General features: G+C 36.0%; 2 protein-coding genes across 2 annotated transcripts in view; both read right to left on the reverse strand.

Moving 5' to 3' along the window:
- Positions 1–9,660: 9,660 nt before the first annotated feature.
- On the reverse strand, positions 9,661–119,258 carry ALiX (programmed cell death 6-interacting protein-like protein AliX). Its single transcript, XM_089101617.1, has 15 exons — positions 118,987–119,258; positions 78,733–78,851; positions 76,256–76,383; positions 72,403–72,559; positions 65,997–66,121; positions 60,629–60,730; positions 45,030–45,267; positions 43,007–43,130; positions 38,378–38,555; positions 36,464–36,591; positions 29,749–30,121; positions 27,295–27,468; positions 22,241–22,432; positions 18,610–18,946; positions 9,661–12,964 (listed from the first exon to the last, which is right to left on the reverse strand). Exons 1-15 carry the CDS (start codon positions 119,190–119,192, stop codon positions 12,903–12,905), a joined length of 2,643 nt encoding a protein of 880 aa, XP_088957743.1. The 5' UTR covers positions 119,193–119,258; the 3' UTR covers positions 9,661–12,902.
- Positions 119,259–130,627: 11,369 nt separating this feature from the next.
- PolZ1 (DNA polymerase zeta catalytic subunit) overlaps positions 130,628–144,179 on the reverse strand; it is a 221,153-nt gene continuing 207,601 nt past the window's right edge. The window contains exons 22-23 of the mRNA XM_089101767.1: positions 134,523–134,707; positions 130,628–130,833 (exon numbers count right to left, since the gene is read on the reverse strand). Coding sequence (XP_088957893.1) covers positions 130,693–130,833; positions 134,523–134,707 — 326 coding nt within the window. The 3' untranslated portion in view covers positions 130,628–130,692. The remainder of the gene's footprint in view (positions 130,834–134,522; positions 134,708–144,179) is intronic.

Consider the following 144,179-nt stretch of genomic DNA (forward strand, 5'->3'; position numbering starts at 1 on the left):
AGTGGGGTAAAAGTGCTTTTTGGAAGTATTCATAAATCAGAATCAGGACCATTCAGATAGAATTATATCGCCATTCAAGCTTGGCAATTCTTTCATGTTGTATCTCAGTCACCATTGTTGTCGCTTGAAGTGACTCACTGCTGTTCACCGAAATATGTAAGTCTCAATAAATCTATTGTTTTTTAACTATGTTTATTTCATTTTATATGTCTGCATCTAGTCTGATAACAGGTAATTAGTTTACAAATCTCCAAGGACGTTCACAGTAAATCTGATCTTCAGATAGCTGAAGGAAAAGAGTTCACATTTATATATCTACACATTTTATTTTCTCTCAATAATTGAGGGCGACGCGGTCATAAAGTTACTTCACTCCCCATTGCTGTGGCGCGAGGCTTGTTGGCACAATCTTTAGCGCTATAAGCGGCGCTATCGGAGAACTTATAAGGTGTAAGTTCACGACCTTCGAGCATAATAATACCTTCGACACGGTCAATATTTATGACCACAATTAAGCCCAGTCCCTTTCTTTTATAGCCACATTTCTTTATAGCACACAAAAAATCTTCATCGCTACAGATTTACCAGTCGTTAAAATTGAGTGTTCATAAAATGGTATCAGCCCGATGTCATCTTCATATGCAGAAAATACGTCCTTAAAATTCCATAATAATTCGCATAACTTGTTCTTAAGTTCTTTGCCCGTAATATAATCCATATTAGATTTGTTTAAAAATTCCGATTTAATTAGAGGGTATCTTTTAATTGAGGTTTTAATGCTGTTAACTAGGTTTCTTTTAGAATTTTTCCATGTATTTAAATCATTCTCTGATAAAACTTGAATTTGAACTAAACACGTCCCCTTTTTATTGTAATTGTATCATTTTAATGGTTAAAAGTTACCCAAATAAAACCTTCTCCTTTGTCATAAGATATAATCTGTTCCTCACATAGCAGATTTTCGGGAATTTCAGATGGGGTCGCAAACCATATTTCGGATTTGCTAACCACTGGCTCAATCATCTGTGATATTTGAATTTTTTGCATCGTTTTGGGGGGGGGGGACTTTTTTTTCCTTATCGCGAATCTGTAATATTTCTCTTTATTTTCATTGTTTATTTGATTCATACTGGCGCTATTTTGCGCCATTGCGGCATCTTGCGGCGTCACGTTGGGTTTCACTATGTTTTTCCATAATTCTAGTATTTTCTTGATTTCATTTGACCTGTACTGTCGCATATCTCCTATTTTTATTTTCGCAGATTCAATACTTTTATTATTTAAATTTACTTCATCTTTGCAATGTCTTTTAGAATAATTGGACAAGTTTCTAATTATTCCTTTTCCTCCTTGCGAGACATGAGGTTCAGAAGATTGCGACATTATACCGTCAGAAATTTTGTTTACTGTTATGTTATCTTCGTATCCTCTGTTACGATTTCTTAAGGTAGCAATTTCTTCCCCCACCTTAGCTGAGTAGAAAAGCCTCTTGTTTGCTATATCTAATAGTACTCTCTTGAAACTTAAGACTTTTGAGCCTTTAAGTGCTTCGTACGGAAAGTTATCACATATTATAAAATTTGTCAGTAAGGTCCTAGTGTCTCTTCTTACATTTAGGGAAGTTGAACCTCCTGCATCCAGTTTATGCCCTTTCACACTACTTAAATTGGGATTATTAGGGTTCCTCTGTCGCCTAATATGCAGAGGCAACATATTAAATACGCAAGAGTTTATGATACTAATCGTTGCACCAGAGTCAATCAAAGCTTTAAAGTAAGCATTTTCTACACAAATATCATTAAATATAGGTAACTTGTTATTATTATCACTACAAGACGGCATTACCATTGTTTTGGACCTATTAAATATTCTGGGCACCTTCTGGGTCCAATTTATATTTCTGAGGGGCCTGAAACGTTTCCCTGAGGATTTATTCCATGTGTCGGTGCCTGTAATAGATATTCAGACGTATGATATTCCGTAGGCATATCTAATTGATTTACGTCTGTCTGCCTTCGCCATGTATTATTATGGTAACGTGGATGTCCTGTGTCAGTGCCGCTTGCTGGCGCTGATTGCCAATGCCGTCGGCTTGCAAAATTTTCATTTCCCATCGGCAAATTTTCGTGATTTCTATATAGCATTCTCGCATTATATTGGCTTTGGCGAGTATTTGGATTTTCAAATCGGTAATTAATATATTTGTTGGGGAGAGGGTTATAAAAATTGGGCTGGTACACGTTGTAGGGTACTGCTTGCCGCAATTTTTCTTGGTTGTAACCTAGTGCAGCACCGGCACTAAAATTTTTTCTTTCGAACAAATAGTTGCCATTATTTTTCCTACTGCCAACAATAATTCTTGATGTGCGATTGGGGACATGACGGCACTCTCTCGCGATATGCCCAGGTCGATTGCAATTATAGCATCTTATTATTGTATGGTTATTTTCATAATTGGATTGTTTGACAGGCTGAAAACGTATTTTTTTCTGCCTAGCGAGTTCTTGCGTTTTGTTTCTTTGTGGTACTGGGGAGTTATCCCTTGAAAAGAAATTGGGGGACGCCTGATCGCTCTTGAAGTTTATGTTCGCATTTGAATCGCCTAGGCTATTTATTTTTGCTTTACTGTGATTTGCGACCATCGTGTCGACTTCGATCAATCGCTCTACCTCCTGAACTGTGAGATCCAACGTCTGAATATTTTTGGATATTACCACTCTATATAGTTTTGGGGGTAGCTCTTGCAAGAAGGTATTTAGTATGACTGTTTCTTACAGTTGCCCTGAACCACTTCCGTATTTTGCCTCTACCGATATGTGTTTATTATCAAGATATTCTCTTATATTTTGTGAAGAGTTAAAGCTCACCGTTCCTTGTTTCAATTTATTTATGGAACTGGTTTCGATAAATCTATCTTTAAATGCTTTTAACAATTTTTCCACCATATTTATTGGCAAGTTGGCGTTATTGCCTATGGTATGTTCAATCTATTTTAGAAAGATTAAGGCCTGGCATTTTAATCGTAGTGTGAGCATGTCGACTTACGCTCCTACCTCTGTTTTTGTTAGTTGTATAAACTGGGCCAATTGGATATTAAATTCGTCAATATCTGATTGACCATTGTACTCCGGGGTAGATTTTGCTATTTCTATATTTTTCGCGACCAACTTCTGCACCATTAATAAATCGTTAAGGTCGTCCGACAATTTTTTTTTCACTTAACCCGTTTTTGGGGAGGCTATTATCTCCTATGAGATATTTTACAGGGTTTCCTGTGGTAGCTTAGCGTGGTAGCTTTGATATTATTTCGCAGGAATAACCGAAAAAGAAAAAACCGCAAGAAACCGAGGAGAAAATAACGACACAGTCAGGCAGAACGGTTAAAAAACCTGACAGATGGAAATATCCCTAATTAATGTAAAGAAAAATTTCAAATCACCTATGAAAATCAAATAGTGATCCATCATAATAAATTTAACAGTGTGCAAGTACTCCGGGATAGATTTTGCTATTTCTATGTTTTTCGCGACCAACGTCTACACCATTAATAAATCCGTGAGGTCGTCCGACATTTTTTTTTCAATTAACCCGTTCAGTGGGAGGCTATTATCTCCTATGAAATATTTTACAAGGTTTCCTGTGGTAGTTTAGCTTGGTAGCTTTGATATTATTTCGCAGGCATAACCGAAAAAGAAAAAACCCAACGAAACAGAGGAGAAAACAACGACACAGTCAGGCAGAACGGTTAAAAAACCTGACAGATGGAAATATCCCTAATTAATGTAAAGATAAATTTTAAATCCCTTATTAAAATCAACATGTGATTCACAGTAATAAATTTAACACTGTGCAAGTAAAGTTAACCAAGTCAATATTAATAAAAAAATAATAATACGAGTGATGTCAAAACATTGGTGATCAGAGAGAAAGGTGGGAACAGAAAATAACCAAAGGTAGGAAGATCGTGGTCGACTGAAAACGACAAGTGGTGTTGGACCACGTCTTGTGGGAAGTCTGGGAGGAGCTGGCCCTCAAGCAGCGTTTGGTTTGTTGCGGGCGTGAACATTTGCAAATGAAGACCAAAGATTAACGTATGTGGATAATAGATACGGATTGTTCTCAACCAATTTCTGGTGGAACATACTATTGGCCGTATGTTTCGTTTTTGCAACCTCCCTGACCATAAGAACCCTATTGACGTTTAATTACGGAAAAATCCTGAGACTAAGAAGACGAAAACCAAGAGAAGAACACGGGGAAACAGCTGAAATGCAGAGGTTAAACCTGGAACCCCATGAGAACGTCCAAGCCAAGAAAAAGAGAAGAAATTAGAAAACGAGTGGGTAAATAGGTCTCCACTCGTCCTTGCTATGTCTTGTTCCCTCATTGTAAGGTTGTTTATGTAAAACCGTGTGGTTATGACGCTGCAACATGCGTTTCTTAAACAGCACGGACGTGCGTGAACAATGCAGGCATAAAATATGTTGTAAAATTAGGCCTCAAAATTAATCATGTAGCATAAACTCTGTTTAAATGATTATTTTAAATCTAATGTAAAATTAACTAAGTGCTGAAAGAAATTAAAATAAAGTGTATGTAGTAATGTATATTAGAAAGCATAATAAGAGACCAAACTTAAAGTTAAAGAATTAATATTTTATAACGTCGTTAGGCTAAAACAACTTAGAAGAAACTTCTATGTATTGAATTTCTCAATGGTAATTAAGTCGTTTTATCATGACTAACACGACAAAAATTTCGTTTTCTGTACTAATATAAGTGCATTTAATTAATCATGTCTCGTAACGTAAAATTATTGTAACCGATCGGTGACTGAATTATTTGTACTATGAGTATTTAATTTAAAGAACGTGTTATTCTGTCTCGTTATTTTTATTAAAGGAAGCGGATTGACATATTGGATATCGATCATTACAATGAGTTGCCCAGTGCAGATACAACCTAGTAGCATCTTTTTTCATCATACCTCAACCAACGAAGAGTACTCACCATACACTCCAGGCAATTTTCATCCCAGCTTCGTCTACGAAAACAACAGTTACCTTTGATCATTGTTTCTTCAACCACGAACCATATTACGTATCAGGTAACATTGTATTTGAATCTCAGTATCCAGAGCTTTATCGAACTATATAATCACATAAATTCTGAGAACCCATCGACCAGTACAAGATATAAGTACATAAATATCGCCTTTGATAATCATTATGGATCCATATACCATATGACCGTATAGTCATGATATTTGATGACCCCAAAAACTATTTATGTCACAGACTTGTGCGTCGAATCCCTTTCGACCATTTCTTGAAATCCATACTATCCCCTCTGTTAGAATGTTCATATATCTGTTATCCTATAAATGTTGAGAGATAATTTCTGAAAAGTGAACCTGGAAACCACAATTAACCCCATTAAACAAACCCTCAGCGACAATATGCCCCTCCCACAAGTTAAGGACACTATGTTGAAGGAGTCACTATAGTTTGATGTCGACCTGTTCCAAACCCAAACTTCAAGTCCCCCGTGATTAACCTAGGAATTACCGCAAAGGTTAATAGATGCAAGCCATGAGCTAACAATTTTATAAGAGACACAAATGAACAATTTTGTGCGAGAATAAATTATCTGTGTGCCTCAAAATATCCCAAAAATGATATGCTGAGAATAAAATAAACGCATTCCCAGTGTTCGACCCCTTAATGATAAGGCACCCTATGAACTATCAAAAAGCAGGCGAGAATGAACACTGATAGCATATTTCCACACCTTTAGTTGGAAGCATCATTTTACAGTTGACAGTTAGAGAAAGCTTGTCGTGTGAACACAATCGTGCTTGAACTGTCACATGAAGAAATCGTAACGTAAAGAGCTTTAAAAATTTTGCCAAGACGAAAAGAGTGAAGGACAATAATTTACAACAGAAGGATTGAGTACACTAAAGACTCAAATAGTGATGAATTAGATTTGAATTTAAATATGTTACTTCTTAATAACTTTGATAACTCAAAAATCCCACTATCCTATCATTAACGTTGCGTAGCAAAGATCCCCAGTGAAAGTGTTTTAATGTTACAAGTGAACATGGTAAACCCAATATTGTGTGTAGTAAATCGTTCTTATATGTAGTGTTAGATGTCCGGATGGAGTTATGTGTAGCGTTGTCGAGCTATTCATTTAACGTAGCATAGATAGAATGTAGTGTGCCATATAAACAGCAAAATAAAAAAAAAAACCTTGTAAAAAGTGAATTAAAAAAAATGTGAAGGTAGAATAGCCCCAACCTTGTTGGAAATGTAAAAGTAATCAGTGTTAGATGTAGAAGAAAAAAATCTTTAGTATAGTAGCTATCCTAGGACCATGAATTATTTGAGTCCGGGAGGCTAATTTTAGATAGGAATGTAAAATAAAACAAGAAATGCAATAGAAACAATTTTTCACAATGCTTATCAAACCACCACATTAACATAAAAGAATTGTACCAAAAAAAAAGTTAATAAAGTGTAGACATTTTAAAAGACCAAAGGCAAGCAAGTACTAATGACGGGACGTCATTAATTGATGGGAAGGGTAATATGTACCGTGAGTAAAATGCGATGTATTTAAAATACCAAAATAAAGTTCCTTCTTTCTAAAGATAATTCCGACTTCCTATAATTAAGTTAAATCTAGTTTCAAAAATGAAAAGTCCTTAATCAGCAAAGAAAAAAAACCGCAGTTAGCCTCAGACAAAGAACGGCACTATACAAGCTTTGGATTTTGCTAAGAGAATAGGCAATAAAAAGGTGCTTCACACAATATTTCTAAGGAAGTTTAAATGATAAGAACCGTGTGAACGTTTGAATCATCAGAAATATTTAAAACAATTTATTGGACGAAGGGTTCGCACCCTTGGGCCACTTGAGCCAATTGTGAGCCAGTTCTTACAACGCAAGAAAAAAAGAATTATGTTTGATAGTGGGGTAAAAATGCTTTTTGGAAGTATTCGTAAATCAGAATCAGGACCATTCAGATAGAATTTTTTCGCCATTCAAGCTTGGCAATTCTTTCATGTTATATCTCAGTCACCATTGTTGTCGCTTGAAGTGACTCACTGCTATTCACCTAAATATGTAATTCTCAATAAATCTATTGTTTCTTACCTATGTTTATTTCATTTTATGTGTCTGAATCTAGTCTAATAACAGGTAATTAGTTCGCAAATCTCAAAGGACGTTCACAGGGAATCTGATCTTGAGATAGCTCAAGGAGAAGAGGTCATATTTATATTTCTACACGTTTTATTTTCTCTCAATAATTTTGGGCAACGCGGTCATAAAGTTACTTCACTCCCCATTGCTGTGGCGCGAGGCTTGTTGGCACAATCTTTAGCGCTATAAGCGGCGCTATCGGAGAACTTATAGGGTGTAAGTTCACGACCTTTGAGCATAATAATACCTTCGACGCGGTCAATATTTATGACCACAATTAAGCCCAGTCCCTTTCTTTTATAGCCACATTTCTTTATAGCACACAAAAAATCTTCATCGCTACATTTTTACTTGCACTCCTCTCCGTAGCGGACACGAAAACAGGTTTCTCGTACCCTCAAATGCATCAGAAGCAAATAATAGGAATGCCCACTAGCAAAAGATGCCAACTCCTCATCATCAAAGATGACCACGATACAAGAGGAGATTGAGAAGTAATATATATTGAACTTGTAGCCACTTAGACCTTATCCTTTTTAATTATCGGCATCGTTAAGGATTAGAACTTAGAATATCATCTTATAGAGCCTAATTAGTACTATATATCCTTCCCTAACTTTCCGAATCATATTGCTGCAGCTATTCCTTAATATAATAAATTCAAACCGCGGCACTGGGATGTATTTTTAGTTACAGTTACTCCGTAACCGCATGGAAACGAATTTTCTTACCCTCAAATGTATCAAAGACAAAAGACATGTATACAAATTACTAGCAATAGCCTAAAATGCGTACCCGGAACCAATTATAGCCATAAAAACTATTAAGACAACCATCATCACAAAAATGGCCAAGGCTTAAAAGTCAATTGTTACTTACAAGTCTCTCTCTCCCTTCTCTTAAAATTTGAACCATTTTTTTCTAATATGAACCACAAAACTGAAATTGTGAACCCTTAGAAATTTTTGAACTGGTATGTCTAACCTCTTAACCAAGAAAATGGATATTTCATTAAACAATACTTGATATTTCCTGAAAATTTCTGCATGAATAATTCGAGCCTTAATTCATATTTGGTTTTTACAAGAAGTAAATGTTATTTCACATTTAGTGATATACTACTAACACCGGTGACGTAAAACTTTCAAATCTTTTCATTAATTCACTTATTGAAGCGAATGGTTAAAGCAGACAAGATCCTCATTTTCAGAATTGTTATAGCGTCCGTCAATTTTTTTTCCAATATGAACCACAGAACTGAAATTGTCAACACTTCGAAATTTTTAAAATGGTATCTCGTCAGTCGGGTATCAAAAGGACGCATAACCCCTTAATCAAAAAAATGACCATGTTCACAAAGAAATAACCTGTTATTACTTGGATGTCACTTTGCGTAGCGGGCATAAAACCGAATTTTTTGTACCCTCAAACGCATCAGAAGCAAAAAATAGGTATATCACCTAGCAATACTCCACAGCCCCTCAATGCAAAGATGACCAAGGGATACAGCTAATTGTTACTTATATGATCCTCTTTTGTCTTAGAATTTGAATTAGGTTTTTTCGAACTTACCACAATATAAAAGCTGTCAACCCCTCGAAAATTTTAAAGTGGAGTATCGCATGAACAAATATTTGTACAAAAAAAAAAAATTAAATTTTGTACAAAAAAAAATATCATATAGGCCAGCTTGATCACCCTTTCAAGGATTATTATCAGCATTAAAAAAAATCTGTGTCGGCTCAAAAGTAGATTAATTTTTGGCCATGGGCCAACATTCTAATATCAGTAGAAAGGAGCAAAGGCAAAGCTCCCATTTTATTGAGAATTGGGCCAGGTAACCGTTGCACATCTTATGCACTTTTTAATTTTAGTCCAACTTCGATATGGAACTGATACCTGCTAGCTTACCTGGTAAAACAGAGCTTTCCGGTCGAAAGCAAAAATATGACTCATTGGAACGATTACTTAGGTGCACTTCTCCAATAAAAACTATAGAACTCCCCTTTGACTGACACACTGTAGGCTCTGGCTCAATTGCTAGCAAAAACCATCCTTTTCAGCCCCGGATATGAATTACACAACTTTCTAAAATGTGACATCATAGTCATCAATCCAGCCTGAGGACCACACTTTCGGTAAAAAAAAAAAAAAAATGTTAGACCCTTGCCACTTTCTAGCAATAACCTGCTGGCTAGGAAGAAAAAATTAAACAGGACAAAACCAAAGTGTTACTCCAGCAACATAAAAATTGAGGACTTTATTAAGATGGTGACAAGTGAATCAATATTGTGGGCGCATTTTGCAAAAAAAAAAGAAAGAAAAAAAAAGCTGAACCAACAGAATTGCATCCTCATTCCCTTTGATCAGGCCTCTTTCATTAATTGAGAATCCCAACCAATCATTAGAGATGCCAAAATTATTTTCTTTCATAGAAAATCCCACACAAGATCCTAACCCAAGATTAGAAAATCAGCTTATCACGTTTAGGAAAGACACATTTATACATAATATTTGTCCGAGATAAAGCACTGGCCGATTACAGACACGGTCACACGGTCTTCAAACGGTCTTAAAAATTACTCATTCACCTAAAAGATAATTAATGATTTATTCCCAAGAAAATTATATATATAAGAAACATTAATTACAGGAAAAACACAAGATTAAACGGATACAATCAAACCTAGCCCTTTGTATTGTAAATGGTTTGACGTTTGCAGTTTTCAGAACTACTTAGCCACTGTTGTCACATAAATGTATCTAGGCGGTTACTGTGACTTTGCTATGAGAGCACAAACATTAAATTTCACAATGAATGTAACAAGTAATTTACAAGTTAAAACTGAAATTATTTCCGAGTGTCGTTTACTTAAAATTTGAGCCAACCCAAACGCGATGTTTAGCTTTTGAAGAATATTATTTGACAACAGTGACATCAACACGTGTTTGCATAACAAAGTTAATTTTAAAAAAAATTTCATGAACGTTATTTTTAATTAGAAAATCAATAAAAAATGAGCAAATTACGATTATTAAAGATTTTTGTACTTTAATGACTTCATTTTTCACGTGTCATATAGCAAGTTTGGCATTATACCAATCAGCATTGAAGGGTTATGAAAGTTGCCCTCTGCGTTTGTGGACATCAGCAAAAACATTCAAAGAAGAACAAGAAGCGTTCTAGCTTCATGTAGATAACAAGAAACAAAAAGTGCTTTAATCAAAATTAATTAAATTAGGCAGTTCACGTTTGACCGGTGTTCTTGAAACACAGTTAAGCTAAAATTTAGAATGCTTTTTCCTTCAAAATTATGCATACTTCAAAGGGCTAAGTAAAACACACCTATCAATAAGAACAACTCAAAATCGGCGAGAGAAAAAACAACCACTAAATAACCATCAGAGAAAGACTTGACAGCTTAAGGCTTTCATAACATTCGCAATTAAATAAGAAGAGTAAAATATGTTAATTAAAACACACTAAGATAAATATCAACTAATTATTATTGTAGTTCACCTCTAATTGTGTAATCATAACACATAAAATTATATTTTTGCACCATCAGAGGGTCTTTACAGGAGAAACTTCAGACCCGAAGGAATTCCCCCACCTACCCCCGTCTGTGTAGGTATGTTATGGATCTATTTAAAAAATAAATGCACGCCTTAGTCGAAATTTTCATAAGTAGCGGTTCAAAGAACATTTCAAAAAATAGTCTCAATAGCTTTTTTGAGAGACGGCAGAAGGTTTAAAAAAGTAGGTTGACGATAGGAGAGACATCTATCTCTCCTCTGATCCAACCGAGAAGATGGTATGATCCCCCCCCTTGTCCTGAAAAACAAAAGGATTCATCCCGCTTACGCAAAATTTCTCGTCATAAATTTTATAGTTATGTCTATCTATTAGCATTATTGTAATCAAAATAAAACAGCACCCCAGGCAGGGAAGAGGGAGGGGGGGGGGTAATTCAAGATTCAGCTTTTAGGCAGAAAAAAATCCTATCATACGATATTTTGTTAGCACAGAATTCAAAAGAAGTTATTCAGCTTTTTTAAACATACTTAGAATACTAAAAATATATACAAAGTTGTGTACAAGATTAGGATGAAATATCATGAAAAAGCAGTCTAATTTCCAAATACACTCACTACTTAAACTTAAACAAAGGCACAATATTTTTTCTTCCGTAAAACAAGGACTTATACCAGGGAAAACAGAGCCAGGTATTTAAATAGGTACTGAAAAAGGTATTTGCGGGTATAACTATAGAGACAAAACTTTAAACTAACGGGCCGGGTAGAGGTGGACAGATTTGGTATTGGATAGACATATGTGTCTTTTTGTGTCGACATAGGCGTCTATTTGACATTTGGCTCCAGTCACAACCCGGGTTAATTATAATTTACTGAGGACGTCAACATGGCCACACATTGAACAGAGCTTACAACAATTAATTGCAATAACTTAATGAATAAGCCTAATTATTGTGCTCTACTAAATGCGATTACAATAAATTGGATTTTTTGCTAAAAATGAGAAAGCTCTTGCACACCCAAAAAAACTTTGTAATAACCAAAATGTTAGGTTATACTGATAGATATACCAATAATTTGCTATATGTTAAAGGATAAATTGCAGCTTATCTGAAGCATAAAATACAAATAATTAATTGCAATACGTTTCAATAAATGCTTCTGAACACAATTAAATATTTCCAATTGCCTATTGAAGATCAAAATTTACAAAAATCAGTCGCAATAAGCTCATTAAACACAGGATAGTAATGGACTATTTAAGTCGACATTTAATTTTGAGGCTTACAGATGAAAAGAAGAAACTTTATACCTTAGGCAACTTATAAGACATTAAGGCTTAAGTGGTTTATTATTACCGAAATCAAAATTTTTAAGATTGTAGGTGAAAATGGTCTTAAGACAATATCCCTAAGTTGATCCAACTATCGAAATAATTTCTGATAAGTCCAATATTAGATCTTCAGTTTTTATTTTAAAATATATACATTTTTGGGATTTATATATTATATATAATTCACTTTCCTTCGTTTTTCTAAGCCCCCCCCCCCATTTTATAAACACTTTTAAATAGGACTGGTGGGGTCAGTGAATAGATGATGTTAGAATTACTGTTTAAAGTAGCTGTCAATAATCGCAACTTCTTTTCAGTGGCAACAGTTTTTTGTTTATTTTCTTATAAAAAAAGGTTTTTTCTAGATTTGATAGCATCGTTTAGTCAAGATAACACCCATTTTAGATCGAAGCAAATTAGCATTATCCTTTTGAAGGAAATTCAAAAATTTTCTTAAAGGTTTAAGGCCAAAGTAATACAGATAACGTAGGTATGTATAGAGGTTAGTAAAATATAGATTTAACTGAAGAATAATTTATAACTAAGAACATAACTTTATTGTCGAATTCCAAAAGATTGACAAAAACCCTAAGACATGACGTAACATCAAAACAAGTATTTGGTCATCTTTTTTGTCTTTGCACCAACGATTATTGACGATTGCATTAGCATGACAACACTGACAAAAATACTTAGAATTATGAAATTTATCTATTAACTCATCGAAATGGATATCACACACTTTACTAACATATAGTCTCTTCAATTTCTCCAAGTACAAAAATCCTTCGACATAACTTCTACAATTTCGCAGTTACAGGTTACCAAGGGCGGTGATAAGGTGGTTGCATTGGGTTTGGTTGAGAAGCCGGATAGCCTGGAACTAAGAAAAAGGGGTTAATTTTAACCCCCGTCCAAGTTACCCCAGTTAGGCAATATGCCCTTCTAAGAAAAAAACCGTATTTGCAAGATCATGAAAATGACAAAAATAGCATCGGGTTTTTCACGTCTATTTTTGATAACTGGTAAATAGGTTTTGACAATGGCATTATAGCATTGTAGACCATGCCCGTACCCAATAAATACAAATTTTACCTGATAATTTGGTGAAGAGATGCCCAAAAGTTCAAGAAAATTTAGGATTCCTGGCGGTCCAGGCCCCAACACCATTGATATTGTAGATCAACGTCTGATGGTTATACATAGTGAACCAATACATCAGTTTGAATCAGTTCCCGAGGATAATAGGCATAAACGGTTTTACATTACTAAGAATATTATAGAGCATTATAGACAAGAGACGTACTCCACGCGGGGGGGGGGAATCTGGCCCATGCCATCCTCTAAAATCTCTTAATTGCTACAAAAGTCACTATTCGTTCTCATATATTCCATGTAGTCAACTTTTTTCTTTTCTTTGAAGTTATGCCTAATTCCACTAAAACTTGTGCATATGATTGGTCGCGTTATTATGATCTAAAACGTCAGGCAGTGAATAGGTTCTGTTAGGATTTACTGTTTAAAGTAGCTGCCAATAATAGCAACTTGTTTTCAGCGGAATTAAAATTTATGGGGATATATTTTGAAAAAAGGGCATTTCTGGATTTGGTAAAATCAATTAATCCAATACCATTAAAAATCAAAGCATCTTGATGTGATTCTACTTATTTCTTTTGAAGGAAGTTCAGAATTTTTCTTAAATTTTTGTAAAAAACTGGAAGAAGGCTAACAAAGGCGAACATATATTTTCTAAAATCTAACGGGAGGGGGGCAATTTTGTTTCTTCTTTTTTTTAAATAAAAGTTTCAAAAAGCCATGTTTAAAAAAAAACTCCACAAATAGAACTTTTTAAAATCGCGAGGATGGGGGGGATCTTAGGGGGCCAATGCCCCCTCCCAAATTTGGGACATTTTAACTATATGAATATTCCGCTTTTTTGAAAGAATAACTACTACTTTACTCCCAAAAATTATCGAAATATCGGATACGCCCATTTTTGGGGTGTGATGCTACCTTTTCAGCTGCTACGTCTTAACACCCTTTTTATAAACTCAATGTTTCCTTCCGTTTTCGTATTTATACCAAATAAGATATCTATCTGATGAATTGTATAAAAACTCTTGTGTTATACTAAAAAATAATGGATGCACCATGAAACTTTGCACATACGATTCTCTTCTTTAGAAAGCCAGCATCAGAAAAAGAAGGCTCATTTAAAGTCTAAGAAAATAACGCTAGCATCAAAGATCCCGTATATGATATGCGGTAAAGTACAATAAAGAGCCAACCAAAAGTATAAAACACAAATCAAAAGCAAAAAAAAGGAAACCAAACAAAAAATGCACAAAATAAAAATTTCGAAACCAAAAAAAAAAGATAATAAAAAGCAAACCCAAAATATTCAAATATAGAACTTGCACCACATCAAACTGCTGACAAAAAAAATGTAAGAAAAAAGGAGTATAACTTCCGTCCAACCGCTCTTAGCGCAAAATTAGCAGTAAAAAACAGAAAAATATGAATGAAAGTCCACAGGACACTATAAGAAGACAAACAGTAAACTAAATAAAAGAAAGTTCATATTTAGTTTAACTTTAAAGCAAAAGTTGAAAACTTTTATGGTTTGCAAAAATATTTTAAAAAGTTAGCAATGAAAATGTTGGTGCTTCTTATACTAGAGCGTATCCAAAATTTTTTTTTTCGGGGGGGGGGGGGGATTACAAAAACATCAAAAATTGTTTCTATTAATTTTATAACTTTCTTACGAGTCAGACAATCTTCTTCTTCTTCCTTTTTTTGGGGAGGGGGGGGGGGTAGGGGTTGAACCCAGCAACACCTCCGCTGGACAAGGCCTTGTTCTTATTCTATTGGCTATGGGTTTTGCAAAAGGCGACACAAAAAGGATAAAAATACGGGAACTGCTTTAGGCATTCATCTTGGAACGTTCCAACTACGTGTTGGTATCTTCAAAATGGCCACGTAGAAATCGTTCCTAATGGCCATGGTGATAGGGTTATCCCATCTTGTATTGCCTTCACATCAGATGGTGAACGCTTAATTGGCGGTGCTGCAAGCAATAAGTAAACCACAAATCTTGAAAGCACTGTATCTGATCCTAAACGTTTCATTGGTCGCGACTGGAACACTGTACAAAATTATAAAAAAGAAGAAGAGAGGGACATTCGTAGACAACACTATTCAAAAGCTACGACGCAAAGTTAAAAAGGCTAAGCGAGCATGGTCTTCTACCTACCAGGTCAAAATTAAAATCGATTAATTCCTTACAGTCGACAATTTTACTGAAACGTTGATCAGACCAAACTTGGAGGAATAACTATTGGCATTTAGGGGCCCACTTTGAAACCAGTTCAAAAAGTATTAGAATACCCAGAAATGAAAGACCGAACTTAACGAAACAGTTCTTGTTGGTTGGTCCACTAGACTTCCGAAGATGCAGCGAATTGTTGAAGGAAAGAGCGGAAAAAAATTCTATCAATGAAATCGATGTCTATGAAACAGCATATACATAGAATCGTGTACTTTGAGTTGTTATGGAGCTAAGTTATTATAAATTCTATAGCAGCAAAATAAATTGTATAGTATTACTTATTACATTATTTCTACATAAAGAATAAAAAAATATACATAAAAATAAAAAATACCGAGGACTTTTATCTATTGTTTTTATTTTACTGTTGCTTGGACAGGCCTCTTTTTATTTATTTTTTTTTTTATTTTTATATTGTCTTGCGGACTTTTAGGTGTATTTCATTTTTACTGATAATTTTGCACTGAAGATGGTTGAGCAGAGGCTTCGAGCCATATATTTTCCTTTGTTTTCAATGGCTATCATTACCCTCCTCTTTGTTACAATTTTTTAAATTAAAATTATTTAAAACTGATGACATTTACAAACCAGCAACGCGCTCAGGCAGGTATTTATTTTACGTCATTCTACTACTACCAAAAATTAATCGCAGAACCAAACCACCTAAGGTAAACAGAGCTACGTACGGTCCTCCTTCATCCCAATCAACTCAATGCTTCACTCTTTATCCCCTCCCATGAAGTTCGAACTTCCTTTTAGTCCTTTCCCGTCCCATTAGGGGACGACCTGTTTATCGTTTGGCCCTAGACGGATGATATCTTAAGCGGCTTTCACACAAGAGACGTAATTTGCTATGGGGGAGGGGGGCAACTACCCCCAAAACTGTATTTAAGCCAAAATGTTTGGTATCAAATTCAGTCTGTAAAAAAACCTAACCTTTTGTATTGTGCGATTTAGAAACAAATCGCACTACACTAATATGCGATTTGTAGCGTTTCTACAATTTGAACTTGGGTCCAACCTTGACGAAAAGAGGAGAATAAAAACTAATCCAGGTCTGTGTATTCCAGGAGGGTAAGAAAAAGAAGAAAAAATCAAAACTATATTTAAGCCATTACGATATAAAGTTTGTGCAATTTAAGCAAATAAAGTTAAATCAGGTTAAAGAAAGATTTGGGGTTTAAATTAAAGAATTGAATACTAAGTAATCACACTAATATGTGATTTGTAACATTTCTACAACTCAAACTTGGGTTCAACCTTGGCGAAGAGGGGGGATGAAAACTAGCACAGGCTGATAAGAGTGTCAATAAAATCAAAACTGCATTTAAGCCAAAATATTTGGTATCTAGATCAAACTAACAATAAAAGATCGTGCAATTTAAGTAAATGAAGTCAAATCAGGTTATAGAAAAAAAATTTGAGATTTAAATTAAAGAATAAAGGCCCAAATGAGATTTTATGGACTTTCTCTTCCAGAAGCGCGCTGCTAGTCCACCAAACAACAGTAAACTAAACGAAAAATACAACCACGCATATAGATAAATAAAGTTTGTTCTTTAGAGCATGAGGGATCCCAGAACAGTTTCATATCCATATTGAGCACATTTAGTTATAAATATCTTAATTATAATACGATGACAGGACGACTAAGATAGTACTAAAGACAGTGAAAATGGAATTTAAATTGTATGAATAAAATGCATAAAAACTTACATATCCATATATGTCTTAAATGAAAAAAAGAGACTTCAAATTTTAATGAAAAGACGTCTATATTTAGCTAAGTACTTTTCGCTTCTAACAAAAAATCAAATTCAAAGAAGAGCGAAGAAAATATGGATGAAAAACCAGGGAAAAGCTTTTACCAAATTGTCGACGTGTAAATTTTTTACAGCGAAAAGCATTGCTATATTTAGCAAATTAGTTTCCTTTAAGTTATTTCATGGTTCAACGGGGCTAAAATGACAGAACTGTGACACTACCCTAAAAAATTTGAATTTTAGAGATAAATAAAAGAAAATTTACAGAAAATGACGGTTTTCACGTATAAATGGACCTAAGAAGGTTCCAGAGCGCAAAATATTTTAATGTCCTTGGTACTTAGAATGAAATTTTTATAAAACTTAGTTTATTGCCAATATATGGCCACAGCATATCCACATAGAGCAAATTCTTAATTTTTCGAGGGTCACAAAGCATCCAAACCGATGATGCTCTAAAGTACATACTTAACAAGAAAAAAAAAATCACGTGTACTTGAAGAAGAACAGGCAGCAACACACTGAACGCCCACTCACAATGAAATTTCACTAATGCCGCAATTTAGCTATCGCTGATTGAAGCCAATCACAAAATTTCAGCCAATCAGGAAAATGTCATTGAGAATAAGCATTAAACTACACAAACACACTACATACAAAAGACTCCATCCAAGATCTTCCAGGGGATGATAGGGGAGGGGGGAATGAACACTCAGCATATGGTATGGGGGCTCTGTAATATTTTTGGACTATATATGCTTTTCTTTCATGAAAACTCACAACAAATCAGGGGAGAAAGGGGACCAAGTATAGAAAGGGAGGATGGAGGACTTGGGCGATCCTGAATATTGCCAAAATACTAAGCAACAAATAGAAAATAAAAAAAACAAATAAAAAACGTTTAAAAAAGCCATTGAAAAATATAAAATACGAAAGAAAAAAATCGGAAGGAAGAACTGTCATAACATCGCCACACTTCTCATTTTCAACTAATATTCGAAAAAAATAACACATTCTTCTCTTTTCCGTTTTTTCAGTTCTACTACACAGTTTAAGGAGAGCAACATAAACTTTCTAAGTTTTTATTTTCACTAAACAGGATCAAAGTGAGAATGGCAACTTTTTATTACTATAATTTAAAATTTAGTTTTCATTCCAAAATTTATGCCTCCTTTCTACGCATTCCAAAAATATAAAAAGCAGAAATAAACACAAGATCAAATTGTCTTATCATTGATATTTCTCTGGTTCTTAATTTCTTATAGTTGAAATAGCAAGAACGCAATTAGTTCCAACCTAAGATCTACTTAGGCTGACCTGGCTGCGAGCTAGATTGGCCTTGTTTCGCCAAAGTATCATCATAAATTTTTTTCACTTGTGTTCCTGCTACTGGGATATGAGAAATACCGTTAAACACTCTGTCAACTAAATACTAACCAGGAAAGCCCTGTCCACTTGAAGGATTCGGTTGGGGCTGATACGCCTGCTGAGGAGGGAAACCCTGCTGAGGAGGGTAGCCCTGCTGCGGAGAGTAGCTATGATGGGGAGGATACAATTGTGAAGGCTGGTAAAATGGCTGAGGAGGAAAACTCCCATAAGGATTATAACCACCCGGCATCGGGGTGTATGGTGAATACTGTGTGGAGTATCCTTGGTAAGATTGATAATTAGGCAGAGGCATTCCACTGGACTGAACTGGATATGGCAAAGACGGTGGCTGCGACGGTGGTGCAGATTCTGCCATCGGTGCAGAGGAAGGAGTGTAGATTTGCTCCTACAAAAAGAAAAAAACCTCACTCCTTAATATTGTTTTAGAATATCGTTAGGTACGAGCAGAAAGATATATATAAAAAAAAACTCAAGAACAAAAAGTAGTTCAGACTAACAGTATGCTCAGAGCAATTGTGAACTTCCTTATTTTCCTCCCGTTTCAACTACAATTATTGTGCTACCTCTTCCGCAGCACAAATTTTCAGTATCTTTAAAGTGGTCTAAAACAACTGCAGATACACCAAATGGTGCCCAAAAGTAAGGTAACTACCCCCTCACTAACATTCTCCAATAATCTAGAAAAATATGTCATTTCTCGACAAAAAATATCTTGTTTTCGAACTCCACCACAAGATTGGCAACTTAATAGCAGTCAACATTATAAAAATTCACGGAGAAATTAATAGATTAAAAGAATTAGATTGAATAAGAATTAGAATAAGCTTTATTAACCACTTAAATACTAGTGGATTAAAATGATTAGATTAAATGAATTAATTAAACGTAGTAAATAAATAAAAAATATGCACGTTGCCAAAACCATAATAACTGAAGAACGATGGACAAACGATTGACACTTTGTCCCCCCCCCCTCCCAAATTTCATGGTGGGTATGACGTTTTTGGGACTTTGTGTTTAATTCTACAATATTATGCTATTTTTCAGTCTACTCCTTCCTACTAAATTTTTTACCTTCCTCTGAAAAAACAATCCTGCGTGTGTAAGTTCTAAATCTTAAAGTAGCGGGCAGGGGTAAAAATGGTCCAAGTACTCTTTTGGTTCCGTGTGCATTCCCTCGGGTAGCCCCGTTATTTAAAATTTTTGAACAGTCAAAATTTATTCAACAAATTATCAATTTATATAAAAAGAAGAAAATGCCAGCAGATACTCATAACCACTACTGTGTTTCTAGAAAATAATTTCATTTCTATTGTGCCAAACAAAAAGAAGGTCACCCCAGAATGGGTGGGACAAGGTCGTAAGAAAGGATTTAAGGGAAATTTGAACTTCATGGGAGGGGGTGAAGCTTGAAGCTTTGAATAGATTGGGGTGAAGGAAGAGCTTGTGTAGCTGTGATGGTATCAGAGGGTTTGGTGCTGCAATGGGTATGGGGGTAAAAATAAAATGATACCTAGCAAAAAATTAAAAACCGAATAAGCAACCACTTAGCTGCTAAACGAAGAAAAACAAAACCGAAAAAATAACACTTTCATGAGATAATAAAAGGAGATAATACTTTATTGATAAAAGGCTAATGCAAGATAATAAAGTTGAATTCGTATTCCTGCAGAAACAAAATAAAAATCAAACATGAGGTGTAAGCATAAGTCAAATAGGCATAAAGTCAAAGAGCAACAGTTCTTCGACACTAAGATCTAAGCTATTAGATGATGTCTCATTAAGCCTTGATCCGTTCCACCATTTTATCTGCCTTTTATTGTAATCAGGTTTATTTTCTTGTGTTTTTGTCATCCAATGTTTTTTTAATGATTTTTTTTGTTTGTTTTTTGTTTTATTTTATTATTTTATTTACTCCGCTTTTGAGGAATAGTAGTTAAAAACAAATTATTACTAATAGGTGTAAACATACCATACCTGAACCAGTGCCCATTCATGACACACACTCCCTCCCAGGCAAACCAGCCCATAGTACAAGTTCGGCCGGGCCACTGATGAACCTCGACCAAATACTGTTCAAATGCACAAGGGCCAAAATCAAAGCTCATAATTGGAATCAAAGATTAACCAAGCTTTTCACACACACACAAAACTCCAGATACAAATAGCAAAACTGAGTTAAAAAACTGAGACGATCAAACAGATATTTTATACCCATTTCTGGTATCAGAAAGGCCTTAATCTATCCTATTGTATAGGTTGAGTATAGCGTGAAGGAAACCTACAAGACCCTAATAGATTTTTTCTTAGATAGTAAATCAAAACAAAGAATGAGCAATAATAAAAATAACAATAAAAAATAATCAATAAAATAAAATAAACCGTACTAAAGTGTTTACATCGTCTAGGTCAATTACCCTACAACAGGTTAGGATCCATATTACAGTTGAAGGATGTCAGACGGCCAAAATTTATGCTATTGGCATTTCAGCTGAGGTCATACCAAAGAAAATGGGTTTGGGGAGAGCTTATACGAAACAATCTGAGGAAGTGGGAATTTCGTGAGAGGGAGCAGAAAGTGTGCTGCGATAAGTTGATAGTAGTGGAGGACATAGATGGCGAAACTTACTACTTCCGGTAATGATGTTCGCTTATAATCATATTGTACGCAGAGTGGACTGATTTCTGCTTAGTATTATGGGGACCAGGGTTCGATCCCAGCTGCCACAGGGCCGACGGAGAAGCAGGCCCGTCGGTTAAACAGTAAGAATCAGTCTATCGATTCATCGATACTATGTTGTAATCCTTATTTAGGTTAGCATTATTTAAGGAGGTGGGAACTCCATGGGAGAGAGCGAAATATTTTAAGTATACTTATATTACTTGCAATTGACTTCTCAATTAATCAATATTAATGAATTATATTTTTATGTTTTAATTGGATGGTTCATCATCCAAGTGGACCAAGTGTTTTCAAATTGCTGCTACTTGAACATGGCTGGAGTAAAAAATTTCCTAAGCATCCATGATATAAGTTCAAGCCAAGTCGTTGTAAAAGCCGAGAAGTTCCGGCAATTATTGAGGGGCAGTAAAAAAAAATGTCTGGCTGGTTTGGTTTCGGAATTTTTTTTTCCGTTCCACAAATTATTATTATTTAAATTGGCATTTTGTACGAATGCAAAAACGTCTAATATAAAATCAAACTTTTAAAGGAAAGGAAAAAAAAAGAAAAAAAAAGAACAACAAAAAGAAAAAAGGACGAAAAAGTGAATTTTCTTTTTTTGGTAGTTTTTCTGTTTGTAAACAATTAAAAGCTCCAACTAGCATTTTAAATAATTGCCAGTTTCTTCTTCTTATTGAAGAAAACGGTCAAGTATAATTACAAATTACAAATTTATGATTTATCGAAAGGTATATTCTCGTCAACTAAACATCTAAATATAATTTTGAATTGATAAAAAATTGTAAAAAGACATATAATAAAAGACTGAAAGAACAATCCAAACACAGTCTTAATTTATAAGCTAAACACAGTTGAAATTGTTGGCTCGTAATACGACACGGATATGATTACTAGCAATATAATGAGTTATCACTGAAAGGAGGGGCGGATACTAAAAAAAGAATTCTTTATTCCTTTAGCCTACTTGCAGGAAAATTTGGTAAATAAAAATCGTACCTTGAGAGTAGGTGCAGGTGGTGGAGGGCGTGGAGGGGGTTGCTTCAACTCTTCGTGGTATCGGGGTGCATTTGGAGGAGATCCATGCTGAGATGCGGCAATGGACGACGTTAATCCCTTTAGAGTGTCCTCTTTTTCAGTTTTTCTTGCAAGACAATAATCTAAAACCTTAGACTGGAAGGCAACTAAAAGCTAAAAAAAACATAATGTCAAATGAGCGATGGGCAGCAATAAAATTGAATTTCTGGACAAGTAATTGATAACAATAAAGTTTTTATTAAAACTAAAATTGATAATTAATTAATAATACTAATAAATGCAAGCACGAGGCCTCTTGAATTGCAGAGCCGGATGCACCTTTCACTTATTCTTGGTATTTTCCATCTTTCAATTCTGTTCAACTGAGTTCAAACTGAGGGTCACCGACTCTCTGCAACCTGATATGAATTCTAATTACCTTTTTTCATACTAGTATGAGGCTAACACTTTGTAACATTATGTAATATTACGGAACAAATTTTGTCCGTAGCTGCGCAGAACTAATACACTCGAACTCAGTTAGAATCTTACGTTAGGTTATGGAGAGAATTACCTACGTAGTCTGTAAGTCTCTTTACTCTCGAGAATATTAATGTATAGTAGACAACAGACCAGGTAATCGCAAGTTTGGACAATATTCGACTATTTCGTCAGCATTGTCGACGAACAACAGTTTTGTCTAATATGTTCTTGTTACTATTTTTACTAGAGAATTTTGGGTGGACAGAGAGAGGTATTAATATTCATATGAATGCAAATTCTGGCTAACTTTTGATCATCTACGCGGCTGAATTCATCGCGACCTCTACAATAGGGTTCTCTGATATTCAAATGCATTATGCATATGTTTAAATACGTTTGAAATCTTGCATATAAGTACGAAAAGAGAAACATAACCATGTTAAAATCGCTGAAAACAAAGGTTCTGTTAACACTTGGTAGGAAATAAGCGACGAAAACCACACTGTCTTTCCATAACAAACAACAAAAGCACGAGGAACTATAGGGAAATCTTTTTTTAAGGCAGTGGAGATAAATTGAATGAATATTTCGGCCCTATGTCCAAGGGCCGTCCTCAGCAAGACAAAAATATATAAAAGAAGAAAGACATTAACATGCGACCAATCAAACCAAAAATTAAAATTTTTCAAAGTAGTCCCAGCATCCTTACTTCAGCAAAGTTCAACCAGGACTGATAAAAAAGTGAGGTAAAACAAGGCAATTCGAGGAGATGAAAGAAAAAGAATTTAAAAACACGTTCTTATTGCTAATTCAGCCTTTTTGGCACCTAGCCCCAAAGTTCTTTTTGTGACCAGTTCTGTGACCAGTTTTTAAAATATTTTTTAAGATAATTTTGAATTAAATTTGTGTACAGAGCATTTAGTGTATATTCCCCCAAGTCCCTATTTAAGGAAATATTATTATTAATCTTGAGTCTGATTTCAAAGGCTTCTCGGACTACCTGTTTTATGCCTAGGTCGCAAATTGACTCTAATAGTAATTCTGTTTAAAATCTAGAGATATAATCAGTCTAAACTCTAGCACAAAACATAGATAGATCAATATCTATATATAGAGCATGAAAAGAGTATACTGGAATGGTTCTGGGTCTTATTCTTATCTACAATCGCTTCACTATCCTTAAATAATAAAAGAAATAATTGAATAAACAAAGTAGAAAAATAAATGATAAATAAATAAAAAATAATAATAAATAGATAAAATTTAATAAATACATAAATAAAAAATAATCGAAAAATATCCAACGGCAGGCATATACAAAAGAATTTTCGGGGGGGGGCACGGAAAGGAGAGCAATAATAAAGAGAAATGATTGATAATTTAAATAAGAACTTCCCAGGAATTGAGTAAAACTTAGGATTTTACCCCTTCCCCAGCGTTTGTTTCTAACCCAAGACAGGACCCTAGTTTTATTACAGGTTGAGCTATATTTACCCAATTATAAGTTGTAATTAAAATTTTGAATTTTTTTTAACGTTTAACGAGCCAACTTAAGTAAGGATAAATTTGATCTCTTGAATGCAATAGAATATTTAAGCCTTCTGAATTTCACAAAAGCAATTTTTTTATTTCTGTTTGTGTCATTTCCAAAGAGGATTTACGATATTGAAAAATTCTTTACTTCTTTTTAATATACTTGGTAAAAAATGTTTTAAGACTTATAAGTTTGACCTTTTCCATCCTTCCAACAGATAAGATTAATCAAGCACGACTAAAAAGGCAAAACTTTAAGAAAAAATTTTAAAGGAAATTTTAATTTTATTTTATTAAAGGAAATTAAAGGAATTATAATTAAAGGAAAGTTAATTTTAAAGGAAATTACCTTTATTTTATCGAACAATTTACTTTATCATACAAAACGATACTGCAAATATTGAGATTAATAAGTATTTTACGGTATTGATGTTAAATGTGCAATGAAAAATCCGGTATCAATGAAATCAATGGTTTTGAAGTGGATTCTTTATCTCTAGAATTCGACAGCTTTTTAGTACTGAATTATGCTCCAGATTTTATTTCTTGTCAAAAAGTTCGTGGTAACGAACTGTAAGTAAGGAGCGACCCGGCTCAATAGTAACCGAAACTGTAAAAAACGACGCGCTGGTGCGAACAGATGCATTAAAAGAATCAAATTTTTACGACGGTACTGAATATACAAACGCAGTTAGGTTTAGTTTTACCCATCAAAAGTTACGCATCTGAGAGAATGTGCTTCACGCTCGAAGAAAGGGGGAAACAATTCCAACGCGTTAGAACTTATTAGAAAATCTAACCATCGAGTGCAGCGCCTCAGAGAAAAACACTGCAGAAGTTTCAAGCTCTTATCTTCAAAAATGTGGAATTTTGTATTTTTTTTTTGCCAGAAGAAAGATCACGGAAAGAAAACATGCGTGTTTTTTTTTTTTTTTTTCAGGGTTGATCGTATTGAACCAGGGATCCTAGAATATTGTAAAAGGACTTATTCAAACGGAACTTAAAAATTCCACTGCCCTTTTTAAGTGACCAAAAAATTGAAGGGCAACTAGGCCTCGTTCCACACTCGTTTTTTGCCAAAAGTCTCCCAATCAAAATTTTGACATAGCCATTTTGTTCAGCATAGTCGAAAATCTAATTAATATGTCTTTGAGGATGACTTAATCCCCCACAGTTCCCAGAGGAAGGGCTGCAAGTTATAACTATGCCCATTACCTCTTTTTTTCTCAATTATGACATTTTTATCGTGGGCGTATTATGACATTCTGAAAACCTTTTTTTTTCACATTATCATAATTCCAAGTTTAATGTTCATAAGACTTGGATTATAATATTTGTTTAGATTTTTTTTTTGCATTGCATTGCATTGCAATCCCATTGAGATTTAATTGAAAGGGAAGAGCGCTTCCAAAAGCAAATGCTTATTTCTATCAAAATTTTCATAGTTCACAAAAAGGAAGACCAAGGATTGCAGAGGCTAGATAGAGGTCTCAAAATCAAGGTTAAACTTCACAATAAGTTGCAACTGACATGTTAATTGAAAATTACTAACCACACGAACGTACCCAGGATTTTTTTTTCGGAGGGGCTTTTACTATTTTTTTTTTGGGGGGGGGAGGGGGGCGGGGGTTACAAAAAAAAACTTCAAAAAACGCATACAAAATTTGTTTATGTCCATTTTTGTTACGTTTTTACGAGTCAGACAGACATTTCAGGGGGGGGGGGGAGGGAGGTTCAAACCCCCAAACCCCCCCTCCATGGATACGGCCTTTACTAACCAATACTCGTTGGACTGACACTATAAAAAAAGAAGCAAATGCTTGCTTTTTGTATGATAGAAAGACAGTATGGTCGTCGTCATTACTACTTTAGGCCTTTTTTCACCAACTGGAAAACAAAGCCGAACTAGCTTCCCATTGTTCATTGCCATTATTCACGACTAGCGGAAAACTGCAAGACCGTTATTTACGAGAAGACAGGGAGTTGCCAGCTATTCCTTTTGGCGTTAATTCAAATTATTACAGTCATGACTTCAAATAAAACTTCTTATATTGACTTTTTTCTTCATTTTACTATCAATTACTTCAAGAAATGTATATAATTTTTGGAAAATGACCGAGACCAATTATTAACACTGTTTTATACACAAAAAAAACGATTTAAAAAATTCGTCAATTTTTAAATAGCTTTCTTTTTCATTAGCTATTCGCGACTAGCCAGCATAATTTTTACTAACAACTAGCATAATTTTTACTCACATTACTCACAACCTGTCTCACAACTCAGCTTCGCTTTCCATTGGTTTTTCGTGACTCACACCTTTTCGCCGCTTAGACATAGCTTGTCATGAAAACCCTCTTTTTATATGACCCTTGACTATCTTACTCTCTTTTATTTTGACACATCTTAGTCACATCAGATTTAAACCACCTTAGTCACGACAGATTTGACCACCTTCATCCCACTGATTTCGTCACCTTAGTCACAACAGATTTAACCACCTTAGTCAGAACAGATTTCACCACCTTAGTCACAACAGATTTGACCACCTTAGTCACAACAAATTTCACGACCTCAGTCACAACACATTTGACTATCTGAGTCACATCAGTTAAGAAAATAATTAGACGCAGGCACGTTGAATGGAGCGGGATCCGCTTAAATGCCAATAGATACAAACATGTTGAAATGTTCTACCAAGACACAAGTCATCTTGAAATGAGCTAGTCCCAGAAATGATATAAAAAAAAGAAAGAAAATTGACGAGGTAATTTCACACACAAAGAAGAAAACAAATAAAGTCTCCCTCCTTTTCCAAAATTACCGCCACAGTCAAGTATTCCTATTGAGAAGGCCAGAGCTGAAATTTCAACTCTGAAATTGATTGTCAAGAAGGCGGGCAGTTTTATTACTACGATAGAAGTTAAACAATTTAACAACCTTGGTGTAATTACACCAAGAAATTACACCAAGGTAGCTAAACTAATCCACTCAAACATAGATAAAAAAAACATTCTAACCTGTGTAAGGTCACTATAAAACTTTCCACCTTCACTCAGATTTTTCTTGAGGTCTTCGTAGGTGTCACAAGCTGTAGCTAATTCTTTCATAAGCTTTTCTCTCTCTGTTTCTCCATCACCACGTGACTTCATCCATTTATTGGCAACTTCTTCGATTTCTGTCAGAACAGTTTTCTACAAAAAGAAGTATAGTTAGAACACTCTTTGGAAAATATTGTGTTTTTTAGATAGTCCAAATGTTAAATAACTATGGTTCCAAGTTTGACAAGCCCCCCCCCATCCTCGAGGCATGGGCTATAAGTTATGCAAGTTATCCATCGTTAACACAAAGTTTTTATGAAATGGGTGGTTATATAAGCATATAAACTTGGGAGGAGGATTGTTCGATTGGAAATCGAAATTTCTTCTGCCCTTGTTCAGAGTCAAAAGTGATCGGAGGGTAACCAGGCCCCTAAATGCATCGCTCACTCAAAACATAAATGACAAAAAATTACTCTCTTACTTTTTCTATTAGTCAAGAATATGAATAATACAAAGTAGAAAGTTCAATAGAGTAAATAATTACTTTTCAAAACAATATATCTCTGATGCTTTAAAAAATGTAGTAGAGATGGGTAAATGTAGCTAATTAAGACGGGTAAATGCGGCTAAAAAAAAGTAGCAAAATGTAGTAAATGTAGCTAATTAAAAAGAACTAAGGAAGAGAGGGGCAAAAAATTTGAAAACATAAAGATAAAACATTCTTTTTTAATCTAAGAGAATTTTTTTCTTCGACTTGTTTTTAATTAAAAAAAAAGATATATTTCAAAATGTAAGGGAGATAAGTATTTGCAAATTTTTTTCATCAGCTTTTCTCTCTCTGTTTCCCTATCACTACGCGACTTTATCAATTTTTTACCGACTTCTTAATTTTTGTCAAATTTTCAGTGAAAAAATATTCAAAAAACAAAATTATAAGTTAAATTAATGGATATTCGGAATCCCTATCTCAAAATAGCAATTAAAAATCAGGACTGATGGTTAAATTGCTTCTTTTAATTTGCTTCATTGGCACACTAAACACAGCAATTGAAATACAAAAGTATTTAAATTTAAGAGGTAAAAAAGAAATTGAACTTTTATATTTTTCATTATTAGTCTTTTACTTAACACTGGGTTTCTAGTTAATAATATGAACGCCACTGTACCATAAACGCAGAAATATAAAACTATGATGCCACCAGGGTTAAAATTTTGTTCTGTGATGCTACCAGTGTTAAACTTTAAATATTTGGTTAATCCGATACTATAGTTATAACAGCAGTTTCGTTAAAACGAGTAGCGATACTTAGAAGAGAGAAAACAAAGACACCCATCACTCCAAAGTGTTTTCTCCCAGCTGTCTACTCAACACAAGGTTTAGAAACCCATGCACAAATTTGTTTCATCCCTTAAAAAGTCACTAAAAAAGAAGGGGGGGGGGGGATAAAAGGATAAAGAAAAATCCAAGATTATTAGGCAATATGAATTTTGGAATAAATAAACTTTTTTTTGTCAAATATTAAAATTTACAAGCTACAGAAAACAATGAAAATCACCAAGAAAGAAAACTTATCGAAGTGACTCGTTCAACACCCTCCCCCCCCCTTGTACACACAAAACTTTTAGAGTTAAAAGAAACTAACAGGATTTTTCCATTCCACATGCACTCAAAATTTCACACCCATCCACAAATAAACGAATAAAAATTTGTATGAAAAAAAAAACTTGAAAGTAAAAAATTTGCTTTTTGTTGAATTCGAAATCCCAATTCCTGCATACAAGAACGCATTAGCATAAGGCACTTGCGTCTATCGGTGAACCTTGAATTAATAAACCTATTGAGCAGATTTTATATTTCTGAATGACTTATTTTTAAACAAGTCCGGATTAAGCTATGTGACTTATTAAATAATTAAATTAGAAAATTAAATTAAATTAGAAATTAAGAAAATACTTCCCCTCCAAAACCACTGGAAAATATCGAGATATTAATTCCACTCTATTACAACTCGTAGCACTAAACTTGAACAACTGAAATCGGGATTTCATATCCGACCTGATTCGTATCATTATTCAAATCTATGACCTGACTTGCCTATCCGATTTCACTAACACAAAGGGCATTACGTTTTAATACGTCATGTATAAGGCGGACAGAAGACACACATGTTTCGGGCATTACGCCTGTAGTTAACAGCTGATAAATTCTTCCACAAGGAGGACTGTGGATTTACTTTTTTTTAATTACAAGATTCAAATATATATATATATATATATATATATATATATATATATATATATATATATATATATATATATATATATATATATATATATATATATATATATATATATATATATGTATATAAATGAGATCGCACCACGAAGTGAAACATGGCCGAATTCCCAAATCAAAGAGAAAAATAGGTGTACCTGCTTCGTTAGATTTTCCATTGCCCTGGCTCGCAACGGGCCATAAGCTTCCTCTAAGATCTTAGATGACAATAATTCTTCGTCTATGTTTCCTTCATCCAAAGCATTACTGAAAACCAATTTAATATCCACGGTTTTGGATGCAAGTTCCTTTTCCAGCACTTCCCTTTCACGCTGAATCTCTCTCACCACACCCATAAGTTCTCGAAGTTTGTCAGCAGATGGGCCGACAGGACTAAGACTGCTTGATTCTGTGGGAAGTTGTTTGGCAAGTTGCTCTTCCGGCAAGCTCAACAGCTCAATGCCGTTTTTGACAGCTTCGTATTTAGATTTAACGTGATTGTCTGCAGTACGGGCATTTGTGATAATCCCTCTGTAAACAAATAAAACAAATACGTAAATAAAATACAAATTTATAACAAAATTCAGTATATCTAGTCCTGCTTCCAAAAGTCTATATAAATATCTAAAAATTAATTTCTGTATTTTTGCATAAATTGCCATTTTTTGCAATGACTTCCCTCTGAAAAGTACCCCTCACCTGATACAAAATATTGATCGACGTGTCTGATGCGCACGTCGGGAACATCTACAGGGTACCCACCACATACTTAGATTTGACATGATTGTCTGCAGTACGGGTATTTGTGATAATCTCTCAGTACAATAATGAAAATAATAAATAAAGTAAAATAATATAAAACGAAAACAACATTTAGTAGATTCATTCCTCCTGACAAAAAGTCCCGGTATGTATAGGTAAAGCCTATTTCCCAGTATTTTCCACAAGTTGTGCTTTCTCTTTAAATGACCCCCCCCCAACATTTACTCCACATCCGATATAAGATTTGGTCTATGGTGCTGATATTTTAACATTAAAAGATACAATCCCATTGAGAAGTCTCAAGTAATTCCCCAGTTAGATACTGACCTAAAAGATAAATTCAACGATCAGTGCAGTTGAAAAGGGCATCAGATTAACGTTAATAACACAAAAGTAATGCGCATCAATCCTTTGAAAGGAAAAGTTGCTTGCCCTGACCAACGTTGCTTGCCCTGGTATCCTAATAACTCGACTCCAGTTGTCCTTGGTGTGACATTCAGTGACGATTGTACACTTAGCCTACTCGTTACGAACTTCGACTACCTCAACGATGAAATTTAAACAATGCAAAAAAGGGCATTACAAATTATCCTATGAATCAAGTATGTCACTTACGGATCTGCCCTCGTAACTCTACAAATCCCAACCCTCAAAGCACGCAAGTACAATCTGATGTGTAAGTTTCAACACTTTGTTCTTTTGAGTAATAAACACCGTTCCCAACCCCCGCCGCTTCAGTCAACAGAAACACACGCCACAAGAACAAGCTTCAACCAGTGCCCTACAGGGAAATAATTCACTCGTACATTCACTCGTACCGTAATTCACTCGTAGGGAAATAATTTACTAGTGTGATTCATCGTACTTAGTGTTTATTATGCTGTAAAAGGTAATGTAAAATAGTGGCAACCCTAGCCGTAACTACGATAGCCGTAAAGAAGCACAAAGCAACATTCTTGGGAATCAGAGCCTTCAAAATCTAGCAATACCCAACCGAAAAGGCTAATGAAAAGGAAAGCTGAACTGAAAAAAAAAACTGAAAAGGAAACTCCACCTGAAAAGGAAAACTGGGTTCAAGTTTTCTTTTATCCATATAATTGTATAATTCAAAAGACTATCCTTTAGTTTTTTTTTCATTTCATCAATAATGCAGCTACCAATGTTAGCATCCTAAAGGTGAATGGTGACCCCAAGAAGGTTCCATCTAACTGAAGCCTGCACTGCATACGCCGTCTGAGATGAAAAATAAAAATAAAATTTCTACCCAAATTTCTACCCTTTCTTTACCGAAAGAAAATATCCAGATTTCACATTTAACGTAGGACAAATATTAGCCATATAATAAAGGCTAGCCAAAAAGAGTATAGGCAACTTATAAGTTTAAACTGGCAAACATTTTCCAAAATAAATTGCTAAAGCCATCCAACAGGACGGGGGAGGGGGGTCTTGACATTTTGGTCTAGTGTAATAGTAACTTGTACTTGTTACGAGACCAAACGCCAACGCCTCGACCGGCATCCTGAAAACTCTACAAGTTGACGCCCACTTGTCATAATGTGCCAGCTGTTCTACAAGCCGGTCCCAGCAGCTCTCGCACCTTCTGCTAAACGTTTGAAATCCATAAATAGGTTCGAGGTCATTTCTGATAATTGTCCAACAACTTTTCAATTACCAGCCTGGTCGCCTACGCCAACCTGGCAAAGGAGCAGATAAAAGCACTGGGTTGATATTGCAGTCATTGCGTCCTTTCAGTATATGGTCAAGCCAACGCAGTATTCTGTTTGACAATTGTGTCAGTGGATTTGGTGTTATGATGTTACAGCAGTGGCGATACACATCAACATTTGAAGTTACATCAGAGTCAGTCAGTCCGTTACGGACTTGGCCAGAATCATTTATATCAACATTTGATATTTTCGTAAACAGTGGGTATTAAAGACTTACAAATCATGGACATGAACCGCCTTGAATGGTCAAGTTTAGAATAGAACAAAATATGATCTATTGGCTAAAATACCATAAAAGCTAGCATAAGCACGTCAGAACAATTACAATAATAAAACAGATATTAGGGGATATAACATAAAACAAGAAATTAAACCAAATATTAAAATGGAAATCAAAATGTGCTAAAATAGCACAAAAGCTACCATAAGCACGTCAGAATAAATACAATAATAAAACAGATGTAGGGGATAAACATAAAACAAAAGTGAAAAAAAAATATTAAAATGGGAAACAAAATAGGGGACAAAAGAGTTTTTGTACCTCATGGTCAACATTTGGGGACACAGGTCCAGTTGGGTATTTGGAGTTCCACGAGCATTGAGTCTTGTATTAGGAAGGATTGGGGGATTTTCTTTAAAGGGTGGGAGAAAACGTCGATGATAGTCAGAACTAAGGCACTTGTGACCAAAGTTTATGGTAAGGATGTGACGTCGTGATTCCAATGTAGTTAGTTCAAGTTTAGCCAAACCTTCATCGTATGCAGTATAGACCGTCCCCAGTATAATTTTTATTGCTCTTTTTTGAATACTTCATTGTCAAGATCATTCTTCAAATTCTTAATGAGTGAATCGAGTGTAACATTCAAAGTATTAGATGTTTGATAAAGGTTCAGTAATGTCAAATCACCCGCAAATTTAAAAGAGTTGCCAAGACTTGGTAAAATATTATTAAAAACAATTAAAAATAATAAAGGACCTAATTTAGCAGGAACTATTCAACTCAAGATGTTTGAAAATAGTGTCAAGTATATAAATTAAGCAATGCGTGGGGCTATGATTCGGCCCAAAGCCAAACTGATTTGGGTTGATTTTAACATGGATACCGTCAAAAAGGAAATTGTAAATAAAACTTTCAAAGATTTTAGAGAAAATGGAGTTTTTTTTGTTTCAACTGCATAGAAGAGAAAAGATCTAACTGAAGCCTTATATCTGAATCCATGAGAGTCTAATAAACGAGCCAGGGTGAGTAAAGCTATCGACCTTCGCAAGTTCTTGTTTATAAAGCACAAGCTGATACTCTGGTTGTATATTTAGGTCCATGACTTGAATTTTGGCAGCATTGACCGTCATACCCAGTAGCTAAGAGAAATAAGCTATTTTGTGTAGCGTTGCTTGGGCAGTTGCTGAATCAGCAGCAAAAGCGTCAATGTCATTCAAGCAGTCCATGTTTGACACCTCAATGCCCAGTCATATAAAGACACTATCAAAGCATGAAAGTGCTCTTTCTCCTATTCTCTCTGCACTGTTTGAACAAAACAGAGAGCAATATGTACCCCTCTTTTCTCCGCTTTCTACATCAAAGGGCTCAGTTTATTCACCATGCACTCTTATATTCAATTTCAAATGCAAGTAGGCCTTCACCAGTTTTATAAATTCAACCAGCATATTATCTTCTGCCATGAATCACCAAAGATTTTCACAGAATATGGAGCCAAACATAGCAACAAAATCAAGAAACATATTGATTATGGGGACGTTATGACATTTTAAATGTTGGAGAATAAGAGGAAAACTGAAGACCCGGTCACTACACCCTCTCCCTCTTCAAAATCTCAGCACTAACTCACAAACTCAGCACTTTCACATGTCCATTTACCCCATGCTGTCTCGAACCTTTTCAGCAAAATCATTGTGAATACTATGGTAGCAATGTCCATTAGTGACATACCACGGTAGATACGGCCGTCATATTTTTCGCCCCCCTCTTTAAGTACTGGAATTAATAGCCAACCGACCCGTTCCAATCAGTCGAAGAGGTCTTCCTTTTCCCTATCAGAATGAAGAGAAGTTTTTGCCATTCCGCTACAACGTGTGTTGAGGCCTAGTGCATATTAGGAGGGAGACCATCTTTACCAGGTGACTTGTTGTTTTTTTTTGGCAGTTTGACTGCGGTGAGTATCTCTGACGCTGAAGGTGATACCAGGTAGGTTTCATAAGGTAGTTTTTCCGCTGTAGTTTGCGGCGTCAGCATTGTATCTTCCCCACCTGAATTTGGGTTAAGCAGGTATTTGGAGTGACTCCTTCATCGATTGAATTTAACTTGTAATTCAGGGATCATGTTCCCTTGAGTCTTTTATGGGACCAGCGATAGATGACTTTTTTCCAGTTATTTCTTTAGGAGCTCTATACATTTTTGCAGTGTCATTAATTCCAGCTGCTTTTTCTACCTTTAGAGCAGTCTCTTCCCAGTTTGTTGGCAGTCCTGATTGCTAAAATTAATATAACTGATAAAAGTCTGTTCCTGAAAAAGAAAAAACAAAATTCTAAAAAAAAAAAAACGCAAAAAATAAAATTGTGAAGTTTGAAAAAACACTTAAAACACTAGACACTAGTTCATCATTTTTTCGTCACTAGCGGCAGTTTCTATTCTTAAAAGTGACCCATATTGCTTGAGTAAGCCCTCATTGCCATAGCCTTAGACGATTCTAATTATGTCAGAAAAGGCCTTTTCTTAAAACCTAACCATAGACAGTTTAGTCCAGGCTACCCTTGCCATGAAAATAAATTGGTTAAGGTGGAAGTCAATGCGGCTGAAATAATGGCGCTATAATACAAAATATCAATTGTGTAAGAAAAGAAAAATCTGAAAGGTGCATTCCGAGTTTTCCTAATCTATGGAAGAGGAAATGGTTCTACAAGTAAAGTTTTTCTAATACATCCAAGATACAGAAGGGCAACTTGGATAGTACAACCTCACTACACCTGCAAGAAGTAGAAAAGGATACAACGTATTTTTGAAAAAAAAAAGAATAAAGAAAAAAGAGCCGAAGGTCCAATTCCTCTTGAAAACCAGATGAGATACGAAAAAATAAATTCACTCAGTCAATCGACTACGCAGAGACGTAGCACATTCTTCTAGTGTTTTAAGAGTGCCCTTGTCCGAACGATAAGCTGGCTTTTTGCAAAAAAGGCGGCGTTGTCTTGGCAAATGATTTAAATTTGTAAGACGTGGACGGTTAAAAAAAGAGTCAAGGCCTTAACCAGAATTTTAAGTGGCTTAAACCTCTATAGCAAGTATTGTCACAAACCCAGCGTTGAAAATATTTCGTTTGAATAAAACAAAATATCACAACAAATTCAACCAGTCAACTGAGCATGGTATGTTAAAGAGGAGGATGGGCTGTAAGACCAAGTTTGACGAGAAGTGACATAAGTCCTAACAATTCGACACCAGATAAAGAGGTACAATACCCTTAAGAGTGTGGGGCGTTGCAAAATCTGTCTAAACCCTTACTCCTGGTCTGTAACTTGGAAAGAATGAGGTAATTTTATTCTAGAAAACAAACTTATACTGCTAAGTATAGTCTATCCTATACTACAAAAAGTTTAGTTTGAAGTATCTCTCCTACTACTACAGTACCAAGGACAGTGCAAATGAAATTTCATTCCTTGATTATTTTTTTCATATATATATATATATATATATATATATATATATATATATATATATATATATATATATATATATATATATATATATATATATATATATATATATATATATATATATATATGACATCATTTTTATACGATCGTAAGAAGGGCTTAAACCCAGGTTTGCCTCGCAATTACTCGGACTATCTGTCTTGGCCTTTTCTACAACTAGCCATATCTTGATGCCTATTGCAAAATACTTGATTTTAATTCAATTGACCCCCCTCCCCCCAAAAAAAACAATGTTTGTCCCACTCGTAAAAAATATAGCAAAAATGAATACAACAAAATAAATAGCATCAGGTAAAATCAGGTAAAAAAAAAATCAGGTAAAGAAAAAATGTCACCGAACAGCTTAAGAAGATACAGATTTCCTTTGAAGGCCCAGTTTTCCGAAATGACTAGATCGAAGATGAATCCAGGTGACAAAATTTTGTAGTTTTAACACAGCTGGCATTAGGCCTATGATAGACTATGCATGATCTCTTTTAAATGATCTAATAAAAATAGATTGTTGGGAACAAGGGTGAAAATTACTGAATATGTTTCTTTTTTTCAACAGCTCTATGCTGACAATTGTAAGAAAAAAATAAGTTACACACTACATATTAATGTGAATTGGCGCTTTATACACGTAAAAGAAAGAAACAAAAACATAAGTGGTGAATACCTGTATTTGGCAAGATCAGTTCTGAACTTTTCCGTTAGAGAATCCGACGTTGCACGAGTCCACTTCGACCCGAACTGAGCTCGGAGCTGATCATCAGATGATTTCTCATCGCGTAGCATTCGGTCCGTCTAAAAATGAAAGCGTTAGAGGGTTGCTTACAAAACTTGAAATTGAAATGACAATACAATAATGAATAAGAAAAATTTTGGATTTAGAAAATCAGAAAATATTGAGTAAGGTTAAAAGTGTAATCAGAAAAAACTTTGCTTAGATTTTGTCTAGCCGCAAAAGAGCGTGCATATAACTTGATATAATGCCAAACAAGGCCAAATACAACGCCATGCCCAGAGGTGGGTTTGGAAATAACAAATAAAATGAGTAGTTTACAGAAGGCTAAAGAAATGACCAAAAAACCTTTTTCCGTGGTTAAGCCCTCCCCCCTCCTTCTTCCGATGAATCGAAATTCCTGGTACAACCCTAAACAAATAAATAATTCCAAATGAAATACACTGCATGATTGTCTGGCTGAGTTGTGTCTACAAATCTAGTTGGATAGTAATTGACACGGCCTCCAACAGCTATCACCAAGCCAGAAATCAGGCCAGAATCTTTAAACTGAGGAGGAAATAATTTCTACTTGAATTTAATAATATATTACACGTACAAGCTTTTGTTTATTTGGAGCACAATCAAAAGGTTGTTTTCCTATCCTTTTCTTACTGGAAAATCTCCAAAACAAAGCCAAAGCTCACTGAGCGCGTATATAGAGCACCCTAGGCTAGCCCAAGGACCACTGTTTGTGATCATGGACCAGGCAGCAAAATATTGCAAATGTTGTTAGATTACTCAGCAATGGTAGAAGACACTTTATCAATAAGAGCAGTAGCTCATACCCGTTCGGTTGCGAGCTCTTAGAAAAAGGGGCACATTTTGGTTCTGAGCACAGGGAAAAAGTTCAGCAATTTTTACATTCGAAACTTTCACGAGAAATTCAATTTTCCAATGGAGACTTTGTTCTTGCAGAAAAATGAACTTAAGTTTTCATTTTCGGAAGACATGTCGGTATTGTAGCGCTATCTATATTAGCTAGGCATCACGTTTTAAATTACGTATTTCAGAGGGTATCTCTATTTTGACACTAGAGTAGTTTACTAACTCAAAGGACCCCTATAAATATAAAGAAAGAAAAGAATAAACATCACCTCCTAAGACATTATCGATATTGAAAACCTAAGCTCATGAAATACCTTATACAATAGTCTTGAGTACTTGGGCTGAGAGTTCATAGAAGTTAATAGTCAAAGAGCCTGTCTGACGAAAGGAATATACATGTATCAAAAAAAAAAATATATATAAAAAATCGCTGTTTTTTTTTGTAAAATTTGCACCCGCATCCCAAACACAAAATTTTAGATCTTCTCAACACCTCCTCATAAAAAGCTATTCCCTGGAGGTTTCAACCCGATTCCACAGCCACATGACAAAACAAGGCATATTTACTTAACCAAGTATAAAATTCATCATCGTTAAAAGAAACATGACGACTGTATGCAATCTCTATAATGACGATACCTGCTTGCCTTCGGGCACAAGAAAAACTTATACTCTCTTGTGAGCATCCGAAAACATACTGAAACTGACTGTAAAAATACCAGCTTCAGTAACCCATTTTGTAACATTAAATGATTGTTTGAGATTAGTGATTGGCTGGGTGTTACGGACATTTAGCAATTATATGGTATAACATGGACTTATGAAAGCCGTTAAAGAGGAATTTGGCTTTTTCATAACTAAATTAAAAGGGAGGATATCAAAGCGAGGGTTGGATAAAAACCAGGCTAGATGAGTGATACAACCCACCTTGTGCAGATACCCTTATTATTTGCTCATTACCAAGTATGATAAATAATTTACCTCGGTAAGGATTTCATCATTTCTTGTTAACATGTCTGGCAGTTCTTGCAATTGACGATCAATGGATTCTTTGCCACCGCTAGTTCTAACATACGTGGCCCTTTCTTTTAATGAAGGTGGCAGCGCTTGACCTAGGCTTTCTTCTAATGCAGCCGGCAGATTTAGTGATGCAAGAACACTGCAATAAGACGAAGAAATAGTATACGTGCCACAGTAAGCTGAATAAAACGGCAACAACTACTTATAACATTTCGCAAAAATTACGTATAAACGGCACTGCCTTATATTGTGAAACGCCGTGGGAAATGAAAATTTGAACTAAACTCTACATAAAACTACAAGCAATAGTCTCAATAAAATGCCACAAAATTAGCACCATTGCACAGGGAAATCTTTGAATTTATACATGTGAATGAGGAATTATGAACTACAGAATATTATATTCTGAAGCCTAAGAAAGTAAAATGTGTAACATATTAACGTAAATATACAATTCATAAGTAAGCTCGAGAGCGTAACTATAATGAAAACTGACTTTTTTTTGTTTAGCATAGAAGCATCATACCTGACAAAATGTTGCAGGGGGAGGCAAAAGTAGGTTTCATTTACCAGCTCACTCACTATTTTAACAACTATTTCATCAACTGACAATGAGATTTCAGTGGAGCCTTGGTAAGACCACGTAGAAATCATCAGAAAACTTCAATAAAATCATTATTGTTCCAAAGTGCATAATTTTAAAGTTTCCACTATACATCTAGTAATAATTCGTCTTTATATAGACAGCTTTCGTTGTAATTTAGTACACAATTACACAATAGGCTACTTAAAAAAATTTTGGCTCTATTTTGAGTTAGGCCTGTATTCAGGATTTTTCTTAGGGGAAGGGGGTGTTTACCAAAAGAATAGAGATGCAAGGGTTTGCCTCCCATGGACTTTGTCTGACGGTCTCAAATAAGATTTTTTTTTTTTTACCTACATTTCTAAGACCAACTTACAGTTTTTCTCGTTTTTGGGAGAAATAGTGTCTTTACCAGCATTTTTTTTTCTTTTAAGTTCTTCTTTTCCTCAATATCACCCCCACTATATAAAGTAATGCACCAATAACCAGAACTGCTGCACTAGTCTCCTTCTTTTTCTCACCAGTACTTATGTTACCTTATGTTATATTATGCTACCTAATAAGAGAACACTTAAGCTTTCTTAAAGAAACGCAAAGCTTTCAGCGGTTGAGAAAACCTTATACGTGATTCGACAATACTGTTTAATTGGAAGTTAAAATTTAAAAATCTCCTATGATTCCATTTTGCAATTCTAGCCTATATATTTTCTAGAGTTTAAGGAAACTCAAGTCCTTCTATCTTATGCTAGAGAAGAAACTATCCTTTTAGGTATCGGTATCTGAAACTTACTTTACAAATATAATTAGCCCGAACAATCTTCAATTAACCTATAATAAGTTCGAATTAATGAATGCGCGCAGCAGTGGATTTCTGACCTATTCGTTTAATCATCAAATTAAGTTTTTGATGAAGGCAGTGAAAAATAATGAAAGATTTAGAAATTGATGAAGCTTGAATTAATAAAATTTAATCATAATTTTTTTGTCTTTCAGAATGTTTATTAAAAACAGGCGTAAACGCTAAATTTTAACTGTATTGGACTATGCTAACTGTGAAATACATTGGAATATAAATAAAAATCTTAAAAATCCATAAAGATCTTCGGGTTAAAGCAAGACAAAACTCCATTCCATTCTGTATAAATACCAAGTTATCAAATCTGAATTCACTCCATTTGACTACAAAAACGTGCAATTCTGATTTGATGACATAACAGATTTTCTTATAGAATAAATACATTTGTAATTTGGCATTTTGACTTTCATTCAACTATTATTTTTTTGGAATTTGATAACATTAATGACATTGATTTAACCTATCATGACTTAAGATTGCTTGTCATTTTTTGCCTGGGCGGTCCTGATTGAGAACTAACGCGGCAAATCTACACATAAATACATGCATATACAAGTGTAGGAGTAAAGAGGGTATATTGACCCCGTGAAATAGAAGATCAATCGGTATCAAAACTCGTTCTTTTTTATTTCCCCTTTGATGAACAGAGTTTTAAAATAGTTTAATTGACAAGTATTCATTGCTAAAAAAAGGTTTACAATATTATATCTCCTTGTACAATGTACATCCTCTTTTTTACCCTTTTTGATTTTATTTTTCATTTTGTTACTTTCTTTCCTCTCTGAGTTTCATTTGACATCCTCTTTTGAATTGAATAGATAAATCACTGATTGATTAGGCTCAAGTTTTAAAAATAAAACTTGAAATTCGTAAAAAAGGAAAGGAATAAAAATGTTCAAGTAGAATAAAAAATTAAATAAAATTATAAATCACAATATAAATCAATCAAACGTGTTCAACATCATTTTGAATTGTTAGATAATTTCAGTAACAATTGATAAGACTCTTTCATAATAGTATTTAACTAGCACCAGAATTAATGCAATTCATCAGCGAATATATGGAAGCCTCTGATTCGCTGTGCCTTAGCTAAATACCAGAAAAAGTTTAAATAAATTGTATCTGGACATTGGCTCTAGCTAGCTCAAGAAACTTTCCACCAATCAGAAACTTTCCACAAATTAGAAGAAAACCAATGAGATAAGCCCTTGCTAACTATATCTTTGTATTTTATCTATTTATATTTTTATATCTAGATTTAGATGACAATTTACAAGTTATTTATATTACTGAGTTGTATACACATTATAATTGCTGTTTGATAAGGTAAAATCGTATTATTTTAGTTCTCGATAATAAATGCACGCACTTGTTGCTGGTGAATAACCTCTACAAATAGCAAGGTAAGTGGTAGATAATCCCATATTATTTTATTTATCCTATTTATTATTTTATTTGTTTTTATTATCCTTATGTTATCTGCTTAGGTTTTTTATATCTGGAAGAATGTGACAGGTTATAATGTAAAACTGTATTATTTATTCTGATTGTGTTGTATATGTATTTTAATTGCTGTCTTAAAAGCATAGTTGAACTATTTTGATTCCTGTTTTTGAGTGCCGGCAGTTGCTGCAGGTGAATAGCCCCCCGCCAATAGCATGTTAAGTGATAGATTATCAAGTTCAGTGTATATTGATTGAAGCAAGCTGGTGATTAGAGAAGGCACAGATAAATCAATAGATACGAACGCATATGACCTATTGGTCGAACGCGTCAAATCCCAAACAACAGATCAACTACATCTCAGCGCTAGTAACAATCCTGTTTTGTTTAGCATTTTAAAGACATGGCATATATTGATGTTGCATAGTTTATTCAGAACAGGATTTTAAGAAAAATTATAAGTGCATACATTATTAAGGTATTTACAAGGTGGAAGTAGGCCCAGATTTATCAATAGACCCGTCTAAGAGCACACAATACCAGGGGGCGCAATAAATCACGACTAAGTGCCAGGTGCACACCACCACCCCGCAGCCTATTCACAGAAAAGTGATTTTAAAACAACAGACGAATTCCATGGCCGCTTATAAACTGTCAAATGTCTCCCAAGAATGGCAGCTGAGAGTTTAGTATCACCTCTCTTTTATTACTTTGGCTACTCAGTTGCGTTCTGTTCAGTGCTTCCACTATCCCGAATTTTCCGGTATTTCCCCGAAAATTTTGCAAAAACGACCTAGGGCCTAGAAACGTCAAGGCTTTAAATTCGGCTCTGGGTGGAGGGGGTGATGTAAGGGCACCTTGCCAAACTGGTAAAATAAGTTTTACTGTTTGGTAATTTGCGGCAGCATATCTTGTTTTAATCAACTTTGTTTGAATACCCAAATTTGAAAAAATAGACTAAGATTTGAATCTAAGACATTAAAGTTAATGTAAATTTTACTGTGAATTTAGTGAACCAGGTGTAAATTTAAGTTGAATGACTATTACGCCACCGAGCGAAGAAGAGGTCGAATTTATTTAATTTTATAAATAGAACAGAAACTAAGACATAACAAAAATCTAATTAATATAAAATCTAATTAAAAATCTAATCAGCATTTTTAAAGATAAGATAAATTGTAAAAGCCAAACTGGGATTTTCTTTAAATAAACATAATCTCCAGATACCTTGCTATTCTATAGATAAAATGTGGCGACGTATTATTTAAGATATCTGGAAGTATCAACTCAGTTTTTCCGAGTATCTCTTCCCTCATCGTAGAGCCCCTGGCACCGACTCAAGCAATGCACCAATTCATCCTCCTCATCTGTGCAAAGCGGGCAAGTATACCTATCTTCTTTGCATTATTTTGAGAACCTTTTAAATTTTGCGCTAATTGGACGGCAATTGGCCCTGAGCTGCATCCACAAAGTAAGCTTTCTAGATGGTAAAATATCTAGATGGCAAAATATCTAGATATCTAGATGGTAAATTCAGGTTAAGAACTCCTGCCCATAAACTACCTTAAATCCTTATCAAATCCTATTACATAATAATTAAATATATTACATTAAAGCAGTGGATATCATTATATTCCGGTTGACCCACACCCAAGTATCTGAAGACAAATTAAATACTTTATCATCAATTGCTTTAAAGGACCCTTACCCATTCAGAAGTTGTGTGGCTTCTCGCAATTGTCCAATTTCTGAGTTAATAAGTCCAGCTTTCCTCGTCTCATATCCCTGAATTGCGTTTTGCACCGACGCAGGAGCCAATTCTTCAAATAGGTCTAAAAATAAAGAAATAAAAGGTAAGGCTAAGTTTCCACTATTAAATTTAATAGTATTGGTATTTTCACGCTGAATGTGTACGCTTCCATTTATTCCCATAGGCCACCATTTTCACGCTGAGTGTGTACGCTTCCATTTAGTCCCATAGGCCACCATTTTCACGCTGAGTGTGTAAACTTCCAGTTAGTCCCGTAAGCCACCATCTCGGTTAGGCCACCATTTTCACTCTGAGTGTGTACGCTTTCATTTAGTCCCATAGGCCACCATTTTCACGCTGAATGTGTACACTTCCATTTATTCCCATAGGCCACCATCTCGGCGTTTATTGTAGAGACAAGGGGCGGCTGTGTTGCTGCAATCAACGTTTCTTTTATCGAGCGTTTTTACCGCTCAATCTGTACATCGTAATAGGCCTACTCTCCTATACACCTCTAAGAAACGTTCGGTAAAAAATACGTTCAGTAAAAAACGTCAAGCGTGTCTCGGGCCTTAAGAATAAATGCGCCACCGTATGGGGTTTCTATCTCTGACATGGACAGCTTAGTATACAATTTTCGGTAATTTTAAATTGGTTAGCCATCTTTGAATTTATACTCGATTCTGGTAATTAAAGCTATTATAATTTATAAAACCTGTTTTAAGGGTAATTGCGGCTATCAAATGAAGTGTAGATTATTTATTTTTATTTATATTATTTATTTATTTGTTGTTATTTATTTATTTCTTTATAGTTTATTTGTTTTATTGTTTATATTACAGTTTATTTCTTTATAATCCATTATTATTTATTTATTATTATATTTTTTAAAGATTATTTGGTTGTGAAAGTATCCACTTAACCCATCGAGAAAATCAGATTTTATTTTCAATGTCCTTGGTTATTAAAGCTATTATAATTTTTAGAAATTGCAGCGAGGAAGTAAAACTGCATTGATGTTTAACAGTAATCAAATTCAATCTGCATTGGATTTAAAAGTGTTGCTTCACAGATTTACACAAACACACAGAAATGCACAGATTTTTTTTCAGTGCAAAACAAGCTTGTCTCTCTGCTAGATATTTGTATATTTAGTCTGTTTTGTATGTATATTGACTGAAAAATTAAAATCCTCATCATCATCAATCAGTACATGAGGAGATCAAAGAAACTTGCAAACGTACTCAACTGGAACAGCCCCTTCGTGAAGGGCCGTATTCATTATTTTTTCGTTTGGTTATGTTTTTACGAGGCAGACAAACATTTCCGGGGGGGGGGGGCCAACCCCCTAAAGCCCACCCACCCTGGATACGTCCTTGCCTTCATGCCCTACAGCCCTTCGATTCTAATAGTCACAGGTCTTCTTTAAAAAACATTTTACTCTTTAAAAGAAAAAAAAAACATAATAATTTTCAACTATGTTTAACACTCATAACTACAAAGAAAACCCAATTAAAAAATCCATGATTTGCTGCCAAACATTTCAGTGTAAAAGTAAAATTTCGAAACTAAAGGATTCATGCAAAATTCGGCACATCATCTTCAAATATTTATCTTCAGTTTCAGTTTCTTATTCAGTTTCAGTTTCTTTATCATCGTAATCAATCTTGATTTTATTCTTCTTTACTTTCTTAATCATTATATTTTATGCCTTAATAAACCACAATCTTTTATCTGTCATTAGTTTCGTTGAGGCCTTTAGGAGACAAGCTTTTCAATTATATCTTTTTAACATAATCCAGGATACTTTTTTTCTACTATTATATATATATATATATATATATATATATATATATATATATATATATATATATATATATATATATATATATATATATATATATATATATATATATATATATATATATATATATATATATATATATATATATATATATATTTAATTTATAATTTTTCATACCTTCAGAAGCTTCATTCAATTTTCCTTTGACAGGAGTTGGCTTGGCAATTGCCGCTTTTGGAATAGACGGTAGACTATCCAATTCGGGAATTCGATCATGGTATATAAAATCATTGTCCTTCTTTGCTGTGGCTAATGCTGCACTGGCCTTTTCTATAATAGAATTGCAGAGCTTGGTCATTGTTGCCGACTCAATTGTAAATCTGCTCTGAGCAATTCTGAGCAGATCGACGGCAGCCTAAAAAAAAATTAAATAAATTACCTTCTTTTTTTGCTTTACAAATCCTTGCAAATATGAGCAAAAGTTGCCCCCAAACCAGGGGGTGAGGGGGGTTGTCCTTTCGGTTTTGCAACATACTCTCTTAATTAAAAACAGAATACGATTAATTTTTACTCACGATAGGGCGGTGTGCAGAAACTAATTGGGGTGACATTTCAGAGGGAGGTGGCTCAATTAAAAAAAAAATAAAGTTAAAAAAAATGGTTTATAAAAGATGCAAGTCAAAGGCTAGGGCTGAAGTCTTACGACGTCTTAGAACTAAAGGTTTTGTTGTTGTCTAAAAAATTTTAAGAGTAAAAAATTGCAGAGAAAAGAAAAAAATATGAATGTTTAAAAAGGGGCTAAAAATTCAGGAGTTTGTGGAAGAGAGAAGAGGCACAAGACAGAAAGAGAAAAGTGTGTGAAAAGTAGTCAACGGTAGGGAAAAGGTACAAAAGAGAGAAAAGTTTGTTAAATGAAGCAAATTACAGTACATGATAAAATCCACTCAGAAATCCACTGGCAAAACGTAGTAAATATATAGAAAAAAAAATAAAGACTAAACCAAAGAATCTGTAAAAATAAAATGAAAAATAGCTAGTAAAATAAAAAATGAAAGTTAGAGATAAATTACTAAAAATAAAGAATATGGTTTTTGAAAAAGGGAAAGTACCTGATGCTATCTTTTATGCTTAGAAATGTAGTAGATAGTTTTGAGAGAAGAACAGGATGGTTTTAGGAAAGGGGAGAGGATCCGTCAACCCAATTTTTATTCTTAGATTAATAACTTATTTTGCACCTCCAGAAAGGATTAGACTATTGCCGCACCAAATTCAGTTGCCCGGCCATCGTTGTATGTGGCGATTTTAACCAAACTAACTAACAGTACTAAGCTCACAGCCTCAGACTTAAGCAAGCTATAAAATATCCAACCCATATAGCCGGTCGAACATTGGACCTGATTTTAACTAATTCCGACGAATTTTACACCGACCGGTCTGTTTGAGTGCACTAGGAAAATCAGATCACTTTACTGTTCTTTGGAACGCAAAAGCTCCGACAAAAACACCGAAGCGAACACAGTTTGTCATGCGTCCCACCACTGAGTCAAATATTTGTTCTTTCGGACGCTGGATCAGCCGACATGATTTCTCGGAAATCATAAATAAGCAGAATCTTGACAAGAAGACTCAGCTTTTCAACTCCGTCTTGTGCGAAAAATACAAGGAGCACTTTCCAACAAAAACAATCTATAGATCTTATACTGGCCGACCGTGGATCACACCTGAGATTAAAGCCCTTATCAAACAGCGGGGGCAGTCGCATGATGCTCGATTGCGCAACAAAGTCGTTGCTCTTTGTCGCACAGCCAGAAGAACTTACGCATCTAACCATGTTGATCCGACCCTAGTCATTAACAGAGAAAAATGGCATGATTCATTGAAAAGGTTAAAAGGTAAAACCCGTTATCCTCACTTAAAAATAATGAACGAGGACTACACTTACGTGACAGCTCCTGTGGTTAATGGTATTTTTTCTGTTCTTTTCCCCACTTACCCAAGTTTCTCACAAGAGGACCTAGCTGCAGTCCTTGACACTAGTGCACCTAGTGGACAACGGCCGTCAGTTGAGCCCCGTCAAGTGTACACAGTACTACTGAAGCTCAAACCTCGTAGCTCCTCATATCCTGGAGAAATCCCAGTGCGTCTCCTTTGTGAATTTGCGCCCTCCCTTGCTACCCATCTCGCTAGTATCATCAACCTTTGCATAACACTCGGCAAATTTCCCAACCCCTGGAAAAAATTCTACATCAAAGTGATCCCTAAGAAATCCCCGCATTGGCTGGCATTGGCAACGCTGTTCATGGTGGTTGTTTTTGAAAAAAATAATAATCAATAATTGTTTGTAATTTGGTGTGAAGAAGGGAGAGTTTGTATGTGGAATTTAGAGAAGGAGTTAGAGTGAGTCTTAGTGTTTAATTTGGGAGTATTTTTATTTTGTTTTGTTGTTTTTAGTATATAAATGGTGGGAAACAGTATGAGTCACCTGTGACCTAGCCGGAAGTGTCAGTGTGCAGGGTTGCCGGCTATTAAATTTTGGCTGGGGAACCTGTGAGTCGTAAATTGTTTGGCATGTAGGGTTTCCGTCCGGTAAATTTTGGTCCGAGGATTTGCGTGTCGAAAAGGAAGAATAGGTAAGTTGAGTGTTGGAGAGTAAGTTAGTGTGTGAGGGTGAGTGTAGAATTAGGTGATTGTTTTTATTTTTTGTTATTTTTTTTCTTTTTTTGGTATTTGTTTGTGAGTATTGTTAAGAGAAAGTAAAGGAAAGCGTGTAAAGGAAGTGTGAGTGAGAGTTTGAAAGCGTTTATTTATATAGTAAAAATAAAGAAAAAAATGTCCAGAAGTACGGTTGTGTTCGATTTCAGAATGATGGAAGAATCGGTCCTAAATGAAGTACGAGAAATCGACATTCATCGGTTTTTCAAGGAACTGGGCCTAAACACTGGAGTAGTGAGAATGATCAACTCCGATGATCTTAAGAGATTCGGACAGGTGCGAGTCACTATGAAATCGGTAACGCTGGCAGATGACCTCGTATCAAAATGCAAAACGAATGAACCGAAGATGCAATTCTTAAATAGCATATATCCTGTAAATGTAGACAGATCCGGACGACGCCTGATCGTAGTCTAGCTGCGAAAAATCCCAGGAGAAGCTACCAGCGAGGACATAAAGAAAGAACTACAAGTTTATGGAACTGTTCTAAATATCAGAAGGAAAGTATACAGTGGTGACGAGTTTATACAAGTCTACACTGGCCGAGCGACCGCATTAATGTACATTGAAACGCCAATACCACCGTCTATCAATATCTTTGGTGGCGACAAGAAAATAAATGTTTTTTACCCTGAGCAACCGCCTGCTACATATGCCACAACGAAATTAATAAAGCAAAAAATTGCCCTAGCAACAGAAGAAAAATGAAAAAAAACTATGTTTTAAGTCCAAACTCGATTGGTAGAGAATTGAATCAACCATGGGAAATGCCTAGCACTGTTTTAAGTCAGTCGTCAGGCTCAAGCAGCGCCCTAGATGGAGTACGGAAATTCACACCATCGATGACCGTAGACCTTATTCTAAAAAGCACAGAGGAAAACGTACAAGAGGATTTAGAGAAAGCGAAAGAAAATGAAAAAGCGAAAAACGACCCTGAAGAGAAAAATGGAACGAATCAACTAAAGAAACCAGAGGAAGTCTAAAAGAAAACCCAGAGACCCCTTACAGCCCAAAAACCATCGGAAGGGGTTCAAAAATAAGGATTAGAGATACAAACACAAACAAGGACCCTCAGCTAAGTATCCATCGGAGGTAATGAAAACAACCAAGCAAAAGAAAGAAAAACAGAAATAACAGAAAACGAAACCAAGTCAAACAAAGGAAAAGGAAAGAAATAAAAAAGCCCATAACTGAAGATGAACTAAAACAAGCTTTAAGTTCTACTAAAACAGGGAAAGCCCCAGGAAGAGATGGTTTAAGCTACGATTTTTACAAAGTGTTTTTTAGTGAAATCTCGCAAAATGATGTTATCAACAATGAACGAGATGATACATGAAGGAGCTACACCGGATTAGACCCTAGCGATCATCACATTAGTGCCAAAAAAGGGAGACATGCAACATATCGAGAACTGGAGGCCCATCACTCAACTTCCCTCTGATACCCGATTATGTTCCAGAGTACTCATGAACAGACTCAGAAAGCTAATGGGAAAGATTCTGGGTGAGACCCAACACGGGGGCATAAAGCGTCGAAAAGTCCAACATATTCTTGCAATTTTACGCGACTTACTCCTTAGAAGAGAAGAACTATCGAAAAGTGATCTCAAATGGGTTTTAATATGCGTTGATTTTATCAAAGCTTTCGACTCGGTAGTCCGGGAAGTCCTATGGGAACTGATGACGGTGAAGTATTCGTTTTGTGGTGAATTTGTCGTTTTTTTACAAGAAAGTATACATTGATGCAGCGGCGAAAATCGTCGGAAACGGAAACCTCACTGAGGAATTTCCCCTTGAAATATTCTTCCGGCAAGTTGACCCAAGCTCTTCATTTCTGTTCGAGATCTATCTCGACCCTTTGATATAATACATAGAAGCCAGAATAACGGGTATCAGAGTACTGCCAACTTTAGTTCTCAAGTCTGAGGCTTTTGTGGATGATGGGAATTTTTTCACCGATGGAGTGAGTGACATTAAAACAGTAATGCAGGGCCTAGAAGGGCACGAGAAAAATTTTGCCATCAGCACTCACCAGAAAAAGAGCGAGATCCTCCCGTTAACAAAAAATACAAAGGTAAGTTGGATTATGAGCTTGGAAAAGGAAACTTGGCTGGAAGTCAGTGCTACAGTAAAGAAACTTGGTGTGAAATTTTCAGCCAAAGGAAATTGCTGGCAGACCGCATTGGAAAAGAAATTACTCGAAATTCAGTGTTTGCTGTGTGGCGAAGATAGAGGCAGGAATCTTTCCATGTTCCAGAGATCAACTTTCGTCAACATGTATTGTGTATCAAGAATACTTTATCTGGCCCCAGTAATACCCCTCCCGGAACATATAGCAAAAAAAATTGAAACCTACATGTGGTGTTTTATATGGAGCGGTAAGCTAGAAAAGCTGAGTAAAAAGTTGCTCTTTTGCCCAAAGGAATCGGGAGGTCTAGGAGTACTAGATTTTAGAAAACTGTGCCAAAATATGATTGCTAGAATGAAAATTGAATTTTTAAATGGACCACAAGAACACCTTCAAATGACCAGAGATTGGTTGGTTCCTCTACTAAACAATCCTAATTCAACAAATTCAGACACAAACGTCCCAGTTTTCATGAAAGATTCTTTCCCGATATTAAAGCAACTGAAAGAGAAGGGGCTTCTTATGGAGGATAGTAGAGAAATAAAAACTGAGATACCCAGGATTTTAACTCCCGAACAGGAAAATAACGGATATCACGTAAAAAAAGAACCATTTGTAAATTTTGAAAATGCCTTTAGAAATTTACATTCTTTTCCCATGGAACCAAAAGTGAGAGAGCTTATGTTTCAAGTCATACACATGATTTTACCTTGCCGAAATAGAGTGTCACGTTTCCTGAGAAATGAAGATAAAAAATGCTCTTTTTGTTTTGAAGTAGTGGAAGATGGTTTAGACCACGAATTCATCAAGTGTAATGAAAATAAGGGAATTTTTCAGTTTGTTTTTGATTTAAGTGAAAAGTGCAAAATTAAAGCTCAAAGGGATGAAGAAAAGAAGAAGCTGGTGAAATTTGACATAGATTCTGATTTGGAAGTGAAAAAGAAAAATTATCTGTGTTATATTATTGGAAATATGTGTCATTATGTGTGAAGTAGAAGGAAAAGAAAGAAAGTGGTGTGTTTAGAGGGTTTTGGGAGTTAAATTGAGAAGAAAATGGAATTATTGAAGATAAGAAAAGAGTGGAGAGAGTGTTTTTTTTTATTTTGAACTATGAATTATTTCTAAATATGATGGGTGGAAAAAGAGAGTGAGAAAGTAAGTAGTGGAGAGAGTTTGAGTTTTTTATTGGTATGAGATAGTTGTTTTGTGTGAGTGAGTGAGAAAACAGCGTTGCCAGTAAGTTAGTTTAAAGAAATTTATTGATATTTGTTTTTTTTAATTAGCAGCAAAAAAAAAAAAAGAAGTTTAAAAATGGGGTCTGATGGTCATTTCAGCTTATTTGTTTTTCGTAAATATTAGTGTGTTTATTTTTGTGTGTTGTAAAAATAAGCTGAAATGATAATGTAAAGAGGATTTTTTTTGGTTTTTTGTTGGTTTTTTTATTTATTTTTTATTTGTATATTTTTTTTTTATTTTTTTTTAGTAGTGGCTTCTTTGCAGAATTGGAATTTGAGAAAATTTTGTCTGTTGTTGTAAATGGCCACCGAAAGCGGGAACTTCCTGTGGAGGGGGGACGTCCTCTCTGCGGGAGAGCATTTTATTTTATTATTAATAAAATTAAAAAATTATTTTAGTAGATGTGCAATAAAGCAAAGACCACTCTTTGGCTGCTAATTTTAGTTAAATATAGAGTGTATGTGGCATTTAGATTTTTGTCATGTTTAAAAGTAGTTTTTTTTAAATGTTAGTGCCACTGAGAGGAGAGGAGGTGGGATTAAAAAAAAAAAAAAAAAAAAAAAAATCCCCGCCCAGAACAAGCGATGGCTTAAAGTCTATCTCGCTGACTCCCTGCATTATAAAGGTAACAAAGACCACCGTTGAAAGACGGATTACGAGCGACATAGAATCAAAGATAGACACTATCCAGTACGGATTCCTCAGTAGCTCCAACACGTCAGTGTACTTAGTGTATATATATGACGAAATTCTGTCGTGGCTCGAGATAGGGACGAGCTTCTTAGACTGGGCCCTTGCTGATAACAGAAAAGCCTTCGATCTAATCAAACATATTATCGCTCTCAATAACTTCAGTGAAATGGGTGCCAAAAGTAGCATGCTGCGTCTACTCGTAAATTTTCTTTCCCAGCGGGGACTGTGCGTTTTCACTCTTAGTGAAGACAATTCAGACTCTGCATTCCTCCAAATCAAGTACGCTGCCCCTCGGGGCACTAAACTAGCCGGAATTATTTCCCTCGCTGTGATTAACTTCATCCTGCTTACTTTCAAGGACAGATATAAATTCGTTAAGGATCTGTCATTCTTACTCAGATATCTACTAGAAGGCCAATCAGCGATCCCCCTTTTTGATCCTAGTCTACCCACTGTTTTTCAGAATGAATGCGAGCTAGCCTTACTCTCAATGAGCAGAAGTGCAAGATGTTGCGTTTCAACCCCCTTAAATCGGACTTTCAGGAGCCCCTTACCTTGTTTAAAACAGTTAGCAGTGAAAAAATTCTGGGGGTAATTTTCTCCGTTGACTGCAAGTTCAACAACCACGTACGTAACCTTGCACAAAAAGGGTATGCAGCGCTGCTGTCACTGAATACCATGAAGCGGTTCGGGTTCAGTGTGAAGTCCATGAGGCTTGCCTTCAAGACATATATCCTACCCATCATTGAATATGCGTGCCCAGTGTGGGGCCCTAGTGTACAGTTGAGTGCTGGGATGTGTCAAGATGTTGAAGCTATCCAAATATGGGCTTGTAAGATTATGCTGGGTCAAGCCTTGACTACTTATGACAATGTGCTTAAGGTTCTTGGCCTCGAGTCGCTTTTTAACAACCGTCAGAGACTTATTTGCCAGTTCGGCTATTTCCTGCTCCGTAGCAGCAAACACAGGACGATCCTGCCACCGCTAGCCACCGTTACATCCCATACCAGGAGACAATACAAGCTCAACCCAGCGACATGCTGTACGACTCGCTACCAGAATTCCTTTGTCCCCTTTTTTACAGACATGGTCAACAAATCCTAAGAAAAGTAATATGGTTTTATTCATTTTTTGTGGTCGTATTTGTTATTTAACTTTGTTGTATTTGTAAAAACCCTCGGTATTAGTGCTTTTAGCGCTAAAAAGAGTAAGTTTAATAAAATATGTCTATGTCTATAACTGAGAAGAGCCTGAGTCATCAGACCCTTTTAGTACTCAGTTTTGAAGATTCAGCAGATTCATTTGATTCAGCAGATAAAAGAGCTTTAGCGAAGTCGCTATCCTTTTATGGCGTACCAAATAAATATATTAAAGTGATTAGTGCTATGTAAGAGAATAACATTGTTGCAGTTAAGGTAGGAAATGAGGTTAGTAGGCGGAGTTAAGCAGAATTACGTCCTACCCCCATTCAAAGGGATCATTTTGATCCTAAGAAGCACTACCTTCGTCCTAAGAAGCACAGCAAAGACAATGTGAGAACATGGAATTAACTGGGGAAGTAAAAATTTCCTAGATTCAGATTATGCTAATGATGAAAATATCCTAGATGAAAATGTTAGCAAAATGAATAAATTTTTAGAGGTTTCAAGAGCTCGGTAAATACAACGTTAGATTTTAACTAGTGCATCTCTTGTACCAGCCCTTTTTGATCCGAGGATTTATGGGAACATGTCCTGTTGTGAATGCGAAAGTGACATAGGATTTATCTTAGGGATGAATCAGCTAACAGTTTCTCGTCTAAGAAAACCAAAATAAGTATCACTTATTTTAAAACCACCCAAAGTTCTGTTCAGAGCCAAACCTTAATTTAATATTTATATATTTCAAAAACCTCTCTATATTGCTGGGCCACACCCTTTTCATGTGAAATCAAAGAAGCCTTATCGTATAAAATGCTATTCTTCAGATGATCATAAATGTGTTCAGTAAGGCTGAATCAAAAACCTCTCTATATTGCTGGGCCACACCCTTTTCATGTGGGATCAAAGAAGCCTGATCGTATAAAATGCTATTCTGCAGATGATCATAAATGTGCTCAGTAAGGCTGAATCAAAAACCTTACTATATTGCTGGGCCACGCCCTTTTCATGTAGAATCAAAGAAGCCTGATCGTATAAAATGATATTCTACAGATGATCATAAATGTGTTCAGTAAGGCTGAATCAAAAACCTCTCTATATTGCTGGGCCACACCCTTTTCATGTGGTATCAAAGAAGACTGATCGTATAAAATGCTATTCTGCAGATGATCATAAATGTGCTCAGCAAGGCTGAATCAAAAACCTCACTATATTGCTGGGCCAAACCCTTTTCATGTGGACTCAAAGAAGCCTGATCGTATAAAATGCTATTCTGCAGATGATAATAAATGTGATCAGTAAGGCTGAATCAAAAACCTCACTATATTGATGGGCCAAACCCTTTTCATGTGGAATCAAAGAAGCCTGATCGTATAAAATGCTATTCTGAAGATGATCATAAATGTGCTCAGTAAGGCTGAATCAAAAACCTCACTATATTGCTGGGCCACACCCTTTTCATGTGGAATCAAAGAAGCCTGATCGTATAAAATGCTATTCTGCAGATGATCATAAATGTTCTCAGTAAGGCTGAATCAAAAACCTCACTATATTGCTGGGCCAAACCCTTTTCACGTGGAATCAAAGAAGCCTGATCGTATAAAATGCTATTCTGCAGATGATCATAAATGTGCTCAGTAAGGCTGAATCAAAAACCTCACTATATTGCTGGGCCACACCCTTTTCATCTGGAATCAAAGAAGCCTGATCGTATAAAATGCTATTCTGCAGATGATCATAAATGTGCTCAGTAAGGTTGAATCAAAAACCTCACTCTATTGCTGGGCCAAACCCTTTTCATGTGGAATCAAAGAAGCCTGATCGTATAAAATGCTATTCTGCAGATGATCATAAATGTGATCAGTAAGGCTGAATCAAAAACTTCACTATATTGCTGGGCCACACCCTTTTCATGTGGAATCAAAGAAACCTGATCGTATAAAATGCTATTCTGTAGATGATCATAAATGTGTTCAGTAAGGCTGAATCAAAAACCTCACTATATTGCTGGGCCACACCCTTTTCATGTGGAATCAAAGAAGCCTGATCGTAGAATATGCTATTCTGCAGATGATCATAAATGTGCTCAGTAAGGCTGAATCAAAAACCTCACTATATTGCTGGGCCACACCCTTTTCATGTGGAATCAAAGAAGCCTAATCGTATAAAATGCTATTCTGCAGATGATCATAAATGTGTTCAGTAAGGCTGAATCAAAAACCTCTCTATATTGCTGGGCCACACCCTTTTCATGTGGAATCAAAGAAGCCTGATCGTATAAAATGCTATTCTGCAGATGATCATAAATGTGCTCAGTAAGGCTGAATCAAAAACCTCTCTATATTGCTGGGCCACACCCTTTTCATGTGGAATCAAAGAAGCCTGATCGTATAAAATGCTATTCTGCAGATGATCATACATGTGCTCAGTAAGGCTGAATCAAAAACCTCACTATATTGCTGGGCCACACCCTTTTCATGTGGAATCAAAGAAGCCTTATCGTATAAAATGCTATTCTGCAGATGATCATAAATGTGCTCAGTAAGGCTGAATCAAAAACCTCTCTATATTGCTGGGCCACAATCTTTTCATGTTGACTCAAAGAAGCCTGATCGTATAAAATGCTATTCTGCAGATGATCATAAATGTGATCAGTAAGGCTGAATCAAAAACCTCTCTATATTGTTGGGCCACAACCTTTTCATGTGGAATCAAAGAAGCCTGATCGTATAAAATGCTATTCTGCAGATGATCATAAATGTGCTCAGTAAGGCTGAATCAAAAACCTCTCTATATTGCTGGGCCAAACTCTTTTCATGTGGAATCAAAGAAGCCTGATCGTATAAAATGCTATTCTGCAGATGATCATAAATGTGCTCAGCAAGGCTGAATCAAAAACCTCACTATATTGCTGGGCCAAACCCTTTTCATGTGGAATCAAAGAAGCCTGATCGTATAAAATGCTATTCTGCAGATGATCATAAATGTGCTCAGTAAGGCTGAATCAAAAACCTCACTATATTGCTGGCCCAAACCCTTTTCATGTGGAATCAAAGAAGCCTGATCGTATAAAATGCTATTCTGCAGATGATCATAAATGTGATCAGTAAGGCTGAATCAAAAACCTCACTATATTGCTGGGCCAAACCCTTTTCATGTGGAATCAAAGAAGCATGATCGTATAAAATGCTATTCTGCAGATGATCATAAATGTGCTCAGTAAGGCTGAATCAAAAACCTCACTATATTGCTGGGCCAAACCCTTTTCATTTGGAATCAAAGAAGCCTGATCGTATAAAATGCTATTCTGCAGATGATCATAAATGTGCTCAGTAAGGCTGAATCAAAAACCTCACTATATTGCTGGGCCAAACCCTTTTCATGTTGAATCAAAGAAGCCTGATCGTATAAAATGCTATTCTGCAGATGATCATAAATGTGCTCAGTAAGGCTGAATCAAAAACCTCACTATATTGCTGGGCCAAACCCTTTTCATGTGGAATCAAAGAAGCCTAATCGTATAAAATGCTATTCTGCAGATGATCATAAATGTGTTCAGTAAGGCTGAATAAAAAACTTCACTATATTGCTGGGCCACACCCTTTCCATGTGGAATCAAAGAAGCCTGATCGTATAAAATGCTATTCTGCAGATGATCATAAATGTGCTCAGTAAGGCTGAATAAAAAACCTCACTATATTGCTGGGCCACACCCTTTTCATGTGGAATCAAAGAAGCCTGATCGTATAAAATGCTATTCTGCAGATGATCATAAATGTGCTCAGTAAGGCTGAATCAAAAACCTCACTATATTGCTGGGCCAAACCCTTTTCATGTGGAATCAAAGAAGCCTGATCGTATAAAATGCTATTCTGCAGATGATCATAAATGTGTTCAGTAAGGCTGAATCAAAAACTTCACTATATTGCTGGGCCAAACCCTTTTCATGTGGAATCAAAGAAGCCTGATCGTATAAAATGCTATTCTGCAGATGATCATAAATGTGATCAGTAAGGCTGAAACAAAAACCTCACTATAGTGCTGGGCCACACCCTTTTCATGTGGAATCAATGAAGCCTGATCGTATAAAATGCTATTCTGCAGATGATCATAAATGTGCTCAGTAAGGCTGAATCAAAAACCTCACTATATTGCTGGGCCAAACCCTTTTCATGTGGAATCAAAGAAGCCTGATCGTATAAAATGCTATTCTGCAATGATCATAAATGTGCTCAGTAAGGCTGAATCAAAAACCTCACTATATTGCTGGGCCACACTCTTTTCATGTGTAATCAATGAAGCCTGATCGTATAAAATGCTATTCTGTAGATGATCATAAATGTGTTCAGTAAGGCTGAATCAAAAACCTCACTATCTTGCTGGGCCACACCCTTTTCATGTGGAATCAAAGAAGCCTAATCGTATAAAATGCAATTCTGCAGATGATCATAAATGTGCTCAGTAAGGCTGAATCAAAACTTCACTATATTGCTGGGCCACACCCTTTTCATGTGGAATCAAAGAAACCTGATCGTATAAAATTCTATTCTGCAGATGATCATAAATGTGCTCAGTAAGGCTGAATCAAAAACCTCACTATATTGCTGTGCCACACCCTTTTCATGGGGACTCAAATAAGCCTAATCGTATAAAATGCTATTCTGCAGATGATCATAAATGTGTTCAGTAAGGCTGAATCAAAAACCTAACTATATTGCTGGGCCACACCCTTTTCATGTGGAATCAAAGAAGCCTGATCGTATAAAATGCTATTCTGCAGATGATCATAAATGTGCTCAGTAAGGCTGAATCAAAAACCTCTCTATATTGTTGGGCCAAACCCTTTTCATGTGGAATCAAAGAAGCCTGATCGTATAAAATGCTATTCTGCAGATGATCATAAATGTGCTCAGTAAGGCTGAATCAAAAACCTCTCTATATTGCTGGGCCACACCCTTTTCATGTGGAATCAAAGAAGCCTGATCGTATAAAATGCTATTCTGCAGATGATCATAAATGTGCTCAGTAAGGCTGAATCAAAAACCTCACTATATTGCTGGGCCAAACCCTTTTCATGTGGAATCAAAGAAGCCTGATCGTATAAAATGCTATTCTGCAGATGATCATAAATGTGTTCAGTAAGGCTGAATCAAAAACTTCACTATATTGCTGGGCCACACCCTTTTCATGTGGAATCAAAGAAACCTGATCGTATAAAATGCTATTCTGCAGATGATCATAAATGTGCTCAGTAAGGCTGAATCAAAAACCTCACTATATTGCTGGGCCACACCCTTTTCATGTGGAATCAAAGAAGCCTGATCGTATAAAATGCTATTCTGCAGATGATCATAAATGAGCTCAGTAAGGCTGAATCAAAAACCTCACTATATTGCTGGGCCAAACCCTTTTCATGTGGAATCAAAGAAGCCTGATCGTATAAAATGCTATTCTGAAGATGATCATAAATGTGTTCAGTAAGGCTGAATAAAAAACCTCACTATATTGCTGGGCCACACTCTTTTCATGTGGAATCAAAGAAGCCTGATCGTATAAAATGCTATTCTGGAGATGATCATAAATGTGCTCAGTAAGGCTGAATCAAAAACCTCTCTATATTGCTGGGCCACACCCTTTTCATGTGGAATCAAAGAAGCCTGATCGTATAAAATGCTATTCTGAAGATGATCATAAATGTGCTCAGTAAGTCTGAATCAAAAACCTCACTATATTGCTGGGCCAAACCCTTTTCATGTGGAATCAAAGAAGCCTGATCGTATAAAATGCTATTCTGCAGATGATCATAAATGTGATCAGTAAGGCTGAATAAAAAACCTCACTATATTGCTGGGCCACACTCTTTTCATGTGGAATCAAAGAAGCCTGATCGTATAAAATGCTATTCTGTAGATGATCATAATTGTGCTCAGTAAGGCTGAATCAAAAACCTCACTATATTGCTGGGCCACACCCTTTTCATGTGGAATCAAAGAAGCCTGATCGTATAAAATGCTATTCTGCAGATGATCATAAATGTGCTCAGTAAGGCTGAATAAAAAACCTCACTATATTGCTGGGCCACACCCTTTTCATGTGGAATCAAAGAATCCTGATCGTATAAAATGCTATTCTGCAGATGATCATACATGTGTTCAGTAAGGCTGAATCAAAAACCTCACTATATTGCTGGGCCACACCCTTTTCATGTGGAATCAAAGAAGCCTAATCGTATAAAATGCTATTCTGCAGATGATCATAAATGTGTTCAGTAAGTCTGAATCAAATACCTCTCTATATTGCTGGGCCACAACCTTTTCATGTGGAATCAAAGAAGCCTGTTCGTATAAAATGCTATTCTGCAGATGATCATAAATGTGCTCAGTAAGGCTGAATCAAAAACCTCACTATATTGCTGGGCCAAACCCTTTTCATGTGGAATCAAAGAAGCCTGATCGTATAAAATTCTATTCTGCAGATGATCATAAATGTGCTCAGTAAGGCTGAATCAAAAACCTCACTATATTGCTGGGCCAAACCCTTTTCATGTGGAATCAAAGAAGCCTGATCGTATAAAATGCTATTCTGCAGATGATCATAATTGTGCTCAGTAAGGCTGATTCAAAAACCTCTCTATATTGCTGGGCCAAACCCTTTTCATGTGGAATCAAAGAAGCCTGATCGTATAAAATGCTATTCTGCAGATGATCATAAATGTGCTCAGTAAGGCTGAATCAAAAACCTCTCTATATTGCTGGGCCAAAACCTTTTCATGTGGAATCAAAGAAGCCTGATCGTATAAAATGCTATTCTGCAGATGATCATAAATGTGCTCAGTAAGGCTGAATCAAAAACCTCTCTATATTGCCGGGCCAAACCCTTTTCATGTGGAATCAAAGAAGCCTGATCGTATAAAATGCTATTCTGCAGATGATCATAAATGTGCTCAGTAAGGCTGAATCAAAAACCTTACTATATTGCTGGGCCAAACCCTTCTCATGTGGAATCAAAGAAGCCTGATCGATTAAAATGCTATTCTGCAGATGATCATAAATGTGCTCAGTAAGGCTGAATCAAAAACCTCTCTATATTGCTGGGCCAAAACCTTTTCATGTGGAATCAAAGAAGCCTGATCGTATAAAATGCTATTCTGCAGATGATCATAAATGTGCTAAATAAAAAATTTTTCTTTTATAGCTCTGGCGAAGAGATGTGGTTGTCCTTTGGAAACATCCTTTTTGTTTCATAAACGGCAGATTTGATGCAGTGAAATAACACAGTAATGGCTACAGACTGCTGCAACTTCGTATGTATAACAATCCAATTATAGCTAATAAAGTAATTGGTCATAAAATGGCCCATAAGTTAAGAATAACTTGTGAAAAATAAAAATAAAATGAACAATAGAATATATAGAAGAATAAAGACTAAACCAAAGGAGTTTGTAAAAATAAAATGAAAAATACCTTGTCACTGTTGTGCGACGTGGGTTTTGCTTTTATCAAGATTTAAATGAGAATGTTTCTCATTTTCTTATCGATCTACAATACTTACAAGAATTTTCCAAGACTTTTTTAAGGCTTTTAATAATTTCCTAAAACCTTTTTAAGACATTTAAGAATTTTATAAGACTTTTTGGGTTTTGACTCATTATTGTTTTAATTGAGAGTTTACACAGTATATTTCGCTATTATTCACATAGCCGAAATATTCGTTTTTGTTTTATTCAAACCACTGTCTTCAAAAAATTCCTCTGTATCTTCTTCTTTTTCGTATTTAAGGTATAATTACTGAATATAATAACAATATGCAAAATAATTACCGAGATCTCAAAAATAATATTTTCATAGAACCCCAAAAAAGACAATTTACCTGGCCTCTAACGATCTCCTCTCCAATTCTCTTTTCCTGATTGCAAACGCAGCTTTGATAGTATTGGGCCACTCCTCCATAAAATGTACTTCGCGCGGATATCTGGAAAATAGAATAGAAAAATAGAAAAGATAGGAAAATAGGCAAATGAATTATAAACAACAGAGCACATCCAGGTTAGTAGCCCCTCCCCTGGTTTTAAAACTATGGTAGCCAAATTACATGGTTTTAAGGCTATGGTAGCCCTCAAGGCCGTATCCAGAATTTTTTTCGGGGGGGGGGGGAGGAGTTGCAAAAGGATTTTTTTGGGGGGTAAAAAAAACTTCTAAAACGCATAAAAATTGTGTTTATATTCATTTTCGTTACGTTTTTACGAGTCGGACAAACATTTCAATGGGGTTAAAACCCCCCCCCCCCGGCTTGGTAGCCCATACGGCCTTGGTAGCCCTTATGGTAATAATCATTATCCTATATTTTAAAAAGAAAGGTAATTATACAAAAAAATACTCCGAGGTTGATAATCTATATTTCCCCATATTTTCATTTTTATACACGCATCCAGGGCTACATCCAGAAATTTTGTGCGTGGGTGGGGGGGGTGGGCTACCAAAAGAATTGTTATTCTGGGGGAGGAAAGTTAAAGGATCTACCTGCATTTCGGGGATTTAAAATTAAGGGACTTAAGATCAATTTAAATAATTCAGAGAAATATTTCAGGGGAGGGGGGGGGGGGGCAAAACCAAAAGTCCTACCCCTGGATACGGCCCTGTATGTATGCCTGTACAAGATATAATCTGTATATTCATAGTTACTAAATTACTAGAAAATGTTAATACTCAACTTTAAAATCTACACAGCTTAACTCCTTCAAAACCTGCTATAAATAAATGCCTCCAACCAACTAAGTAACGATTCTAAATAGAGATGGCTAAGATACCATTCTTGTTTCTTGTTATGGCTATTGTTAGGCCACTCTCATAGGCTATTTTTGTTATGATATGCACTTTTTCGGATAACTGACCCTCGGATCAAGCCAGAAAACTAATCTTCTGTGCATAGGAACGTAATTCAGGATTTCAATAGGGTTAGATTTTCTCAATTTAATAAAGTATGGTCAGATAAACAGCCAAATGTTTCCTTAAAAAATCTTTTTCGTGATAATAAAAAAAACACAGCTGCAACAGCACGATTATTTATTTTGACCAAGACGGGTACAGAATTAATAAAAATCGTTCTTTTTTTTCACTTTACCTGGATTCTGCGGGGCATTGCGAAGCAAATTTTATTTTGAAAACAAAAATACCCGGTTTATCTTCATAGATGTATTTAAATGCATTTCTACTTAAAATCAGTTTTCAGGGCACAATGGGGGAAAAACCTCTAAGAAGTATAATTTAAGGTTTTCATTTAGATTAAAATACCAAATTACATGAGAATTATAATAAATATGACAATTTTCAAGTCGTTTTTACATAAAGTACGTCGACTTTCTAGACTTCCTGCTCAACGCCATTGTAATAGCACCCTCTCCAGCTAGCGCCGTTCTGAACGCCGAAGAGGGTTTTATTATTCAAGAGATATAGTAAAAACGATTATTGAAATTTCGAGAGCTATAATGGCAAATCCCAAAGTTTCCCAGCCCTAGATAAACTTCCACAGCAAAAGAGATTCTAAATCGAAAAAAAAATTATAGTGAATAGTGTGCTCGAGAGCAACCTAAAATGGCAAATTGTGGGTCTCTAATTTTCGACTTATAGGCGAAAAAAAACGTAGGATTCAATGTACACGTACGTTACGTCCGTACGGTACATACGTGATTAGTAAGGTACGGTTGGTATTGGTACGGCACCTGATTTCTTTTAACTCTAGTTTAATTATCTTTCCATTGATTGTAAGATGTCTAAAGAGATATTCCAAAGATAGAAAGATGATATTCCAAGGGATGAAATTCCTCAAACTTTTTATTTTAAACCCCGGTTAATCCTAATGAAATATACCAAAATATGATGAAAATATAATAATTTAGTAACAAAATTATGCAATTTTTTCCTTATTTTAAAGCACAAACAAATTTAGTTTACGTGCTAAAACCAAAAAAGCAACTTAACTTTACATTATTATCAATTCAAATAATAAGGTACGTTTTTTGCAAATAAAAAGTTATAGCTACTGTTTTTTCAATCACTTCAAATGCATAGAATTTTTTAAAGCATATTCTAGGTCTTGCATTAGAGTCGGGGACGTACCCAGGAAAGGTGACTTTAGGGTTCACCCTCCTTTCCGAAATCTCAAATTTTCCCGACTTTCAGGGCAATAGTTATTCAAATTACCAAATAAAATGTGTTTTTTTTTTCCTCTCCCCGAAAGTTTCTTTTCCATTAATGCAATTTGCAACCCCAAGAAAAAAATCAGGGGTACGTGCCTGATGGGTACGGTACGTACGTACGGTACATACGTGATTGGTAAGGTACGGTTGGTATTGGTACGGCATCTGATTTCTTTTAACTCTAGTTTAATTATCTTTCCATTGATTATAAGATGTCTAAAGAGATATTTCAAAGATGGAAAGATGATATTCCAAGGAATGGAATACATCAAACTTTTTATTTTAAACCCGGTACTTTGAGAAATAGTGGTTTTAAAATTATACGATTTTATTTGAAATAGAATCATGCTATTGCTGAAGAATTTCAATTTTTTCAACCTAATTAAGAAGTTCTTTTTGAACCCAAAAAATTCCTACCAAGAAAAACATGTATTTTAATGTAGATTTGAGGTATACAGCATTAGGATTTGCGATATAAATACATACATTTAATGTGTATTTGTAATATATCAGGATTTATGATAAAAATACATACATTTCATGTGTATTTGTAACATGTGCCCCTCACCTAGAACCCCCCCCCCCCTAGACTTTGAAAATACCTATCTCTTTGGGTATTTTCATTTAAAAATGACTTTTTTTAAATTACTACAAGGAAATTAAATATAAACATTATTGTCCACCTCCCATCCCCCTAGATCTTGAAAAATATATCCCCCAACCCCTACATGTTTTTTTAATTAACACCACTAAATATGGATGTCTGGACTGTTCAAACATTTTCTAGGATAATGGTTTTTAATATACTGGCATTTACCACAACAATTTAAATATAAAATAGCATCTAAGGAAATCACTAGCTGGAGAAATTAAAGAGATGAAATACAAACAAAAATAATAAATCTTTTATTGTATATTAGTATGCTTAGTAGAAGTATGATTAATTTTCAATTTCTTTTTATTAGTGTATCTACTATCAACAAGTTAATAAAATTTTAAATCTACAAGGGCCATTTTTTTCGCCACCGTATGTCCACTCAGCAGTGATGCCGAATCAGGCTGTATTCCACAACTTGGTCTATTAAAATTCCAATTTTACTGAATTCTGTAGTACCAGCGTGTATTTCAAACAGTAAGCTTTACAAAAAATGTAGTTCTATTCCGCTTTCTAGGGCTACATTAAGAGAAATTTTGAGATGACTAGGACACATTTTGCAAATGGAGGATGACAAATTGCCAAAGATCGTCCTTTACTTCCATTCATCTAGGGCCAAACAAAAAAACAGATTACTTCCATTCATCTAGGGCCAAACAAAAAAACAGATTGTCCCGAATACAGTAGGAAAGACGTCGTAAGAAAGGATTGACAGGAAATCGGAACTTCTCAGAAAACTGCGAAGAGAGATACTTTAAATAGATCGAGATGGAGGAGGAGCGTGCACAGCTGTGTGGTCCTTAGATAGTTTGCTGCCGCAATGAGTTGCTAGTAGTAGTAGTATTTGTATGGCGTTAAAACTAAATACAAAAACGATGGTTGTAAGTTGTGACCTTTTATCAGCAAGTGTGACTGCAGTGGGGCTTGGACATAAGAAACTTTTGATTCTAAACCTAGGTATTTTCTTCAGGGTAAGAGAAAAGAAAAAGAACAGAGAAAAGTACGTGAAAAATAGTGTTAAAAAATTAGAAGCGACGAAATAAATATTGAAGATGAAAAAAGTTAGAAAGCAGAAAAAAATGGGAGAAAGAAAGGTACTTTAAAGATAAAAAAGCGACCAAAGCCTTCTTTAGCGAAAATTTCCTTCTTTAGAAAAAACTCATTCAATTCGATGTTTTGGAAATCTACCATTTCTAAAAGAAGTTTCCCTCCAATACGACCGGACCGAAAACCGATAATATATACAAAAAAACAAAAAAAAAAAAGACAAAACGGGATGAAAGACATAGAGAAAGAAAAATAGAAATGTAGGGAGAAAAATAGAAAGAGATGACAAATACAGAACTAACAAACAAAATACAAAAAAAGACAAAATAAGTAAGCAAAAATAAACAGAAAAGATTTGCAATCTTATCCGACAAGCCCAATTGGTTATCCGAATTATTTCACCAGAAATACATGACGGCAGAGGTTAGGAGGATAACGACATGAAAAGGTCTGGATTAGTTGTTGGATTTAGTTAGACCTGTTATTCCTGGAATATACAGGAGGGGACGCCATATATAAACAGAAAATTCAATCTTTCCAACAATCCCAAACATAAATACAATTACAGTTGCTTCTCAATAACTCGAAATTCTTAATATCTCGAATTATTTTCAGTTCCCTTGGAAAACCTGTCCAAGTCGAAGACAAAACCATGCACAACTGGAAATAATTTTGCGGTTATATTTTACCTCTGCAAGTCGAAGTGACCCGAAAATTACCTCTATAAGTCAAAATTCAGTTGATAAGTCTTTTCAACGGACCTCTGTTAGTGGAAACCCCGGTATGCAGGTTGCAACGTGTAAACTTTGATATATATTAATTTTGTTTAAGATATTTTTGTATCTGATTCTGTTAATGTTCAGGTGTCAATTTCCTAACAAACTAAATTTATAACTGACATTTGAAAGACAAGTATTATTGACTTTGTAGTGGCTGAAAATACAGTGATTTTGTACATTTGTAACAAAAATTTTTATTTGGCTTACCTCTATAGTATGCATAACTCGAAGGGAAATCTTGGCCCCATGGATTTCGAGTTAGCGAGTTGACTGTATATACAGAAAACAAAAAGGGAAAGTAATCATGAAAATAGGGACATTTCCAGTGATTTATAAAAAGCTATATCCGTGATTATAGCTAGCTGCCTACAGCGTTTCAATCAATAAATTGTCGAGCAAATATTTGATGTTATCTTTTACAGATTCCATCCAGAGAAAGTAGTGTTCAGTGGAAAAGGCGGAAAACTGGTGCTCAAACTACTAAAAATGAAACCCCTTTTAAGGTTTCAAGCTTATAGGAAATTTTTTTGCTCCTATCCAAGGGTGAATCAATAAACTTACTCGAGGGAGCCAGTCCCTGTCCCAAATATTTCGGAGCTGATCCTTTTGCATTAGTTTACAAGCTCCCGAGTATAATTCGTGGGTTTGGCTAACCAGCTTCGCCACGGTCGCATCCTTCATTTTATCTGAAAGAAAAACTAAATGAATTTCCAAATATTTTTTTTTTCGGAAGGATCTGGATAAGGCTTAAAAATAATTATTTTTGCCCAAAACGAATGTTACAAGAATAGGTTCGAAAATTCACAAGTGTTCCCAGCCCTTTCAATGGTCACCTTTGTACCACATATATTTTCTTGGTGTCCCATTATGGTTCAAAAACAAGTAAATTACCTGAAAATATGGATATTTAATATAACCACGACACGATCCAGAATATTTGTTTGAAGGTAGGTCTAAAAAATACAAAACGCATCAAAAATTGGTTTATGTACATGTTTGTTACTTTTTTACAAGTTGGATAGCAATTTCGGGGGGGGGGGGTCAAATCCGGTAGCCCCCGCCCCTGTCCCCGGTACTGACTTGAACCTCAAGGTAGTTCGCAAGGTCGTCCTCCTCAGAATCGTTGTTTTATTAATTTTAGTTCTCTTATAATAATAGAGTAGAGTAATTATAATAATAGAGTAAAGTGGAGTAGCAGATTAGAGTAGAGTAATAAGCAGAGTAATTAGTAGAGTAGAGTAATTATAATAATAGAGTAGAGTAGTAGAGTAGATAGAGTAGTAGAGTAGCAGATTAGAGTAGAGAAATAAGTAGAGTAATTATAATAATAGAGTAGAGTAGCAGAGTAGCAGATTAGAGTAGAGAAATAAGTAGAGTAACTTAGTAGAGTAGAGTAATTATAATAATAGAGTAGATAGAGTAGTAGATTCGAGTAGAGTAATTAGAAACGTTTCAAGTAGAGTAATAAGATAAAAAAAAGGCTGTCCCCAAAAGCAATCAAAAGTGAAATTTTAATAACTTAAGACAACAAATTATATTCATCGAAGGTGGAAGGATTCAAAATCCACAGTGTCTAAGCATGAGACCACAGTGGCTAAGTATGACAAAACATCTCAGACGACCAAGACATCTTGGTTTTGATTGACAACGCCTCTATTATTGCCCTTGTTTGGCAGACTCTACGCAAATTTTTAGGGAGGCAGTTACACCAAAACCACCAAGGACCTTAAATCAATAAGTTAATGATAACCCATAATAAATAAACTAAAATATACAATTTTTTCTACCTCTGCTTAACATTAAGCCAAAAATAAGTGAGGTATTTCGGCCAAAAAAACACAATGGATATATATGTAATATATTGACGTTTATGTTTAAAGATCTTATCTTACATCTTCAGACGTCTTAGGCAATTTCCGATAAGAACTTGCTAAGCTGTTCTCAAAGGGTCAATCAGCATAGTAATGTAGGTCAAGAGGATATGCATTTTTGAGGAGAATTATTTTTGTTTTTCATCATTGAGGAGAAATCATAGTGTGCATTTTTGTTTAACTACACAATAGATAGATAGTTTATTTTAGCCCACTATTAAACAAAACACGGTGGAGTTTAAGACACAAAAAAAGTTTACAAGTTTACTACTTTCTCTGGATGGAATATATATATATATATATATATATATATATATATATATATATATATATATATATATATATATATATATATATATATATATATGTATATAGAGATAATTTCTTAAACCACATTGGCCTGACATCACATAAAGAAAGAAAAACGAGCAAAAATGGGGTTTTTATAGGCCAAATGAAGATACTGAAAAAACGAAGCGAATATTTCGAGAGGACAAACGCCTCTCTTCTTCAGCGCGAAACGAAACGATGTATCAATAAAAGCCAAAAATTAAAAGAATTAAAACCAAATACCTAACAACCATAAAAGCGAGTTATTCGCCAATATCCGCGATTTGCGGATATTGCAAATCGCGGATATTGGCGAATAACTCGCTTTTATGGTTGTTAGGTATTTGGTTTTAATTCTTTTAATTTTTGGCTTTTATTGATACATCGTTTCGTTTCGCGCTGAAGAAGAGAGGCGTTTGTCCTCTCGAAATATTCGCTTCGTTTTTTCAGTATCTTCATTTGGCCTATAAAAACCCCATTTTTGCTCGTTTTTCTTTCTTTATGTATATATATATATATATATATATTACTTTAAAGTGATGGACATTGATCCAAATTATTTTAAAACAGTACATTTTGTCGAAATACAGGGTATGTTTTTGAAATCAGAATTTTGTTTATCCTTAATTTAATTTTTGGATAAGTTTAAATTTCTTTTACTTAGCCCGTGTTTTCTGGAAGATAACCGGTAAATATATCATTATGTTTTGTTGCAAATCAAAAATCACATTTATTTGTTCCTCACTTAGGTTACGTATAATTTTAGTCTCTTTTTATGACCTTAGCCCGAAACGTATTCCTAAACGTGTTTTCTGGAGCAACGCCTAATAAATTTTGTTTAAATAGGCCTATTTTGATTGCTTTCTCATATCTATAATTGCTCTTACTCACTTATTTGAGTTGTTTTTTTTATACTTTTATTCCCTTTCATATAGACTTGACCGTATTTCCTGGATTTAACATTTAAACCTAGGTAGGTTTTTTTTTTAATTTCAAATTAGATTTCAATTCGAACTCTGGGGAGAAATGCATTTCGTTTCGCCTCGGTTGAACACGATGAGCAAGGAAATAATAAGCAATCATCGATCTTAATTTTTCTTTTGGTGTTTTGATCGAAATCTTTCAAAAATTACTTCATCAGGAAAAGTTAAATGACGAATTAAAAAAAAAAAAATTAAAAAATCAATGGATCCCAGAACAAGCAAGGTAGATACATACCCTACAAAATCAATTTTATAACTTTGTCCAAATTCTCTCACATTGACCTGACCGTTCGGTCCGGTCAAAGAGAAAAATTTTGGTCACAGACGTAAATCAATGAAATTGAAGCACACTTTTGACCATAGAATTATAGGGAAGTAATCTCTCTTTTTACCTTTGGTTAAGTTATAGAGTATATAATATAGACTATAATATAATATACAGATCAAAATCTATAATACAGACTATCATACCCCTGCGCCAAGGATGTCTATCAGGATGTTAGACACTCAAACAACGGGATTAAACAACCTAATTGTTACACACTGTTCACCTAACAGTTCAACAGCCTCCTGATTGCTACCCAAGTTCAACACTGTTGCAGTTTGGTATTACTGACTCCCTGTAACAACAATAATAATAGTAATATATTCCTAACCAACTACAAGACAAGTAAAAGAGCAAAAAAAAAAAAAAATAGAATCCACTAAATGAAAAATATGGGAAAATTCACGGCGTGGATCCAAATAGCAAGCTTGGACAGCCCCTCTTGTAGCAGGGACTATTTTGCCATGATATCTTCTTTTTTTTTCTTTTTTTTTAATTCTTTCAGGTAAATCAGATATTCTTATATTTAAGGAATAAATTAACTATAAAATTATAATTATTTTGCTTATTACAGAAAACCAGCAATCCTTCAAAAAGGGGGAAAATGCAAACCTCTCCCACTAAATGTGAATCAACAAGATAGACATCTTTTACCTCTAATCAGATTAATTTTACTCTATGTGTAAGGTCGGATTTTAATCCTTTAATGGCGAGTCATAGGAACAAGTTGCCTGAATCAGCTCGAAGATGCCACTCATTCAGTTTGTTCAAAAAATTGTTAAAAATTTTTTGGCTTCTTAGAAGCTATTAAATTAAAAAAATCATTTTTTTTTTTTACTGGAAGTGAGGAGCAACCTTAAAACTCATAACGAACAGAAATTGTTCCAACTATGAAAGGGTTGCCCCCTCCTCAATACCTTGCTCTACGCTAAAACTGTTAACACTTTTAGCAAAGCTTCCTATTCTAGTTAAACGGCCCCTGTGTTTCAGTAACCGTTCTTAAAAAATTGAGACAAACAGCCAAACTTTAGCGTAAAGAGCAATGTATTGCGAAGGGGACAACCCTTCATATACGAAATAATTTCTGTTTCTTATGAGCTTTAATGTCGCTCCTTACTTTCACTTTAAATTAACTTGTTTTTCATTTAATTCCTGATCGTTTTTCAAATAACGCCGGTAAATCTGGCTCACTCTCCATGAAATATACCTCCTCTCATGGGAAACTACTCCTTGGAAATTTCATCCAACGTATAATGCACCCTCCCCCGTCAAATTCCCTCCAGACAGTTGCATTCTCGCTGAAAATATCCCAGCCTCCCCCCTCCTCCCTAAAATTTCTTGCGGACGATTCAACCTGAAAAATTTCCCTTAGCATACTTTCATTTGAAAAAGACTTCAATTTCTAATGGGTTTCTCGATCACTCCAGAAATACCCCTTTCCACAGAAATTTTTTTTCGGAAATCAAAACACACGGAAAATAGCCCCCAAGACATCTCCACGTGCAGAACTGAGTTGGCAAAGAGAATTTAAGACTATTAAACACAATTAAATGCAGGAATTATGTCAAATCCTCCCAGTGTAAAACTTCCCCTGGAAAATTCACCCCCTTCCCCCAAAATTTTCATCCCCTAAGAAAATTCTCCTTATGGAAATCCCCCCCTAAAAATGGATGTATACTTCCCATTGACAAATACTATAAGCAAACAATGGGCAAATTTCATGACTTACATGCCTTTCCAAACGGACTTTGGGGGATCATTTTACTCTTAAAGACGTAGTTATTTGATCATTGATTTGAACTATACCGAACAAAATGTCTATCTCAAAATTTTGATCAGATTACTTCGGGGAAAAATGGACATGGGAGGGGGTGCAGTTACCCTCCAATCTTTTTGGCCACTTAAAAAGGGTACTAGAACTTTTAATTTCCGTTTGAATGCAACCTCTCCCGATCTTCTAGGACCATCATTTTGATACGATCAACCCTGGAAAAAACAACAACAAATAAACGCACATCCATGATCTTTCTTCTTCCAAAAATATAAAAATACCACATTTTTGTACATAGAGCTTGAAATTTCTACAGTGGGATTTTCTTTAAAGTTAAATCTGATGGTGTAATTTTCATTCAGATTCATTGAATTTTAGGGGTGCCCCCCCCCATTTAAAAAAATCAGGCAATTTGTTTCAGGCTTGTAACTTTTGATGGGTAACCCTAAACTAGATGAATTGTATATAATTGGAACCACAATAATAAACTGATTCTTTTTTATCAATAATAGACTGATGTCAAATTTGTTTAGAGTCTTTTTAAACCGTCTTTTAGAGTTTCGATTACTATTGAGCCAAGTCGCTGCTCAGCTTGCTTACAGTTCGTTACCATGAATCGTTTGATTTTTATATATTTATTTATTTTCCTTATATATTTTTATTTTATTGGATTCTATTTAATCTACTTAATTAATTTAATTTATTCAATCTGTTTAGTTTTGTGTTCTATAGTTCTTATTTGATTTGTACTTTTTTCTTCTCCTTTTTGCTCTTCTCTCTGTAAGTGTTTTTGCTTTCTCTGAGTAAGTGACTCGTTTGTCTTCCCCATTCTTTAAAGGCCAATAAGCCTTTGGGAGAATAGTAAAATGTATAATTTAATTTGTATTTCATGATGAATAAATCTTATCTTAAAGACGTTAATCTCATATATATTCAGGAAAAAGCAACTGCAAAAGAAGATAGCCTTTGCGAGAAAACGCAATTTGAAGTTAAAAGTTTTAACCTAACATCTTCGAGAAAAAAAATATAAAAACTTTTTCGCTTGCTGACCAATGGCCTGCGTAGCGCAGGTACGGATATCCGGATTCACTGTCTTAGACCGAGAATGCAATGCGTGCTTGGGGGCAAAATCATCCGACGCTTGCCGTCTTTTCCCCCCAGATTTCACAGTTACCCATTTGGAACTTGGTTGACTATGGCTGAGCTTAGAGTCACACAACTGACCGCCCGTTCCAGGCCAAATAACCAGCAATACTAGGACTCGAACCTCTGTTCTCGTAGACAAAGGATTTCAAGTCTAGCGCGCTGACCACTCGACTAAAAAGGATCATCTGGGCACCGAAAAAGCCCAGTTTGAAATCGAACATTGTGATATAACGTATTGTGATGACGGTTATAAGAGCTTTTCGTTTCGATTATAGATGTATTACTTGAATTGATATTAGAAAATTTAACAAAAACATTGCAATATACCAGAAGATAAACAGCCACCATGCATCTAACATGGATGGTGGCAACAATGGTAATAGAAGTTAAACAAATACAACTTAAAAACAATAGGGAAATTTTTTCAAGACAGTGCAATGTTAATCTAATAGAAAAGTAGATTAAACACAGTGTTCTTGTTTACAGGAAAGAAACCTTTGTTAGTGACACGGAAGAAGGAGCTCGGGAACACAAAACTTACCGTTTATTCCCTTTAATGCAAAAGCTTCTTGGCCCTGAGCCAACATAAGTGCCGAGAGAGCTGTTAATGTGTCCTTTTGTATGTCTGGAGTCGGCATATTTGGTCCCAAAGCAGCAGGAAACAACTCCTTAAGATGATCAAATATCCCCGAAGATTGCTAAATGAAGAATTGTGTAACAAGTAAAGTATTTATCACAAGTACAAAATAGTTACTGGAGTAGAATAAATACCGATGGCACTAATTTGCTAAAATTGAGAAAGGAGGAGACGGTTGCTTTAGTTTTTTCTATTTCTCGTTATAGAAAAAGGGGTATACAAAAAGGTACCAAAAGGGTATTTTCATTATCTAAGGGGGCCCTTGGCACTCCTGCCCCCCTATTTATAGCCCTGTCATCTGCATGCACCAGGACGTATGTATGGTGTTCACGATTTGTTTCCATGATTTCCTGTAATTTCCCTATTTTAATGAATTTGAATCACCCCCATCCCTCCCAAAATAAAAAGTAAACTCCAAATGCTTTGAAATACATATGAAGAAGTATACAAAAAAGCATGCACACACGCAATATGAATCAGCGCTCAATTCTGCGCACGGATACCTGCTGGTGTGAGGTTTAGCGATCACTCGCCCCCTTCTCTTCTCTCTTTTCCGCTAGAATACCAAACACAGTGTTTTTTAAAAGACACAAATAATTGTAAGTTTCCACAAAAATATCACGCTTCTCCTGCAGATGCTTATTTTCCCCCTCCCCCCTCCCCCCCCAAAAAAAAATATAATAATATATAAAGAAGAAAAATAAATTACTTTCTTTAATCGTTTTTAATTCTTAAGATCGGTTTAATTCTTAAGATCGGTATTCATTTCTAAAAAAATGTATCAAAAGCCCCTAATTCGAATTTCAGGATCAATAAATAAATAAATAAAAAACAGGACAAACAAAAACACAACGAAAACTAAAAAACTGACAAGTAAAAATGCCAAAATTTAAATTATTAGAATGAAATCCAAACATTAGTCATCAAACAGAGATTGGCAATAACATGCTAAAAAGGTAAAATCAGGTCAAAGTCAATAAAACAAACAAAAATAAATACAAATAAAAAAAATAAAAGGGATATTTAAAAAGGGGAGGAAAAGTGAACAAATAAAAACATGGGTAGCACCTGTACCAATTAATAAGGAGCAGAAAACTAGAGGGATGTTTTTTTTTATTTCTTCCGTAATGTCAGGGACGGCCCGAGAAGGTCGGGACCTGAATGGGGCTTTTCGAAAAAATGTATTATGTGCGAGGGTTTGTCGTAGCAATTTTTTAGAAACGGAGGTACACCAAACCTTCTGTTCTCAAGCGGTTCTAAAATAGCTTAATTTAATAGGAGAGAGGATGGGACGTTACCTTCTTCGAAAATTATCCGTACGACTCTATTTTGGATAGATTCAATTTTATCTGATTCTTCCCCGGAAATGCCAGGGTGCTAAACTAAATAAGCATATTCGAAATGAGGGCAGATAAAGGAGGTATAAATCCTTAAAGAATGCGGGGTGGGTGACAAATTTAATGAGCAGCTTAAAGCGGAAGATAAATGCATTAGCTTTGTGGATGACATATTTGCATGGATAAAAGGATAAAGATTTTCCAGAGCCCTAGGTGGCGCACAGGGCGTCGAATCGACGATTCAGTTCCTGGGTCTTTTTTACAGGGAAAAGTAGCAAGCTTGTCATCCGACCTTGCTGCGGCGGGGGTTGAAATTAACATGGATACCACACTTTAAGTCATAAGAAATTATGACGCCAAGGAATCAAAAGGAGGGCATGGAAATTTCAGAGGGATAAAATTGAAAAAATAGGACAGGGATTTAAGGAAACGAATTGGCATAATCGTTTAGAAGGCTTACTCTCATGTCCAAACCCGAGGCATCTTGGGCAATGTCATTGGGTTTTTCATTAAATTCCCACTGCAAGTTTCAACGACCGTCAGGTCATTGACAGATTTCCATCTATCAGGAAATTCCTTAGCCAGGAAGTTAATCATGACTAAGAAAAGGAGGAGCCAAGAAAATACCTTAGGGTACTCCATTGCAGATAAGGAGAGGAATAATGGTTCAGATACTTCACAACTAAATTCACCAGGGAAGAATTAATATTGATTTCAGTGACCAACTTTTTCAACTAATATATAGTGATTGACAAGTTCAAACGCTTTTTGGAGATAAATGGAAATTAAATTTAGCCAAGTATTAGGTTTTCTAGAGTTCTTCCAAAGGTGTTAACAAGATGAAGACGGTAGTGGAAGTTGAAATGCATTTGAGGTTCGAATCCACTTGAGGCTGAAAAGGACTGACAAGAACGTTGAACGTGTTAATTATTGTTATTAAATTTAATTATTATTATTTCAAATATTATCAAACTTTCAATTATTATATAAAATTATTATTAAAAATATTATTATTTCAAATATTATTACTGAAGGCACTAACAAGAGGACATCCAGATGGCAGACACTGTTTCCTTAAGCGGCGTTCACATGCATGTCTAGCTAGAATCCCATGTCTGGAAACGTGTCTAGCCAGACTTCAATGTCTAGGCAACGACCGTTCACAAATAAAATTCGGTGCTTAGCTAAAACTAAAAATTTAGTTTCAAACAGATTACAGTTGTCATTTCTAGCCAATCAAGAGAGCTTATGTGGGCAAAACTTTCAAAATTTTAATCCCTATTTTTACTGTCACAAGATAATGGATGAGATAATCTGATTGGCTGTAATCGAAAATCCTAGATATTGATTTTTAGAGCCTAGAAAGTCTATCCAAGTGTCTTGTCTCGCGTGTCTAGCTAAGCACCGAATTTTACTTGTGAGAAGTCCTTACCTAGACATTGAAGTCTGGCTAGACACGTGTCTAGACATGGGATTCTAGCAAGACATGCATGTGAACGCTGCTTTAGTCTCCCGCTTGTTCTTTTGATCCTCAAAGGAGAAATAAAAGGTAAAGAACGGAAAAGATCATCAGTTGGTAATTGATAAGAATGCCATAAGGCTGAGGACAATGGAAGAAAGGAACCTGTTAAAGCTATTGGCGATAACTTCAGGATGTACAGACAGGAAGAAATTTAAACTGGTCAAGTTTCCTGTCATCCAAGTTTTTAACCTAGAAATACCAGTTTTTTTGTTTGTTTTTTTCGACAATTCTTCGACCGTATTTTCGTGATAAGATTGAGCAGTTTGAGTTTCTTTTTTTTTATCATTTTTCGTTTATAGTTTATTAGCGTATCTAATTTACCATTTCTGGACAGCTTTAGTTTATTTCATACTAGTATCATTACGGTTTGACGGATATAGGGCTTGTCACCAGAGCACTTTATAATTTTTTTTTTTCTGGGAGAGAAATTAAACATTTATACTTCAATTTTTTATAAAAAGTAGCAATTTTTTTATTAAGATTTTGTAAACTTTAAATATCGGACCAATATTCGGTATTCAGTCATGTGCAAAAGGATAGAAGGCAAGATTAAGAGGGCGGTAAGAGCCATGGGTGATTGAGAAACAATGCTTAAAATTTGAAGAGGGAACCAAAAGAAGGGAAAGGTGGCAACACCCATCCAATAGGGCAAAGGTAAGGGGCGATTGTAAAAATTATTCGTCCTAAAATCGTTTCAATTCTATGATTTTGTCCGCCAAAGACGATTTTCGAGTGAAAAATCATCATTTTCAAGTTTTAGCATTGCTTACTGTTAAATAGGAATTTCAATTTTTATTACTAAAATTAATTACATTAATATGATGTTATACTAAATTTTGATTCACTTGTGACATAAAATAAAAGATACTATCAAATAGCTATTTCTCAAAAAAGTTACCTGGAAAAGTTTTGATGCCGTCTTGAGGCCGTCATCTGTATGAACACTTTGCGTGCAGGCAATCTGACTTTGCAGTGCACCAATATTAAAAAGGACGCAGCAACGTTCCCATAATAAAGACGTAATTGCTAGAAGAAAAAAAATAATCAAATCATAAATATAATTAAACTCTCTCCATATCAAATAACTGCCAAATTCATGAAATTCTGATCAAGCCATAGACTGCTATAAATGATCAAAGCTCAATGTTTCTCATTAGAAGGTATTGAAACTTTAATTCGTCTATTCTATATCGATAATAATTGTTACAAAACTAATTGGACCACATATACAAAACGCTAATTTGTACTATAATAGCTTAAACAAACAATAACTGATAATCCTTTGCTATAATGGATTAATATTATCAGGCTACACTACCATCAATCACCCAGATAGACATCAGATTCTGAGGACTGAGAGGGAGATAATTTTTATCTCCCTCTCAGGAATACCCTGAATACTCTAATACCCTGAATAATTTTTTAAGGATATTTTCTTTGATCCAAAACTTTTCTTTGTGTTATAAAGTTGAAAATTTCACCCCTATCTAAGCTCTAGCTATACTAGCAGTTTAGATGGTTAGTTGGAAAGCATTTCTGTTGACGATTAAGACCGATCGAAAAACAGTTCCACTTGCAACTGCCTTAATTAATTTTCTTTGTTTAATTTCCCTTGATTAATTATTTATTGCCCTTGATTATTTCAACCCTATACAAGTAAGTGTGAGTAACTGATTTTGTCTATGCAATAGGTAAAAAAATAGCCTATTTTAGTGTTAAGTAGCTTCACACAACGTAAGTAGCTTTCAATGCTAAGTGGTAAAATTGCCATACGGTAAGTATAACCTTTCACACTTAAAGTCCTTTACACTAGGCTAATGTAAAAATCCTTGAAACTATCATAACCATCGCCTAAAATCACATCGTCTCAAACACAACAAGACATAAGTAAACATAAGCGAAACAGAATTAAGAATTCCAAACAACGATAGAGATTCAAGGTCTGATCCAGCCTGAAACGTATCCAATAAAAAATTCATAAATTCAATTTTAAAAACTTATCATCATCCAGTTTCCATCGTCAGTTTATTATACAGCCTATTCATTTATCCCATTTATATACCATCTATATACCACATATCCGTGAACAAAGCGGGGTAGCATAGTAGCAATGCTTCTTGGCAGTTTTTATGACCTAGTGAAATTTGTTGGTAGACCTGGCAGCTCTTGGAATTCTGTCGAATTCTGCTACTGGCAGCTTTGGAACTTTTTCCACGCCTGCATATATCATTTATATATCATTCAGACATTCCATTTTGTTTCTACTATGTCGAATTTTCTACACCATTATGTAAGCTTACGCAACAGAACATTCAATGTACGATTCGAGTCTACATGGAACTGCCTAGGTTATGGACAAAAGTTGATTCTTAAGATTATGCAACGTAACATAAAGACTTATGTTGTGCTAGTATGAACGGTTCTACGACGCAGTATGGAAGAACCAAAACTATTCTTAAGGGGTTTACTTTCATGGTGATCGTCGGGTCGAAGCTGTTTGGTTGTGAGTTACTGCGTTTAGTGTTTTGTTGCAAATTTTCACATTTAATGCTTAGCTGTGTGACATAAAATGCAATAAACTATATATCTTATATCTTTAAACGAGCAACACTTATATATCTATTTATGTATGTATTTTTTCTCGAAAACTGCTCCATATTTTTTTTTGGGGGGGGGGAGTGGCATCCTGCGATTTTCTGGCCTAAAAAACGATCTATATAGGTCATGAGTTTGAGAAAATTCGTTAAGAGCCTTCATTTTGGGGAAAAAATCCATATGAGTCACGTCATATTTTTGAGCACATTTCAAGAGTATAAATACATCATATTTGCCTCAGTAGTTGTTGTCTCGTTTTTAGTGTCTACAATGCAGGCAAAATTACACAATAAACATAGCTAAGCATAAAATACCAAGTGTAATAAATCTTTTTGCAAAAGGTACTTTCAGTAGTTTCATAATACTTAGAGGACATATGAATAACCTAGACCACAAAGAACAAAGATATATTCGACTAATCTTCTCGTTGTCCAACATCATTTCACCTTCAATTATTCTAAGTCTAAGTGGCTTCTTAACATTAATTTTCAAACCTGTTCTTGCACTAACTTCTTACTGGCTTTCAATTTCACACAGGCATGGTTATTTGTCTCTCCAGAAACAAGGAATACGAAAATACCTTATAAATATAAACCAATCAAATTAAAGCAAGATCCTCTTTATTAGGGGCCGATTCTGATTATTGAAGTTTTTCTGGTGGGAATAAACCTTATCATTAGACACAACGCAAGAAACAACTCATGGCTTTATCTCTATGTGAGAAGACACCTCGATCGGTGGTTTAATAAAATTCGTTAATAAAAAATCAAATTCACTTACTCAGAGAAGGTTTTCCACCAAACATGGAGCCTTTATCAAAGGCATCTTTCCACTTGAAGGGAATCGTAATATCCTGAGGTGGAAATTTTGATTCTAGCATTAAAAGTTGATCATGATACCTAAAAAAAAATAAAATCTAATAAATAACGATTTTACTTTTATTTTTCTATAGCTTAAATACGACTATTCGTGTTTGATCTTCCAATTGAAACTTTTTCTAAGTTAGAAACTTTTTTTTTCAAATGCTTCTTTTTCGTTCCAAAACAAGAATAGACAAAAAATGTGTAGTTTCTTGTTGTTTTTTTTCGTTGTTTTTTCCAAAAACGAGAAACTAGACATTTATGCCAATGCTACAGAATTCACCATTTTTTATTGATAAAAAAAAAGTCAAGATTAAACGAGGTTTTCCTTGATCTTAACGATACACTTGAATTACAGAAACGGCAATTAAAATGGCAAGAAATAATTTCGAATGACCTATATCACTCTTAACGCTTTTCAAATAACGTCTACTAATAGTATCCCTTTGTATCTTGTAAGATTCATCAAAATAAAGGATTAATTAAAATATAGGGCATTGGACTTTACAGTCAAAACCTGTGGTGCTGATTTCCTTTTCATGTCCCTTCAGCCAGGAAGTGCAATGGGGGTGGGGGACCAGTCATCCTGCGCTTTCACACAACCTTCCTGATTACCTTCCCCAAAATTCTACAGGTACCCATTTAGACCTGGGTGGACTCTGACTAAGGTTACAGAGTCGCACCACTGGCCCCCTTTCCAAAACAAATAACCAGCAACACCAAGACTCAAACCCCCGTCCTCACCGACAAAGGGGCTCAAGTCTAGCACGTCAACCGCTCGGCTACGACGGCCCCATATTCATCATACACTTTGGATAAGTGTTATTTCTAGCTTCCGTCTCTCTTAATTTAACAAATGTTCAACTGAACAAACTACAAATAAGATACATTATCGGCCATGTAATCTTAACACACAGAAATAGGTGTATAACGACTAGGAACATCACCATGTAAATAAGCGTACACTTGTCCAATCCTTGGGACGGGCACAAAAGCATTTTACCTCCAGGGAGGTGAGACAAAATTGAAAAAGATTGTTTCTCTAACCACTATCTTTCAACTTTTTCAAGGGGACTATTTTCAGGGAAGGGGGATTTTCCTCCATAATCGCATATAAATACTTTCAAATGATTATAAGCATCATTAGTTAGCACCTTAAATAATTAAATCAAGCTTCTAACAACAGGCTTGTACGTAGAGTGGGGGGAGGGGAGGGTGACATTAAGCAGAAGTTCCTCATCCAAGAGAATGTTATTTTTCAATTTTATCTTGTAATTTCTTATACTCAAACAGTTAGTTGTAACAAAGGCAAGTAAGGAGCGGCCCGTGTCAACAATAACCGAAAATATAAAACTGATCTGGACAACAATGTAACAATGTACAATCAGGAGAATTTGCTCTTTTGTCACAAGAAGGCAAAAATGCTATTGAACAGAAATTCTCAGACAAGTCAATCAGTTAATCTGAAAACTATTTATATAGCCTATCAGATTCGAGTAACAGTGGTATTGTTCCCTTTTCTAGCAGCAAAACTGATAGTGCCACGGGAAAGTGTGAATATCTGCCATTTTGTGCCAGAAAACAAATATTTTGGCCCTTTTGTGCCACGAAACAAATATTTTGGCCCTATCTGGTCGGAAATACGATCGAGCAAATACTCCGAAATAGCGTTTAGAACTAAGCTAGTTCAAAAAGCAATACACATAGCCTATTAGTTTCCGACCGGGCCACACACAAAAAAAATGGACCAACACTGGATGTACGCATAATTTCTTTGCGGAATAACGCGGTACACACTGCAAAAAAAGTTATTGATACTTTGAAAAAAATACTCTAGAAATTTGGTAAAATTTAGGATTTTGGGGTGGGTGGACAGGTTACTGGCCCATACACGTCACTGGCCCTACTAGGGCTAAAATTATATCAAGAGGAAATCCAGGGCCAGCTAATCATTTTAGAGCTATCAAAAAACTATACATAGCCTGCTAGCTTCAGATATCGGTCGTACTGCCAAGCAGTATATATACTGTCTATGCAAAATGAACGATTATTATAGAACGCACATTTAGTATTGCTAATGGCTATGAAGTACTGCATCATCACAAACCAGCTATGGAGAGATGCACGTGCATATTTCATGGGGAGATGGTGAGTCAGAACCCTCAAAAAGTGCACCTATACGGCTAAATTTTACCATACTGTGAAAAATTCTTCGGCTCCATATAGAAAGAGCAAGGGCGTATCCAGTATTTTTGTCCGGGAGCGGGGGGGGGGGGGGCACAAAAACCTTAAAACGCATCAAAAATTTGTTAGTACTTACGCATTATATGGGCCCTTCTCAAAAGTCGACTTTGGTTGATGCTAAAGAAATAAAATAAAATAGGATGAATATATAATAGTTTATAAACAAATTTGGGCTATATATTTGCACATTAGGGGGGGGAGGCGGTGAGGGGTAACGCATAGCATATATTAAATACATAACATAACCTGTCGGGTTTTTCGTGACTGGTTTCCTTGTGAAGGTCCATATAATGCGTAAGCGCTAATTTGTTTATATGCATTTTTGTGACATTTTTACTAGTCGGGCAAAAACTTGAGGGGGGGGGGGAAACCTGGTGGGATACCACAAGATAGGGGATACCAAAAGGTACTCCACCCGGATAGAGGGAGGTGTACACTCTTTTTATTTGGAAGAATCTATTTGAACTAAGCATATACTATGTATATAAACGGGAGAATAGATTCCTTCTTATTGCAGAATCTTATTTTAATGGAGAATCATCTGCGACAGTATACACATCCATGTTTCTGTCCATGGAATTGGAGAGGATACATACTTGCTACATGTGTAACCAGAAAAAAAGGTCAAAGGGCCAATCCTTTCCCCCTCCCTACAAAAGCAAAATTCCGTAAAAAGATCTTGATTTTTTTTTCAAGAATTGTGATATTTAACCATAATTCCGACTTTTCGAAGACTAAAACCTCCCCCCAAAAATCCTCCAACCCCAAATCATTGGCCACATATGCCAATACAAATTCCTACTTTGAATGTATGATCTATGTTTTGCATTTACCTTTATATGAATTTTCGAAAACCTACGTGTCGATCGCGTACTTCTAGATAATACATTTACCAAGTGTAGGTGGTGCGTTCCAAGCGTAGCAAAAGTTTGAAAAGTGTGACGAAACTCTTCCAATTGTTGCGGGAACTTTGGCACGTGCAACAGAACTGTGCAGCACACATGGCGCTTCAAGGTAAACAAAACCTGGCAGAAAGTGAGCGACCCCTCGAAGATAACTAGGTAAATAGATCCGGTTTCAGACGTCACGGTAATATTTCGTCAATGAAAAAATAAACTACATAATTAAATGAGTCATTCACATTTTTAGAACAGCCATGCATTCAAATGAGACCGCAGATAAGTCAAACCTAGCCGGTTCGTCACAAAACAAACACTTCATTAGAAAAAAAAATGAGCAACTAATGCTGGAAAGCAAATTTCCAGCATTAAGATAATGAGAACCCTTAGATTAGACAAAAGAGATGATAGCTAAGGCCGTATCTAAGGAAGCGGGTGGGGTAAATCTCACTTTTAGGACTGGGGAACCCAAGGTAGGTAAAAAATTTGTGCCCCCCCCCCCCATGAACAAAAATCCTGGCTACGCCCTTGATGATAGATTACGGTCCAAAGGAGTGGGTATTCAGCAAATTTATTTTATGAATTTGAAAAAAACTATACTCTATATTAAAAAAAAAAATTATTCCAAAAAAATCAGTTCTTCAAAGACAGCAAAGAGCTATTTTAAAACCTAAGGTGAGCAGATAATAAGAAATACATTAATTCAAACATAAAATGAACAAAAATTACTATTTAAGGCAGTGGTATTTTTTGCTGCAATATCCACAACTACTATTACTACTGTTTGTAACAACGCACTGCAGTACCAAGCCATTTGAGGCCAACACAGCTACGCACGCTCCTCTCCCGTCCAAATCTATTTACTCTCCCCTTTTATACTAGGGGCGTAATTTGCTATGGGGCGGCAACTGCCCCTCCCAGACCCGGGTTTCCCCAGATAAAATTTAGTTTCTTCAAAATCTTGTCAAAACTAAGATATACATGCATAATTCAAGCATCCACAGAAATGGGTCAGTTTTCTTTAGTATATGTTTACCTTTATGGCAGTATATGATTCATTTTTCAGTTTGTAATTTTCACTTGATTAAAAAAAAATTGGTTCCAACTTTGCCCCCCCCCAGGATTTTGACGAAATTACGCTACTGCTTTACACCCTCCAAAGAAGTTCCTATTTCCCTTAGACCTAGATCTTTCCTTAGACATCCTCCCACCATCCTATTGGGCTTAGGTTTCACTTGTTTGCCGCCTGTGAGTCCAAGCAAATTCAGTCCCAAATTTTGCTTACAAGCTCAGTGGACATTGTCCGTCACACGTCAACCCAAAATTAATCCGATCTTTCGTCCCTTAATTTTATTACTATCTACCTTAGTTCTGTCCTAGGAAATCAACAAATGAAATGAGATCGTTTTATACAATCCTAAAAAGGGCTCATCCCAGACTTGCCTCTCACTCACTCGGACTATCTGCCTTGGCTTTTTATACAATTAGACATGTCTTGATGCCTGCAATTACTTGATTTTAATATGACTCATTTTTCAGTTTTCACTGTAATTTTCACTTGATTGGAAAAAATTGGTTCCAACTTTGCCCCCCCCCCCCAGGATTTTGACAAAATTACGCCACTGCTTTACACCCTCCCAAGAAGTTCCCATTTCCCTTAGACCTAAATTTTTCCTTAGACATCCTTCCACCCCATTCAGGGACAATTTGCTTTCCGTTTGGCTCCAGATGGTTGGCCACAAAGGACTATCTTTGGCAATATGATATCCTGCACTTGCAGAACGTATCCTAGCCATCTCAACCTTTGTCTCACTATAGCCCTAGAAAGCGGGATTGAACCACATTCTTTGTACAACTTACTTCTTATTTAACATAATGAACAAAAATATAAACCATTACAGATATAAATCACTACACTAGGGAACCCAAAAACATCTGTAGGCAATTTCTCTAGAAAACATCTAACAAATCCTCCTTTGTTATTTGAGTGTCCATGCTGTGGAACCACACTTATCCCTGCCATAACTGTAGCCTCCAAAATTATAATCCTAGTTTGCAGACTTATATTCCTATTTTTCCAAAAAAAATTCAACAGTGAAACAAAAACACCCTGGGCCTTGGCTATTCTAATTTTCACATCTTCACCGCTCCCACCATCTTTACTAATTAATTAAAAAACCTTTTTCAACAAAATAAGTTTTTTTTTTTTAAGTAAAGAACTCCATTAAACCAAAACGAACAATTGAGAGGGCTAGTGCCCTTTTTAATAGTCGAAAGTGATTGGAGGGTAACTAACCCCCTTCTCACGCTCACCATTTCCCCAATCACATTTTCAGATACCCATTCTGTTCAACGTAGTTGAAAGTTCTGGAAATTAGGTTGTTGAGAATGACACTCCCCCCAAAGCCTTAAGTGCTAAGGTTGTAAGTCGTGCCCTTGGGCTACATATTGTTTTTATAGAAAGCTTTATCGTAAAAAGTTGAAAAAGAGGTTATTCAAACGGAAATTCAAAGGGCTAGTGCCCTTTTAAATAGTCGAAAGTGATTGGAGGGCAACTAACCCCCCTCCCACGCCCACCATTTTCCCAAACACATCCAATCAAAATTTTGAGACAGTCATTTTTAAGCCAGAAAAGACAATGTATGATAAAGCGTACTAAAAAACAAAAATACCATGTACACGAAAAATTTAAAAATAATACTAACTCTTCCTGGACGTATTTAATTTTAATTGATGGCCGTATTTAATCTCTAAGAATTGTCCAGATTCTGTTTAGACAATAATTCACCCAGACAATTCTCCACCAAGTGGAAAATTGCCCATCAAGGAGGCACACTTGTGCCTCTATAAAGAGGCGACCCACCACAATGTTAAGCGATTTCAGGTCCTAGAGGTCACAGAGAGACGGCGGTAATCGCATTTTGTAGCCCAAGCTCAAACTAAGAAACTTGCAAAATTTCATCCTCCTCCGACTTTATCTTCATTGGGTAAACTGAGCCGGAAGTTTGGACCCTCCAACCACATCCCCCCGTTAACGATGTCCGATTGGGCTGAAATTTGGAGGTTAAGCTGTCCTAGGGACCGAGAACGTATCCTCTAAAATTCAGCTCAATCCGATCACTCCTTCCCTGTTTTCAAAAAACCAAATATAGCCACTTAAAATTCATCATCATCAGTTCTTTTTTTTTTCTTAGCCACACCTACAGGCCACAGTTGGCAACAGATCTGGGTGAATGAGGACTCATTAGAAGCAGAATTTGACCTGTTAGGGCCTTTTGATATTTTCAGATCAAAAAATTATCCCCCGAATTTACATTTACCAAAAACCTTAGTTTTTTTCAAATAATACACATAAACAGGTTAGACATGCTTTGTTATGAAAATATCTGCGCGTCAATTTTCATAACAAAGCATGTCTAACCTTTTTATGTGTATTATTTGAAAAAAACTACGTTTTCTAAAGAGTTAAAGAGGCTGAGTTACAAGGTCAACCTTTAAAACGTACAGGGATTAGGAGGCACAGTTGGGGGGGGGGCTGTTAAAGAGGCTGAGTCACAAGTTCGAACCTTAAAACGTACAGGGATTAGGAGGCACCCTGTACGACGTGATTTGAGTATTCAGGAATTAAAAGCCTTAACACAAGAATGTTCAAGAGCGGGGGGTTTGGGGGCGGCAGCCCCCATCTTCAACTCCTGACACGATTAGCTAACAGTTAGTCAAGCAATAATAAGTAATAAACTGTACAAAAACGTGCAGAAATTATTTGAAAAAAACTGCGTTTTCTAAAGAGTTAAAGAGGCTGAGTTACAAGGTTGAACCTTAAAACGTACAGGGATTAGGAGGCACAGTTGGGGGGCTGCCGCCCCCAAACCCCGCTTTCGCAGCCTTTAAATAAAAAAAAAAAATTTAAACTGAAAGTAAGGAGCGACATTAAATTTTAAAACGAAAAGAAATTATTCTGTATATGAAAGAGGCTGTGCCCTCCTCAACGCCTCGCTCTTTACGCTAAAGTTTTTATTGTTTAAAAAAAGAGTTGTGAGAAAGTCAAACTTTAGCGTAAAGAGCGAGGCGTTGAGGAGGGCACAGCCTCTTTCATATACGGAATAATTTCTGTTCGTTTTAAGATTTAATGTCGCTCCTTACTTTCAGTTTAAATTTTTTTTTTATTTAAAGGCTGCGAAAGCGGGGGTTTGGGGGGCGGCAGCCCCAACTGTGCCTCCTAATCCCTGTATGTTTTAAGGTTCGACCTTGTAACTCAGCCTCTTTAACTCTTTAGAAAACGTAGTTTTTTTCAAATAATTGCCGAAAATGGGGTGGGATTGGTTGCCCTTCAATCAGTTTCAACTATTATAAAGGGCACTAGCCCTTTCAATTTCCAATCGAATAAGCCATTTTTGAAGTTTCTACAACATCGCGTTCTATAAAAACCTTATACACACCCAGGCCATAAGTTACAACCCTTGCCCTGAGGGCTGTGGGAGGGGGGGGTTGTCACTTTCAACAAAATGAATAAAATTATGATTTTTATTGGATGCGTTTGGGGAAATGGTGGGCGTGAGAGGGGAGTTAGTTACCCTCCAATGACTTTCGATTCTGCTTTCTAAAAGCCAGAAAATAAATTGTACTTTACTGAAAAAAAATTCAAACAAATTTACTGAAAAAAAAATCTGCGTCGTCACTTTAATATATATATGCTGATATTTATTCCTTAAGATCTTAATCAATTTCTAAAAGTTAGAAAAGTGAAAACATTCATTTGAATTTTTTTTTTCCAGTAAATTACAAATTATATTCTGGCTTTTAGAAAGCTTGGGGATTAGAACCCTACTCGTATTAATTTCTGCTCGTTTTGAGTTTGACTCTTATTCATTTTCATTTCTGTTTGTTTTTGGTTTCATTTATTTATTGATACTTACTTATGGTAGTTGTGTGCCTGATGGATTATTTGATTCTATTTTTGTTCATTTTGGTTTAATGGAGTTATTTACTTAAAACAAAACCTTATTTTGTTGAAATTTTTTTTTAATTTATTTTTTTTTCGTTTTATTATGACATAGTCTTTTTCAGGGAGAAAGACTGAGCCCCTTCTAAAGTTAAACAACCATCCCTTCCATAAAAACCTTAAATACCCCCTGGGCATAGCTTACAACCCTTAACCCCAATCTCTGGGGTTTGTTTCAACCCCAAAGGCCTTGTTATATGATATTTAGGCTATTTTGAATAAAAGTGCTATGTCAGAATTGATATGAGATGCATTTCGGGACAATACGACGCGTGTGTGTATGTGTGGGGGGGAGAGGGTAGCTACCCTCCAATCACGTTAAATATTGAAAAGAGCACCAGAGCTTCTGATTACAAATCCAATGAGCCCCTCTCGGAAGTTTATATGACCACGCTTTCTATAAAAACCAAATATGTCCCCAGGCCGTAACTTACAACCCTTACCCTGAGGGCTGGGGGGGGGGGGGTTGTCATCCTCAAAAACATAATTTCCAGATCGTTCTGATACGATAAACAAAATGGCTATCTCAAAATTTCGATTGAAAGTGTTAGGGGAAATAAAGGGCCTGGAGGGGGGGGAATTTGCCATCTGAGCACTTTCTACTAATAAAAAAGGCACTAGTCTTCTCAATTTCCAATCAAATGAGCCCTTTTTGAAGCTTCTACGACAACACGTTCTATAAAAACCTTATATGCCCCAAGGGCATAACTTACGACCCTTGTCCTGAGAGCTATGGGGGGAGGGTTGTCATCCTCAAAAACATTATTTCCAGACCTTTCAACTTCGTTGAACAAAATGGCCATATCAAAATACTGATCGAAAATGTTTGGGGAAATGATGGGCGTGGGGGGGATTCTCCCTCCGCATACTTTCGACTATTAAAACAGCAATAGCCCTTTCGATTCCCAATCAAATGACCCCTTTTAGAAGTTTTTACGACAACGCTTTCTATAAAAACATTATATTCCCACAGGGCATAACTTACAACCTTAGCCCTGAGGGCCGGGGGGGGGGTTGTCATCCTCAAAGACCTAATTTCCAGAACTTTCAACTGCGTTCAACACGATGGCTATCTCAAAATTTTTATTGGATGTGTTTGGGGAGATGGTGGGCGTGAGAGGGGGGTTAGTTTCCCTCTAGTAACTTTCGGCTATTAAAAAGGGCACTAGCCCTCTCAATTTCCAATTGAATGAACCCATTCTGAAGTTCCCACGACAGCGCTATGTATAAAAACCTTATATGCCTCCAGGGCATAACTTAAAACCTTTGCCCTGGGGGCTCTGGGGGATTTGTCATCCCCAAATGCATAATTTCCAGAACTTTCAACTACGTTGAACAAAATGGCTATCTCAAAACTTTGATTGAATGTGTTTGGGAAATGGCGGGTATGAGAGGGGGGTTAGTTGCTCTTCATTCACTTTCGACTATTAAAAAGAGCACTAGCCCTTTCAATTTCCAATCAAATAAGCCCTTTTTAAAGTTTCTACGACAACACTTTCTATAAAAAAAACCTTATATGTCCCCAGGGCATAACATACAACCCTTGCCAGGAGGGCTCTGACGGGGGTCATCATCCTCAAAGACCTAATTTACCGAACTTTCAACTACGTTGAACAAAATGAATATCTCAAAATTTTGATTGGATGTGTTTGGGGAAATGGTGGGCGTGAGGGGGGGGGGAGTGGTTGCCCTTCAATCACTTTTGACTGTTAGAAAGGGCCCTAGAACATTAAATTTCCAATCGAATGAGCCCTTTTTGAAGTTTCTACAACATCGCGTTCTACAAAAACCTTATATACCCCCAGGGCATAACTTACATCCCTTACCCTGAGGAATGTGGGGGGGGGGTTGTCATCCTCAAATACATAATTTTCAGAACTTTCAACTACGTAGAAAAAAATGGCTATTTCAAAATTTTGATTGTCTGTCATTGGGGAAAGGGTGGGCGTGGGAGGGGGGTTAGTTGCCCTCAAATAACTGTTGACTTTTAAAAGAGGCAGTAGCTCTATGAATTTCTAATAGAATGAGCCCGTTTCGAAGTTTCTACGACAACCCTTTCTATAAAAACCTTATATGCCCCCAGGGCATAACTTACAACCTTTAGTCTGAGGGCTATGGAGAGGGGGGGGGGTGTCATCCCCAAAGACCTAATTTCCAGAACTTTCAACTACGTTGAACAAACCGGCTATCTCAAAATTTTGATTGAATGTGTTTGGGGAAAAGGTGGGCGTGAGATGGGGGTTAGTTGCCCTCTAATCACTTTCGACTATTAAAAAGGCCACTAGCCTTTTCAATTTCAATTGAAAGAGTCCTTTTTGAAGTTTCTACAACAACACTTTCTACAAAAACCTCACATGCCCCCAGGGCATAACTTACAACCCTCGCCCTGAGGGGTGAGGGGGGTTCCCCCACCCCCCTCATATAAAGACATAATTTCCAGAACTTTCAACTACGTTGAACAAAATGGCAATCTCAAATTTTTGATTGAATGTCTTTGGGGAAACGGTGGGCTTGAGGGGAGGGTTGGTTGCCCTCCAATCACTTTCGACTATTAAAAAGAGCACTAGCCCTTTCAATTTCTAATCAAATAAGCCCTTTTTGAAGTTTCTACGATAACACTTTCTATAAAAAAAAACCTCATACGCTCTCAGGGCATAGCTTACAACCCTTGCCCTGAGGGCTCTGAGGGGTTTATCATCCTCAAAGACCAAATTTCCAAAATTTTTAACTAGGTTGAACAATATGGATATCTCCAAATATTGATTGGATGTGTTTGGGGAAATGGTGGGCGTGAGAGGGGAATTACTTGCCCTCTGATCACTTTCAACTATTAAAAAGGGCACTAGCCATTTCAATTTCCAATCGAATAAGCCCTTGTTGAAGTTTCTAAACAAAGCTTTCTATAAAAACCTTACATGCCCCCGGAGCATAACTTACAACCCATGCCCTGAGGGTTGTAAGTGGGGGGGGGGGTTGTCACCCTGTAAGACCTAATTTCCAGAACTTCTACGTTGAACAAAATGGCTATCTCAAAATTTTGATTGGACGTGTTTGGGGAAATGGTGGGGTTGAGAAGGGGTTAGTTGCCCTCCAATCATTTTCAACTATTAGAAAGGGCACTAGCCATTTCAATTTCCAATCGAATAAATCCTTTTTATAGTTTCTATGACAACCCAGAGTTTCAAAGGCTTGCCCTGACTTAAATGAAATACACGTATCAAGAGGTTATCTAAGTAGACCTAAGGATCGTTACGTTGGATTCCTAGGCATCTTGCTTGACGAAAATCTTTCCTTCAAGCACCATATTGACCTGATTAAAATGAGTCTCCAGGAGTCTTGGAATCCTTAGAAAGCTTAAATAAATATTTCCATGTTCAAATCTTAGAATCCTATTCTACAGCCTTCATCAATCCTATGTTTTATACTCTTTTATTATTTGGATGTCAACTTTTCCCTCGTTGCTGATACCACTTTCAAAACTATATAATAAATCAAGGACTCTTATTAAGGAAACTAACCGATCTTCACTTAAACCCTTGCTTGATTTGAAATCTCTCTATTTTCTTGCTTGGTCTTCTTTCATCTTTTTATAGTTGCACGGTCATCTTCCTGCTGCTCTATGTAATAATATATCTTTTGTTTCTGATCAATCGACCTATCATCTCCGCACTTCCAGCAATTTCCAGATGCTTCATATTCCATCAGTGAGGTTTGACTTCAACCTTCGTTTGGTATGTTCAAATATTATGTTAGAGATTTTCTAGATAGTAATTAAGTTTTTTTTTCGGTTTCCCTTGGAGTTGATGTCTCTGGATTGAGTTGGATATTTATTTGAGTTGGTGAATTCATGTGTTACCCCTGCCTAGCTTGTCATTCTGGGGATTATTAAGGTGGGCTACTAGATTTCTTTTCTTTTGTTGGGGGGGGGGGGGGTTGTTTATATATTTGTTTGTGTTGGCATTATTTTTCTTCCCTGTTCTTCCCCGGCCATGGAGCACTATAGGGGAGATATTGTTGATGTAGTTTTTATTTATAATTTTTATTGTTAAATAAAGAACTCACTCACTTTCTATAGAAACTTTATATTCCCCCAGGGCATACCTTACAACCATTGCCCTGAGGGCTGTGGGGGGGGGAATTGTCATCCTCAAAGACCAAATTTCCAAAATTTTCAACTACGTTGAACAAAATGGCTATCTCAAAATTTTGATTGGATGTGTTTAGGGAAAATCTGGGCGTGCGAGGGGGGTTAGTTGCCCTACAATCACTTTCGACTATTAAAAAGGGCATGAGCCCTTTGAATTTCCAATCGAATGAGCCCTTTTCAAGTTTCTACGACATAGCTTTCAATAAAAACTTTATATGCCCTCAGGGCACAAATTACAACCCTTGCCCTGAGGGCTGTAAGGGGGGGGGGGTCCTCAAAGACATAATTTCCAGATCTTTGAACTGCGTTGAACAAAATGGCTAACTCAACATTTTGATTGGATGTGTTTGGAGAAATGGTGGGCGTGGAAGGGTGTTAGTTGCCTTCCAATCACTTTCGATATTAAAAAGGGCACAAGCCCTTCAAATTTCCAATCAAATGAGCCCTTTTCGAAGCTTCTACGGCACCTCCTTCGATACGAAGTGCCCTAGTCTAAAACAAAAAAAAATACATTGTGCCAACCTTGATGCTTTCAAAATACGTGATTTCTAGCAGCTTGGAATTGGTGGTAACTGGTGGTGTGGTGTGTACATAGTGTAATAAGTGTACTACTGCTGCTAATAACTCACCGCAGCAACAAGGTGCCTGAGGCAAACACAACTACACACGCTCCTCCTCCGTCCCAATCTATTCAAAGCCTCCCTCTTTACAGCCAACCAGGAAGTTCCTATTTCCCTTAAATCTTTCTTTACGATATCTTCCGACCCCAACCTTGGACGATCTGCTTTCCGTTTAGCTTGAGACGGTTGACAGAAAAAGACAATCATTGGCAATCTGCCATCCTTCATCCGCAGAACGTACCCTAGCCTTCTCAACTTTTCTCTCATTATAGCCCTAGAAAGCGGGATTGAACCACACTTTTCGTATATCCTACAGCTTGAAATAAGGTCAGTCAGTCGGGTACCCAAACCAATCCGTAAGCAGTTTCTCTGGAAAACATCTAGTAAATCTTCCTCCGTTTTTCGGAGTGGTCATGCTTCAGAACCATATTTGGCCACTGTCATTGCTGTAGCTTCCAATATTCAAACTTCTAACAAGGTAAGTGAAGTTGTCCACTTGATCGATCTTTTCGTTACCTCCTCTTTAGTTTTTTTTCTATATATTTCCCAACAAATTCGCTCTTTAACTCAAAGTACCATGGGACCGAAATTCGTTCGGTCAACAGGTTTTTTTTCTCAGAAATTTAATTTCATCTTTATCTTATTCGGCAAATCATTTCGCATATTTGACAAAATTATTCTATACTATCGACAATCAAATTAAATCGTAATATACTTTTTTAAAATATTTAGCACAGACAATTACTTTCAGTAAAAATGTTTTATAACTATTCGATTTATTTGACTTATTGACATTTATTTAACGGAGGCAAACTGAGATCTGGCTGGGGCATGATCTTCGGAGGTCCAACGCGCTGATCATGCTTGTATACACCAATAAAGGAGACAAAACGGTAAGAAACACAAATGAATGTGACTCCATTCATATGGATTTTTCCCCAAAATTCAGGCTCCAAATGAATTTTCCCAAAGTCGTGACATTTAGGTTAACAGTTGTTTTCAGTGTTTGGGTCTCTAATTTTAGTCCCCTATTAGGGCTATTTTCCCTTATTAGCCCCTTAGGTATAAAACTAGGTCTAATAATAGATTTATTAAGTGCATTAGGGGGGGGGGGGGACGAAAATATATATAGGCTACATATATATAATTATTGATCCTTTAATAAGTTAGATAAAGTATTTTTAAATGAAGGTAAAAGGCAACATTAAAACTAATCAGCAAAAAACTTATCCTGTATATAAGGGGGTCTGACCAATTCCCTTTCAGTCCTCAGCTAGTTGTGCTGAAGCGTCTTGGTGCTATATTGAAAGCATTTGTGAGGGCAAAAAATATAGTTAGGGGATAATTGCAAGTTTTCTTTTTTTATTTGTCTATTGCCTTTGTAAACATTTGGACTGGAAATAATGTTGTATAAAGCATATGCGTCTCAACGAGCTTCCACTCCTGAGGCATACAGGATAATTTCTGGATGTTTGAACTGTTAATGTCGCTCTTTACCATCATTTGAATCCTGTCTTTAATGTTTATTTTCTTTCCGTTTATAATACCATACCCGGGATTACCCCAATATTGTGGCTGTTACCACCCCTCAATCGCAACTATTTAAATTTAAGCACCACTTTTGAAGAACAAAACTTTGAGAAAAGGGATTTAGTTTATTTGCTTTAAAAAATAAAAGAGAATTCTCCTAAACAAACAACTGTATCCACAATAAGGATGTATTTTCCACCCCCTCAGCGACAATTCAAACTTATATCCACCCACATCTGTTCTTAAATATGAAGGGAGGTCAAGGTTAAAATTAAATCTATATTTCTATAAATATTCATCTAATTCACCTGAAGCACCGCGCACACAATGTTGGGAAGCTACAACTACTAATAATAACTCAGCAAAGCACTTAGCTGCCAGAGGCCAACACAGCTACGCACGCTCCTCCTACATCCAAATCTATTCAAAGCCTCCATTTTTACGCCCGCCCATGAAGTTCCCATTTCCTTTAAATCTTTCTTTATAACGTCCTCCCACCCCAGACGAGGACGACCTGCTTTCCGTTTAGCCTTAGACGGCTTACCAAAAAGAACAATCTTCGGCAATCTGTCATCCTTCGTCCGCACAACGTGCCCTAGCCACCTCAACCTTTCTTTCATTATAGCCCTAGAGAGCGGTATTGAACCACATTTTTCGCATAGCCTATTGTTTGAAATACGGTCAGTCAGCCGAGTACCCAGAACAATCCTTAAGCAATTTCTCTGGAAAACATCTAACAAATCTTCATCTGCTTTTCGGAGCGGCCATGCTTCAGAGCCATATTTGAAAAATGTCATCACTGTAGCTTCTAATATTCTAATCTTGGTTTGCAGACTTATCTTCCTATTCTCCCAAACTTTTTTTAACTGTGAAAAAACACCCTGAGCCTTGGCTATTCTACTTTTGAGATCTTTCCTGATCCAACCATCTTTACTAATAATACTACCAAGGTAAGTGAAGCTGTCCACCTGATCAATCTTTTCATTACCCAACTTCACCTTTTTCATCTTCACTTATTCCTAGCCTTAGTGAATTAGTCTTTTAACATTAATTTTCGAACCTATTCTAGCACCCTGAACTCGCAAAACCTCTAAAAATTCATTCAATTTGCTCACACTTTCATCTAGGAAGCTGAAATCTTCAGCATAATCTAAGTCCAGGAGAGTTTTTCCTCCCCATTTGATTCCGCGGTCTCCCATTGCCTTTCCTGTGCTCCTTAAGACAAAGTCCATCAAAATAATCCATATAAGGGCGGATAGAACACAATCCTGCTTAACTCCTGATTTAATACAAAACCAGCTACTAACTTCATTTCCTACCTTAACCGCAGCAGTGTTATTCTCGTATAGGCTATAGCACTAATCACTAATGTATTTGGCTGGTATACCATACAAGGATAAAACCTTTACTAAAGCTCCTCTGTCAACAAAATCAAACGCTTGTTCATAATCTCTAAAACAGAGGACCAAAGGTGTTTGAAAGCTTAGGCGCTTCTCTATTGCTAGCCGAAGAGTGAAAATTTGGTTGACACATCCTCTGCCTCTTCTGAAACCGCACTATTATTCTCTTAAAGCTTTGTCTACAGCATCTCTCAGTCTAAAAAGTATCATATTACTAAGTAATTTACTACCTACAGAGACCAGACTAATACCTCGATAATTACCACACTCACTTTTATCACCTTTTTTATGAAGTGGCTTAATTAAGGTTTTCCTAAAATCTTTAGGTACTTCCCTTTTTTTTCAAAAATCATATTCATAATCTTCAGTAACTTATTTCTAACCTCAGAGCCACCATATTTAAGAAACTCATTTACGACTCATTTACATATTTAAGAAACCCTATCAGCACCTGGAGCCTTATTATTTTTTAGTCATTTTAGTACTGTGGCTAATTTTTCCTCACAAAACAAATCTTCCTTCACATCCTTTTTCACAAACTTTTTCATTTTCCTCTATATCTCTTCCTTCAACCCTATCTCGGTTAAGCAAATTATCAAAATGTTCGGCCCATCTCTCTTTAGTTTTTTCCTTATCGCTAATTGCGGCCCCATTCCTATTTTTAACTGGGGCAAGTCTGCATTGACTACTCCCTCTCAATTTGTTAACATGCCAGTACAATATTTTACTATTATGCCATCTAGCTGCATCTTCTTTACATTTTAATGCTTTCTCCACTTTCTTTACATTCCTTTTGTTTTCATATGATCTATCACTAAGGTAATTCTTGTAAAAGTCCTTTCTTCTTTCTATCAAACATAAAGCTTTTTCACTAATATTCTTAGCAGCAGTTCTAGCTTTCTTTCCTAAGACACCTTCAGCAACTTCGCAAATTATTTTTCTAAAATTATTCCAACCATCTTCCACATTATCAAATTTTAAACATCAAGTTTAGCATTCAACTGTTCCTGGAAAGCTTCTTTCAAATTCTTATCCTGGAGTCTACCAAAATCATAACTTCCCAGGAGGTAATTACCCTTCCGATATTTCAGCTTTAAATTAACCCTTGAAACTACTAGATGGTGATCTTTACTCTTAACATCAACAACAGCACTCCTATATACCCTAGTATCTTGTATTGATGCTGCCAGTCTTCGGTTTACAATAACACAATCAATAGGGTTTGCTGTCTTACCATCACGTGGATACCATGTGAACTTATGAGCCATTTTATGACCAAACACCGCATTGGTTATGACTAGATTGTTATACCTACACAATTGCAAAAGTCTCTATCCATTATTGTTTTCTTTTCCTACACCAAATTTACCTAGGCTAGGATACCATCTATCCCTATTTCTACCAACCTGGGCTAAAATCTCCCAGTAAAAACATCATATTTCTACAGGGGACACTATCTATTTGCTCCTGTAATTGTAAGTAAAATGCATCTGAGTCACTAGTATCTCCGTCAGTCGGTTCTGCTAGGGAATATACTACTATAACTGATACTCTGAACTTTTTAGTCATAAAATGAGCAATTGGTATTCTATTATTAATACCTTCCCAGCCTAAACAAGACTTAGCAGCTTCCTTATTCATCATATGGAGGTAGTGATGCTCGTCCGGAGTTAGTTCCCATGCAAATTGGCACATGAAGAACGACCTCCACGTGCCTCTGGATACCTGGCTAGCCACCAGAGAACCAAATGCATCTAGGGGCGGTTGGGTTGGCAGCCCTCCACCAGAAACTTCTATTGCTACGAATGGAACCAGAAATTCAGCCTCGGATATATCATCTCAAACCCCGTTTCGACCTCGGACCGCCCACGGATGATTCCCTCTGAATATGGTTGACCAAGGTGGTATCAATGTGGCCACCTGGAATGTTTTTACACTGAACCAACCTGGTTCAATGCTTCTATTAGCCAGAGAATTAAAGAACTATAAAGTTACAATTGCTGGAATCACTGAAATACATCTATCTGGTGATGATGAGGAATACATTGGTGAAGGGCACACACTGCTTTGTTCTGGTGGTCACCAGAAACGAAGAGGCGTTGGCCTAGTACTAAACAGTACAGCATGCAAGGCCCTCCTGTCATTCACACCAGTTACACCCAGGCTCCTGGGAACAAAGTTCTATGGTAAACAGGGAAAAATAAACATAATCACCTGTTATGCCCCCACAAATGAAGCCCAGGAAGAAGATAAGGATGATTTCTATACCCTTTTAAGCTCTGAGCTCTCGTCAGTACCTCCCCATGACTACCTCGTCTATCTAGGAGATATGAATGCTAGCATTTCTAATGAGTCTGGCCTGTGGGATTTCGCTGTTGGAACCGTAACAATAGATAGCCTAAACGACAACGGAGAGAGAATGTTAAACTGCTTTCTAGCCCAAAATCTTACCATTGCAAACACATGGTTTCAGAGACCCAATATAGCCAAGTACACCTGGCATAGCAATGATGGATCAACGAAGAAGATGCTCGACTACATTCTCATACGCCGGCGATGGCTGTCGTCTGTGCCGAGTCGTCGCAGCTACCAAGGCGCCAAACTTGGGAAAACCGACCATCGTCTTGTTGCAGCCAAAATCCGGCTTCGCCTGAAAGCTACAAAAGCCAGCCAGAAACCTAGGAAAATTGATACATACCATATCCAGCAAGACCCCGCTTTGGCTGAGCAGAATCAGGTCGAGATATCCAACAGATTTGAGGTTCTTAGGCAATGCGATGATAGCGAAGGTGTGAATGGTTTTCAAAGAGAATGCTCTTGCAACTGCAACTAGGGTTGCTGGAATGAAACAGCGTAAGAAAAAAGACTTGATCAGTAACGAGTCCCTCGCCATTATTGATTGCAGACGGGAAGCCCGCCTCCGCGGGGACATGACAGCGTATAAGCAATTAAATAAGGAGTGCAACATCATGCTGCACAAAGACCGTAAGACCTTTATTGACAAAAAAAACACGCGAGCTCCAAGAGGCCGCCAAAAAAAGGACATCGGAGCCACATATAAGATCCTCCGTGAGCTCTCAGGTCAACACACTCAAACTACATCGTATCTCTGTAACGCCAGTGGCGAAAATATTTACGACAAATCACAGTGCCTTCGCCAGTGGGAGCAACACTTCGAGAAGCTACTGAACTCAGACCCACCTGACCAAATTGACGACGAGATTACTGCTGCGGCTGAGAATGCTAAACCTGCCCCCGATGGCACTGAATTTACAGCAGAAGAAATTAAGCAGCAGCACGAAAGCTGAAGAACAACAAAGCGCCGGGAATATGTGGCCTGACATAAGAACTCCTTAAAAACGACGATTCATCCATGACCCTCTGGCTACAAATGCTGTTTAATACTGTGTGGCACTCTGAAATAATACCATTTGACTGGAAGACTGACTTATTTGTGCCAGTCTACAAGAGGAAAGGAAATAAAGCAGAATGCAATAACTATCGTGGATAACTCTGCTCTCGGTACCCGGCCAACTCTTCACCATGCTGCTCCTCAAGCGGGCAACGAAGTACCTCTATCCCCTTCGTCACCACCAGCAGGCTGGGTTCGTGCCGGGTAGGTCCAGTACTGAGCAAATCCATACAATTAGACAGTTGACAAAGAAAACTCGAGAACATAAAAGGAAAGCATACATTGCCTTCGTCAATTTTCAATCTGTTTTCGACACTGTCGACAGACAGTCACTGTGGTTGATCCTTCAATCTGCAGGTGTACCTAAGAAAATTGTCAATCTGTTCAAAGAACTATACAATAAGACCAAAACTGTTGTTCTTGTAAATGGCCAGCTCTCATCACATTTTCAAATTAGCAATGGTGTTCGGCAAGGCTGCGCTGCTGCTCCCGAACTCTTAAACTGTGTCATGGACCATGTTTTCAAAAAAACACTGCTAGCGCATCCGTTTGGCATCGATTTTGCTGGAAGAGTTCAGGCAGATGTCGACTTCGCTGACGATGTTGCATTGGTATTCGAAAATCTCACTGACATCAAAACTGCACTGGAAACGCATGCATCTGTTGCAGGAAAACTTGGCTTAAGTGTAAATTGGACCAAGACCAAAATATTACCTGTGGACGAGACACCATGCAGCCCCCTAACAACTATAGAAGTATGTGGCCAAGATGTTAAAATAGTCAAGCAGTTCACCTACCTTGGTTCAATTGTTTGCTCAAACAGAAATCTAGATGAAGAGATATTAGCAAGGGTGGCAAAGGAGAACGCCGTTTTCGGCCGCTTACTGAGAACAATATTCCACAAACCCCAGATCAGCCGTCTCATCGTATCTACTCTGCCTCGGTAGCAAGTGTCGTGTTGTACTCGTCAGAGACTTGGCCATTAACGCAGTCGCAGAACCTGAAGGTAGATGCTGTCCAGAGAAAACATCTCCGCAAAATTGAACACGTTAGGTGGCTCGACAGGGTAAGGAACATGGATATCTTCCTGTCCATTAAATTACCACCCCTGTCTGAACAACTTGAGTCCCGCTCGCTGCGTTGGCACGGTCATTTACTTCGCCTACCCACTGAAACACCTACCCGAGTTATATTTGACTTCGATCCAACTGCAAACGGCTGGAAGCGCCCCAGAGGTAGACCACGTATGAGATGGGCGGATATCATCCACGATTGACTCACGACGTGGGGCGTTGTCCACAGTGAAGCTCCTACCCTGGCACAAAACAGGCCACTCTGGAGACGACTAACGGCACTGACGTCTGGTTCCCTCTACACTGGCAACACTGCCGAGCAAGAGCTTTAAGTAAAATAAAAGTTATTCATCATGAGCCCTCCTCCTTGTCTATGTACCCCATCGTTCCAGTCTGAGTAAACAAATTCTATATCACCTAATTTCATACTTCCTATCCCTGGGATGTGAGTTTCTGAAACTCCTAATAAATCCAGTTCGAATCGTCTGAATTCGTCAGTCAAAATGTCGATATGATAAACATTTTTTAAAGTCGTAAGATTCGAAATTCCAATTTTCATGTTCTTTAAATGGTTGAAATTATTTTCGCCTCAGGAAAAGCAATGATCCCGGATACCAGTGCAGGATGGGGATCACATATCTTCTCAAGTCTACACCGAAGTGCTTAAGCCGGCTTAGAACCAGACAGCAAGAAGTCCCTTGGACTTCCAAAAGAATGGGGGCTTTGTGCAATCCTGGGCCCATCTTGGTCACAGCATGGTTTTCAGCACTTGGCGATGCTCTTCTATCAACAAGAGTCGAAATCCCACACAGACAATCTCAAGGCTATTAACTCCGACTCATTATATATTAATTCTTGCAAATATTATGCTACTATGGGGAGACAGCCCATAATAAATAAATTAGCTAGGAAGAGGTTTTTCAGCCCGAAACCACCCGTCAAAACATACCAAGCCCAGAAGAATTATCCATTAGTCAGAATCCCGTGCGAATGCTGTGTCGTTTACTAGGCTATAATTTCCTCGAGGGGCGCCACTCCTCAGGTAGGAATAGAGTTGACCGCAAGGTCCCCAGTCTTGCAGGTACCCGGAAAGGGTCGAGGCAACCCTTTGCAGAAACCGTTGTCCATAGACCTGGATCTTACGCCCTGCTGCAGTTGTCCCCCTGTAGAGGATCCTCCCGCGATGGTTTTCTGCATCACCATGCAATTTACGGGGAATCGGATATTGTGGTCGGAAACTTGGATATTTTTTAAGGTCTAGAGTACTCTCTTTCCCATTAAGGCTAGTGGATCTCCACCCCAATAGCTAGTGCAAAACTATGCAATGGTCGATTCTTTATGAGCTGATTCTTCAAAATTCTTCATTTTGGCTCAATAACATTTCTGTCCTGCTTGGGCCAAAATTGGTGTTTTTCAGGATAAAATACTAGAAATTAGTACTTTTCAGTGGCATCATCTCTTTCATTGCATAAAAAGGGGACTGTATCTTTAAATTTACGTTAGAATGAGCCCTCTTTTAATAATCAACAACTATTGGTTCAATGCAACCAGTCGACCACCTCTAGGGAACAAATATAACAAATGCGGATGTGTGACCATCCTTCTTTGAAAAAATAAGAAATTCCATAATTTTGTGGATACGGTAAGTCATTTACCAACGCCACCCCAGATTAAATTTTACCCAGTAAGAAGTGGACCGGAAAGCAATCGCGTCCAAGAGGCAATTGTTCACCTACATCCAAAAAAGCCAATTGGCTGGGTGCCAATTCACGAAAATGAGGGAGAGGTGGCATAATTTATTCTTTAAATTGTTGTTGGGGAGATTTGCTATGTGTTTTCAATAGCCCCCCCCCCACCCAAAAAATGTATTTTTCAAAATCTAGGAGCGAGGCAAAATGCCCAGGGGACAATTGCCTCCGATGCCCTCCCCCCCCCCCAGTAAACATTCCTGTCTGAAAATAATTCTTCAACTTCCCAACATCATTAGCCATATATTATTCACCAACGAAACATTATTTCAAATACCAATTATACAGGAATCTATAATATTACGTGGTAACTGCAATATTTGAAGAAGAAAAATGAAAACACTGCATCAGGGAAAAAAGCCCAAACCATTAGTCTCCAATTACCCTGAAAATATGCCAGGGCCCAAAAATCAAAATTACAGCCCTTATCTCCAGCCTAAAAGCTAAATACCATGGATAAGTCGGTCTTAAGCCCACCTTGTTTTGGGAAAATTTACTTCCATGTATTATGATAATTTATCAATAAGCCTTATCTTATTCTTTTTTTTCTCTCTCTTATATTATATTTTATCTACTCTACTCATTATATATTAACTTATTTTCTACAATTTTTTGGGTCATTCACGTTTAATTCACGGTTGGCAGATTATTTGATTTTATTTTTCCTTATTTTTGGTTTATCGGAGTTCTTTAATTTTCTTTGAGAAACTTATTTTGTGGAAAATTTTTATTTTTATTAATTTTTATTAATTCTTATTTTTATTCTTATTCTTATATATAAAATTTTATTAATTCTTATTTTTATTAATTTCTGTTCGTTTTATATTGACATAGTCTTTTCAGGGAAAAAGAAAACAATACTTTAAATCTTTTATTTTTTTTAATCCTTTACAATTAGGCATGCTATTTGTGTGCTGGAAGAAAATTCCGAGTAATGTTTGGCAACATACATCCTTTTAAAAATCTGGATAAAAATAACATTGTCTAAATTCATTTCACAAATACTTTAGTTGTCATGAAATAGAAAACTTAACAACATTCGACGAAAATTCTGCTTACTTTCTTTGATAGCTTGCATGCACTTACGCTATTTTGATTTGATTAAATTTTAAGAGCAGAAGTAGACCCGAAAGTTTGAACATAATACCCTCAGTCGTTCTTGGGATACTGCTGAGATGCCTTATTGGGAATTAGCATTAACACAGTGCATTATTATTTAATCTTAAGGCAACATTTAGTTTTTATACATAATGGGCAAATGGGAAGGTGGGCGTGGGAGGGGGATTAGTTGCCCTACAATTACTTTCGACTATTAAAAAGGGGATTAGCCCTTTCTTTTTTCAATCGAATGAGTCCTTTTCGAAGTTCCTACAACAACTCCTTCGATACGAAGTCCCCTGGTAAAAAAAAAATAATCATAATAATAATACATTGCACCCAAATCGATCTTTACTATAATTAAATAAAAAAAAACAAGTTTTTTTTACTGAAAGTAAGGAGTTACATTAAAACTTAAATCGAACAGAAATTATTCCGTCTATGAAAGGGGCTGTCCCCTCCTCAATGCCTCGCTCTTTACGCTAAAGTTTTTTGTTTTTTTTTAAATGGTTGTGAGAAAGAATCTAACTTTAGCGTAAAGAGCGAGGCGTTGAGGAGAGGACAGCCTCTTTAATATACGGAATAATTTCCGTTCGTTTTAAGGTTTAATATCGTTCCTTACTTTCAGTTAAAAAAAAACTTGTTTTAATTTGATTTATGAACGTTTTTATTAGCAATTATTTAAAAAAACTTTTTCCACAAAATAAGTTCTTCAAAGACAAGTAAAGAACTCCATTAAACCAAAAATGAGCAAAAGAAAAAATCAAATAATCTACCAAGCGTGAAACTACCACAAATCAGCATCGATAAATAAATGAAACCCAAAACGAACAGAAATAACAATAAATAACAGAGTCAAACTCAAAACGAGCAGAAATTAACATGAATAGGGCTCAAAACCCCTATGCCTTCCCAAGGCCAGAACATAATTTGCACTTTCCTGAAAAAATATAAATATTTTTACTCTTATATCTTTAATAAATCAAATAATATTAACATTTTGATTAACAAAAATCAGTATATGTATATATTAAACTGACAATGCTCATTCCATTTGTATTTTTTTTTGAGTAAAGTGCAAATTATGTTCTGGCCTTGGGAAGGCATAGGGGTTTTTAGCCCTACTCATGTTAATTTCTGCTCGTTTTGGGGAAACGGATGTGTTTGGGAAAAAGGTGGGCGTGAGAGGGGGGGGGGTTAGTTGCCCTCAAATTACTTTCGACTATTAAAAAGGGCACTAGCCCTTTGAATTTCCAATAGAATGAGCCTTTTTTCAAGTTTCTACGAGAAAAATTTCAATAAAAACCTTATATGCCCCCAGGGCATAACTCACTACCCTTGCCCTGAGGGCTGTGGGGGAGTGTCCTCCTCAAAAATATAATTTCCATCTGGATGTCCAATTGAATGTCCAGCTCAAAGGTATAATTTCCTGAACTTCAAACACTTTCAAATATTAAAAAAGGTACTGACCCCTCCAACTTACAACCGAATGAGCTCTTTTTGAAGTTTCTACGACGACTCTTTCTTTAAGAACCTAATATGCCCCTAGGGCATAACTCACAACCCTTGCCCTAAGGGTTGTGGAGGGGTTTCCTCCTCAAAAAAATAATTTCTATCAGGAAATCAACAACGCTTAACAAAATGACTATCTAAAAAATTTTATTGGATGTGTTTGGGAAAAAGGTGGGCGATAGAGGGGGGTTAGTTGGCCTCAAATCACTTTCGACTAATAAAAAGGGAACTAGACCTTTGAATTTCCAATTGAATGAGCCCTTTTTCAAGTTTCTACGACAAAGATTTCAATAAAAACTTATATGCCCCCAGGGCATAATTTATAACCCTTGCCCTGAAAACTGTGGGGGGAGTGTCCTGCTCAAGGGTATAATTTCTTGAACTTCAAACTGCGTGGAAAAAATGGCTATCTCAAAATTTTGATTGGATGTATTTGGGGAAACAGTGGGCGTGGAAGGGGAGTTAGTTGCCTTCCAATTACTTTCGACTATCAAAAATGGCACTAGCCATTTCAATTTCTAATCAAATGAGCCCTTTTTGAAGTTTCTACGATAACACGTTCTATAAAAAACTTATATGCCCCCAGGGCATAATTTATAACCCTTGCCCTGAAGACTGTGGGGGGAGTGTCCTGCTCAAGGGTGTAAAACACGTTCTATAAAAACCTTATATGCCTCAAGGGCATAACTTACAACCCTTGCCCTGAGGGCTGTGAGGGGGTTGTCATCCTCAAAGACCTAATTTACAGAACTTAAAACTACTTTGAATAAAATGGCTATCTAAAAATTTTGGTTGGGTGTGTTTGGGGAAAAGGTGGGCGTGAGAGGGGGGCTAGTTGCCCTCCATTCACTTTCGACTATTAAAAACACTAGTCCTTTGAGTTTCCAATCGAATGAGTCTTTTTTGAAGTTTCTACAACAATTCCTTCTATAAAAACCTTATATGCCCCCAGAGCATAACTTCAAACCCTTGCCCTGAAGTCTGTGAAGGGGGGGGGGTCTAGTTGCCCTCCAATTACTTTTGACTATGAAAAAGGGCACTAGCCCTTTGAATTTCCAATCGAATGAGCCTTTTTTGAAGTTGCTACGGCAACGCCTTCTATAAAAACCTTATATGCCCCCAGTGCATAGCTTACAACCTTTGTCCTGAGGGCTGTGGGGGAGTGTCCTCTTCAAAAACATGATCGCTATCTGGAAATCAACTACGCTGCACAGAATGGCTATCTCAAAATATTGATTGGATGTGTTTCGGGAAACGGTGGGCCTGGAAGGGGTGCTAGTTGCCTCACAATCACTTTTGACTATTAAAAAGGGCACAAGCCACTCCATCTTCAACTGAATGAGCCCTTTTCAAAGTTTATACGACAACTTCTTTGATACGAAGTGCCCTGCTCTAAAGAAAAAAATAATAAATGATACATTCCGCCAACATTGTTCTTATATGCCCTCAGGGCATAACTTAAAGCCCTTGCCCCGAGGGTTGTGGGAGACTGTCCTCCTCAAAAACATGTTTTCTATCTGGAAATCAACTATGCTGAACAAAATGGCTATCTCAAAATTTTGATTGGATGTGTTTGGGATAATGATGGGCGCGGGGGAGGGGGGGCTAGGTGCCCTCTAATCACTTTCGACTATTAAAAAGGGCATTAGCCGCTCCAATTTCCAATCGAATGAGCCGTTTTCAAAGTTTATACGACAACTCCTTCGATACGAAGTGCCCGGGTATGGGAAAAATAAAATAAATAAATAATACATTGTGCTCCCATCGTTCTTTACTTAGGCAGCGCAATAGCGCTGCCTATGATAAATATACGTAACTTACGAATCAACTTACGTAACGAACTTCTATACTCATATATTATTAATACGCATATTAGGGGGTTCGCCTTCTAGTCAATACCTCGCTCTTTACCCTAAAGTTCAAATTTTGTTCTAACTCTTTAGAAATGACCCCTTAACCACAAAGGCCGTTAATTAGAATAAATAGCTCTTATAAAATTACTAAAATATCTTTGGCTTAAAGAGCGAGGTATTGACTAGGGGCGAACCCAATCATATACGTAATAATATCTGTTCGTTTGAAGTTTTGATGTTGCTCCTTACTTTCAGTTGAAAAACTTGTTTTTTTTATTTTATTTCTGATCGTTCTTTTAAATAATGCCGGGAAATCCCACTCCCCCTTCATAGCAATGTCCCTTCCCTCATGAAAACTTCCTCTATGGAAAGGTCCTCCCACATAACCCCGACTCCCCCCCCCCCACTACCAGAAAAAATCCCCCCTGAAAACATCTGTATACTTCCCAATAACCAATACTATATGTAAACATTGGGTAAAGTTCATAACTTTCACCCCTCCCCCTGGGGAATTTGGGGGATTAGGTCATCCTAAAAGACATATTTATCATATTTTCGACCATGCTGAATAAAATGGTTATCTCAAAATTTTGATCGGGTGACTTAAGGGAAAAAATGAGCGTGGGAGGGGACCTAGTTGCCCTCCATTTTTTTGGTCACTTTGACAGGGTACTATAACTTTTAATTTCCATTCGAACGAGTCGTCCCACGATATTCTAGGACCACTGAGTCGATACAATCTTTCTTCTGGCAAAAAATACAATATTCCATATTTTTGCAGATAAGAGCTTGAAACCTCTACGATATGGTTCTCTGATACGCTGAATCTGATGGTGTGATTTTCATTAACATTCTATAGCCTTTAGGGAGTGTCTCCCCCTTTTTTCGTAAATCAGGCAAATTTTATCAGGCGCTCAACTTTTGATGGATAGGACTAAACTTGATGAAATTTATATATTTGAAATCAGCATTAAAATGTAATTCTTTTGATGTATCTATTGGTATCAAATTTCGTTTTTTTAGAGTTTTGGTAGCTATTGAGCCGGGTCGCTCCTTACTTACAGTTCGTTACCACAAACTGTTTGAAAATGTCAAGTCTCCCAATCACTTTCGACTATTAAAAAGGGCACTAGCCCTTTCAATTTCCAATCGAATGAGCCCTTTTAGAGTTTCTATGACAACGCTTTCTATAAACACCTTATATGTCCCCAGGGAATAAATTACAACCCTAGCCTTGAGGGATTTGAGGGGGGTTGTCATCCTCAAAGACCTAATTTCCAGAACTTTAAACTACGTTAAACAAAGTGTCTATCTCAAAATTTTGATTGGATGTGTTAGGGGTGTCTTATTCCAATCGAATAAGCCCTTTTTGCCGTTTCAATTTGCAATTCCTTTTTGAAGTTTCTACAACAATACTTTCTATAAAAAAAAAACAACCTTATATCCCCCGGGGCATAACTTACAACCTTGCCCTGAGGGTTGGGGGAGGGGGTTGTTATCCTCAAAGACCTAATTTCCAGAACTTTCAACTACATTGAACAATATTGATATCTCAAAATTTTGATTGGATGTGTTTGGGGAATGGGGGGCGTGAGAGGGGGGTTACTTGCCCTTCAATCACTATTGACTATTTAAAAGGGCACTAGCCGTTTCAATTTTCAATTGAATGATTCGTTTTTGAAGTTTCTACAACAACGCTTTCTATAAAAAAAAACTTATATGCCCCCAGGACATAACTTGCAACCCTTGCCATGAGGGCTGTGGGGGAGTGTCATCCTCAAAAACATAATTTCCGGACTTTTTAACTACGTCAAACAAAATGGCTAACTCAAAATTTTGATTGGATGTGTTTGGGAAAATGATGGGTGTGAGAGGGGTGTTAGGTACCGTTCAATCACTTTTGACTATGAAAAAGGGCACAAGGCCTTTGAATTTTCAATCGAATGAGCCCCTTTTCAAGTTTCTACAACAAAGCTTTCAATAAAAATTTTATATGCCCACAGGGCATAACTTACAGCCCTTACCCTGAGGGGGTTATCATCCTCAAAGACTTAATTTCTAAGACTTTTAACTATGTTGAACAAAATGGCTATCTATTAATTTTGATTGAATGTGTTTGGGGAAAAGGTCGGCGTGAGAGGGGGGTTAGTTTCCCTCCAATCACTTTCGACTATTAAGAAGGGCACTAGCCCTTTGAATTTCCAATCGAATGAGCCCCTTTTCAAGTTTCTACGACAAAGCTTTCAATAAAATCTTATATGCCCACAGGGCATAACTTACAACCCTTACCCTGAGAGCTGTGGGGGGGAGTGTCATCCTCAAAGATATAATTTCCAAACCTTTCAACTACTTAAAACAAAATGGGTATCTCAAAATTTTAATTGGATGTGTTTGGATAAATGGTGGTAAAATAAAAGTTCAAAATAGGGATAAAATCCTTTTTAATAGACAGTGTATAATAAATTTCCCAAAACACTGTCTATTAAAAAGGATTTTATCCCTATTTTCAAGTTTTATTTTATTGTCATGGAAAGGCAGTGTGGTCTCCGAAATTATCTATGTGATAAATGGTGGGTGTGGAAGGGGTGTTAGTTGCCTTCCAATCACTTTCAACTATTAAAAAGGGCACTAGCCATTTCATTGTCCAATCAAATGAGTCCTTTTTGAAGTTTCTATGGCAATGCTTTCTATAAAAACTTTATATAACCCCAGGGCATAACTTAAAACCCTTGCCCTGAGGACTTTGGGGGGGGGCGGGGTGTCAGCCTCAAAGACCTAATTTCCAGAACGTTAAACTATTTTGAACAAAATGGCTATCTCAACATGTTGATTGAATGTGTGTTGGGGAATGACGGGCGTAAGAGAGAGATTTAGTTGCCCTCTAATCCCTTTCAACAAGGAAAAAGGGAACTAGCCCTTTCTATTTCCAATCGAATGAGCCCTTTTTGAAGTTTCTACAACAAAGCTTACTATAAAAACCTCATATGCCCCCAGGGCATAACTTAGAACCCTTGTTCTGAGGCCTGTGGTGGAGAGTCCTCCTCAAAAACGTAATTTCTATCCAGAAATTAACTATGATGAACAAAATGGCTATCTCAAAATTTTGATTAGATGTTTCTACAACAACTCCTTTGATACAAAGTGCCCTTTGATACAAAAAAAAATAATAATAAATGATACATTGTGTCAACATTGTTCTTTACTTAGGCAGTTCTATTGAGCTGCCTATGATAACACTACCAAGGTAACTGAAGCAGTTCAACTGATTGATCTTCTTGTTACCCAGCATCACATCTTCAACTTCACTTGAACATAGCCTTGACAACTTGGTCTTCTTATTATTAATTTTTAAACCTATTTTTGCAAATTCTTGCACCCTGAACTCTCTTAACCTCTAAAAATTCATTCATTCTATAAACATTTTCATCTAGGATGCTTAAATCATCAGCATAATCTAGGTATGGAGGAGTTTTACTTTCCCAATTATAAAGCTTGTCCCATTACCTTTGCTGTGCTCCTTAGGGCAAAGTCCATCCAAATGATCCAAACAAATGGGGATAAAATGCAACCCAATTTAACTCTTGATTTAATACAAAAGCAGCTACCAACCTCTTTTTCTACCTTAACTACAGCAATGTTATTCTTGTACACATCAAATCTTTTTGTATATTTCTTAATTTTTGTTTCAATGTATTTCTTTGGATGAACTAATATGAAAATGCTCTACTTTATAAAAATACAGGGTCCAAAGGCATCAAATATATCTGTTTTATAACTGAATTCAAAAATAAAAATATTGCTCAATGATCCACAGCAATTAGAGCATTCCTCAATATTACTGAAGCCTTGGAATTCCTATCCAATTTTTCTTGATTAGGCTGTTGTGTTGTCTTACTTTTTGCAATTACTTGACTTTTTCTGTTTTTTATACTCTTACTTTACTTGACATATCTTTTTTTATTTTTCAAAAATATTGTCTCAATGCTTCAGATCAACAACCAGACAGAGAGCATTAAAATATCAACCAAATAGCAAAAATATTATATTCCCAAAACTATGCTGTTTCATGTAAAGTAATCAAATTTTCTTGTGACAATCAATCCTATTTTAATGTGTTTCTTCAAACTTTGAAGAAACACATTGAAGAATGTGTGTAATGAAATTTTCTTCAGTTTAGTTTGAGCATTGAAAGAGAGAGAATCAGTTTAACATATAAATGATTTCAGTTTGATGGAAAGAATTGTCTTTTTCTGGATTGAAACGTTTGTCTTAAATGGTCATAATTTCAAATCAAAAAATGGTATATATGCATGGATAGTTTGTTTTGAGTATGGGTCCTTCAAATCTAAAGAATGGCAAAACCCTACTTTATATGCCTTTGAGATCCTAAAAATTGGGACAAAAAATAAAACCACCATAAACAGCAGTGGAATTGAACAGAGGGCTGCCTCTCTCATATACCAAATTATTTTGATTTGTACTAAATTTTGGTGTTGTTCCTTACTACCAGTGAGAAAAAAAAATTAAATTAATGAGTTTCTTTCAAGTTATTAGAATCCCAGCTATGCATATATTAGATCATAGTTGTATTATCCAAAGTGTACACTAATTACATAGGGTATATAGCATTCTATTGATAGTTGACTAGTTGGCTACTCAAAACATACTGTTTATAAATTGTTATTTATAGGAGATGCCAAGTAGACTAGGAAAATTTTGTATATAGTATTTAGCTAAGGATTTTTCTCTATATACAGACTATAGGCTACCATTTTCTATGATTAAGTTGCAAAATGGAGGCTCTCAAGAAAGAGACATGCTAGAGAAGAGACATTATTAGATTGACAATTTGATTCATTTTTTACAGTTAAAGTTACCTTTGTGAAAATTGAGCCTCACCCTCCTTATGGTCCTATATAGATAAACAAAAAATCGCGAAGAAAGGAAACGAGGACAATTAACAGCCAGTGAAAAAAATAAAAAAAACTATGCAAATATTTTGGTCAAGACCTCCACTTGACCGTCCTCAGTGCAGAATAAAACTGATAAAAATATAAAAACCAAACCTTAAAATAAAAACACCAAACTAAAATTGGACGACCCTTTCCTAGTAATGGTGATCATGATTAGCCAGTGTGGTCTCAGAAATTATTTGGTCCTATATAGAGCCTTAGGATATTGAGGCTAACAAGCTAAAAAAATGAAACATCAAAATTTTTAATTTAAATTATACAGCACATTTATATTAATCAGGTCATCATGTTTCTTGCTATTATTATTCACATTTTTTTACTTATTGAAAAGAGTTCTTTTTTTTATTCCATATTGAGCACAATCACTCAGGCTAAACTGGATATTTCAAGTCTACACAGAGCAACCAGTTTCACAAGAAATCAATCAATCAAAAGAACAACAAACTATATTAATGTACAATTAGGCCTGTGGAAAGGAAACACTATAAAATTCTGAAAACAGTTTAAGAAATCCTAAAATATTTAGTTATATCATTTCTAAAGTGATTCACTTTTCCAAAACTCTATTCTCTCCCCCAATGTGCAAACATATAGCCTAAATTGCATATTTCCTATGCATTTTTTTTGTTTCTTGATTTTATTGATGTTATATCTTTACCATTAAATTTATTTGAAAAAAGAGTGATCTAATCAAGAAAAGGAAAAATGGATAGGAAATACAGTACATAGTTTAGGCTATATATAGGCCCAGATTTACCCATAGGTCTAGGGGTGCAAAATTCCAGGGTGCACAATAAATTATCACTGAGTGATTTTTTTTTCCTAACAAAAACTAGACTGATATACTTTATTGTCACACTCAGTCACTGTCAGTATTGTCACTGTCAGGTGCACTCAGCTCCTGCACTACCTATTCACAGAAAAATCATTTTAAAACAATAAAAGAATTTTGTGACCACTTATAAACTGTCAGATGTCTCCCAAGACTGGCAGCTGAGAGTTTGGTATTACATCTCCCTTTCATTACTTTTAGCTCATCAGTTGTGTTCTATTCATAGCTTTCACTATCCCTGATTTTTTGGAGATTTCCCAAAAAATCTTGCAAAAACAGAGCAGCAAAAACACTTGGGCCTAGAAGCATCAAAACTTCAAATCCAGCCCTGGCTATATATTTGCACACTAATGGGGGGAGTGCAGGGTTTATATGCATTATTCAGGAAATATATTTGCATATCAAGGGATGAGAAGGGTTTTCAGTACAAATAAATGTTATATTTGGGTTCACAATACAATTCAGATTCTAAAGGTAGATATATTTCTTAGCTATCTAAGTAGCCTAGTATGTAAATAGGAAAAATGATGAAATTCTCACTTTATCATGTGAGCAAGTATTGATGAATCATATTTCCCATTTTTTTCTGTTTTTGAATGTTTTCATTGGTAAGGTCAAGAAAAGTGGCCCTTCAGAAGGAGACATTCTAGGTAAAAAGGAGATATTTTTAGATTGCTTATTTTAAGTTAAGTTTTTGGTTTTGTTTTTTACAATTCATCCCTAGCCCTGCTCTAATGGTCTCATATAGCCCTGAAGAGGCACAGTTAAGGGGAGGGGGGCAATGCTGGTACCTTGGAACTTTGGTGTCTTAATTTAGCTTATGTGTCCGTGTTTGTTGGGACACTGGATGGTCTTGTCTGAACATTCTTTATATCTCCCCTACAAACTCAAAACCCTAGCTTCACCCTTGCTCTAGGCTATAAGAAACTAACTAAAGTTTTTTATAATTCTTACTTTATTATATGCAGCAAGTATCAATGAATCATATTTCCAAGTTTTGAATCAGCTTTTCACCCTTATATGCTAGTTTTGTACATAGTTTATAGCTATATGATACTGTTACAAGGTGGTGCTGGGATTAAATTGTCAAAAACAAAACAGAATCATAAAAATGAACATAAAATAAGCAGGTATAAGCCTAGAATTGGGCTTATAAAGAAGAAAACATGTTAGAAAATCATTATTACTTCATAATATGCAGAAAAATTGCAGTTGATACATTTTGAAGGTGCTTCTACTATACTTTACCTCAACTCTCCCCTAATGTACAAATATATGGACCAAATAATATATTTCCTATTCATCACAAACTAAAATTAAGTATTTTGCAGTAAGCAAGACATGGCAAATTGTAGAAAAAGCCAAGACAGATAGTCCAAGTAATTGACAGGCAAATCTGGGATGAGCTCTGGGATTGAGAGGCAAATCTGGATGAGAAGGAAACATGTTTAGAAAAACCATTCTTACATCATATTATGCAGAAAAATTGTAGTTGAGACATTTTGCAGGTGCTTCTACTATACTTTACCCTCAAATCCCCCCTAATGTACAAATATATGGCCCAAATTATTTATTTCCCATTCATCACTCTTGTTTCAACCCATTTACCTATAAACTGAATCAATTATTTATTTTTATGTATTTTAGATAAAAACAGAGTAAGCCACAGGCTGGCATTTACCCCCCCCCCCCCCCATAAAACACCCCCCATGGGGTATATAGAAAAATAGAAAATGATGGAGTCTAATAGAAAAAAAACAAAACAAACATGTGAAATATTTTTTTTTCTTTGAAAAAGACTATGTCAATAAAAAGCAAACAGAAACTAGTTTAAAAAACTTTCCATAAAACAAGTTTTTCAAAGAAGTAAAGAGCTCCATTAGGCCAAAAATGATTAAAAAAAATTCAAATGATTTTCTGAGCTTAAAACTCCCACAAATCACCATCAATAAATAAATTAAACCCAAAACAAACAGAATTTACAATAAATAACAAAGTCAAACTGAAAATGAGCAAAAATTAACCTGAGTTGGACTGACAACCCCCTCAACTACTCAAGACCAGAACATAATTTGCACTTTTCTAAAAAAAATAATAATAATAATCTAAATGCTTTCACTTTTTGTTTTTAATAAATAAAGAAGTATTAAGACTTCAAGGAACAAATATCAGAATATGTATATTAAACTGAAAATACATGGTTATTTGTTTTTTTTTAGTAAAGTGCAAATTATGTTCTGGTCTTGAGAAGACATGGGTGTTGTCAGCTGTACTCCTTTTAATTTTTGCTTGTTTTGAGTTTAAGTAGGTTATCTATTGTAATTTCTGTTTGTCTTTCTTCTGAGGAGAACAGGCAGGGAACAGATCTCATTTTCATTGAGAAATATTTCAAACAAAGAAAATACATTTAATTAAACATAAAATTCAACAATCCAAACACACAGTTTTCCTATTTACCCCATTCAGAAGAAAAACTACATATCCATTGCTTTGAGCAAGAATAATTTAGCAAAATCCCCACCCTTCCTTCTCCCTATGTAAAATTTCCACTCACAAATTCCCCCCAAAAAATCCTCCCACAGAAATTTTTCTTCTAGAAAAACCCTTCCACCAAGAATACGTTTTTTCTGGTTTTTTTTTTCCATGCCTAGAACCTTACTAAGAGCCCTGATTCTAGGTTTATACATGCTAATTTTATGTCCCAATTAGCATTCTAAAAGTGTCTGTTTTTTTCTCTTTCTGCTGCTTCTACAAATAATTCAGTGCAGCACCAAGCCACCTGAGGCCAAAACAGCTATGTAGGCTCCTCCCCCATCTCAATCTATTCAAAGCCTCCCTTTTTACAGCCTCCAATGAAGTTTACATTCTCCTTAAATGTTCCTTTATAACATCCTCCTACCCTATTTAGGGATGACCTATTTTTTTTTTTTTTTTTTTGGCCAACAAGGATAAACTTTGGCAATCTGTCATCCTTTATCTACAGAATGTGCCCAAGCCATCTTAACCTTTGTCTCATCATATCCCTAGAATGCAGGACTGAACCACATTTTTAATACAGCTTATTGTTTGAGATATGGTCTTAGGGGGGGAGGGGATGAAATGTCAAAAACACAAATAAAACCATAAAACTGAACATAAAATTGGCATTCTGTAAGTGTTGCTTTTTTGCCCAGGCATGTCTCCTTCTGAAGAACCACTATTCTAGACCTTTAGCCTAATCTTTTTTCTATCTAATTTCTGTCCTATGCTATAGATAATCTTGGTAAATTTGCAGTTTACAACATAATTCAGCTTGAATGAAGGTGAATATATCACTTAATGCCTTTTTTCATGCTCTTTCAGAATACATTATTTTTTTCTGGGGCAAATTCCACTTTGAGCCCTTGAAGGGCTAAGAAGGCACAAAACAGCCTATAGTCCCTAAAAGTTTACCTTAAATTACCTTAAATCGCATCTTCTAGCGACTAAGGTTGCAGGAACCTGTAGATGTCGCCAGGTAGTATTGACAGGAGTTCGTTGCACAATTCATTAGTGGATCATCACATCCTACACATATACAGGACAGTTGAATATCACACACTAATAGACCCTAGTGGTGGATGCAGGCTCATCCCACTGCGTCCTCCATGGCTTGTTCCTCCAGTCATGGTCAACGCCAGTCTTGAAGCTGTTAACTGAAGCTGCGGAAACAGTTGAATCGCTCAGTGAATTCCACAACGGAACAACGCGATTGGTGAAGAAGTTGTATTTCTCACGCTTTCTGCTGAATCTTTGGCGGAGTTTTATGGGGTTACCTCGCGCTCTGCTAGACTGGTCCTGTTCGAGAATGGGCTTGATAACACTGCTGTTCATCAACTTATATGCCAAAATTACGTCCCCCCTTTTTCTACGGTAGGTCAGAGTTTGCAAATCAAGCTTTTCTAGGCGTTGCTCATATGGGATTTGTTGGTTGTCAAATGGGAGCCTAGTAGCTCTTCTCTGGACTTTTTCAAGCAACTCTGCATCGCATTTGAAGTGGGGGTTTGCAACTGCCATCCCAAACTCAAGATGAGGGCGGACAAGGGCTGTGTAAAGCTTCTTAATGACCCTGGGGTGGCGACTAGTCACTGATCGCTTGATTAGGCCTAGGATCTTGTTTGCCTTTGCGGCTTGAGTTCGGCAGTGACTATGGAACTTCAGCTTATTATCTATGATTACCCCGAGATCACGTTCTTCCTCTGCGCTTTGGATGGGTGTTATAGCACCAGTAGAGTCCAACATATGGTAGCTATGGCAAGGGTTGTTCAGTCCAAGATGTAAAACTTTACATTTGCTTGGGTTAAACTCTAGTGTCCAAGTTGAGGCCCATTGGCAGAGGTTTGTTAAGTCTTGTTGCAGGGCATTGCAGTCTTCGTCAGAAGCGGCAGGTCCAAAGAGTTTGGAATCGTCTGCATATAGTTCCAGCAGATTCTGGACAACCTCAGGAGCATCATTAATGTAGAGGTTGAATAAAGTCGGGCCCAACTTAGTTCCCTGTGGCACACCACTTCTGACATTTACTGGTGCCGAGTACACGAGGTTTCCGTTGTGGTCGTAGACTGCAGCAATCTGGATTCTATCAGACAGAAAGCTATGGATCCACTGGGCTACGTCTACATCAATGTGATATGCTGACAGTTTAATCATCAGGTACCGGTGGGACATTTTATCGAAGGCTTTTGCCTGGTCCAGTAGGAACACGTCTACAGGGGATCCCGATTCGATAACCTCAGTGATTGATTCATAAGCTTGGATCAGGTTCGTTTCAATGGACATTCCTTTTCTAAAGCCATGTTGGCCGCTGTAAAGGAGACCATTCCTTGTCATGTGAGCTATAACGGCATCATTGACAATTCCTTCAATCAGCTTAGCAACGACTGAGGTAAGGCTTATGGGCCGGTAGTTCTCTGGCTGGCTTCTGGAACCTTTCTTAAATATTGGAGTTATTGTTGCTGTACGCCAATCAGGTGGTAGTTTCTTTGTCTTCAAAGACAGATTATACAAGGAGCAGAGCGGTTCGGTGACTATATCAGAGATTTCTTTGAGCAGCCTGGGATGGATGCCGTCTGGTCCTTTGGCTTTGTTAGGGTCCAGCTTTGATAGTCTTTTCTTAACCTCTTCAGTCGTGATGATGAGTTTCGGCATAAGATGTTCGATATGTCTGGGGTCAGGACATGAGGGTTCAGCTGATGAGTCTGAGGAGAAGTTCGAAGCGAAGGTAGTGTTAAGCAAATTTGCTATAGCTTCTGGGTCTTCCAACTTTTTCCCTTCAGCGTTGAATAAGAATGGTATTGATCGCCTGTTCTTATCTTTCTTGGACACATACCTCCAAAATCGTTTAGGGTTTTCCTTTATACTAAAGGCTATCTTCTCCTCATATTCTGCCATAAAATACCTAGTTAGATGTCTCAACTTATTCCTGGCTCTGGCATAATGCTCCCAGTGTCGTGTGCATACACACTTCTTGTACTTCGAAAGTGCCTTTTTCTTCCTGTTCATGGCTCTTTTAATGGGTCAGTCTATGTGAGGCAGTGTTCTAGGTGCCTTGACAAAAGACGTTGAAGTACAAAGCTGCTCAACATGGAGGACGGCGTTCTTGAAATTTAGCCAGGCTTGCTCTATATCATCACTGTTAGTCACTTGATCCCATGCAACCGCCTGTAGTATTTCCCTGATCCTGCTGTAGTCGGTATACGTTCGTTTGGTGCAGTTGTTTGGTAAAAGTATGTTAAAATACTGGCTAGTGAGAAAAAATTGTTATTTTTAGCTGATTCACAATGGTAATTATTATTTCCCTTAGTTTTGATTTTAAAATGTTATTTTGAATACAAATTTGCAGAAATTCTTAAAAGGGTCTGAAACCTCTCAATAATTACCTTAAATTGTATCTTCTAGCAATTAAGTTTGAAGAACCTGTAGATGCTGCCAGGTAACATTGACTCAATAATTTTCATGTCACAGTTGGATTATTGCTATTTATATATATATATATATATACATGACAACAGTTCATTACAACATGACAATTAGCACAATTTTCATATTTACAGAACAGTTTGGTTATGTTCTTGGGTTCACTATATGTATTGGTGGCCAGACATAATGATGTCAGTTTTAATGTGATGTCATTTTTGAGGGGTTTCAGGCTCTTTTTAAAGATTCTGCAGATTTATTTTCTGAATAAGCTAAAAAAATATTCTCACTAATAAATTTTATTATAGAAATATACTTTTAACTTTTGGGGAACCTTTGCAATCTAAAAGCAGTTTTGCCTAAATTTCTAGTGGGACATATAATTTAGCTAAGATGAAAGTGAAAACATCATTTGATGCCTTTTTTATGCTCTTTCATAATTCAATAATTGCTTCTGGGGCTAATTGCATCATCAGCCCTTAGACGGGCCCCAAAGGTCTTTTGTATGAGTTAGAAAAGAGCATAAAAAGGGATCAAATGATATTTTCACTTTAATCCTAGCTAAATTATATGGCACACTGCAAATTTACCAAAAACTTTACCCCCCCCCCCCTAATGTGCAAATATATAGCCTACCCTGAATTTTTAAGGGTAAAGTTTTGAATTGCAAAATTTAGTGCTCTTACCATTGTCAATACCATTTGAAAAACTTGAAACAGTAGGAAAATTGGGTCAATATATACCAAATCATATTATTGAGTTAGGACTAAAGTTAATACACAGTTCGAGGCCTTTTTTTATGCTTATTGTAAAGATAATACGCATTTCAATCGGAAAGTAATTTCAGCCCCCCCCCTAGAGAGGTCAATTCAGGGTTAGGTTAGGTAAAGCCTATATAGGGGGGGGGGGCTGAAATTCATTTCCAATAGAAATGCTTATTATATTTGTAATCAGCATAAAAAAGGCATTGAACGGTGTATTCACTTTATTTGAAACTCAATAATATGATTTGGTATATATTGACCAAAAATTATATATATTGAGTTGCCTAGTAAATGAGGTTTGGATTAGGTATTAAAATTTATAAATTACCTATTAAAATTAAGTATTTTTTGGAATATATTACTATTGAACAACTTAGCCTATTTATAAGCTAGTGATATGTTTTTAACCATTTTCAATAGCTTAACTAGCCTAGTGTTGATAACTTCTTTGTGTGGTTACAAAAATGAAATACCTTTAGGGGCCAAATCAGGGTAGGCTATATATTTGCACATCATGGGGAAGGTAAAGTTCATTTGTGATGCAAATGAAGGTTATAGGCTATTTAGATTCAGAATGCACTTCTGGATATATAATTACACATTAGGGGGGTGGAGGTATCCTATATATTCTGTTTGTATATAGGTTTTAAGAAACTCATGAGTTTCTTAGAAAAACAAGGAAAGAACTAAAGATAAAAATTCTCCCACTGCAAAATAAATTAAGCAGGATTATTGTGCATATTATGAAGCAAGAATTGCTTTCTTAATAGGTCTATGTCTCAAGGCTGTATCCAGGGGGGGTACCCCCAAAATTTTTGACCAAGTCCAAAATAAGTTGAAAATTAGTAAAACATAGGTGAAAATCAGTAAAATTAGTCGAAAACTGAGTCAGAAATTAGTAAATTCCTCCCCCCCCCCTGAAAAAAAATCCTGGTTCCGCCCTTGCTAGGCCTATGTCTCCTTATGTGGTAGACTGCTCATACATTTATACCCTAGGAACTTACTGGAAGGATATCAAGTGATATATTCACTTTCATCCTAGCTAAATTAGGCCTATGCTGTAAACTGCAAAATTACCATAATCTTAACCACCAAGTCTAGCCTTAAAAAAACAGCAAATTTTAGAAGACACTTACTTGACCATTACATCTAAATAGCTTTGTTGCTTTTCTACATTTCTGTTTGTGGCAGCTTGTCTGAGAGTGTTAAATTCTTCAAAGGCAGATTCCAGGTTTTCTTGTTTTCCAGAATTACCATTTCGTGATTGCACCAAAGCTTTAAATGGACGCACCAGATCCACTTCACTAGATCTTTTCAGTGGCACCTCTATGAACTCATTCATTCTGTCAAATTCTAAGCCTATGCAGTTTTTAAGCTTGACAGATTAATAAAACTTTTCAGATTCAAAATCATGAAGTAATTAAGTAAATGTAATAATGATAATGAAGAAAAATGATGAGTTTGCCAAGGGATTCGATAGGGGATTTTAGCCTTTTTTCCGACGTCTAGACAAAACTGAGCTAGAAAAAATTCCAGCAAATATGTTTCCTCCGTCCAAACAAAACCCATAAGTAAATATTGTTAAAAATCTCTCTAACAAATCAAATCATTATTGGAGAATTGCAATTACAATATTCAAAAACTAGATAATGCAACAAAGTAGTCAGGACTGCTAGTGTTTCGTACATTTTGAATACTCTTCCCTACTTCTTTTTTTTATCATTGAGACCATACTCTGATTCCTAAAAACGAGAAAAATTGAGTCCCAGGTTATCTCTTTTGGATCCATCGTAATTGACACTTCTTAAGTCTTTCTGTAAGCCTTTCTGACTTCTTCCTCAGGATGAGTTGCAAACAATTAGCACGCTACCAATTTACCACGCTAACAATTTGGATTTAAATGAAGAACAGGCAGAATCAGCAGGCGGAAGTTTAGTTCTCAACAGCAACCTTATAAGAAAATCGAAATATATTTTCTTGTGATTATTATCGCTTCTAATCAGCAGTTGTACCAAACCTATCCTGCTCAAGTCATCCTCAGGGCTATACTGTGGTGTTTATTCTCCCCATTGTATTGTGCAGAGGGTTTTATATAATCTATTTTACCTTCTTTTTTTTTTGTTATATTTATTTTTAATGATTTTTCAAATAGGAATTGTTAAGAAGTCCTCCAAAAAAAAACGTCCCCCCAGATCCCAAATCAAATTCCATAGTGAAAGATACCCATCCTGGCTGGTCAAGCACATTATCTGAAAGTTCTAATGATAGCTCCAATTCGGAGAATAGGACAATGATAACTGTAGGTTTTAATGCAACCATAAATGATGATAATGGGTTTCAAGAGGTCCTCTCTAGAAGCTCTAAAAAAAGGAAAAAAATCTCCCCAATTAAAAGCATTTTCCCTCTCCCTGCCCAAGATCCTCCCTCCAAAAACTTATGAATTTACCTTAAAATTACTCCCACTACCCCCTTTGAAATAAAAATGATCACTGCAATAAGAGTTGCAATTTTTAAATTGCTAAAATCAATGTTCTCTCTTAACATTAACCGTGATGGATCTCTGCTAATAGCTGTAGAAGATAAGAAATCAGCAGATACAATAATTAACCTTAAATCCCTTCTGAATATCCCAATTATTGCATCTAATTGGAACCCAAAACAATCACCAACAAAAATTGTAGTTTATAATGTTCCCCCAGAGATATCTACTCAGGAGTTAAAAGAAGGCCTCTCAGATAGGGCTGGAAACACAATCCCAGTTGAGGATGTTACCTAACTTGGAAAACCTAATTCTACTGGCCTAAAAACTAGTAGATCCTTCTTATTCACACTAAAGGATAAAATTGATATCCCAGAAAAATTATTCCTATTTGGGCAAATCAAACCACACAAGGAATACAAACCTAAGCCTATTCAGTGTCAGAAGTGTTTCAAACTGGGACACACAACAAACAAATGCAATGAAATTCTCCAAGAGTGTAGTAATTGTAAATCTTTCCATCCTAAAGAGCTGACAACTTACAACAACACCCAGCCTACATGCATCAATTGCAGAGGTCCACATGAATCTACAAATAAATCACTATGCCCTGCATACAAGAAAAGAGCTCTAACACTCCAAATATCAACAGAAAAGGCCATCCCATACCCCTTTGCAGCAATGGAAGCAAATGCTGCCCAACAATACCAAATAAAGCCTGTAATGAAACCAACCAAAACCCCCAAGTCAAATGCCCCAAATGCATCAAGCACCCCATATAAAACAATATCTTTTAAGCCCCCTAGCTCAAATCCCCATCAGAAGGAATCACCAAGCCAGCAAGCCTCGTCTTCCGGTGAGAAGAGGCCAGCCTGGCCCTCCCTCCCAAGAAGAAACAAACCAGAAACACTACCAGGAATCAATCCCTTAACCAACAAACAGGATGCACTACCAAAAATGCAATCCCCAAATATATGCTTATTCATTCTAAACTGTAATGCAGTTCAGGCCATGAACATACATCAACTACAGAAAACAAAAATTATTGCAGAATTGGCAAAAATCTACATCCCAGATGATATGCTCATTCAAGCAAAAAAAGATCTTGCTTTACTTTTAACAAAGCTGAACATTGATACACAGTCATATGAAGAATAAATTAACAACACAACATTTATCAATACTCCAATGGAATGTAAGATCACTCACAGAAAATAAGCTAAATGAACTAATATCATTTATGAATAATAATTCCATTAATATTGCTTGCCTCCAGGAAACTCATTTAACCCAAAATCTAAAATTAAGTCTCTGGGATATACTATCCTGAGAAAGGATAGATCTTCAGAGAGAAAAGGAGGTGGTGTAGCTTTATTAGTTAATAATATAAAATTTTGTGGCATCAATTTTCCAGATTTTGAAAATGATGTTGATGTAATTGGTACGAGTGCTTGGCTGAATAATTTAAAAACTTACGTAATAAGCTTTTATAACCCTAATGGACAAACTACAGATGCCAAGGATTTCTTTAATTATATAAATAATTCTAATATGTTAAAAAATATCATTATTTGTGGTGATTTCAATGCCCACAGCCTTTTGTGGGGGAATAAACCAGCAAACAAAGCTGGTAAAGTTATTGAGCATATGATTTCAAATAATAAGGAATTAGCAGTGGCTACACCTCCAAACTTGAATACATTTTTTAAACCCAAAAGTGGCAAATTCTCCAAAATTGATCTACAAATTGTGTCATTAAGTTTGTTGAACGAAATTTACATAAATTAAATTGATAGTCTATGTACAGACCACTTTGCTATAGTTTGCTCCCTAAATGAACCTGCTGAAACTTCATCTCATACCTCCAAATATATTAACACTAAAGCAAATTGGTCTATGTTCCAAAATAAGCTAAATGATGAAATTACAAGTTTCACTTAAAGTTCATGCATTTCTAACACAACAGTTTACACACATGCTGAAGCCTTGACATCTTTACTAATAAATACAGCTAATCATGATATCCCCAGGACAATACATAATAAAATATTCCCTAAACAAATTCCTAAAGAATGGTGGACAAATGAGTGCCTAAATAAATGGAAAATAAAAAAGGCAGCTAGGACAGAATTCATAAAAAAACCAAAACCTACTACATATTTAAAAAAATTACAAGAAGAATATAATCTAAAAATGACTATAATAGATGCTAAATATAAATACTGGAATAATTTTGCAAATAATCTCTCCAGAGAAACACATGAGCCAATTAGAAAAAAAGTCATAAGCCACATATGTGGGAAAAAGACTTCTCCCAACCCACTCCTGTATGAGCTTATACATAATAATACCCATTATGACAATGATATTGAAAATGCTAACGTATTTGCAACTCTTTGTTCATAAGCTAACATCAAATAATCAAAGTAAACTGTCCACAATTCCTATGAACCCTAGTTACCAACCACGCCCAGGATCCGAGTACATAACTAATCCATTTTCAATCCAGTAATTGAATAATGCAATACATCATATTAGGTCCAAAACTAGCAGCAGCTATGACAATATACACCCTACATGGATAAAGAATCTCACACCTTCATACAAACAAGAGCTGCTAAATTGTTATAATCACACTTGGTCATCTTCTAGGTTCCTCAACATATAGAAATGTTCGTCCCTCCTACCAATCCTAAAGAAAAATAAACCAAAAGATAACCCTGAGTCTTATAGGCCCATAATGATTACACTTGTGATGGGGAAAATAATGGAGAAAATGATTTATCACAGACTCCTCTGGTTTGTTGAGAAAAATAACATGATCCCACACACTCAAACTGGATTCAGGAAATACCACTCCTCAACAGATGCTTTCATTTTGCTAACAAATGCAATAAATGAATCTTTTTCAAAAAATAATATCCTAGTGGCAGCTTTCCTAGATTTTGAAGGAGCATATGACAATGTGAACCACCAAATCCTTTTAGGTAAACTTGCAAACCTTGGAGTACCTCCTAAGCTAGTATCCTTTATTAAATCCTTCATAGAAGTGCGAAGTTTCATTGTTTGTGTTGGTTCAGCCTCTTCACCCCAAAAGACAATATCCAAAGGCCTACCTCAGGGAGCAGTCCTCAGTTGCCTCCTATTTGCCCTATATCTCTGGGACATGAACCTACCCCACACGAATCTACAATATGCTGATGATGTGGTGCTATGGTCATCTGGCAACACCTTTCAGATAGCACAGTCAAATCTGCAAAAGTCACTTTTCCAGTTTGAAAAATCCTTTCAACATTCAGATTTACCCATTGCACCCACCAAGTCAAAAATAATCCAATTTCACCGGAAGCGAAACCATGTTAATGCAAAACTAACTCTAAATAAAACAAATATTCCAGAATATAATAATATTAATTACCTAGGTCTCATGCTTGACCAAAAACTTAATTTCCACCTCCACATTTCAAACACAATAAAAAAATGCTATAGAAAACCAAATATACTAAAAAGACTTCTTTCCACACCCTGGGGTTGTAAGGAGAAAACCTTACTCCAGTTTTACAAATCTCATATAAGACCCCATATAGACTATGGGCTCATCGTCTATGGTGCTTGTGCAAAGACACAGATGCAAATATCGAAACAATACAAAATGATATAATACATTTCATACTTTGTTTTAGGAAACCCACAAGTACCAAGTCTCTGTTTATGGGAAGTGAATTATCAATAATAAGGGAGAGACGTAGCTTTCTCTTGATAAAACATCTTACAAAAATTGAATCAAATAGCTCACACACATTGCATATTTGGTTAAGAAATCCAGCCATGTATAGAGATATTGCAAATGAGTATGCCAATATGCAAAAGAAGTTCCCTGTACCAGCAAAGTCTATTGCACCTGTTTTCCCCCAATCCCGTCCATGGAATTGGTCATTTCCCATAATAAATACTGAATTTTCAAAATGGAATAAAGATTTAACCCCCATTGCTTTTGTTCAGAATAAATTTGCAGAACTTAATACAATTACGTATAAAAATCACTTCCAAATATTTGTTGATGGGTCAAAAATGAATGAGAAGGTTGCAAGTGGTGTTTTCCTTCCTCACCTGAAAATTGCAATGGGTGAGAGATTATTTAATAATTTATCTATAATGTCTGCTGAGTTAAATGCCATAACCATGGCATTAGAACACCTTAAGCAAAACCAATCTTTGATTGAAAATTCGAATAATATTATCATCTATTCCGACTCTTTATCAAGCCTTGAGTCGCTGGCCTCAGCTCCTCAATATAAGTTGGACATTGACACTTATCATTGTCTCAGCATTATTGATAATCTTGCTTCAAGTGGCATAAAAACTTACTTTCAGTACATTCCTAGCCACTCTGGCATAAGTGGTAATGATCAGGTTGATGAAATAGCAAAAAATGCTATAAATAATGACCAGCCAAGTGGGAGACCAATCCCAATTAGAGATATTTACCAATGGAGGCTATCAGATATTAATTTTAAATAAGATTAATCCTATCCTTTCCCCCTTTCCCAATAAGTATCTTTCTAAAATTTATCATAGAATTCGTTCTGGAACAAATGGACTAAATTTCCTTGCATTCTCATATAAGCTTTCTAATTCAACTGGTTCAATTCCCCTGTCCCCTCTTTGCAGGCATTGTAATATGAATAATGAAACAATTGACCATTGCCTATTTGAATGTAATATGCTGACGTCTGCACAACATACCTTGATTTATAAACTGTTAAAATACTTCAAACACCACAAAATCCCACTATCAGTCAAGAGCCTAGCCAACTATACCTGCACACAGAGCATAGAAATCGACATCTATCATCTTATATTTGAACTCCTAGAGTCGAAAGATCTGCTGAAAGATATTTGAATATATCTAATAATTATGAGGCAATCAAGCCAGTAGCTCTGTAGCCCACAGAGTGAAGCAAAAGGAAAAGGGCTAAATAGTTTTACTGAAAAGCCCACCTGCTGTTAAATAGAAGAAGAAGAAGAAGTTCTCGCTGAGCCTTGGTTTCAGACCACCTACATTGAAGACGGAGTTCGACACGGGTTGTGCAGATTATCGTTCTGAGTGCCGTGTTCAACACGGACGAAAGTCTTCTCAGAAAATGTGTTCAACCTTGCTATTCTGGTGCCTTACAATTTTGAGGAACCCGTGTCCAACACACTTAGAGCCCGTAAGGTGAAAACGCTTTAAAGTTTTTCTGTACTGAACACGGATAAACTGAAAACGATTTTTGTTGAACCAGCTCAAAACACGATTCAAACCCGAAAACACATTTCTGGCCATGATGCTAATATGCACTTGATTCACGCATAAATTTTACTGTCCTTCTTAAGACTGGCAAACGTAACTTCAGCCCAGATATCATTCACAGACTCAGGTAGCAATAATTTTAAAACGGAGTCAACAAAAAAATTTATAATAAACGGAGAAAATATAGGGGAAATGGTTTGCCTAGGTGCGTTATCCGCTCTTACGATAAAGATAAAAACAGAATAAAGATAAAATTAAGATTGTGCAAAAAAAGTAAATAAAAAGAAAAACATGAATTTCTTGCTCCGTGAATAAAATTTTGGAGGGAAATGGCAAGGTTAAGTTAGTAAAAGGTCTTGAAATGAGGAGGCCTACTTAATATTTTAAACAGGATAGTCAAAGGAAAAAATAGGATTGTGTCAAGCTGAAAATAAATTTTCATTAATATGGTCTTACCTTTGTACTAGAAGTCCATGAGAGGGACTCAATCTCAACCCTACGCTGTAGGGGAACGGCGAACTTCATGACATCCTTCAAAATGAATCCATCTAAATGGAGTTTCAGTTTAACTCAAATAGGTCTGAAAATTTTCTGTTTAATTGGAAGTGATTTCCCCCTTCTATTTAAAAGAGCTCGAAAGCTCAGTTATTCATCCTGCTGTTCGCATAGTATCTTTAGGCTTCTCTATGTGTCATCCCTGTGACACAAGAAGTCACTTTTAACTGCAATTAAATAAAACCGAAATTTGCATATTAATTTTACTTTTTTTTCGTTAAATGGCTTTATCAAAAGTTGTTTAATTTTATTTACGAAAGTTTTTATTAGTAATAAACATAGGTAACTTACGAATTAACTTACGTAACGAACTTCTGTACTCATATATTTTTAATACATATATTAGGGGGCTCACCCCCTAGCCAATACCTCGCTCTTTACGCTAATGTTCGAATTTTGTTCCAATTCTTTAAAAATGACTCCTTAATCACAAAGGCCATTAATTAGAATAAATAGCTCTTATGAAGGTATTAAAACACTATAGCGTAAAGAGCGAGGTATTGACTAGTGGGCGAACCCAATCATATATGTAATCATTTCTGTTCGTTTTAAGTTTTGATGTTGCTCCTTACTTTTCAGTTGAAAAACTTGTTTTTTAAAATTCAATTTCTGATCGTTATTTTAAATAATACTGGGAAATCCGGCACCGCCCCCTTCATAGCAATGCCCCTTTCCCCATGAAAACTTCCTCCATGGAAAGATCCTCCCACGTAATCCCGACCCCCCCCCCCATACCAAAAAATACCCCCTGAAAACGTCTGTATACTTCCCAATAACCAATACTATATGTAACCATTGGGCAAAGTTCATAGCTTGCAGCCCTTCCCCCAGGGACTGTAGGGGATTAAGTCATCCTCAAAGACATTGTTATTACATTTATCAACCATGGTGAACAAAATGGCTATCTAAAAATTTTGATCGGGTGACTTTGGGAAAAAATAAGCGTGGGAGGGGGCCTAGTTGCCCTACATTTTTTTGGTCACATAAAAAGGGCACTAGAACTTTTAATTTCCGTTCAAATGAGCCTTCCCGCGATAATCTAGGACCAATGGGTCGATGCGATCACCCCTGGGGAAAAGAAAAAACAACAACAAAAAAACAACAAATTAACGCGCACCCGTGATCTTTCTTCTGACAAAAAATAAAAAATTCCACATTTTTGCGGATAGGAGCTTGAAACCTCTACAATAGGGGTCTCTTATACGCTGAATTGATGGTGTGGTTTTATTAAGGTTCTATGACTTTTAGGGGGTGTTTCTCCGTTTTTCTCGAAAATCAGGCAAGTATTCTCAGGTGCATAACTTTTGATGGTTAGGACTTAACTTTATGAAACATACATATTTGAAATCAGCATAAAAATCTGATTCTTTTGATGTATCTATTGGTATCAAAATTCTGTTTTTTAGAGTTTCGGTTACTATACAGCCGGGTCGCTCCTTACTTTACTGTTCGTTACCACGAACTGTTTGATACCACCAAATTCCAGTATCTTATGTCTGTTTATTGTCAGATGCAAATTCTGTTTTAGCCATCATAAACTAGCTAGCCTTTAAAATGCTGAAGCAGTCCTTAATATTATTGCCCCATTTTGGAAAATCCTCATAAAATTAGACCAATCGAAATCCTTTCGTTGTTTGTCCCTTCCCCAAAATATTGAGGCGTCTACATAGATGGCACAGAAGATCCCAACAGTTCAAAAATACAAAAATTCAGATCTTGTGATAGCTTTCCCACTGGTTATTAGAAAACAAAACAGAAAGTAGCTGGTCACGATTAAGGCCCACTGCTAGTTCTAGGCCTTATATATATTTGCAATTCTCCACGTAATTTCTTTTACCTCTTTTTTTCTTTGAAGGAATCTTCAAAGCCATCTTTATTAATGTTCAGCTCTTTTTTGCTTTTACTATATTACGTAAGCATTTTTTTATTACTGCCTCTGTAATGTCTATCAAAATTAATTTTGCAATCTCTATTAGTAATTTGAGATGTAAGCTTTCGGTGTTTTATTTCTCTCCTTCCCTTTTTTTCTATTTTGTCAATGGCTCTTCTTTTTTTTATGACCGATTTTCAATCAATGAAGAATATATAGAAGGTAGTTTACGCTGGAAGGGGGGGGGGGGGAGAAATTGGGTAGAATTGCATTTTTAAATTTCAGTAATCCCCGAAAATACTTTTGAATTAAGTCTGTAATATGATTGCTGCAGGGTGATAGGTCCCTTCTTATTGCAGAGAAAAATTTCTTAGAGTTTTCCAGAAGGGCGATGCTCCCTAGTTCCCTGCCTGTGTTCATGGGAGGCATCCCTATAAAAAAAATTTGTTCGAAGAACTCAAATTGGAAGCAGCGGATATGAGAACTATATGATTAATTATTGATGCTTTCGACCCTGGCCTATTAAATACTAAGAAGGGTGCAGTTTTCAGGGATATTCATCAATCTTGAAGCACTATTAGACGACTATTAAGCTTGAGCGTAAAAAACAGAGAGTGGAAGGAGGGATTCGTAGCAACAAACTGAAAGTGAAGAGCAGCCCTTAAATTTAATCTCTAAAAAACAAAATTCTGATCAAATAATCCACAAAAGCAAAATTTGTTATCTATGGGGTATTTATTATCGATAATACTATAATATTGTCTATTATATATTATACATATCATAGGCAGCGCAATAGCGCTATGATAAAGGACGATTTGGGCACAAATGTACTACTTATTTTTTTATTATTTTTTTTCTTGGTCTTAGACCAGGGCACTTCTTATCGAAGGAGTTGCCGTAGAAACTTTGAAAAAGGCTCATTCGATTGGAAATTGGAGTGGCTTGTGCCCTTTTTAATAGTCGAAAGTGATTGGAAGGCAACTAACACCCCTTCCACGCCCACTATTTCTCCAAACACATCCAATAAAAATTTTGAGATAGCCATATTGTTCATCGTAGTTCATTTCCAAATAGAAATTATGTTTTTGAGGAGGACCCCCGCCCCCCCCCCAACCATTAGGGCAAGGGTTGTAAGTTATGCCCTGGGGGCATATAAGGTTTTCATAGAAAGTGTTGTCATAGAAACTTCAAAAAAGGCTCGTTCGACTGGAAAATCAAAGGGCTAGTGCCCTTTTTAATAGGCGAAAGTGATCGGAGTGCAACTAACCCCTCTCTCACGCCCACCTTTTCCCCAAACACGTGCAATCAAAATTTTGAGATAGCCATTTTGTTCAACCTAGTTGAAAGTTCTGGAAAATAGGTCTTTGAGGATAACACCCCCCCCCCCACAGCCCTCAGGGCAAGGGTTTTAAATTACGCCCTGGGGGCATATAAGGTTGTTTTTTTTTTTATAGAAAACGTTGTCCTAGAAACTTCAAAAAGGGCTCTTTTGATTGGAAATTGAAATGGCTAGTGCTCTTTTTAATAGTCGAAAGTGTTTGGAAGGCAACTAACACCACTTCCACGCCCACCATTTATCTAAACACATTCAATCAAAATTTTGAGATAGCCATTTTTTTTTAACATAGTTGAAAGTTCTAGAAATTAGGTCTTTGAGGATTACAACCCACTCACTGCCCTCAGGGCAAGGGTTTGTAAGTTATGCCCTGGGGGCATATAAGGTGTTTATAGAAAGTGTTGTCGTAGAAACTCAAAAAGGGCTCATTTGATTGGAAATTGAAAAGGCTAGTGGCCTTTTTAATAGTTGAAAATGACTGAAAGGCTTAACATTTTGTAGTTAAGATCGATGTGGGTACAATGTATTATTAATTTTTTTTCTTTTTTTTTTTTTTTATACCAGGGCACTTCGTATCGAAGGAGTTGTCTTAGGAACTTCGAAATTGCTCATTCGATTGAAAATAGAAAGGGCAAATGCCCTTTTTAATAGTCGAACGTGATTAGTGGGCAACTAGTCCCCCTCCCACGCCCACCCTCCCATTTGCCCATTATGTCTCCCATCTCAACACAAATGAATGTGCATTGTCAGTTTAATATATATATATACTGATATTTAGTAATTAAAATGTTAATATTATTTGATTTATTAAAGTTATAAAAGTAAAAACATTTATATTTTTTTCAGCAAAGTGCAAATTATGTTCTGGCCTTGGGAAGGCATTGGGGTTTTGAGCCCTACTCACGTTAATTTTTGCTCGTTTTGAGTTTGACTCTGTTATTTATTGTAATTTCTGTTCGTTTTGGACTTCATTCATATATCGATACTGATTTGTGGTAGTTTCACGCTTGGTAGTTTATTTGATTTTATTTTTGATCATTTTTTGTTTAATGGAGTTCTTTACTTTTCTGTGAAAAAATTATTTTGTGGAAAATTTTTTTTTTTAATTAATTAACAATATAGAAGTAAACGTATTAACTTCAAATTTGATCGTCAAAAGCTATCAGCATAGGAAAGTGTGCAGAACACTAGACATGAAACAAGCTCTTCAGGTTAGAACTAACACGACTGAACCAATTAAATAAATATAAATAATTTACTTTGCGGTAATTCAATTCAAAATAATTCTATCAAAACGATAGATAAATTACAAATCTTCCAAAATGTAAAAAAATAATTTGGCATCTTTGAGCCCAACTTCGAATGATTTCCTTTTATACATAACAGGACAATCCAAAGAGATGCACTGTCTACCAACTTCGTAATCTCCACTGCAATTTCCACAAATCTGGAAATAGAAAAAAAATTGTAATACTAAGAGCCGTTTCAGGATCGATTTAAATTTCATAAAATTTACATAAGGTCCAATCACAATGAGATTTGACTAATACGAAGATCTAGCACTGACTTGAGCCAAGCGGATTTTTCATTAAACTTTTTGACTAGCTGAAAAATTCTAGGAAAAATTTTGACTGGCTTAAATTAATGCTAGCTAAAAACGATTTTTGCTAGTCATATTTTTCTTTATTGACTCCAAAATTTGAATTTGGCCTTTCGGGTTTTGTAATAGTAATTTTTTGCCAAAAATCTCATCGTATCCTGCTATTTTGTTACCATCATCAGATATTAAAACATGTTTAAAAAAAACTTTAGTTTGTATCAAATAACAAGAAGTGAATTGAAATAAAAGTTAATATCCTCTACAAAAAAATCCTAATATCTTTTTCAAAAGTTAGGACCTAAAAAATCATTTGCGGAATTTCAAACTCCTTGGCCCTTAAAATGACCTTTGTTCCATTCGGCTATGGAAATACGAAACACGCTATTTGACATATCAGTCAGAAGTGAGTTGTATATCGATTCTAATGAAATCAGGCACGGCTGATCGATTGATTTAAACAGATTGCCCTGAAGGAACCCCTGTTCCTTCTCGAGATCTTCCAATTTTATAGTCACCTAAAAACGTGTTACAACCAAATTTTGACCAGTTTTGTAGACCAAAAAGCGTTAAGTGCACTACCTTTCCAAAGCCACGAAGATTGTCACATAAGGCCCGCCATGGGATGGCCAGAAAGGCATGATTGGAGCTCGAAAGGGATGTGGAGGCATATTTTGGAAAACAGTTTTTTGTGTCTCCTGAACACTTTGGAAAGTGTCACTTAACGTCTTTCGTATTTTCACAGCCGCATTGTAACCAGCATTTTTGAAGCGCTTTTATGAAAAAGCTAATATTTCGCTGATGATACAGACTTTACTTTTTCTGGAATTAATGAGGACGGCATTAAAAACAATTTGACTTTTGCAATCGATAGACTAGTATGGCCTACGACAAATAGGCTAGATCCAAACACTTCAAAACTAAGTTCATGGTATATTCACATTACGGGCACTTCCATGTCTTATTTATATTAAATTTCCTGTTTCCCGTTATAGGACGCGATGAAATTATCCATTACCTAGGTGTGCTAGTTGTCTCGGATTTAAGCTGGAAGCCGCATGTTAAAAGTGCAAGATTGAAGCTCGAAAGGTATTTGAGTCGAACGCATCGAATAAAATCCATTTTCCACTTGTTCGTCTTCATCTAAATTACCGCCCAATTATCTACTTGAAAACTTTCAGATCCTATTTAATTCCGTTTCAGAGGCAATAAAAAAAGCGCTTCATATTTCAAAAAGTTGCCTTCCTTCCCGAGCGTCTTTTCTCAGTAAGTGAAAATTTTTCCTGTTGAACTAAAATTTACTTTTTATTCGTTATCATTTAAGTTTAAGCATAATCTCGTCACACTGCCTAGTTATTTCAATTCTTTTGATTTGTCCGAAGTTGCTACTCCCTCTTCATATCTAATACGCAAAATACGCAAACAACACCAGCCATTGAAAATTTCAGAGAGGTACCAAGTTTCTCTACGAAATAATGCGGTTGCTGCATGGAACCGATGTTAATTGAATTTTGACGAATCGTTTGGAATTAAAAATAATAAGCTAAAATCTTTCTTTTTGGATAGTTATTAGTTAATTATAAGTATTATTAGTTTGGGACGGGGGTCAGTGGCGTGACTCTGCAAGCTCAGCCAGAGTCGACCCAGCTTTAAATGGGTACCTAGAGAAATCTGGGGAAGGTAAACAGGAATGGCGTGTGAAAGCACAGGAAAGTTGGCCCCCAACCCCCCATTGCACTTCCTGGCTGAAGGGCCAAGAATCGGAGATCAGCACCTCCATTAGGGACTGTAAAGTCCAATGCCGTATTCTTTACCTTACTTTATTGGTATTTTATCTATTAGGGGTTTCCCTCTTCTTCTACCATTGGTGCCTGAGTTTTTTTTTTTTTTTTTTTTTTTTTTTTTTTTTTTTTTTTTTAGGCGGGTTTGGTGTCTCGATTGGTGTCATAAGAAATGAAACTTGCGTTTATTGATTTTTTCGTGGGGAGAAAGCTAAGAGGGAAACTTTTATGCAAGGGGGAAAGGGCTGCAAGTTATGTAGTTTTAAAGCGTACATTGAAATGGAGGAATGGACCGGTACAAAATTAAGTGACATTAGTAAATCGTTATTATAAAATTATTAATGTTATTATATTACTATTATTATTAATATAAAAATAATAAACTTTTACTATTAATTAACTATTAATTACTATTAGTACTACTACCTTATTATCATTATGTTATCATATTACTATTATTACATTGATTTACTATTAACTAATATTAATTTCATATTAATATTTGCAATTACTATAATAGTAAATATATATATATTATCATTACATTATAATTATTGTTGTTATCATGGCACTTGGCAGAATCGGTTGGTGTATTAATGGTACATGGAGTCAATTTTGTTTAGTTTTGAAACAAGGTGTATTTTGTTTATATTTACAGTGTAATTTTTTTTTGGCACGAACCATTGGGATTTTTAGCATTAACAAATATTACAGCTATAAATCAAAGACCTTGCTAACTCGCTCTTTGAGTTAAAGTTTTTTTTTTAAACTTTTAAAAAAGCTTATTATTATAATTAAACGGCCCTAGTATTTACGGAGTCATTCTTAAATAGTTTTAACAAAAAGTCAAACTTTAGCGTAAAAAGCGTGGTATTGAGGAGGGGGCAACCCCCTCATAAAAGTAATAATTTCTGTTCACTTTGAGTTTTAAAGTTGCCCTTTACTTTCAGTTGAAAAAAAATGTTTTTTTTTTTAAATTTAATTTTCACAAGGATTTGACAAGGACTTGGCTAGCACCAGACCCATTCGTAATAAGATTTATCTGACTGTCTAGTTAATATAGAAACTTAATATGTAATTTTTCTTTAAAAAAAATTCTCAAAAGGGGCCTAATCACGTAAGGAACAGGAAGGAACTATAGCACCAATATAAATAAAAAACACCGAAGAACACTGGTTCAAATTTAGGGGATGGGGGTTGATTGATTTTTCAGGAACATGATTTTTTGGGTCAAAATCTAAAAAAAATCCAAATTTTCCAATGGTTCCTAAGGAGCGAAATCAAAGTAGAATCTTCCCACATGGGGAATCAGAAAAAATAACAACAGCCGTATATTATAAACTATCGACAAGCACTGGTCAAAAGATGAGAGGGTGGGGGGTTGATAGAGTTTTCGGTGAAAAGATTTTCGAGGGCAAAATCGGGAAAATGCGAATTCTTCAACGGGTCTTTATTAGCAATCTCATAAGAAAAACCTCTCAGCCTGAGACATCAGAAACAAAAACAACAAGAGCCATATATTGTAAAGCACATTCACACACTAGCTCCACCATAAGATGGGCGCAGGTTAAAGTTTAAATAAGTATAAACTTTCAAATGGGTCTTTAAGAGTAGTCTAAATTTTAAATAAACAGACTTAAGAGCAAGCTAGCCCTAAAGTTGAACTAGATCTTATTAGGAATAGATGTGGCGTTAGCCAAAACCTCAGCGTTATCTGAATTTAGGTGCAAGCTATATCTCATTGTGAATGAGCCTTACCTTTAGTAAGTCTGAATATCTCTTCTCCAGGTTTCTTATTCGAGCATTAAGAGCTGTAACGCTAACATCTGGCTGACAGCGACAGTTCTGACAAATAGCTGTCTGAGATGTTCCTTCGCAAACGACACAGTGCACAGATTTGAAAAATGACGCTATTGACGATTCCCCAAACCGTCCCTGATTACCTTAAAAATTAAATTTATAAATATCTTAAAAATAAACTTACCTCTTCTTTCGAAAATATTTTTTCCATTAATAGTAATCTCCAGTCATGATACACGAGGAGCATCGAATCTAGTGCATCAATTTAGAAAAACAACTAGAGCTTTTTAATAAGAAATTTTGCTCCCTGCGTATGGGATGTTATACCGATTACGATTCAAAATGCACGTCATCTGGTAGCCTTCAATGCCACAGCGAAAAGATTTTTCCTTTCAAAAGGATAGTAATTGATATGTCTGTGCTTTACGTAAGGAGGATGGTTGTCGTGTATGAGTGAATTGAGTATTATTACCAAGTAGAATAATATTAACTAGTGTTTTTAGAATATATATAAATATCTTAATAATTTACTTCCCTCTTCTTTCGAAAACATTTTTTCCATTAATAATGATCTCGTAATAGTGAGTAGTCATGTGAATAATAGTGAGTAATAGTGAGTAGTCATGATACGCTAGGAGCATCGACTCTAGTGCATCAATTTAAAAAAATAACAAGAGCTTCTTTTGTAATAAGAAATCTTGTTCCCTGCGTATGGGATATTATACCGATTGCAATACGAAATGCAAGTCATCTGGTAACCTTCAATGCCACAGCGAAAAGATTTTTCCTTTCAAAAGGATAGTAATTGATATGTCTGTGCTTTACGTAAGGAGGATGGTTGTCGTGTATGAGTGAATTGAGTATTATTACCAAGTAGAATAATATGCTGATGACAACTGATGTAAATCAGTTTTAACACTGATGACGGTCACTGCATATGTAAACGAAATATCTGGTATTTTTGTGAATTTCTATAACTGTTTGTGAAATACTGTCGATTAAAGGATTTTATCCCTATTTGAATTTTTATTTATCATAATTTACACTTCACTGAAAACATCCCCTAATTTGAGCTATGTTCTTTTATTATCGTAATATCGAAAAAAAAAAATCAGAACCAAGATTACTGAAAAAAGAACAATGAATGTGGATTGGCAGTTTAATATATATGCTGATATTTATTACGGAACGTCTTAATAATTTGGATTCATCAAATATAAAAAAAGAGAAAACATTTAAAATGTGTAGTTTTCACTTAATACTTCGAGCCGTTTCTGAGATTCACTAAAACCATTAGCCTTAGCAATAGTAGAACTAATAGCAATAGCACTAGTTGTACTGTACTACTAGTAGCACTACTACCACTAGTAGTAGTATGCATAGAGCTCGTTTTATTAGTTCAAAATGCACCTCGTAATGTCCTGAAAATTTGAATCTAATGCTCTATACTGTTCCTGAGATACTGCTGATACGCCTTTTTGAAAGCCTGCATAAACATAGTGTGTTTCAATTTAATTAAGCTTCCCGCTCAACATTTCTAGGAAATTTCTCCTCAATACCCTTAGCCTTAGTATTATTAGTAATAACAGTAAATGTAGTAGTATAATAATAATAATAATAATAATAATAATTTATTTTTGACCCACTAACAATTATAAAAAAGTGGAGTAACAAAAGAAAATAAAAAGTAAAGACATACAAAAACAAAACACATGCACAACAATATCAATATAAAAACTACAAATACAAATCAAAACAATCGCACAAGAGGATGAAAAGGACCCAACCGCTTGCAGGCCTCATCTTTTAACTTGGAGTCCAACTTGTTATATAACGTCAATATATCAGTTGCATTAAACATTCAAATAATCTTACGGTTTCTATACCAACAAGGCAAATACAAAAGATATTTACAATAACGGAATACAAAACTCTAATATCCTGCATATCATTATTATAAAAAATGGGTGCAAACCTGATAGAAAAAGAATGGAATGGTCACAATACGTAGAATAGAGTTTAGCCAATGCCTTACGAGAATGTCGGCCGCGATTTGGAACAATTTTAGCATAACTTGCTTAAAGCTTATTCTTAATATCTTTTGTACATTTGTACATTTGGTTGGTTCAACATACCCCTCAACATCCACTAAAAGTTTTAACTTAATACATTAAGCTGTTCCTGTTATATAGCTGTTATGACCTTTTAATAGACTGCATCAACGTAGTGTGTTTCGATTTAATACAACATCCTCCTCAACATTACCTGAAAGATTCACCGTAACACCCTTAGATCCAGTTGTAGTAGCAGTAGAAGTAGTAGCAGTATTAGTACTAGTAGCACTAGCAGTATGCACATAGTGCCTTTTTGTTAGTTCAACATTCCCCTTAACATGTCCTGAAAGTTTTAACTTAATACCCAGGACAATTCCTTGGGTATTGTTGATACACCCTTTGGAGAACATGCATGCACAGAGCTTGTTTTGATTTAGTTAAATATCCCTCTAAATATTCACTGAAAGTTCCACTGTCATACCCTTAGCTTTAGTTGTTGTATTAGCAGTAGTTGTTGTACTTGCAATAAAATTAACAGTAGTAGCATGCTATTGCCTTTTGGTTGGTTCAACACCACCACACAACTTGTCCTTTAAGTTTCAACTTAATAATTCAATCCGTTCCTAGGATATTGCTGATACGTTCTTTTAACAACCTTCCTTCTTGCATATACTGGGTTTCGATTTAGTTCAACCCCCCCCCCCCGCAATATCCCCTATAATTTTCACCTCCATATCCTTAGCCTTAATACTCTAAGCTGTCCTTAAGATATTGCTTATATGCCCTTTTGACACCCTGCTTACAGATTGTGTGTTTTGGTCTTTTGGTCAAAGTACAATATAGTGTGTAAGCTGTGTTTTTAAGACCTTCCCAGCCCTAATTTTAGCTGTAAATCCATTTCTGAAAAATATCATTCACCTTGCTCTACTGATTTCTCAGGTGATAAAATTCTGTCAATCTGAACTTTCTTACATTGCCTCCAAATTTTATTTTTTGGATAAAATCTTAGGTAGCTGGACTCAATCTTTGCAAAATTTTTAATTTTTTGCAACGATTTTAATATGTCTATAGTCTCGTCCAACAATCTTATATTGGTCTAAAAACCAGTCACCCCTCTTCTGTTTACCTTCGTATTTTCGTGTATTAATTAAAAAAAACTTTTTCCACAAAATAAGTTTTTTATAGAAAAGTAAAGAACTCCATTAAACAAAAATGAGCAAAAATAAAATCAAATAATCTACCAAGTATGAAACTGTCACAAATCAGCATCGAAAAATAAATAAAACTCAAAGCGAACAGAGATCACAATAAATAAGCGATTCAAACTCAAGACAAGCAGAAGTGAGCATAAATTGGGCGCAAAACCCTTATGATTTCCCAAGGCCAGAACATAATTTGCACTCTACTGAAAAAATACAAATGACTATACATTGTCAGTTTAATATACATATGCTGATATTTAGTAATCAAAATGTTAATATTGTTTGATTTATTAAAGTTAAAAAAGTAAAAACATTTATATTTGAATGTAGCCCCGAAAGTTTGAACATAATACCCTCAGTCGTTTTTGGGATACTGCTGAGATGCCTTATTGAGAATTAGCATTAACACAGTGCATTTTGATTTAATCTTAAGGAAACATTTAGTTTTTAAACATAAAGGCAAATGGAACGGTGGGGGGGGCTGGGGGATTAGTTTCCCTTCAATCACTTTCGACTATTAAAGAGGGTATCAGCCCTTTCTATTTTTAATCGATTGAGCCCTTTTCGAAGTTCCTACGACAACTCCTTCGATACAAAGTGCCCTGGTCTAAACAAAAAAAAAAAAACAAACAACAAAAAAATAATACATTATACACACATCGATCTTTAATATAAAAATGTCAAGCCTTCCAATAACTTTCGTCTATTAAAAAGGGAACTAGACCTTTCGAATGAGCCTTTTTTTGTTACCCTAAGGGCTGTGAGGGTGGTTGTCATCCTCTAAGACCCAATTTCCAGAACTTTCAACTACGTTAAACAAAATGGATATCTCAAAATTTGATTGGATGTGTTTGGGATAGTGGTGGGCATGAGAGGGGCGTTAGTCGCTCTCCAATCACTTTCAACTATTAAAAACGGCACTAGCCCTTTAAATTTCCAAACAAATGAGCCCTTTTGAAGTTTCTACGACAACACATTCAATGAAAACCTTACATGCCCCCAGGGCATAACTTACAACCATTGCCCTGAGGGCTGAGGGGGTTGTTATCCTCAAAGACGTAATTTCCAGAACTTTCTGCTACGTTGAACAAAATGGTTATCTGAAAATTTTGATTGGATGTGTATGGGGGAATTGTGGGAGCGAGTGGGGGGTTAGTTACCCTCCAATCACTTTCAACTATTAAAAAGGGCACTAGCCCTCTCAATTTCCAATTGAATGAGCCCCTTTTGAAGTTTTTACGCCAACTCTATCTACAAGAGCCTTATATGCCCCCAGGGCATAACTTACAACCTTTACCCTGGGGACTTTGGGGGGTTTGTCATCCTTAAATACATAATTTCCAGAACTTTCAACTACGTTGAACAAAATGGCTATCGCTAAACTTTGATTGCATTTGTTTGGGGAAATCATGGGCGTTAGAAGGGGGTTAATTATTCTCCACTCACTTTCGACTATTAAAAAGGGCAATTTCAATTTCCAATCAAATGAGCACTTTTGGAAATTCCTACAACAAATTTCTATATAAAACTTATACGGCCCCAGGGCATAACTTACAACCCTTACACTGAGGGCTCTGATAGGGTTATCATCCTAAAAGACCTAGTTTCCAGAACTTTCGACTACGTTGAACAAAATGGATATCTCACAATTTTTATTGGATGTGTTTGGGGAAGTGGTGGGCGTGATAGGGGGGTTAGTTGCCCTTCAATCAATTTTGACAACTAAAAGGGCACTAGCCCTTAAAATTTCCAATTGAATGAGCCTTTTTGAAGTTCTTACAACTACGCTTTCTATAAAAACCTTACATGCCCCCGTGGCATAACTTACAGCCCTTGCCCTGACGGCTTTGGGGGTGGAGGGGTTGTCATCCTTAAACACTCAATTTTCAAAACTTTCAACTACCTGGAATAAAATAGCTATCTAAAAATATTGATTGGATGTGTTTGGGGAAAAGGTGGGCGTGAGAGGGGGGTTAGTTACCCTCTTATCACTTTCGAGACTATTAAAAAGAACACTAGCCCTTTGAATTTCCAATGGAATGAGCCCTTTTTCAAGTTTCTACGACATAGATTTCAATAAAAACTTATATGCCCCAAGGGCATAACTTATAACCCGCCCTGAAGACTGTGGGGGGAGTGTTCTTATCAAAGGCATAATTTCCTGAAATTTAAACCACGTGGAACAAAATAGCTATTTTAAAATTTTGATTGGATGTTTTTTGGGAAATCGTGGGCGTGGAAGGGGTGTTAGTTGACTTCCAATCACTTTTGACTATTAAAAAGGGCACTAGCCATTTCAATTTCCAATCGAATGAGCCTTTTTTGAAGTTTCTACGACAACGCGTTCTATAAAAACCTTATATCCCCCAAGGGCATAACTCGCAACCCTTGCCCTGAGGGTTGTGTGGGGGGGGGGGGCGTCATCCTCAAAGACCAAATTTCCAGAACTTTAAACTACGTTGAACAAAATGGCTATCTTAAATTTTGATTGGATGTGTTTGGGGAAAAGGTGGGCGTGAGAGGGGGGTTAGTTGCCCTCCAATCACTTTCGACTATTAAATTTCCAAGCGAATGAGCCTTTTTTGAAGTTTCTACGACAAAGATTTCAATAAAAACTTATATGCCCCCAGGGCATAACTTATAACCTTGCCCTGAAGACTGTGGGGGGGGGGGGGTGTGTTCTAATCAAAGGTATAATTTCCTGAACTTAAAACTGCATGGAAAAAAATGGCTGTCTCAAAATCTTGATTGGATGTATTTGGGTTAATGGTGGGGGGGTGTCATCCTCAAAGATCTAATTTACAGAACTTTCAACTACGTTAAACAAAATGGCTATGTTATAATTTTGATTGGATGTGTTTGGGGAAAAGGTGGGCGTCAGAGGGGGATTATTTGCCCTCAAATCAGTTTCGACTGCTAAAAACGGCACTACACCTTTGAATTTCCAATCGAGTAAGGACTTTTTCAAGTTTTTACGACAAATCTTTCAATATAAACTGACATAACCCTTTGGTGAAACTTATAACCGTTGCCCTGAAGACTGTGGGGGGAGTTTCTTGCCCAAATGCATAATTTTCTGAGCTTTGAACTGCGCGGAACAAAATAGCTATCTCAAAATTTTGATTGGATGTGTTTGGGAAAATAGTGGGCGTGGAAAGAGTGTTAATTGCCTTCCAATAACTTTCGAGAATTAAAAAGGACACTAACCGTTTCAATTTCCAATCGAATGAGCCCTTTTTGAAGTTTCTTCGACAACGCTTTCAATAGAAACATCATATGCCCTCAGGGTATAACTTACAACCCTTGCCCTATGGGCTGTGGGGGGTTGTTATCCTTACGGACCTGATTTATTAAACTCTCAACCGAATTGAACAATAGAGTTGTCTTAAAATTCATATTGGATGTTTTTTGGTGCCTGCTGGACGTCTGAGGGGTGTTAGTTATCATCCAATCACTTTCGATTATTAAAAAGGGCACTAGCCATTTGAATTTCCAATTGAACGAGCCTTTTTTGAAGTTTCTACGACAACGCTTTCCGTAAAAACCTTACATAACCCCAGGGCATAACTTACAACCCTTGCCCTGAGGGCTGTGGGGGAGTGTCCTCCTCAAAAGCATAATTTTTTATCTGGAAATCAACTACGCTGAACAAAATGGCTATCAAAAAATATTGATTGGATGTGTTTGGGGAAAAGGTGGCCGTGAGAGGGGGGTTAGCTGCCCTCAAATCACTTTCGACTATTAAAAAGGGCACTAGCCACTCCAATTTCCCATCGAATGAGCCCTTTTCGAAGTTTCTACGACAACTCCTTCGATAGGAAGTGCCCTGGTATGGAAAAAAAAAAAAAAATAAATAATACATTTCGTCAACATCATTCTTTACGTAAGCAGCACTATTGCTCTACACTTGATAGGAATTTCTTCCTCTTAAGGTTCAAGTTAATGAAAATATTTCGGTGAGAAAAGAGGAGGGGGAAGGGGGCGATTGACAAAATGTCTATTTTTTAATCTGTTGAAGGGGGATAACCCCCTAGGGAGGATAGAAAATAATTTCTGAGACCACACTGACTAATCATGACAAAACACAAAATCGCGAAGAAAGGAAGAAAACGAGGACAATAAACAGCCAGTGAAAAAAAATTACTTATTAAATAAAAAAAATTACCTAAAAAAAATAGGCGGTTTATTGCCCTCGTTGTCTTCCTTTCTTCGCAATTTTATGTTTTAGCAGGATCAAAAATATCTTTATGAAAATATCATAAAGATATTTTTCAAAGTCTAGGGGAGGGTAAGCAAGGATGGAAACTCATTCAAGTTAACATTAATTAAAATATCAATAAAGAAAGCAGCTTTATCTTTTTTGGATTCTTTTTTGCTCTTTGTATGTTATGTCATTTTCATTTTCTGCTATGCTCTTGTTTTTAATGAGTTAAAACGTGTGTAAATAAATAACAAATAAATACACATATCCGTTGGTTGATACAATAGTTAATCATATTATTCAACAGACAAATAATAAAGTTCATGCATCGTAAACCTGAATTATTTTTGATGATTTTGAGGGTCTAGTAATTGCACAAAAAAAGTAAACAAAAAAAAATAACAGAGTAAAGTAAACTACAAATACCTAATGGGAAAAAACAATCTATGCAAATAACAGTAACTATAAATCAACTTTGGATAAATCTAAATTACTTGAACAAATTGGATATCATATATTTTTTTCTTTGCAGCGTTTTTAGTTTTAACATTGTAGCGTTGCCTGTCACGTTGCTATTTGCTATGTCTGAAAACTATACTAGGCTATGCTATGTAAGCTATAGTTGCTATTTTTACGTTACTATAAAAAACAAACAAAAAAACAAAAAAAAAAAAAAAAAACAAATGAACTTGGATTGTCAGTTTAATATACATATACCGATATTTGTTCCTTAAAGTCTTAATAATTTTTATTTATTAGAGTCAAAAAGCGAAAAGATCTTTTATGCTCTTTGTTTTCAGCTAAGTGCAAATTATTTTTTGGTTTTCAAGAAGGGTTGGAGGTTGTCAGCCCTACTTAAGTTAACTTTTGCTCGTTTTGAGTTTAACTCGGTTATTTATTGTAATATCTGTTTGTTTTGAGTTTCATTTATTTATTGATGGTGATTTGTGGTAGTTTTACGCTTGGAAGATTATTTGACTTTATTTCTGCTCTTTTTTGGTTTAATTGAGCTCTTTACTTTTCTTTAACAAACTTCTTTTATGGAAAAAGCTTTTTAAATTAATTTTCTTAATAAGTGCTTAGTAAATTACAATCTTACATAATTACCGTGATGTGTCTTCGATTTAGCGCTAATAGCTTACAAACTACATCTACTTTTCTTATTAGAGTGCTACTATCAAGATGTGACGAAAATATGTGTAGCAGAAAATAAAACTGAAAAATAACATCAAAAAGCCAGATAATTTTAACGAGAGTGAAGAATCCGAAGAAAAAAAAAGAGAAGAATCTAAAAAAAAGAAGAACCCGAAAAAGAAAATAAAAGAAGAATCCGGCAGTATATTTGTATTTCAGTGTTTTATTCAGTTTTGGTCTCTGAGGCCAAAACAGTAAACAGAATAGTATGAGTAATATAATACTGTTATATTATACTAAGGTTATTTATATTAATTATATGTTCTAACAAATATAGTTTGTAATACGGCCTGATCCCTTCCTTGAATGCATTAAGAGCAAGTCTTCGAACGACTACACCGTCATCACTGGCTTCTAAGGATGCCCTACATGACCTTTCAAATTTTTGTATTCTTCTAGAGAACAGATATACAGTTCCATCCTTAAATTGAACAGCACCTACAAACTCTGTAGCCATTTTTCCTACTGTTTTGCCTGGGGCACATGCTACTAGTTTTAAACTTGACAAATTTGTAAATGAGGGATCCAGATCCTCAAAAAACGGGCGAAACAAACCATGGGCCAAAAGTGACGCAAAACAGAATATAACAGTAAATTAAGCTCCTTTCTCCTTTTTTTTTCTCTGTTGCATTGTGTTCAAGCTATTGCTTCTGAACATTGTTGTAATGTATGCATTTTTTACGAATAAAACGAATTACTTTAAAAACCAGAAATAGTGTGCAACTAAAATTGTATGTTTGATTATATCCATTGGCGTCAGTGGGGGCGGGGCCTCCCCTACGTTTTCAAAATATCATTTTTGGTATTTTCATTAAAAAGTTCTTATTTTTGGTATTTCTGATTAAAAATTGTAGATAACAACGAGATTGCCCCCCCCCCCTCGCCATATTAAATTTTTGAAAAAAATACATAGAAAGAATGAATAATTTATTTCAAAACGACTACTCACAAATTTAAATGGCCG

Source organism: Artemia sp. Qi Xiang Cuo, chromosome 15 (assembly GCF_049724085.1).
Source record: "Artemia sp. Qi Xiang Cuo chromosome 15, ASM4972408v1, whole genome shotgun sequence".
Lineage (NCBI taxonomy): Eukaryota > Metazoa > Arthropoda > Branchiopoda > Anostraca > Artemiidae > Artemia > Artemia sp. Qi Xiang Cuo.

Coding starts and splice junctions, on each gene's coding strand:
- ALiX (XM_089101617.1), bottom strand. CDS start 119,192: ATGAATGAGTTCATAGAGGTGCCACTGAAAAGATCTAGTGAAGTGGAT. Junction 76,384..78,732: donor TGGTGGAAAACCTTCTCTGA/GTAAGTGAATTT, acceptor TTTTTCTTCTAG/CAATTACGTCTTTATTATGG. Junction 27,469..29,748: donor TGGAAAATCTAACGAAGCAG/GTACACCTATTT, acceptor TTCTTTTTGTAG/AAAACTGTTCTGACAGAAAT.